General features: G+C 35.1%; 2 pseudogenes; both read left to right on the forward strand.

The window, feature by feature from the left end:
- Positions 1 to 22,075: 22,075 nt before the first annotated feature.
- On the forward strand, positions 22,076 to 75,319 carry LOC102958944 (annotated as a pseudogene).
- A 3,829-nt stretch (positions 75,320 to 79,148) lies between these two features.
- Positions 79,149 to 116,732, forward strand: LOC102958653 (annotated as a pseudogene).
- The last annotated feature ends 27,447 nt before the right edge of the window (positions 116,733 to 144,179 follow it).

Below are 144,179 nucleotides of genomic sequence, written 5' to 3' on the forward strand. Positions count from 1 at the left end.
AAATGCTAATAACTATAACCCACGACAACAAAAGCTCTTCTTGGTTCTGAATATTTTAAGGGTCCTTAGGTATCCTCATTATAGTCAAACAATTTAATTGATAGGGATATATCTTCTTTCACCTATTTGAATCAAACTATTTTTGACTTCACCAATGTTTTTTTCTTTTTCTACGAATTCTATTATCAACTTATCAGTATGTAAAATTACACTTCTTTGAAAAGTAATCTTGCGTGAGTTATCCATTCATTGTCCCAGTATATTTATTGCCTACAATGTGTCAGGCTTGGTACCAGCTGCTACCACTTTGTTAAGCTTATGTAACCTCTTTCAACTTCACCCAGATGTTCCTCCTTACATTATAACCTGTATACCTGTTTTCACGTCTGCCATTTCATTGGACACTAATTCACTAGTGACGTTTAATGTTATCAGCACTGACTTCATTTGACACAGGATATGTATACAATAAAGGTTTCTTAAAATACTATGATTACTATAATTTTGTCTCACTTTTCCATGAAGGTTTTACAGTAATTTCCATAGAAAATAATTTACATGAGATCTAGTAGGAAGCTTGTTGAGACCAAGAAAACCAGGTCACAGAAATATAGCGTGATCTATCACTACTGTTTAAGCAAAATTTAAAACACAAAATTTTTTATCTCTAAGTATAAAATAGTAATCTTAACTACATCCATGTAAATAGCTATATGTGACTACAGAAGCAGAGAGGATAGTGATGTAGCCACAAGGCAAAGTGCTGGCAGGCACCCAGTGATGGGTGAGGCAAGGAACAGATTATACCCTAGAGGCTTTGGTGATTATGTAGCCCTGATGACCCCTTGATTTCCATCCAGTGAAACTAATTTTAGACTCTGGGCCTCAGAACTGTAGGAGAGTAAATTGTGTTTTAAGCCCCCAAGTTTAATAATTGCTTTTAGCAGCCATTGGAAACTAATGCAAATAAGGATAAATAAAATTCTGTATACGCTACATAGTGTTCAAATGGTGGTTAAAAGTGCTTGCTCAGATACACTGTCCATTTGTATCATCTCCAATTTCTTTCAGGAATGTCCTACCATTTTCAAAGTATAAATATTTCACTCCTTGGTTAAATTTCTTGTGTATTTTCTCCTTTTAGCTGCAATTGTAAATAGGATTGTTAATTTCTCTTCTACTTTGTGATTAGTGTATAGGATGTAACATTTCTGTATATCAATTTTATATCCTATAAACTTACTGAATTCATTTGTTAATTTTAACAGTTTTTTGAAGGGAATCTTGAGGGTTTTCTACATACAGTATTATGTCATCTGTAAATATTGACAGTTTTACTTCTTTCCTACTATTTGGGTGTCTTTTATTTCTTTTTTGATTGTTGCACCTAGTACTTCTGGTAATACCTTGAACAAAAGTGTCAAGAGCGGACATTCTTGTCTTTTTCTTGATCTCAGAGGAAAAGCTTTTCAACTTGCACTATTGAGTATAATGTTAAATATGGATTTTTTATATGTGGCCTTTACTGTGTTGAGGTGTGTTCCCTCTAAACCCACTTTGTTAACAGTTTTTATCATGAATGAATGTTGAATTTTTTCAAATGCTTTTTCTGCATCTGTTGAAATGATCATATGATTCTTATCCTGCATTTTGTAAATGTGATGTATTACATTGATTTGTGGATATTGCACCACCCTTGCCTCTCTGGAATAAATCCCATTTGATCATGTTGAGTGATCCTTTTAATGTATTGTTGAATTCAGTTTGCTAATATTTTGTTGAAAATTTTTGCATCAGTGTTCATCAAGGATATAGCACCATAATTTTTTATAGCCTTTGTCTGCTTTGGTAATGGTTGGCCTCACAGAATGAATTTGAAGAGTTTTTTTCCTCTTCTGTTTTTTGCAGTAGTTTGAGAAGGATAGGTATGAACTCTTCTTTAAATTTTTGGTAGCATTCACCAGTAAAGCCACCTGGTCCTGGACTTTTGTTGGTTGGGAGTTTTTGTTTTGTTTTAACAGTTCAATTTTGTTACTAGTACTTGGTCTGTTCAGATTTTCTATTTTTTTGTGATTTAATCTTAGAAGATTTTTCCTAGAAATATATTTCCTCTAGACCTCCCGATTAATTGGCTTATAAATTTTCTAATAATTTCTTAGTTGTTTCATTTCTGATTTTATTTGCATTTTCTTTTTACTTGATGAGTCTGGCTAAAGGTTTATCCATTTTGTTTACATTTGTAAAGAACCAGCTCTTGTTTTCATTGATATTTATTTTTTTTAATTTTTTTTCTAGTTCCTTTAGAAGTAAAGTTCTATTTTTGGGGATTTTTCTAGTTTCCAGAGGTAGGCCTGTATCACTACAAACTTCCCTCTAATAATTGCCTCTACTGTGTCCCAAAGATTTTGAAGTATTATGTTCCCATTTTCATTACTCTCCATTTATTTTTTTTTACTTCCTCTTTAATTTCTTTGATCCTTCAGTTGATTAGTAACCTGTTATTTAACCTCCATATATTTGCAGTTTTTCCAGCTTTCTTTTTGTGGTTGACTTTAAGTCACATAACAATGTGGTCAGAAAAGATGGATGTTACGACTTTTTTCTCGACTTGGTTAAGGCTTGTTTTGTGGTCTAACATGTGATCTATTCTGGAGAATGTTCCCTGTACAATAGAAAGGAGTATGTGTTCTGTTTTAGGATGGAACGTTCTGAATATAACTTAAATCCATCTGGTCCAGTGTGTCATTCAAAGCTATTGTTTCCTTGTTTATTTTCTATTTAGATCTGTCCACTGATGTAAGTGGGGTGTTAAAGTTCTCTACTGTCATTGTGTTATTACCAGTTCCTTTATGTTTGCTATTAACAGATTTATGTATTTAGGTACTCCCATTTTGGATGCTTCAATATTTACAGTTGTTATATCTTCTTGTTGGATTTTCCCTTTATTGTTATATATTGTCTTCCTTTGTCTCTTGTTACAGTCTGTTTTAAAGTCTATTTTGTCTGAGATAAGTATTTCTACTCCAGATTTCTTTTGACATCCATTTGCATGATATTTCTCTATTACCTCAATTTTAATCTACAGGAATCATTAAGGCTAAAATGAGTCTCTTATAGGCAACATATAAATGAATTTTTTAAAATCTCTTTTGTCAACCTATGTCTTTTGATTGGAGCATTTAGTCCATTTACATTGAAAGTAATTATTGGTAGGTACGTATTTATTGTCATTTTATTATTCTGTAGCTGTTTGTGAAGATTTTATTTGATCCTTTCTCATCTTTCTCTCATGGCTTACTGACTTTCTTTATTTGAATTTCCTTCTCTTTATTCTTTGCATGTTTATTACTATTTTTTTATATCTAGTTACCATTAAGTTTTGTATATAACCTCTTCCGCATATAGCAGTCTATATTGATTGTCATTTAAGTTTGAACACATTTTTACTCCTCTCCTCCCCATATTTTAGGGATATGTTGTTATATTTTACATCCTTTTACTTTTTTAGTTCCTTGACCGATTGCTTTTTTTTCTTTTACAGAAATACTCATTTTCATTGCTTTTGTGTTTTCTACCTTCATACTGTCACTTTTGGTCTCTCTGTTTCACTCAGATTACCCTTAATATTTCTTGTAGGACTGGTTTTAGTGGTCATGAACTCCTTTGGTTTGTGTTTGTCTGGGAAACTCTTTCTATTCTGAATATTAGCCTTGCTGGGATAGAGTCTTCCTGGCTTAAGATTTTTCCCATTCAGCACTTGAATATAGCATGCCACTCCCTTCTGGCTTGAACAGTTTCTGCTGAAAAGTCTTCTAGCCTAATGGATTTTCTCTTGTAAGTTACTGTCTTATTTTGTCTTGCTGCTTTAAAAAAATTTTTATCACTATATTTTACCAATTAAATTACAATATGTCTTGGTGTGAATCTGTTTTCATTGATTTTGATGGGAGTTTTGGATGCCTCTTGGATTTGGATATCTGTTTCCTTGAACAGATTAGGGACATTTCCAGCCATTATTTCTTTAAATGAATTTTCTGCCCTCTTTTCCCTCTTGTATTATAGGAGTCCTAGAATAAGAATGTTATTATGTTTTGTGTCACAGAGTTCCTTAAGTTTTTTCTCGTTTTGCCTAATTCTTTTTTCTCTTTTGTTTAGCTTCATTACTTTCCATTAGTCTGTCTTCTAGGTCACTAATTTGTTCTTCTGCATCTTCCATCTTGCTGTTCATTCCATCAAGTATATTTCTTATTTCATTTATTAACCCCTTTATTTCTATGTTTTTCCTTATCTATGTATTAAGGGTCTCATTCATGCCTTCCACTCTTTTATCAAGTCCAGTGAGTATCCTGCCTTATTTTCATGAATTTCTCTATCAGGCATGTTCCTTATATCTGTTTTGCTTAGATTTCTAGCCATGGTCTTGTCTTATTCTTTAATTTGAAACCTATTCTTCTGTCTCTTCATTTTGCCTATGTCTCTGTACTTGTTTCTATCACTTAGGAAGGTCCGCTATGTCTCCTACTCTTGAGAATAATGGCCCCATGAGGTTGAGGTCCTATAGTCCCCTGCCATGTGGTTTTGCCTGTTCCCTAAGACCTGGAGGTGTCTCTAATATGTGCTGTGTGTGCTCTGCTGTTTTGTCCTGGCTGCTTTATCCTTTAGGCCAATTGACTACAGAGGCTCTCCTTGCCTACTGTGGACAAGGTTTGGTCCCTGGCCAGAATGTGGTGCATTTTAACTAGGCGTGCTTGGATTTGCTTGTGAAATGAGCCCTGTTGCCAGTGCAGCCAGAACTTACTTGCCACAAAACTCAGTTGTCAGGAGACTCTGAGCGGGGATTTGGACGATATTCTAGGGGAAGGGGCCTGGTCTGTTGGTATTGAGGCAAGTATTACTGGGAGGATTGGTTCCAAGGGATAGTGCAAGGACGGGGCCCGGTGTAAGTTAGGTGGCAAGTATAGGTGTTGGGCTGTTTCCTGCAGGTAGACTTGTATTTATGCTGAGGCATGGGGGAGGGAAATGGTGCCTGTCAGTTCCATTGTTCCCAGAGGGGTCTCTGTTGAGGCTACTTCTCTTCAGATAACTGTTCCCATGCTGTATGACCCTGGGCTGTTTGCCCTGCTTTCTCTCTGAGAACAACACAATGCCCTCTATGCTCTAACCCAGCCAAGCCCTCTGGCCTTTAACTCTCCAGACTTTAAGCCCTACTGGGTGTTTGAAATTTGGCCCCTCTTGCTTTCCAAGCCAATTGCTGTGGGGATTTGTTTTTCCCCATGTGTTCCCCTTTGTCTAGTCTGTCTCTTGCCCTTCTCAGTGACCACAATCCAGTTCTCTCCCAAACACGCCTCTGCCCTTCCTACCCTCTTGGATGTGGCCTTTTTTCTACTTTTAGTTATGAAGTTTGTTCTGCCAGTCTTCGGGTTAATTTCTAGGGTATTTAGGTGATTTGATAGTTACCTAGTTGTATTCATGGGATGAGGTGAGCTTAAGTGCCCCTACTCTGCCACCGCCTTCTTCAAAACTCAAATATTTTTGATTATTCATCAGAAAGGCAATGTGTTAATGGCCAGTAATTTACAAGATTTTAATTCCTTTGTTTTTTCATTCTGTATCATAGCTGCATTATTGATGATATCCTCTAAAAATTTTACACTTTCTCCAAAACTTATATTTTCTCCAAAAAATGTATATGGTCGCAAACCACAATATAAGATAACCACTTCACACCCACTAGGATGACTAAAATAAAGTTAGACAACAAGTGTTAGAAAACAAACATTGGAACTTTCATACATTGCTGGTGAGATTGTAAAATGCTGCAGCCACATTGAAAAATACTTTAGCAGTTACTCAAAATGTTAAATGTACTTATCCTATGACCCAGTACAATTCCAATTCTAGGTACATACCTACGAGAATTGAAAACATATATCAACACAAAAATCTGTTAATAGATGTTCACAGCAGCATTATTCATAATAGCCATGAAGTAAAAACAACACAAATGCCCATCAAATGACAAATAAATAAAATGTGGTATATACATACCATGGAATACTATTTGACAATAAATGGAGTGAAGTATTAATATACGCTACACCATGGTTGAGACTTGAAAACATATTAAGTGAAAGGAGCCAGTCGCAAAAAAAAAAATGTATGTATACATTTATATATATGTCCAGAATAGGCAAATCCGTGGGACAAATCATGGTTTCTAGGAAATGAGGTGGAGTAGAACTAGTGATTGATGATAAGTATAGGATTTCTTTTAGGAGTGTTGAAACGTCCTTAAATTAGAGAGTGGTGATTGTTGCACAACCCTGTGAGCATACCAAAACCCACCAAATTCTACATTTAAAAAGTGTGAATTATATGAATTGTAGCTCAGTAAAGCTGTTATAAAAAATGGTTTGGTTGGCAAATTTTTAATTTGTCCTATTAAACACACACACAGACACACACACAGACACACAGGAAAAGTTCTGAAAATGTTGGTTGTTCTGTTGTGCTATAAGATCTTGATTCTGAGACTGAAGATGAAGTAATCTTATATATTTGTCTGACAAGGCAGGCATAAATTTTACTGAAGGCTGAGTATATAGGGAGGACCAACGTTCTAGTTTTATGGAAACAACTTCTTCTGTCTTTAAGAAATGAGAGGGGAAAGTGGAGGTAGAGTAACCAGCATGATGAATTCATTATCACCACTCACCCCAACACACACACACATACACATGTACACACACACACACCATAGATGACAAAACTAAATCTCAAATAACTGTCTCAAAGAATCGCAACTTGCAAATAAACCATGGCTACAATTTTGTATAGGAATGTTTAATAAATTATGAGTTAATAAGCTAATGTTTTCATTATATTATGGTGACATTAAATCAGTGAGTGAATTCAGATATATTACTATGTGGCTGAAACATTTTAAGAACTTCACACTGGGGTGCCACGAGTGGCTCAGTTGATTAAGCGTCTGACTTTGGCTCAGGTCATGATCTCATGGCTTGTGGCTTCGAGTCCCACGTCAGGCTCTGTGCTGACCCCTCAGAGCCTGGAGCCTGATTCAGATTCTGTGTCTCCCTTTCTCTCTGTTCCTCTCCCGCTCAGACTCTGTCTGTCTGTCTCTCAAAAATAAATAAACATTAAAAAAACAAAACAAAACAAAAAGAACTTCACATTTATTCAGTTATTTAGTTGTAAGACTATGAAGTATAGGCTTTATTACATTATCATCTCCATTACTGATGAGGAAACTAAGACACAAAAAGAATAAATAATCTGATTATAAGTAACTGGCCTAGAATATACACCCAAACAGTTGGACTCCAGACCATATTTTCTTCAACACTATGTTCTGATGCATCTCTGGCATCAGCGTTATGCCTATTTCCTAGGCACTCAATACATGTTGTTTTCTGTTTTTGTCTTTTGTTTTCCAACTAAATACACAAACCAATATATCTAATATCCCTTGCTTTCATCCTTAGTTGAATGAACTAATCTATTTCAGATTTTAGATTAAAAATGGGTGAATAATAATTCACTAAGATGGGTTTTAAAAGAGTGTTTCATTATCCTATAGTTTGTAAAATATTAAATTCTAGGTACCATGTGGGAAATTACTACCACTCTTTAAGATATGTAAGGCTTTAAGAGCTAATCCCTGCAATGAGGAAGCTTGCTTAACTTTGTTTTAATCCAAACTTATTTGAGCATGTTTATTTGACCATCTATGCCTTGGGGGCTGGCTTAATAACCTCCAGAAGTAAAGTTTTCCAGAACACAAAGCCAATGTTAATATACCATAGTGGAATTAATTCTCAAAGTTTTCATCATAGACACCATTTACAAATGGGAAATATTTTAAATGCATTAAATATACATTTCCTGACTGTTGTTTGTTTGTTTCTAAATACATAAATATTGCCTATGTTCTTTCAAATAATTGTTTTCATGCTGTAGCCAGATGTCACATAGAAGTTGTCAGAATCTTATTATCCATTTATACTAAATAAGCAGAGGAGATAAATTTAAGTATAAAACAGCTATAATATTGTAATCTCCTGGGTATACTATTACTATTTGACAGAAGACACATAAATGTTTTCATGCAGAGCAGAAGGATCAACTCCTCTCTCAAAATATTTAAACTTGGAAGTGATTGAGATGTTTGGGAAATACATACCAATCTTTTATATGTGACATTCAAATTATGCTTTGTTAGAAATGTCTAGTTAAATGATTTACTGTCTGTACTTGATGATTATCATTTATTCTATTGTAAAAGCTTAAAAAATCTATTGTGAAAAGTTAAAAGTATGCAGTTTCCACTTTATCCAAATTTATTCATCTTTTAAGTCCCAACTATAATGCATAAAACTTGTAGAAATCCTTTTATGATTTCCAAACCAGGTGTATTCTCCCTCTCTAAAATTCTCTTAATGTACTTGTGACATCTGCCTGTTTCGACATGGAAATTAATTTATTTAGGTTTGTAATTAATAATCTGATAGATCATAAGCTCCTCAAGGGAAGGATCTATGTGTAATATAACCTTCTAGCTAACAAAGTGCACATCATATCTGAGAAATCACATGTGAGAAATGAACCAATGAATTAATTGAATAACACTGATAATCATGATAAAAAAATTGCTTTCTCTATCATCCTCAAAATGAATGTATTTGATTATTTCCTGTGAACTAGAAAAGGAAGATTTCCAGCGTTAATACTATATCCTCTAGAACTAGCTTTAATCATAGATTTATACACTGAGCTGACTAGTAAATCCCTTTTAGTATTGACCCTGTTTAGAGTAGTGCATCACTTTGGACAATTTCAATCTTATAAAGTACAACATTCAGCAGTGACATGTCAGAAAGGCCTATCCTCTATTAGAAATAACAGCAGATTTATTCCAACATTTATCTAGTTTATGCAGATTGCTAGCCTATTTAGTCCCATATATGACCATCTAAGGTCTCAACATGCTACAGTTTATATCTAGATGAAGGAATCCTCTGAAATCAATTTTAAGATTATTCATGAAGTTGCTGAGTTATCCTGATGAATGGTCAGGGTGTCATAGCACTGTCTCAAAATGCCTCCATTTTTTTTTCTCTACCATCAGCACATTGTAAAAATGAGAAATGAACCTCTTAGAAATGGATAGAATCAGAAGTAAACTCAGTATAGCAGATTATGAACAGGCTAGTTGCATGGGTCCAATTCCCTTATGAGTAAATGGATTCTTAAAAAATCAGCATTCTGAACTGATTTAAAGTCATGCTGGAGTAAAAGTATTTTTTAGTGTTTCTTTGGTGACTGTTATGTTCCAGACACTACTCTAGGTGGTTTATCTCAATTTTTACAACATTATATAAGAAAGACAATTGAGCTATTCAGAAATAAGAAAAGTGAGGTTCAACACTGTGTGCTTACTTGGTCAAAGAGGAAAAAGTGAAAGAATTCCAGCCTATGTTGTACTTAATCCTGTGCTTACCATGGCCTTCTCACAATTTCACATCTTTTTAATTGTAAATGTTCATTCATTTACTTTTACCATAAGTGTAACTTTGAAATAAGTTATTTGTGGGAATTATAATGCATATTTTACATTCTGTAGCCCAGTTCCTGATTGTATGTGTTCTAATGACTGATAATTCTGTTAAATATGTTTTCATTCTCAAGATTCTAGGTAGGATAGAACTGTGATTTCCTTTTACTTTTATCTGCTTTCACTTCCAGCACTAAGGATTGACTTGGGATTAGCAATAACATTGCCAATGTAGATTTGGCAACCAAGAAGAGTAAAGTCAGTCAATTTACAGAAAATATTAATTCACCGTGTAACTATTGAATATCTACTGAGTGCCTATGGTTCAGGCACTCTTCTTATATCCATCATACTTGTACTCACAAACAGTTCCTGTTTTCTAGGAGCTCATTATACCAAAGGTAAAGGGAGCAGATATTGACAAAAGAAAATAATACACAGCATATCAGTAGTCACAAGACTATGTCTTAACTAGGCCTTAATTGGTGATTCCAAGATTCCAGATCAGAAAAATTTTAAGGGGCTCTCAATATAAAAGACAGCAATGTAGCATACCTTAGTAGTTAAGAGAGTTAGGTTCTGTGGTTTCAGTCTAGTCTGGGGACTGTGGACTACTTATTTGACATTTATAAGTCTCAGCTTCCTCATCTGTTAAATGATGATGATAAACTGAACACATAAGCCTGATAGAATTAAGTGTAGTAATGCTTGTGTCTGAAACCTGATAAACAAGTAATGACAATTGGCAAACATTTATTTCATTCCCCTTTTTGGAAAATCAAAATGCATATTGTGATCTGAAAACTGAACCCTACAGTAAGATAGCTCTACTTAAACTTGTCTAACGTAGACTCATTTAACTAGGTTTTGAGGTTTCACGTAAAATTTATTAATCTGCATAATTTTATTTAATGGAGCACATTTTGGAAAAATGCTGATTGAAATAATCTTCAAATGTCTGAATATAAAATGAAAACAGTGAATGCCCACAATGCGTAAATATGTAGGTGTATTTATAATTTTTATATATGTTTTGATTTTAATTTTTATATATCTTAATATTTTACCACATTTAATTTAGTGTAGTGGGCAAGAAATAAAGACTTGGTGGCAGAAAATCCTGGGCTTAAGTTTTGGTGACTCTAGTTGTTAGTTGTGGGATTTTGAGAAAAGTACTAAGTCTCTCTGAGCCATGGTTTCCTCAATTACATAACTGAGGAAGAATACTATGTATTTCTGATGTAGGAATTCTTTTTTTTTTTTAATTTTTTTTAACGTTTATTAATTTTTGAGAGACAGAGACAGAGCATGAGTGGGGAAGGGGCAGAGAGGGAGTCACAGAATCTGAAGCAGGCTCCAGGCTCCGAGCTGTCAGCGCAGAGCCCGACGCGGGGCTGGAACTCACAAACTGTGAGATCATGACCTGGGCCAAAGTCTGACTCTCAACCGACTGAGCCATCCAGGTGCCCCTCTGATGTAGGAATTCTAATGGCAAGTAAGATAAAGAAGAATGTATCAGATAATATCTGCCATAAAAGCTCTTCAAAAACATTTAGCCACTGCTACTACTGATTTCAACATTGTTAAAATTACGTTGAGGACATATTCTACTGAAAGTATTGATGCTTGCTCAACTTACAGTATTGTTACTTCCTATTACATATTATATATATATATATAATCTCTTAAATATATTTATATTTGAGTTAAATACTCCATTTGAAATTATCAGCATTGAACTGTGTAACAGAATACAGAATGTGAATTACTTTGGCTACTCTCTCTGTATGCAGTTCCACAGATTGCTCTCTGCTCTGTATTGTTGTAGGAAAGTGATTTTTACCCAGAATGGTAAATGGAACTACCACATGGAGCTAACATCTGCTGACACCTATAATCTGTGATGATACTAAGGAGACTACTCTTGCAGGAAAAAAAGAAAGAAAAGGGCAGATCTCTAGAAGTGGTTTTGCCCTCTATAATTACATCAACCAAATATCAACACTCTTAGCCTAAATTTAAAAGTCTATTCTTCCCTTGGCATGAAAGCAACCCACATGAGTTTTTTAGTCTATTAATTTTAATTATGGAAAATCTTAAGTGTTAATAATACTACTGCCCTTCCTACGCAAGAATGGTGTTAAAGAGTATGATTAGTGATGTATGTACATTTCAGATTACTTTTTTTTTTTTCCAGTTTTGTGGGTGGTTTTGTGCTGATCCAGCTTAGCTCATTTCCTTTGTCAGAAAGACCGTGTAATGCACATAGCTTACGAGGGTTAAGGGTAATGTGTGGTCAGGGAACAGGACAAAGCAGGGAGAGATCAAAGCCTTGACCACTGCACTTCTGGCACACTGCTTAACATTGGAGCTAACCAAGTTCATTTTAAGAAAAAGAGCCAGCTGCTTCCAAATGGGAAGTCAGCAACACCTGCTCCTTTGCCCAGTAAATCAGTTGGCCCCTGATTAAACATGTTAATAGATTTTTTAAGGAAATTAAGTTGTTGGAAGTTACAAAAATCCTAATTCATAAAAAAGTAGATAAGGGTTTATATTTTTTAACTTGAAAATTATTGAATTTGAGCTGAGTCCAGCAGCTTCTTAAATATGAACAGACGTATTCAAGCATTGAGGGGAGTACCAGACTTTTTCATTATATTATGAAGTTGTCTACGTTTATCCCAGTGGCAAACAAAACAAAAATAGTGTTGGGAATCCTCAGCTATTCTTTCAAACCAAGAAGGTGAGGCCCAATATACTGTTAAGAAAACAATTTTATCATACGAATACATTCCCCCTTTCCCTCAAGGTAACATTTAAGTGAACATTTCTACAGAACCTGTTTTTCCAAGTGCTGTTTTCTCTCCCACTGACCTTTAAGGGTATGCGTTATAAAAACCATGTTGGTCTGCATTATTTTCTTTAGAAAAATATCTGAAATTCAGTAGTAATTTTAGTATTTTTGTCCTCAATTTATTGCCATCCTAAGTGTCATTCAAGCTCAGACCTATGACCCATTTGCCATTGAGTTTACTCCTAGTCGATCATGAAGTGACAATACATGGGACGGATTTTTCATTTTTCAAAGACCTTCTCAGTAACTCTTAGAGACAAGTTACCAGATTTAGTGGGGGAAAAAAAAGGAAGAACTGTGGAAATAGGCAGTGAAATATTCATTGTTATTTATCCATTTATTTAACATTTATTTACTAAGCCCCTTTCATTTCCCACACATTATGGAAGGAAATATGGACAAAACATGAACAAGATGTAAACTTTGCCCTCATAAAATCTAAAGTAGAGTAGTAACGGTAACCTCTTACTTAGCATTATTATTTTTAAATATTATAAAGAATATATAAACAAAATTTTATGACCATACAGAGAAGAATGGAATTATTTTTCAGCTGTGAAAATGTAAGGCTTGTTTCTTGCAGTAGGTGAATGCATAAACTGGCACATCTAAACAATGGAATATTATTTAGTGCTAAAAAGATAGGAGCCACCAAATCATGAAAAAAAACATGGAGGAAACTTACATGAATATTACTAAGTGAGAAAAAAATATGAAAAGGCTGCATACTGTATGAGTTCAACTATATGACATTCTGGAAAAGGCAAAAACTAGAAATTGTGAAATGACCTATGGCTCAGAGTTGGGGTGAAGGGATAAATAGGTAAAGCAGAGGATTTTTAAGGCAGTGAAACTACTCTGTATGATACTGTAGTGAGATAGATACTTATTATACACTTGTCCAAACCAATAGGATGTACAATGCTGAGACTGAACCTTTAGGTAGATTATGGTCTTTGGCTGATTCTGAGATGTTAGTGTAGGTTCATTAGTTTTAACAAATACACCGCTCTGATGGAGGGGATTGACGATAGGAGAGGCTATGCACGTGTGGAGGCATAGAGTATATGTTCTTCTCTAGTTAAGAGAACAACATTGCAATTTAAGAACAGATAAATAATAGGATTATCACAATAATGTTCAGGTTTTAACTTGAGCTGTGAATGTGGAAATGGCCTGAAAGGATATGTAGGTAGGTGTAAAAGACATTTAGAGGGATAATACACAGGAAAAAGTAGCTCCTTAGGTTTGTGCAGTGAAAAAAACCAGAAGAAACCAAAGGTAAATATTCTTGTGCTGTTATTTAAGCATTCTGGTATTAAATACGTATATATCTAGTATTTTCTTTTCTATGGTTTGATCTATTCCTAAACACTGTATCATGTCTTTTTCTCATTAACTGCTTTGTAAGTCTGTATGAGACTTGGAATTCTGGAGTAGGTGTGTCAGGTATAGGACACATTGAATCCACATTCTTCGAAACTAGTGAGAGCAGCAAATGCTAACAAGTGAGAAAATTAAGATCCATCCAGAAAATGGAGGAAACGGATACCTTCACCATAGTGTGCTTGTGAGTGTTGCGTAGAGAAATGTATGTGAGAGCATTTTGTGAATTACCATGCAAACTAAACAATGTAAATGAAAATTATTAAGAAGTAAATAAGAAGTAGAGATGTTTACTTGGCAATGTTGGAAGAGCAGGATGGTAAAAACCAGGAGGCACTGCATAATTTTATTCAATTTTATGACTTGAATCTTGCAGCATAATAAAAAACCCCTGCACTCATCTACATTGGAAAGCTAAGAAGCCTGACTCATAGAACATAGTCTTTTTACTAAAGTCACAGAAGTTAGTACCAAAGCTTTGGTTAGAATTAGCTTGGGTAATTTACAATCACATGCCCAGTTCTACTTCCCACTATGACTGTATTAAATAACAACATAAGAGTGAAAGTGGTGAAAGGCCTAACATGTTTAAAATGCACAATAAACAAAACAAAATAGAATAGAGACAAGCAAGAATAGCATGATGTTACTATGGTAATCCAAGCCCTTACTATCTCCCCAAATTGACCCAAATTACTAATTTGGGACTAATTTGACCCAAATTACTGCAATGGCATTATGGCTACCACGCTGCCACCTTTCTCCTGAGTTTACCTGTCATATTTTGATAATATTCGACTTAATAAATAGAGAATCCAATTTGACTAGCCTGTACCTACATTTTCTACCTTAAAATATCAAAGTTCTTTCAACTGTTTTTCACCGCCCTCCCAAACCCTTTATTTAACGGTTGATGTGTTTGTAAATCTTCAATCTTAGTATCACTATATTTGCATTTAGTGCTAACCACACAAAAGGTGTTCAAAATTTTTTAATAGATTGGTTCAGAATAATTCCTCCATTTTGCATTAATAAAACATCTCCAGCAATGACTAAGATCCAAAATGGCCAAGGAAATTATGTATGTATTCTAAATGTTGGTTTATTCTCAGTTTTGTTTTATTTTGCCTGGAGTTTCATTCTTAGTCTAACTGAATTTTGAAAGAAGCAATAATTTGCTTTGCTATTACATGGAGCTAGAAGACTGACCTGTAGGTCTTAATTTGTTGGTTAATTTTATGTAAGCATTAAGGAAAATAACCAATGTAATTGCTCTTTTTTTACTCAGTGTTTTCCTGACCTAATTTGAATGAAATGCCCTTTGTAAATTTGTGGTGGAGCCCCTCCCCAAGGAGTGTGGTGGAGGGCTTCTCAGAACAGAGGCAGGCAACATAGCCCAATCAACTTCTATATATGTATGCATAACTCTGACATGACTCTGTAACTTGGACTGTGTCCAACCAGACTCTATGTGTCACCAAATATGGGATACAAAGAAATGGAAGTTGCATAAAAGGCTACACCCTGTTGCACTCAGGGCTCAGACTTTTTGGTCTCTTAGCCTGCTGAGCCCGCACCTGCAAAAATAAAGCTGCTTCTTGGGAAGAAGAGCCTAAGTGTCTCGTCTTCCTGTGTAAGAAGCTTGTTATGGGTTCTGTGTCACTTGAGCATGATGAGGAAGAGCACAGCTATAGATTCAGAGAGATCCAAAATCACTGGGCAGTTTTTCTAACCTTTTAAACCAATATAAAAAATAGGGACATTAGTACCTTTTATTCAGGACTATTTTAATCTTCCTCAACGTTCAAAGAATTACAGATAAAAATCAGTAAACTATTGTGTCAAGATATAACATATAAAAATAAAATGGTATTATAGACAAAGTCAGAAACATTTTTATTTTTAAATATAATTTGTCAAATTAGCTAACATACAGTGTGTAAAGTGTGCTCTGGGTTTTGGTTTTTGGGGTAGATTCCCATGGTTCATCGCTTACATATAGCACCCAGTGCTCATCCCAACAAGTATCCTCCTCAATGACCATCACCCATTTTCCCGTCTCCCCCACCCCTTTTTCCCCACCCCACCCCCATCCACCTTCAGTTTGTTCTCTGTATTTAAGAGTCTCTTGTGGTTTGCTTCTCTCCCTCTGTTTTAACTTTCCCCTTCCCTTCCCCCATGGTCTTCTGTTAAGTTTCTCACAGTCCACATATGACTGAAAAATATATGGTATCTGTCTTTCTCTGACTAACTTATTTCACTCAGCATATCTTCCAGTTCCATCTACATTACTGCAAATGACTTGATTTCATTCTTTCTCATTGCCAAGTAGTATTCCATTATATATATAAACCACATCTTCTTTATCCATTCATCAGCTTATGGACATTTGGGCTCTTTCCATAATTTGGCTATTGTTAAAAGCGCTGCTAGAAACATTGGGGCACATGTGCTCCTATGAATCAGCACTCCTGTATCCCTTGGATAAATTCCTAGTAGTCCTATTGCTGAGTCCTAGGGTAGTTCTAGTTTTAACTTTTTAAGGAACCTCCACATTGTTATCCAGTTTGCATTCCCACCAACAGCACAAGAAGGTTCCCATTTCTCCACAACCTCGCCAGCATCTGTTATTTCCTGAATTGTTAAATTTAGCCACTCTGACCAGTGTGAGGTGGTATCTCAGTGTAGTTTTGATTTGTATTTCCCTAGTAAGTGATGTTGAGCATCTTTTCATGTGTCTGTTGGCCATATGGATGTCTTCTTTAGAAAAGTGTCTATTCATGACTTCTGCCCATTTCTATACTGGATTATTTGTTTTGCAGGTGTTGAGTTTCATAAGTTCTTTATAGATTTTAGATACTAACCCTTTACCTGATATGTCATTTGCAAATATTTTCCTATTTCATTTGCAAATATTTCCTTTTCCTATTCCATCAGTTGCCTTTTAGTTTTGTTGATTATTTACTTTGCAGTGCAGAAGCTTTTTATCTTGATGAGGTCCTAATACTTCATTTTTACTTTCAATTCCCTTGCCTTTAGAGATGTGTCAAGCAAGAAATTTTTGCAGCTGAGATCAAAGAGGTTGTTGCCTGCTGTCTCCTCTAGGGTTTTGATGGTTTCCTGTGTCACATTTAGGTCTTTCATCCATTCTGAGTTTATTTTTGTGTATGGTGTAAGGAAGTGGCCTACTTTCATTTTTCTGCATGTTGCTGTCCAGTTCTCCCAGCACCATTTGCTGAACACTTTTTTTTATATTGGATACTCTTTCCTGTTTTGTCAAAGATTAGTTGGCCATGCATTTGTGGGTCCAATTCTGGGTTCTCTATTCTATTCCCTTGGTCTATGTGTCTGTTTTTGTGCCAATACCATACTGTCTTGATGATTACAGCTTTGTGGTAGAGGCTAAAGTTTCAGATTGTGATGCCTCCCGCTTTGGTTTTCTTCTTTGATATTACTTTGCCTATTCGGGGTCTTTTGTGGTCCCATACAAATTTTAGGATAGTTACTTCCCGCTTTGAGGAGAATGCCAGTGCAAATTTGGTTGGGATTTCACTGAATGTGTAGATTGCTTTGGGTAGTACTGACATTTTAATAATACTTATTCTTCCAAATGTGAAATGTTTTTCCATTTCTTTGTATCTTCTTCAATTTCCTTCATAAGCTTTCTATAGTTTTCAGCATACAGATCTTTTACATCTTTGATTAGGTTTATTCCTAGGTATTTTATGGTTCTTGGTGCAATTGTAAATGGGATAAGTTTCTTGATTTCTCTTCCTGTTGCTTCATTATTGGTGTATAAAAATGCAACTGACTTCAGTACATTGATTTTGTACCCTGTGACTTTGCTGAATTCATGTATCAGTTCTAGCAGTCTTGGTGGAGATTTTCAGGTTTTCCATGTAGAATATCATGTCTGTGAATTTTGATGCTTTTATTTCCTTTTGTTGTCTGATTGCTGATGCTAGAACTTCCAACACTATGTTAAACAACAGTGGTGAGAGTGGACATCCCTGTTGTGTTCCTGATCTCAGGGAGAAAGCTCTCAGTTTTTCCTCATTGAGGATATTAGCTGTGGGCTTTTCATATATGGCTTTTATGATGTTTAGGTATGTTCCTTCTATCCCCACTTTCTTGAGGGTTTTTATTAAGAAAGGGTGCTGTATTTTGTCAGATGCTTTTTCTGCATCTATTGACAGGATCATAAGTTTCTTATCCTTTCTTTTATTAATGTGATGTATCATGTTGATTGATTTGTGAATATTGAACCAGCCCTGCAGCCCAGGAATGAATCCCACTTGATCATGGTGAATAATTCTTTTTATATGCTGTTGAATTCAATTTGGTAGTATGTTATTGAGAATTTTTGCATCTGTGTTCATCAGGGATATTGGCTTGTAATTCTCCTTTTCTGTGGGGTCTCTGTCTGGTTTGGGAATCAAGGTAATGCTGGCTTCATAGAATGAGTCTGGAAGTCTTCCTCCCATTTCTATTTTTTGGAACAGTTTGAGAAGGGATACATATTCACTCTGCTTTAAATGTCTGGTAGAATTCCTCTGGAAAGCCATCTGGCCCAGGATTCTTATTTGTTGGGAGATTTTTGATAACTGACTCAATTTCTTCACTAGTTATGGGTTTGTTAAAATTTCTATGTCTTCTTTTTTGAGTTTTGGTAGTGTGTGGGTGTCTAGGAATTTGTTTCTTCCAAGTTGTCCAGTTTGTTGGCATATAATTTTTCATAATATTATCTGATAATTGCTTGTATTTCTGAGGGATTGGTTGTGATAAATCCATTTTCATTCATGATCTTATCTATTTGGGTCCTCTCTCTTGAGAAGTCTGGCTAGGGGGTTATTAATCTTGTTTATTTTTTCAAAAAACAACTCTTAGTTTCATCTATTCTACTGGTTTTTTGGATTCTATATTGTTTACTTCTCTTTTCTGCTCACTTTGGAATTTCTTGATTATTCCTTTAGATGTGCTGTTAGGTTTTGTATTTGGGATTTTTCTTGTTTCTTGAGATAGGCCTGGATTGCAATGTATTTTCCTTTTAAGACTGCCTTTGCTAAATCCCAAAGAGTTTGGGTTGTTGTGTTTTTGTTTTCATTTGTTTCCATATATTTTTAAATTTCTTCTTTAAATGCCTGGTTAGCCCATTAATTCTTTAGTAGGATGTTCTTTAACCTCCATGTATTCGGAGATTTTCCAAACTTTTCCTGTGGTTGATTTCAAGTTTCTTAGCATTGTGATCTAAAAGTGTGAATGGTATCATTTGAATTCTTTTATACTTATTGAGGGCTGTTTTGTGACCCAGTATGTGATCTATCTTGGAGAATGTTCAATGTGCACTTGAGAAGAATGTGTATTCTGCTTTGGGATGAAAAGTTCTAAATGTATCTGTGAAGTCCATCTGGTCCAGTGTATCATTCAAGGCCATTGTTTCTTTAATGATTTTCTGTCTGGATGATCTATCCATTGTTGTAAGTGGAGTATTAAAGTCCCCTGCAGTTACCACATTCTTACCAATAAGATTGCTTATGTTTGTGATTAATTTTTTATATATTTGGGTGCTTCCAAATTTAGTGCATAAACGTTTATAATTGTTAGCTTTTCTTGGTGGATAGAACCTAATTATGATATAATGTATTTCTTCATCTCTTGTTACAGCTTTTAGTTTAAAATCTAGTTTGTCTGATATAAGTATGGCTACTCCAGCTTTCTTTTGACTTCCAGTAGCATGATAGCTGGTTCTCCACCCCTCACTTTCAATCTGAAGGTGTCCTCAGGTCTAAAATAAGTCTCTTGTAGACAGCATAGATGGTGCTTTTTTTTTTTAATCCATTCTAATACCCTATGTCTTTTGATTGAAGTCCATTTACATTCAATGTTATCATTGAAAGATATAGATTTAGAGTCATTGTGTTATCTGTAGGTTCCATGGTTGTTGAGATGTCTCTGGTTCTTTGTAGCTTTTGCAGTGTTCCACTCAGAGTCCCCCTCAGGATCTCTTGTAGGGCTGGTTTAGTGGTGATGAATTCCTTCAGTTTTTGTTCAGGAAAACCTTTTATATCTCCTCCTATTCTGAATGACAGGCTTGCTGATCAAAGGATTCTTGGCTGCATATTTTTCCTATTCAGCACATTGAAAATTTACTGCCACTCCTTTCTGGTGTGCCAGGTTTCAGTAGATAGGTCTGCTACTATTCTTATGTGTCTACCCTTCTAAGTTAAGGCCAGTTTGTACCTAGGTGCTTTCAGAATTCTCTCTTTATCTTTGTATTTTGCCAATTTCATTATGATATATCATGTAGAAGATCGATTCCTGTTATGTCTGAAGGGAGTTTTCTGTGCCTCCTGGATTTCAATGTCTATTTCCATCCCCAGATTGGGGAAGTTCTCAGCTATGATTTGTTCAAGTATACCTTCTGCCCCTTTCTCTTTCTTCTTCTTCTGGAACTCCTATGATATGGATATTGTTCTGTTTCATTGAATCACTTATTTCTCTAATTCTCCCCTCATGGTCCAGAATTTTTTAATCTTTTTCGCAGCTTCATCTTTTTCCATAATTTTATCTTATATTTCACTTAATCTCTCCTCTGCCTCTTCAATCCTGACACCACCCCCAGTTTACTTTGCACCTCATTTACACCATTTTTAAATTCATAATGACTATTTTTTGTTCCTTGATCTCCCAGCAACAGATTCTCTGCTGTCTTCTATGCTTTTGTCAAGCCCAGCAATTAATCTTAGGACTACTATTCTAAATTGTTGTTCAGTTATATTGTTTATATATTTTTTTAATGTTTATTTATTTATTTTTGAGAGAGAGAGAGAGAGAGAGAACGAGCAGGGGAGGAGCAGAGAGAGAGGGAGACACAGAATCCGAAACAGGCTCCAGGCTCCAAGCTCCAAGCTGTCATCACAGAGCCGGATGTGGGACTCGGAACTCACAAATTGTGAGATCATGACCTGAGCCAAAGCCAGATGCTCAACCCACTGAGCCACCCAGGCACCCCTGTTTATGTCTTTTTTGAGCAATTCTTTAGCTGTCATTTCTCCCTGGAATTACTTTTGAGGAAAATTCTTCTGTTTCATCATTTTGGCTATTTTTCTGTCCTTTATGTGCTCTAAACACTTGTTATGTGCCTGTACCTGCAGGCACTACTATATTAAAGAGGGGTCACACACTGTCCAGGGTCTGGCCCTTCAAGGAGGTGTTTTTTGGAGAGTGTTAGTTGCTCTCTGTTGTTGTGACTTTGGTTACTTTATCTCCCTACTCATAGTCATGTTTTGGTCCTGCCACCAGGTGTGCTTCAATTTGTTCCTTGAAGTAGCCCTGGAAAGGAAAACAAACAAGAAAAACAGAAAACAAAAACACACATACAGGGGGAAAAAAAGCAAAAAAAAAAAAAAAAAAAAACCAAAACCCAGAAATACAGCAACAAGTATAGAATAGGGTAGAGGAGGTGCTTATGTAAGAGTCCTTATCCCATACAAAGACAGAAATGACAGGGGCCGGGAAAAAGAAAAGAAAAGAAAAATTGACCAGACAGAGAAACTATTCAGCTTAATCCAGAGAGAGAGAAAGGAAAGGAAAGAAGGTGTAGAACATGTATAAAGAGAATAGATTGAATATGTCTGCTTAAACCAACAACCAGAGTAACCATACTAGAGGAGGGAAGAGATATGGAGAAAAGGAAGGAAGTACGTGTATGTGTATATTTCTCTCTATATATATATTTCGGTGTGTGTGTGTGTGTGTATTTAGAGAGAGAGGATTGTCTGAGAATTAAATTGGGCAATGCAACAGTGCTGGTCTGGGGGATGGGCTGTCTGGTTTGTCAGTGTCAATCCGGCTGCAGTAGATAAGCAGCTACCCAGCAGAGGGGAGTGGTTTGGTGTCGGTGGGTCCTGCCTCTCCTGTGGGCCCACTGTCCCTTCCCTGAAGCCCCACCTTGTTGGTGATGGGGAGAAAAATGGCGACAGCCCAGTCTCTTCTTCACGGACCAGGTGTCCCAAACCACTCTGTTCAAGCCATCCTCACTGTGCTAACGGTGCAAACGAAGTGACTTGTCCTGCTCTGCCTATTCCCCTGCCTTCACTGGCACTTGGCTGGGATTTAAACCCCTATGTCTTAAAGATTCCCACTGCCTGAATCCTGGCTCTGGGGAAGAGATGCCCCGCCGCCTCAGTGCCATGTGTGCAGTTTGTCCCACTCTGCCAACTCCCATGCTTCCCTGGTGCTCGGCTGGGACTTAAACCCTGATGTCTTTAAGGTTCCTACTCTGCCCCAGTTTTGGGGAACTGCCGCCCTGTGCCGCTGATATATGGCCTCTGGCTGGTGGGCACAGGCAGCCTTTGCCCTTTGAGTGGGTATATACCCACAGCACTACAGAGAGTGGATCGCTTTCTCCCACTGTGGACTGTGCCTCTGAACTAGTTACTGAGCCTGCGACTGGCTCCCCTCCTCCCAGGTGCGGGATCTGGGCAGCTGGCCCCAGTCTGGAGAAAGCCCCGCAGTTAGAGATTGGATCTTTCTCCACCCAACTTTGTGGTTTTTCTCTCCTCCAGATACTGTCCTACACTTTTCCAGCCTCTTTCTCTTCCCTTTGTCTCTTGGCAGAAAGGCATCCCTCCCCTCCCCTCTCCATTCCTCTGCCACTTGTTTGTTTTGTCTCTCCCAGTTTGGGATCCAGGTACTTATGGCCCACCGGGTTGTCCCCGTGGATCCTTGGAGGCATCTCTGTCACTTTGCCACCCAGACGCTTGGAGTTCAAAGTCCTTTGGCCTCAATACTGCTGTGTTTGCAAGACCAGGGAACTTCAGATCCCCTCACTTCTTCACAATGTTGGCCCCTCCTCCCCAGAAACATATTAAATTCTTTTCCCCCAAGTTAAAATTGGTGACGGAGAAAAATTGGCATAACATATATATATTTTCTTTTTTGCCTATATATGTTATACATTCTCCAAAAAAAGATTAATCCCTAAAAAACATGTTCATACCATTGCTTTAAAATTAAAACAAACAAAACACCCCCCTCATTGGTTTACTAAGCTCAAAAGCAAAATGGGCTTTCTAATATGGGATACTCTTTCAGATAACTTATATTTCATGTATTTTTCAGCTGATATTTCACAAGGCTTTTCTGCTCATGATTCTGATAATCTTTCCACATTTTTACTTCCAAGAAACTTGCCAGAAGGGAGCAGGAGAAGATTGGCTGCTATAGCCAAAAATGTAAGAGCAAGTAGATCATAGGGGAATCCAGCCAACCAGAGGGTGTTCCCATTAAATTGTCAAGTGCAGGTTATTTCAAGAGAACACTGAACTGCAGTGTAGATCTAGCATTTACCAAAATAAAAATGCACATGGCGTCAAGGATGTGACTGTAAATTATGGACTTACGGAAGCAGGTAATGTGGAAATTTCTATAATTCCCATTTTTGTCAGCATTCCTTTGAGAGCTATTTGTCTTGGTCTGCAACTTGATTGTGGTTTTTATCAGCCAGGATGAGCTCCTGTAGCAATGAACCCAACCCACAGTGGACAGATAAAAGCAGCAGAAACAATATCGAGGCTGATTTACACAGCACTTCTCATTTACATTCTTTACCTCTGCTCCGATTACCAGTGCCACTAATGTCACCATTTGTGAGGTGTTTTTTGGAGGCTTGCAGATATGAAATGGGTTCTGGAAGCCTCCAGGAATATATTTTAATAAGCTAAGGGAGAAAATAGTTATTAAGATAACAAAATGCTTTTGCACTGACACAATTAACAGGCATATTTTTTAAGCTGTTGGGGATAATAGCTGTTCTATTCATATAACTATCTTAAGGATACGAACTTTTGCTTTTACCTACAAAATGTGATTGTTTTATGCATGGGTGTGTGGGTGGAATGATGGTAGAGATAAAGGTATGTGTATTTACATCCACACTTTCCCGGACTATTAAGTATACCCTAAATCATAACATTAAATTAAAATTTTAAGGACAAATATTTGATTCATAGGTATATTTATATATTAGTAAGTTTCAAATGAGAAGGTGTTTGATAAATAGTCATTTAGAGGCTGGATAAACCTTATCAATAATTTCTAGACAATGATTCTAAGCTGTTAAGGAAAATATTTTGTCTATGTATTTATTCCTTGACTGTCCACTAGAAATAAGGGAAGGTTGGAAAATGGGATATTAGATCTGTTTAAACATATACTAAATTAATAAACATATTTTCAAAAAAGTTTATAGACTAGTTCTTAACTCTCCAAGAAGCTGAGTGGATAAATATATTTAATGAAAGAAATATAATGTTAAAATATGCTTCTATTTGTGGTCATTATTCTTTTTATTTTAAAGTTGCTATTTTTTCTTTATCCCTTAGGGCTTCATTCCAAAAGACCAATTCTCTGTTGGTATTAAAGTCGTTCCCTGGCAGAAATGCAATGCTTAGGGGAACACATTAGCATTTCCTTCCCTACTAGTCTAGTTCAGTGGTTAAGAGCATAGGCTGTGGAGCCAGACTGCTTAGATTTGAATTTCAACTTTACAATTTAATAGCTGGGTGATTTAAAGCAAATTACTTAAACTCTCTCTAAGCATTCATCTTCTCTTTGGGGAAAAAATGGGAAAATACTTTCCTTATAGAAGAGGTATATGGTGAGGAGTAAAGCACTGAGCACAGTACCTGTCTCAGAGTAAAAACTAAATGAATGGGAGCCCTTATTATTTCCAAAATGTAATGGCATTCAGCAACCCCATGAGCAGCAGCTAACCAAGTATTAACTGTCTTGGTGACATTTAAAAGGCACATGATGTCTACAAACATGTTACTGCACTGAGAATTATGATTGTGACCCATTTGTCTTCTCATCTAGAAGCTGATTTTTGGTGTTGCCCATTGCTAAATTCAGCCCCTTTATTCAAAGTTTACAAATTTACTAAGCTCTCATGGTTTTGGTAATTTTATTGACAATTTTAAAGGTCCTGTGGAGAAATCCTATTTAAAAATTCTACTTGATTCTTATCCAAGCCCACATTTTAAGTTTTTCTCCAGGAAGGGTTTATATAACCCCCATCATTGGCAACTGTCCTTTTCTTTAAACTTAACCCAGAGAACCAGAATCTCCTCACTATTGTCATTATACTGAGTAATTAAGACTAGATCCTGTTTCTACCTTTAAATTTTCTTTTTACCAATCATTTCATCTCCAAACAAAAAAAACCTTCCAATGGCAGATTCCTTTAGAATGTACTGATGGCTATATAAAAAAATCTTTCTCGGAGCTCCTGGGTGGCTCAGTCGGTTGAGTGACCCACTTTGGCTCAGGTCATGATCTGGTGGTCAGTGAGTTAGAGCCCTGCGTCGGGCTCTGTGCTGCCCAGCTTGGAGACTGGAGCCTGCTTTGGATTCTGTGTGTGTCTCTCTCTGCTCCACCCCTGCTCACGCTCTGTCTCTCTGTCTCTCAAAAGTGAATAAATGTTTTAAGAAAAATATTTCTCCCACCCTATTTCTCACCCTCCCTCCCCTTCTCTCTGTCCCTAGTATTTATTTCAATTTCTATTTAATTATTTGAGGCAAACACTTCCTTTGAATGTCATGTTTCCAACCTTTAATTCATAGACTCCATATTTGTTAAAGGAACAATTAAATGAGTCAGGGTAGGAATGTATTTCATAAACAAATTCAGAATGGAAACTTTACCTCAGGAAAGCAATGTTTATAATCTGACACAGAACTATTTGTAAAACATAGGCTAATTATTATGCCTGGCCATGTGCATCATTCAATATAAGATTAAATTTCATAGATTTGAATACCTAGCATCCACATCCTCAAAAAATTTACTTTTACATTCATTCATCTGGGTTGTATTAGCATCAAAAATATATATCTTATTAGATCAATGATCCACAGATTAAACTCATTATCTTTTGTAAAAGGAAATAGCTATAATTAATCAACTATTTTAAGCTTTCAGGAACATTAATACATTTACACACACACACACACACACACACACACACACAAACTCAGTGTTGAGCACTATATGCCTTCAATAAAGATGATCTATTAAGAGCTTACAGATATTGTTGATCAGAATATGGCATTTTACAGTTAGGTATCAGAGTTGTTATGATAATACATTAAAACATAATATTAAATGTCCCAAATCCATTACAAGACAATTCTATTTCTAAGAATTAAATAAGGCAGTGTATATTTTGAAATTTATAAATACATTCATAGTGATCTTTAGAAGAATCATTGACAGATTTTGCTAACGATCGTTTACTATGGTTTGGGCAGTTTGAAATACCTACACTGTTACGCCTTTAAAATCAAAACACCAAAATTTTAACATAAGATAATCTTTTTATAAAGCATATGAAAAAATAATTAGGGGATGAATTATGGCAAATTTGCACCAGGCAATGGTGTGTGAAACAGTCATACATAGGAGATGAAACTTTAACACCTGAGGAAAGAAAGGCAACATGGATTGGATTCTTACACATCCAGAAAATGCAAGAACAAGCTAAAAGTTACCTATGTTAAAACCATATTTAAAAAGATGTATAAGAACTACCAGTTGTCCTCCAGTACTTTCATCTGTGACTTATGGAAGCAACCCTTTGGTAGAGGATGCTCTGTGAGGTCTACCTGCCCCACAGCCAGAAGTAAACAGTGTTCCATTATCAATCAGGCTAGAACAAAGATGATGCATATGTTTTCGTTACTACAGTCATTAATTATTTTCACTGTGCCTTGGTTAATTTGCTCTGAATTATTGTACTTGCTCTCTTTTCACCAAGCTCATTTGCCTTCCTAACCGAGTACAGCACATAGACAATAACACTATGGTTCCATTAGTTCAGATGGCAGGTGGGCCTTAGAACTGAATCCGAATGGTAATAAGTAGTACAATTGAAAAAGACCAGTAGGGGCACAAGAAGAGGGGAAGAGGAAGAAGGGAAGGGACATTTATCCTTTTTAAAGGAAGCTTTGTGATTAAAGAAGAAAAAGACATAATGAGGCAATTTTATATATGTCATTTTTCATATGTGGAAACAACACAAAACTACTGGAAAAATAGATTATTCTCTGAGACTTAGAAGAACTTGGTCTAAAAACCCAAGAGTTTGTTCCTTATGGAAAAACAAGCCTCTTCTGTTCCTGTGCAGTAAATTTACCAGTAACAAGAGGAAATTAGCATGGAGATACTGGCTGTTAGCATCAGGATTTGATTTTTGCAAAGGATAAACAAGGACTTTTTATTTTATCTTTGCTTAATGAGCAAACTGGCTCCAAAGACATGCAAAACTTTTTCGGCATTGTGCCTACAACTTATGTCACAGCTTCAGGGAACAAGGTGTCAGCCCTGATGGTGCTCACACTAGGGACTTTATAGCTCATTCATTTCTGCCATGCTTCCCCCTCACCCAGGGTTACAGGGCCACAAGGGACAATGCACCCTTTGGACCATTTGTGGTTTATGAATTGTAAATCCAAAGAGAGCGAGAGACAGCTTGACTGAACCCAAATTATGTTACAATAGATGGTAATGAATGTCCTGTTTTAGCAGGATAATAGAACCCCTGCTTATTGGCAGTCATTCAGACTCGATCTCTCTCATCCATTTTCTCTCTTGGCCTTGACCCTAATCCAGCAATTGCACTTCCCCAGCTGCTCTTTAAGCTGCCTCATTAGCAGCGCACCATTGGGCAGCTCCCATGACAGTCATCCAATGGGATGAAAGTGACATGGGGCCAAAGACTGTAACTGATTGGCAAGCATTGCAATGAAATATGAGACAGGGTTAGATGAAGAAGGCTTTTGAGAGTGTTTGTAGAGACTGAACAGTTAAGGAATTTTAGTCACATGTTAACTTCACTATTCAGCTTCTTGTTTTCCTAAACTGTAGGAAAAAAGCCCACAAAATTCTTTATATATAGTCATAAAGAATAAATTTGGCATTAAATACATTTTTTTACTAAAATGTTAGGTTTATTTCACTGTATAATATAGATACTTTAGCCACAGAAATAGCTTAAATCCCATTGATATTTTCATAAAATTCTTAGAATAAGATTGTAATTCAGCAACATGCTATTTTTAGAACCATTTAGAAATAGGCAAAAAATATCTACATCATTTGAGAAAATCTAGTGAATTTGTTATCTATTCTTTTCCTGTTATAAATCTAGTTTACATTTTTATAAATTCAAACAGAATGTAAATTTGTAGTAATAACTTGGCACTAAATTAACACAACTGAAAATAACTTTTTCAACATATATTATCTCCACATTAACTCTGTATCACAGAATTTATTCTAGTTATTGCAACATTCATGTAATACCCCACTTTAACTTCATTCTTATAACCTCCATGATATAAATTGTGTTAATGTTTATATTTATGTTGGTATTAATTCTTTTCATTGTCAAACTCCTCTACATCAAAGTAAGTAATTCTTTCCTCTGGACTCATAAAAAACATTTGTCATGTCTTGAAATTTCTTAGCTTCCAAATATTTAAATACTTACAGGCATTACCATTTTTATTCACCTGGTAATTTTTGAGTCTCTATAATGACCCAGGTACTATTCTGTAAGTCCCAGAACTATTCAAATTAGTCCAGTAGTGAACTTGTTTTCAAATCCTACCATTTGGTGGAAAAAGATATTTACTGGGCCACATAATAGAATGTAGTAAATGTGATGAAATGGGCATGACCTTAAGTGACATAGAAGTCTAGAAGAAAGCACATTAAGAATCTTTGAATTCCCCAGGAATGTACATCTGAACAAACCTTTACATTCATATATATAAGCTAACTGAAGGTAAGATTAGGTGAATGGAAAGTATTTCAGGCAGAGAGAAAACTGCAAGGGCATCTAGAGCATGATTTTTTTTTTTTTAGTTTTTAACATTTACTTATTTTTGGGAGAGTACAAGCAGGGGAGGGTCATAGAGAGAGGGAGACACAGAATCTGAAGCAGGGTCCAGGCTCTGAGCTGTCAGCACAGAGCCTGACGTGGGGCTCAAACCCAGGAAGCGCGGGATCATGACCTGGGCCGAAGTTGGATGCTTAACCAACTGAGCAACCCAGATGCTCCTAGAACATGCTTTTTAAACTCTTGGAATGTAATGAACAGACATTATCAAGACAACTTAAGAGGTCAGGAGATATATACAAAGGGAAGTAAATAAAGTACAACTTTATGGAAATACAAACATGGGAATCTTCGTATAAGGAGACTTCATTGTGGGAAAGGAAGCATCATTGACAACCAAAGTCAGGTTCAGAGACCCAGTAGTTGCAGGAATATACATGAAGATTCATTCAGATGCTCTGTAATAATTCAACTACATTCCCTAGTCTTCTCTGTTTAGTTATCTTATTTGTTTATACGGTATAATTCTTACAAGTCTTTCAAGAGAAGAAGCATGATGGTTTCAGTATAACCAAAACCCTAGTTGCAGCTTTTTATAGCAATATAAGTCCTAAATTTATATTAGCTGCCCTTGAATCATATGTCCTTCCTTGCTTACATGAATGGTAACTAGGGAGAAGGTCAGAGAGTTGATGACTCAGTGGATTTTCAGGGTTAAGCTGCTTAAGGTTGAATCCTGCAGGAAGACTGTGGGAGGCACAGTTTTCTTTAGGAGGGATTATTGTTATAACAAGCCAATGAACGATGCTAGAATTCTGATAATTAAAGCCATGGAAGATTTCTATGATCTGTAGATCATGTGAGATTTATTAAAAAAAAAAAGTTTACTTAAATTTTATATTGCCAAGAGTTAAAATTCTATTAGTTACCTATATCATATTCTACTTCCCTAGTGGCAAGATAAGTTAATTTTCCTTTAAAAGTATATTCTGGGGCGCCCGGGTGTCTAGGTCAGTTAAGCGTCCAGTTCTCAGTTTCAGCTCAGGTTATGATCTCATGGCTTTATGAGTTGGAGCCCCACATCGGGTTCCAAGCTAACAGTGTGGAGTATGCTTGGCATTCTTTGTATTCCCCTCCCTCTGCCCCTCCCCTACAAGTGCTGTCTCTGTCTCTGTCAAAATAAATAAGCTTTAAAAAAAATACACTCTATACATTCAGTGATTAAAATATTGTTTTGTGGTTATGTACAAGGTATCTGTCATCTTTCCCTATTCTTTTATCTAAATTATCTTTCAGTTTCTAGTTAAACTTGCCCTCTCTAATGGCAGTCTTCCTTTATTACTCCATATTGAATCTCTTTATACCTATAATTTTCCCATTTATACAGCACTTAATCACCTATTTCATTTTAATTATTTTGTGTATTCCCTTATTTTTTCAACTCAAGAATTCTCAATAGCAAAGATTTATTTTATACTTCACCTTGCTGCCCCCACAATGCATTGCAAATTTGTTTTTCATTTGGTAGTTGTAATAAATACTACTTTACTGAAGGGGTTGAATCTGATATAAAGAATTTGGGGATGACAAGATTGTTTCAGAAGCCATCTGAGACCGAATAGTAGCCTAATTTTTTGGGGTCCTTCAGAAATACATAGGTTTACAAAGTATAAGCAGAAATGTTATTTTTTTTTCCTAGATAGATCTTTTGATTTGACTTTAAAAGTTTTTACCAAACACTGACATCTCACTTGAACTTTCTTAAATAGGATGTCTCATTCAGCATAATGGCTGTTTTCAATAAAACATGCTCACTAATGACCACAGTCTTTCCTTAGTAAACTAGAACCATTTGCAATCAAAAGTCCCCTATAGCTTATTTCTTGCGTAATAAGAGTGAGTGCATTTGGGAATATTTGTCTGCTGACTCAAGGTCTCCAGAGCATAGTGAACTGCCAATATTGATATTGTGCCTCAGCCATTGTCAATCTACTTTAGGAAAAGAACTGCCTTCTCTAGTGCAAAGACAAAAACAGTGGGCAATTTCTTTTTTCCTAATAAACTTTGACTTGCTCCAAGTGAGATGTATGGCCTACATGTACTCCTCTGTGGGACTGAGAAGACTAGTAAAAGTCAAAAGAGCCTATTTTAAATATAATAAGCCTAATTATATCCAAGTTATTTTTGAGTACTCATTTCACTATATGAAACTATCATTACATTTCAAAGTGAAACACAGCCAATCACACAATATCGTTGTATATATTTGCAAGAATTCAAATGACTTAAATGTCCAAATTTCCCAAGAAACATTTGTAACCTGCTAGACAATGTGATGGGAAATGGGAAAGCAAACAGGTATTATACATGACCTGCAGCCTCAAGAATGTGTAAAGGAAAGATTATTTTAATAACTATAATGCAGAGTAAAATGTGATAAATATGCAGAAAATATTACTGGATTCATGTTAAAGAAAAATTTTGTGTGTGTTTGTGTGTGTGTGTGTTTCAGAAAAGTAAAAGATAATTTTTCCTGAGTGAGTCCTGAAGAATGTCTGGTTTCTCCAGAGTCCAAATAGCAAGAGAAGTTCCCAAAGAGCTCTGCAATCAAAGATGGAGATAAATGAGAGTTCTCATTGTATTAGCAGAGTGGCTTGGTATAGGATAGATGGAATGAACAGGCTGTGCTTTCTTGCCAAGTCAATTAATTATTTGGCTTTTCCTTCCACCTCTTATTTCTTAAAATCTGGTGTCCTAAAATGCAGAGAAGTCACCTTTGTTTTTATTAATGTTTATTTTGAGAGAGAGAGAGAGAGAGAGAGAGAGAGAGCGTGTGTGTGTGTGTGTGTGTGTGTGTGTGTGTGTACATTAAGTGGGGGAGAAGTGGAGAGAGAAAGAGAATCCTCAGCAGACTACATGCTGTCAGTGTGGAGCCTGACCTGGGGCCAACACAGGGCCCCACCCGGGGCTCAGTCTCACAAACTGGATCTTGACCTGAGCCAAAACCAAGAATTGGATGCTTTGGACTGAGCCACTTTTTTTTTTTTTTTTTTAAAGTCAGTTGGAGGCCTGTGTCTAAGGCAAGGAAAAGATTGCTAAGCCAGGCTTTGCAATTGTTCTAAAGGATTCAGTAGTTGGTTTTTTTTTTTTTATAGAGTCCAACCAGATTGTAGAACACTAGAATTTGTAGAGAATTTTGACAAAACTCTGGCTAGGTTAACAAGATGTTAAAAAGGGGAACTATCTTTTTAATGTTTTCATAGTCTTAAAATCAGATGGATCAACCAGTCTTACATTTGAAAATGAGTGCTGAGCACCCATCCAGTGATGGGACTCAATCACTCAAAAACATACAGTGCTAAAGAATTCAGTAGACAATTAGAGAAATAGATTTTTTTGAGACAACTTTAGGTACGCTGATAGTGTCACCTTCGGATCTTTAACACTTATCCTTGCGAGGATGCAAATTCATAACTGAAAATTTTAAAACAGCCCGTGCCTGGAACACCCTACCAAGCAACAAAACAGAAAAAGTCTGCATTTGGTTATTGATTAATTCCCACAAAATGGTGAGTCAAGGATACTTTTCTGTGTGTTGTGTATGGAACGAGTGCTGGAAGTAGAAGTTGTAAAGCTCTGTCCCAGAGGACCCCATCAGGGTTTTGGAGCACTCAGCAGAAAAGGATCCAGTAGTACTCCCAAATACCCAGGTGCTAAGTAAGAAATGAAGAGTATCCAGGAGTGATGCATTCTCCCGAATCAAAGGAACTGTGAATGAATGACTTATTTTGAAATGAATCTCCAAAGGGTTCATCAAAATAAACATAGGAACAAGAGCCTGCTTTTGACAGCTGTCCAGCCTACGGATCTCTGTAGCCAGCTCATGAAGGTACATGTCAAGAAAGATACTTTTCATGCCCATAACACTCCTACTTCCCCCTCTTTTAAATTCTGGAGGTGTTAGTGGTACCACTAGTCAGAAGATATGTAAGTGCTAATGGTATAAAGAATAGAACTAGTAAAACCCATACTCTTTTCTGGCTTCAGGCTTCCAAAAGTGGAGGAAGGAAGAAGTTTAATTTCAAGTAAAATTTGGAAGATTTAAAAAAATTGTTTTAAGAGTAAACATGTTGCTACTGATCTGTTGGGGGATTAATGGGACCTGAAGTCTTTTAGTACCTGAAAATGACCATAAGTTGTCGGGTCCATCCTTGATTCAACCAAAAGGATGGTGAAGAAGCAGGACACAAAATTCATATGAAGGTTACAATCAGGACAAAATACTAGTAGGTGTTAGGTTTTATCCTGTGAGTCATGTGGTTTCAAAATAATAGTTACATTTATAATAAGGCAAATTGATTATGATATATTAAAAAAAGCCAATGCCCTGCTCAATGGTAAATTAAAGATTTGAAATTCTGGTTATTGGAATATCAAACTAATGATGAATGTTACAGTCTATATAGAATACAGGAATCTCAAATGGAACGAGGACTAAATGAATTATTTCATTTGGTAATTCAGAATAATTTGAAAGTGGAAGACGAGATTGTCTTAAAGTGGATAGGAAATAAGAAATTGAAGATAGATGTCAGTAACTCTTATTCTTTTCTCATAAATGAAAAAAAGTCTAGGGTGTGGGGTTCCAGTGCAAGATTTTGCTTAGCAATGAATCGAGTCGCCTAGGATGTATCCTAAATGAAACATAGGTAGTAAGAGTAATATTAATCATGAGAGTGACAAAACCAGCTTGTGTTTATTGGTTGCTTACTATATTTCAGGCCCTAGGCCAAGTAACTTATTACATTATATCATGTAATCGTCAAAACCTTTGATCACTATTTGATGATTCGATGATGAAGCCTCAGAGGAGCTAAAGAGCTCACCCTCATTGACCTAATAAATGATAGATTCTGGATTTTATCAAGAAGAGTCTATTTGCATACTCTTAATTTCTTGAAAAGAAAAAGGAACATCACTTATTCTGAGGCAGAATGGAAAGAGAATCAGGTAGTGTGCATATGCGGAAGAAGAAAATAGAAAGATTTCATTCCTGAAGTTTAAATGTTATGAAGGTCTATGGCATTCCTAAATCTGTGCCCAACTTATAATTTCTGTAATGCTAGGGATGGACCACCATGAACCCTGTTTTTCAAAAGAATCTGCTGTATCTATTACATGGGGGATCCACTAGACTGCAGAAGTACGCAGATTCTGATTTGGGGACTGACTGCCTCTTATCAGGGAGAGAAGGCCTATATATATGGCACCCAAATAGTACTATTCAAATACAATCTAGCACTAAGTGCTATATGTAAGTGATGAATCACTAAATTCTACTCGTGAAACCAATATTACACTGTTAACTAACTAGAATTTAAATAAAAAGTTATACATATATATATGTATGTGTGTATATATATGTATGAGTATACATATGTATACACGTGTATATATGTATATACACATATATACACATGTATGTATATATGCATATGCATATACATATGCACATACGTATATATACACATGTGTGTATATACATATATATACATATATATGTATGTGTATATATATACACACGTATGCATGTATATATATGTATATATACATACATACATATATATACATGCATACGTGTGTATATATATACACGTATGTGTGTATATATATGCGTGCATGTATGTGTGTGTGTATTTTATATATATATATATATATATATATATATATATATATATATAATCCAACCCACTGCCTAGTATGCTGTTTATTGAGAAGAGACTAATCCCAAAACTGAGAGGATAAAGGAAGCTTAGTCCATTAATTTTGATATCTGGGATATCTGTGCTCATCTTGAGCTCTGTTTTACATAATACTGGTGGCTGGGTAAAATAAAAGGTCTGTACTTATGTCTCCTTCACCTATGTCTCCATATTGAAATGGTAACAGTGACACAGGCAACTCTTGCTGATTGCAGGTATTAAGTCATGGAATAGACATTTTCCCAGTGACGCCACCAAAAGGTGTTTGAGGCAGCAAAACTCTTGGGTGAAAGGGATGTATTATCACTCTTGTTACTGTCAGCTCTAACAGATAAGGAAAGACAATTGAGTCCAGCTATGAGACTGGCACTGTAAAAGTTTGTTCATTTACTTTACAATATCCAAGGCAGGATCCAACTTCCATATTAGTCTGAAATAGTCCTAATGATCTATGTTTCTCATAAGATAAGAGAACATAGTTAATATTTGTTATTTATTATTTACTACACAGTATGATATTCATTCTATTTAAAAATATTGTCTGTTCAAATTATTGTAAATCCTGTAATGTAGAAATTATAATTATCTTTTTACTTTGGTAAGAAAACTGAGAGGGAAATAATACTTCATGTAGTTAATAGAAGATAGGGCCTAGGTTTGAAAGAAGTTCTGTTTTACTTCAAATCTAGAGCTTTTTTTTCTTTGAGATGTCTTTCTTTTTAATATAATTTATTGTCAAATTAGCTTATATATAATACCCACTGCTCATCCCAACAAGTGCCTTCCTCAATGCCCATCACCCATTTCCCCTCTCCTTCAAATCTAGAATGTTTAATCAATATATTAAGATAATCTTTGGGTAGCAATGACAGTAATTACAGGGCAGATGTGACCTAATGATTCTAGGAAAAAGGAAGGTGATTCAACTGCTTGTAACTGACCTCCAACTGAAGCAAAAGAGCTTAATTAGGACCAGGTCTTAACCTACACCTGAATGATTCAAGACTGGATTGATGAAAAGCATTGTTCCTCAGAAATTTTGTGAGGTCTGATGGACACTAGGCATTGGGCTTAATGCTACATGATTACCTAGAAATTACCCATTGGTGAATATGGTCTTCTAAAACACTTCCCACTTGATCAGGATTGCCTCAACAGTGGGCTGTATCCAAACCCTGTGGTTGATAAGCCTAAGTGATTGACAGATATCTACCCTTATTTTAAAATTTATCTTGCAACGTTGGTGTGGCCAGACCTATGGATTACATGGTTTATAAGATAATTTATAGCTTGTCTCTCAAATACATACACATGTAAATATGTTGGGACCTCATGCCATTATTTGTTACTGAGAAGCATTCCTTGTAGAGTTGATCTGTTTTGGATACCGCACAAGACAATATTATTTACTGAAGCATAAAACCAAAACTTGCAAAATGACTTCACTCAAAGTTTAAGATAAAAATGTTCTAGCCTAGGGGCACCTGGGTGGTTCAGTTGGTTAAGCATCTGACTTCAGCTCAGGTCATGATTTCACAGGTGCATGAGTTCAAGCCCTGCATCAGGCTCCATGCTAGCAGCTCAGAGCCTGGAGCCTGCTTCTGATTCTGTGTCTCCCTCTCCCTCTCTCTCTCTTCCCCCCCCCCCCCGCCCCCGCTTACCCTCTGTCTCTCAAAGATGAATAAACATTAAAAAATATCAAAAAAATATTCCAGCCTATAGTTGAAAAGAATTACATAGGAAAATCAACCTACTGAATGAGAGGGTCCACATGTTTATATCTCTTGCCATTTCAGTGCCCTTGTAGTTTTGTAGTTCTGGGCTGTTCAGTTTTGTTCTCTAATGCATTGGAAGGGTCGACATGTATTGATAGGTAATAGAAGGATCTGAGAATGTACCTCATCTCAAAGCTGGGGAAAAAGGCAGTTGCATGTTCTTCCTGATACACAGACTAGCTCCTCCCAAACTCTTGCATGTTTTTTTTTTTTCCTTTCCTTTTCCATATACAGCCACCCTGTGGTGATCTCAAGTAGGTATCCAACTTAAGGGTGAATCGATTAAAATGTCAAATGTCTTGATATTTTAACATGTTGAGTAATTTTGTGCAGAGTCAAGGAAAGTTCCGATACCAACCTTTTCTTTATTATCATTTTCTTTCTTTGAAGAGAGCTTCCACTGAATTGAAAAGAAACCCCATGTACCAAACGATATAGGGCACAAAAAGGAGACTTGTGCCTAACGATCTATACAGACATATAATCAAGTAGTAATTGTAAACCTAGCTGATATGCGAGTGGAGTACAGTGTTAATGAAATTTCACAGCGGTTCTGGTAAGATGGTGATGGTTATTAAAGCTGACCCCCTTCAGCAAAGTAAATTGCCTTAGGTTTTAATTTTATTTTGACAGGATCCTTTATTACTTTTTCTGAAATCAATATTGACACACAGCACACTGTAGAAAAAGCTAAACAATGCAGTACTCTCAACAGTGAAAATCTGAACAACAGGTGGTTTATACTTTTAGTTGCTACATATATCATGCACTGCACAAAAATTATATGTGACACATTGAAAAAAATGCTATGCATGCATTAATGTCATTAAGTGCATTTACTGTAGGCTCTAACTTTATATCCAATAAATATAAAAGGCAGTATGATCTGTCACCACCTTTGAAGGCTTCCTTCAAATGGATGATTAAGAAAGGTTACTATAAGTTTAAAAACATTCATATATCCTGATCCTGCTTTCAAGTACAAAGGCAACTTTGAATGTAGATCTTAATTTTTTGAGATTTTTTTTAAAGTGAAACTCAGAGAACAGAATACAATATGGTACATAAAATGGATCTTAAAAATTATTTTACTAATTGAGTTTTCACACGTAGAAATCTAGAGGTTCTTTAGTTAAATAAATTAAGGTTACATAGTTAAATGGAAATAACCAGAACTAATGTCTCAGATAAGTTTGCCACTCTTGAAACAAGAGTTAAACATTTCAACAGGCAAAACTGAAGATGGTTCAAAGGAGAATATAGGTATATTGTACATACATGTATATGTATTTGCATATTTCTGTGTATGTGTGGGCACCATTAACTTAGCCCCATGCATTCTGTTATTCCTATCACATTTCAAACAAGACTTCTAATTGACAGATCTAAGAAGATCCACTTTTAAAAAAATTAATGTTTATTCATATATTTTGAGAGAGAGTGACAGAGAGAGCAGGGGAAGGACAGAGAGAGAGGGAAAGAGAGAATTCCAAGCAGGATCCAGGCTGTCAGCACAGAGCCCGCCGCAGGGCTCGGTCTCACAATCGTGAGATCATGACCTGAGCCAAAATTGCCAGTCACCCAACCAACAGAGCCGCTCAGATGCCCCAGACTTTTTATACTCAGAATAAAGGATTTATATATTAAGATATACTTTTTGCAGTGACATGTGTTGCAAAAATGTTACTTTGACCACTGAGTGTCAAAGGACAAAAGCTCTGTGATAAGCAGATAAGCAGCTTTCCCAGTTGTTGCTCGTCTGGGTGAATTCTGCTTTTCCAGTGCTTCTCTACCCTTGTCACCACCACAGCCTTCAACTTTCCTTAGGAGCTTCCACTTGTTTAAGGTTGTTACCTGTAGAACTCTTCCAACAGCATTAATTTTTTTTCTATGAACTTCACTGACATATATCCTGTTCTCATTTACCCAAAGCCCTTTCAAAAAGCTCAGCAATAATTTACTCATATTCCGTTCTGTGTGCTCTGCTCCATTCTAACCCTTTCTAAATTCTGTACATCATAACTACGCTCATTCTCGGAAGACAACTCGTAGAGCAGTACTCAATTTAACATCTCTGTAAGTTTCTGTCTTCATTCATTTTCTTTAATGCTACTGCTTTGTAGCCTAGAAGCCCATACTTTTCCTAGATATTTTGTCATTTCTTTTGTGCTTCCACATTTTTGCATCTTGCCTTTTCAAGGGTTTATGTCTCTTTCTGTTCCTGATTCTGTATTTTTTTGTGTAGATGTCACTCTAAAAAAAATCTCCAATTTTGGTCTCATCTTTAATTAGACACTAGTGATTTTTTTTTTTGCTAGTAATTCCATTACAAAGCATCTGGGATAAAAATACACATAGTGATTAGAAACAACCACCCAAGAATGAGCTTGCTGTTTTGCTGGACAATGTCATGAAAGCTAGCAAGTGTTCTGGGATCACTTGTGAATAATTGGGTAGATTTCAATTAATGTAACTCAGACATTAAAATAAATTCTGGAAAAAAAAAGATTATATAAGAATATGGAAAATAGATTATATTGTCAGAAGCTAAATTGATTAGCTTGACTTCATGGCAGTAGGCAAATATAGAAATTAAATGGTGAATTATCCTAAACAATATATAATATTCTCCTTCATTTTGTGTAAAGGCATGACAAAAAATCTTTAGAAGCTGTGAAGCACTGCCATTATATTTATGCTCACTAAGCAGTATACCATAATTATTTAACTACAGTTTCAATGTTTTCATGTATGCAGCATTGCTGAGCCATTAGAAACTCAGTATTATTGTGTTCTTTTTCAATTACCTGAACATCCCCTGGGTCCAAGAGGATGAATAAGTTTTCAAAGATTGCTGACTCTCTTACTCTATTAGGAATGATTGTATCTACTCTTTCCACTTATATGAACCTATTTTTATTGGTGTTTGTTTAGCGACCTTAGACTTTTTATGAAGTCAATTAATAAAAGCCTTTTAAAAATTTAAATATAATGGGCACATAGCTATTTTCTTCCCACTAATGTTATTCAACTCTTTATATACAAAATTAAGGTCACCATAATATAAACCATTTATTGTTTTATCCAAGCGATATTTTTGGTTTTTCCTCTATGACTGTAAGAGCCCCTGTTTAGTCACTCCACCGAGAATATACAAAGAATAAATAAGTTTAAATTGCAGCATGTGGGATTTAAATGAGAAATAAATATAATACTTTTTCACAGTAGACACTGTTAAATAATAAACCTTATTTGTGGTTATTTTGTTAACTGATGGACTATATGTATTATATATTTTACTCTGCTGCTAGTATTTAATTGGCTTCTGTTTGGAGGAAACATATGAACAAAATGACTCAATGTTAGCCTTAATTCAAAGACAAGTATGAAAACTTTATGAAAAATCATCAAGAATGAAAAATGTTTTTTTTTACTCACCTAGATTTTTCTTACAATAATAGTTACATAAATGTTTTAGCCTTAGTCAAAATTCTTGAATACAAAAAATGACTAGAAAAAGTGAAGTATCTTCTGCTCTTTGACACGGGAATAATGCTTAAATAGTATCTACTGCTTAACATTACTCTGTGTCAGGCATTTTTAAGCATTTTATACATATTGTCACATCTAATCATTTCAACAGGCTCTTTAGGTATGTCTTACACTGGCTTATAGGTGAGAAAAAGAAACCTCAGAGAGGTTCTTTCACTTGACTTCGGTTGTTCAGCTAAGAATAAATATAAAAGAAATTAAAATTCAGATTTGAAATTCAACTAAGAATAAATATAAAAGAAATTAAAATTCAGATTTTCTGATATCATCTTTGACTCTAGGAGAAAAGTAATAGAAAATAAAGAAATATGAGTTGAGGATATGGTTATAGTAGCTTCAAATGTATACACTTCTAATGCTGTTAAATGAATGGATCGAATCATATTTTGTTTTCGTATGCACCAGTTGCCAATTGCTGTTGAAATCATTAAATATGACAATATGTGTAAATTGCTTAAAAATTCCTGCCTGGAATTTTGAGTTACTCTTTGTGTGAGTTGTCAAATTGTGGTGCTGTTACATTATTTTGCATGTGACATTCCATTTGTCCCAGTACCACCTATTGAAAAGACTATTCTTTCCCCCATTGTATATTGTTGGCTCCTTTGTTGCAAATTAATTGCCCATTTATGTGTGGGTTTATTTTTGGGTTCTCAGTTTCATTGACCTATATGTGTGTTTTTATGTTCTATTACTGTAGCTTTGTAATATAACTTTAAATTAGATAGTGTAATGCCTCCAGCTTTGTTCTTCTTGCTAAAGATTGCTTTGCTATTTTGGGTCTTTTGTGGCCTCATATAAATTTTAGTGTAGTTTCATTTTTATGAAAAATGCCATTGGAATTTTGGTAGGGATTGCATTGAATCTGTAGGTTGTTTTGGGTGGTATGGACATTTAAAGAACATTAATTCTTCTAATACATAAGCAAGGATATCTTTCCATTTATTTGTGTCTTTTTCAGTTCCCTTCAACAATGTTCTGTAGTTTTCAGAGTACTAATTTTCTACTCCCTTGGTTAAATTTATTCCTAGAAATTCTCTTCATTTTAATGCAGTTGTAAATGGGATTATTTTCTTGATTTTTTTTTCTTTCTGAGAGTCCCTTGTTAGTATGTAGAAATACAGCTGACTTTTGTATTGATTTTATATCCTGCAACTTTTTAAAATTTATTTATTAGTTTTAATAGTTTTTTGGTGTAGACTTTAAGGTTTTCTATATATAATAACCTTCCATCTGCAAGTGGAGATAGTTTTACTTTTTCCTTCAAATTTGCATGCTTTCTTTCTTTTTCTTGTGTACCTGCACCACATTGGACTTCTAAGTACTATGTTGAATAAAAGTGGTTAAAGTGGGCATCCTTGTCTTGATCATAGAGGATCAGCTTTCAGTTTTTCACCATTGAGTGTGATAATAGTTTTGGGATTGCTATTTATGGCTTTGAATGATAATGTTGAGGTTCCTTCTCTCTATACCCACTTTATGGAGTTACCATGAATGGATGTTAAATTTTGGCAAGTGGTTTTTCTGCATCTATTGAGATGACTATATGATTTTTGTCATTTATTTTGTCAACATGCTATATCACATTGATTTGTGGATGTTGAACTATCCTCGCCTCCTTTAAATAAATCCCACTTTATCATGGATATGATTCTACTAATGAATTGTTGGATTTTTTTATTATTATTATTTTCTTGAGGATTTTTGCATCTATGTTCTTCAGGAGTATTGGCCTGCAATTTCCCTTTCTGGAGTGTTGGTCAGATTTCGGTATCGGCATATTGGTGGCCTTGTAAATGAGTTTGGAAGTTTTCACTTCTGTTCTAGTTTTTGGAAGACTTTGAGAAAGATTGGTGTTAGTTTTTCTTTAAATGTTTGGTAGAATTTACCAGTGAAGCCACCTATCTTGTTTTTGGCTTTTGTTTGTTGGGAGCATTTTGATTGCTGATTCAATCTCCATACTATTAATTGTTCTGTTCAGATTTTCTATTCGTGATTCTATCTTAGTAGATTGTATATTTTTAGGAATTTGTCAGTTTCTTTTAGGTTGTTTAGTTTGTTGATGTATAGTTGTCATAATAGTCTCAAGATCTTTTTTATTTCTGTGGTATTGACTATATTTTTTTTTCGTTTCTGATTTTATTTGAGCATTCTCTTTTTTTCTTGTTGAGTTTAGCTAAAGTTTTATCACTTTCATATCTTTTCAAAAAAATAGCCCTTAGTTTTATTGATCTTTTCTATAGACCTTTTAGACACTATTTTATTATTTTCCACTCTGATCATTTTTTTTTTTTTTTATTTTACTAACAAAGATCCTAAATGACTTTGGGTTTCCTTTGTTCTTCTTTTCCTGGTATTTTGAGATCTAAAGTTAGGGTGTTTATTTGAGATTTTTCTTATTTTTTGATGTAAACACTCATTGCTATGAACTTCCCTCTTAGAACTGTTTTTGCTGCATCCTGTAAGTCTTGGTATGTTGTGTTTCCATTTTCATTTGTCTGAAGATTTTTTTCTTCTTTGATACATTTATTGTTTGATAGCATGTTGTTCAATCTTAACCTATTTGTACATTTTTCATTTTTTCGTTAAAATTTCTAGTTTCACAACATTGTGGTCAGAAAAAATATGCTTCATATTATTTCAGTCTTCTTAAGACTTGTTTTGTGGACATATATCTTGGAGAATTTCCATGTTTTCTTAGGAATGTGTATTTGGCTTTTGAATGGGATGTTCTGTAAATGTCTGTTAATTCCATCTGGTCTAATGTGGCACTGAATCCCAATGTTTCCATATTGATTTTCTGTGTAGATATTGTGTCAACTAATGAAAGCAGGTTATGAATGCCCTTACTATTAGCTCTCTGTGTATTTCCTGTGTTAGGTCTTTAATATTTTGAGATGTTACTGCTTTGGGCACTTCATATTTATAAATGTTATATCCTCTTATTGGATTGACCCCTTTATTATATATAATGACCTATTTTTTATAACTTAATACAGGCTTTGTCTTTGTCTATTTTGTTTAAAACATATAGAGCTCATCTTTTTTTTTTTATTTCCATGCACATTGGAAAATCTTTTTCCACTTCTTCACTTTTAGTCTATGTGTGTTATTAAACTTGAAGGAAGTCTTTTTGTAGGCACCACATAGTTGGGTCTTGTTTTGTAATCCATTTGGTACCGTATGTCTTTTGATTAGAGAAGTTAGCCATTTATATTTAAAGTAACTTTTGATAAGTATTTATGGCATTTTAAATTGTTTTCTGATTTTTAATTCCTTTTTCCTTCTGTCCTCTTTCTTTTTGATTTGATGACTTCATTATTTAGTCAATTAAAATCCAAATGACTCCTATTCTGTGGGTGACTGTCTCCTTCATGGTAATTTAGGGATCCACATTCCTTCATTTCATGAGGCCTCAGTCATCCAAGACCTCTGCATCTGGATACAAGTGAGGAAAGAAGTACAGAAAGCACACCCTTTTCTTATCACATATTCTAGTCATGTGGCCCCTTCTAATTTTAAGGTTGTGAGAGAAAGAAAGAAGGTAGGAATTCTAGTTCCTGGCTGAGCAGCCATTTCCCAGTAAACATTTTGCAATATAGAATTGGACACACATATTTGTTGGAAAGTTAGCCCTTTCTGCCTCACGAACCAAGTTGACTGGTGGAACTTTTGGAAAACAGATCCCAGGTGGAGGGAGGCCAGGTAACCAGGTTTCTCTATGCGGTATTTAGTTACCTATACAACAGGAACCTTAATGAAAACATAAAAAGGGCACCCATCCAGAGTTAAAAACATTGTCAGTTTGAAGAATCAAGTATGAAGTGCTGTATACTTTATTTTATAGAACATGCTATTGTCAGGAGGTTTGTGTCCCTCTACAACTCATATGTTCAAAACTTAACACCAAGGTGATGGTATTGGTAGAAAGGGCCTTGTAGAAGTGCTTAAATCATGACGATGAAACACTCATTAATGGGTTTAGTGCCTTTAAAAGAGAGATCCCTAGACCTTTGTACTGTGTGAGGACACAGTGAAAAAGCTCTGCCTGTAAACCAGCAAGAAGGCCTCACCAAAATGTGACCATCCTAGCACCCTGATCCTGGGCTTCTTAGCCTCCAGAAATGTGATAAATAAATTAGTTGTTGTTTGTAAGCTACCTCTTCTGTAGCATTTTGTTGTAGTGTCCCAGACAGACTGACAAAACAGCAATAAAAATTATACTCAAGTCTTGTGGAAAATCTATGAAAGATCAGAACTTTATTATTTCATACAATAACATGAAGTTAAGCAATTTTGTTTTGTTATCAATGATAAAGTGGTGACATAAATTGTTAAGTGTCTTCAATTCAATGCCTGATGGCATTTGTCATTCATTTATACCAGGACTCCCTTTTTCACATGACAGATAGCTCACTCATTATTCTAGACCTCATTAAAAGGGAATGTTTGATTAACATAGCTGTTGCTGCTTTCACAACAACTAAATGTTAACAGTGATTTTTTACTTATAGATATTTGACAATTGGCATGATCCTTAAAAGTTCTCAGAATTTGCTGTCTTGGAAAGGTATGAAAAAGGTAAAAACCTATTTCAGGATATCATGCTCATCATAGTAGACTGAATTTATGCAAGCCTCAAAAAGAGGACTTTTTGAAAGCATTTCCCTCCATCCCTCAGTGTATTATTATTTTTTTTAATAAAAAAGACTATTGATGCTAATAATAACACTCCTTTAAACAATGTGCTTCTTGAGTTGACAATGCTGGTATAGAAAATTCATTGTAAAGCAGATTGCATGTCAGACTTTTCTAGCAGGGGCCTTAAGACTAAAGCAGGAAACAAAATCTTTTTTTTTTTTTAATGTTTAATTTTGAGACTGAGACAGAGATGGAGACAGTTTGTTTATTTTTGAGACAGAGAGAGACAGAGACAGAGACAGTGTGAGCTGGGGAGGGGCGGAAGAAGAGGTAGACACAGAATCCAAAGCAGGCTTCAGGCTCTGAGCTGTTAGCACAGAACCTCACACGGGGCTCAAACTCATGAACTGTGAAATCATGACCTGAACCGAATTGACGTTTAACCTACTGAGCCGCCCAGGCCCCCCAAGAAACAAAATCTTAAAAACGGGTGATTCCATGCACATTTCCTTCTTGGAGTTCTCTTAATTCCTTCTAGGGTCTCTGCTTTGGACTTTTCATTTCCTCCTGGGAAACCTACTGGAGTTGGGAATTGAGGGAATTGTTCTATAAATCAATAAACACAGAACTGATTCAAAATTATTTAGAAGCTAAATGTTTCAGCCTTTTTTCTTAGCAAAGTCTTCTCTAGCAACCAATTCTGAAAATTGAATATACCTCACTTTATAGATTTTCACATATTCATTTTCAAATAAGCTGGAGATCCTTTTATAAATACCCATATTGGACTATAGGTTTTCTTCCTCAGCTAGCAAACATAGGGCTTTGTATTTATCCTTTCATTTCCCCAATCATGTAGACTGAATGTTATCCTACCTCAGACTATTATTGGTACATTTATATTTGCACTGTAAAGTCAAAGTCAAAACAGTTAATTTAAAAGGTCAGTTCATGAAGAATTATCTAAGGCATATAGTGAATAAGAGTCAGAGACCATGCAACGTCCCTGCTGGACCCTCCATCAAACCATACTTACTGTCACCATAAGGTTGTGCTCAAAGCAATGGCATTAAGAGACTGGGCTTGAGTCAGGAGAATTGCCAGCACGGATCTGACATACCTGTTGTGTACACACAGTAAACCAACAAGCCTATTTAATGCCACAATTTAACTATAACGCTGGCTTTTACTGTGCATAGAGTTTAAAAGTCTCTGTTTTTAGCAAAGTGCTTTTCCACTAAATAAGCATATTTTTTGGATATTCTTTAACTTATGGTATCCTTATGAGGAAGGCAAATGAGAAAGCTCATAATGTTTACCTTATAAATGGGGGAGGTGTCAAAAGGTGAGAAAGGACTCCTTCTATTTCATCCACTGTCAAACTAAAAATAGGATTCATGTGAATATTTACTTATGATCAATGTTTTTTTCTCTACAATTGTCTTTCAATTTGGAAGGACATAAAGATCATAATCTATACATGATGTTCAATGTTTGTATTTGCTTGTATCCATTTTTTATGTCTTCAGAATTATCTCTATATCTGATCTTATTAATGCAATGAACACATACTAGTTTTTCACATAAAAGCTGTTAAAGGTCAGCTAATGAACAAATGCTTTGTCAAGAATTTCAAGAACAATGTGTATGGAATATTTACAATTATTTACAGAGATGGGACTACTTAAACACTAGTTTTTAAATTACATATTATGAAGCATAAAACCAAAGCCTTCTAGAGCTGGCTTCTTTTGGTTCACAGAGCAGGTTATTAAATTTTCAGGAATTCTACAAATACAAACTGGTAGTTAGTAATAATACATGTAAGAGATCGTGCATATTAAAATACATTTTATTAAAATTAAGGGTAGCAAGTACTCAAAATTTGTTTCCTAATTAAGTTACTATACTTTTCTCCATACCTTTTGCATCTGCATGTTTGAAATACTAGAAGACCTTCTACTGAGTATCTCTTCGCAACTCCTCTTCCAGTGGTCACTTTGATAGCTTAAATCAGCCGTGGTGGGAATCTGCCACTAGAATCAGCAAACTCTACAAATCAGGACTTGATTTGTTGTTTCATTCATTTTCTAAGCCAGGGGTCAGTAAACTACCACCTGTGGGTCAGCAGCCTGCTTTTATAGCTAAAGTGTTTTTGGAACCTAGTCACGGCTGGCTGCTTTTGTACTTTAATGGTAGAGTTGGGTAGTTGAAACAAATACTGTCTGGCCAGCAAGCTTGCATTGTATACCATCTGCCCTTTGAGAAGAAGTTTGCAAAACCCTGGACTTCAGAAAGCAAAGGAAAAAAAAAAGTTAATTATGCAGTTGGAATTTAAAAGTGTGTTGTGACTTTGGTCATCACATTGTGAATAATACAAAAAAAAAAAAAAACTATTCTATTATTCAAAAAATTATTCAATTCAGCAAAAAAGTCCCTAATGTTAAGAGTGAAGTTCCAATGCATGCCATCTTTTACTTCATCTGGCTTATTAAAGTAAATAAAAATATCCACCAACATTGGTCAGAATGATATTAAACACTGGCAATCATAGTGCCTATGAAGTTAGCAAAAATCAACAAAAAACATACTAGGAGAATCAGTTGGCTATATGAAATTTAGAATACAGAGTACTGTAAATTTTATTATTTGTATATTGTATGCTGTACAACATTTTATCTGAAAAATTTATAATAAACAAATGCATTTGCATATATGTATACATTTTGGGGAGGATCAGGGCTATCATTTACCAGAACACCACTGCTTAAAGTTATGTGCCTTTACCTCTGTTAAAACTACTTCAGAGATACCTAATTGTATTCATTATTATGCACTAATACAATAATATACATACAGGGGAGCTTGGGTGGCTTAGGCTGTTGAGTCTCTGACTCTCGATTTCAGCTCAGGTCATGATACTAGGGTCTTGGGATTGAGCCTTGTGTTGGGGTTGGTGCCTAATATAGAGCCTGCTTGAGATATACATTTATTCATTCATTCATTCTCTCTCTCTCTTTCTCTCTCTCTCTCCCCCTCCCTGCCTCCCTCCATCCCTCTCCCTGTCTCTCTCTCTGTCCCTCTCCCCCACCTGTGCTTTTTCTCTCTAAAAAAAATAATAATAAAATAAGTACTATACAAATACCTAATATGTAGTTGTATTATGTATCATTTTTGTGCTACTCACAAAATAATTTACAAAATTGGCTTTATAGGAGTTTAATTCCTTTTCAGTTGAAGTTACTTGAAGAAGTAAAGAATTTGGAACTAAAATATTAGCAAAATTTATACACAGAAAGAACTTGATCATTACACTGTTAATAAGCTATTACACCCATTGTAGTTTATGGAAAAAATCATATTATTAATTTTGATATAACTTTCAATATATTTATCAATTGTGTGTAGAAAGGGAGCCCTTTTAGTTAGACTTTTTTTTTTAGAATTATCAAATACCATCTGTCCTTTTCCATGTTACTCATTAATGATTAAATAAAGATATAAATAGCCTATAAGTCAACTGTTTAGTATATGATCCTCTGTAAAAACAGAAACAGAAAAACCCAACTTTTTTACAATCAGGAAACAAGGTTTTAGTCTTCATTTTTCACAAAACAGCAGAAATCACCTCAGTAATAGTTTTTCACTATAAAGACTGAATTACTTCCTCAATTTGTTAGAATTCTAGGTGGAGTCAATTTTACATTCATTGAAAGAAATTGAAGGAGACAGACTATAATCTAGAGCTGTATAATTTAGCATTTCGAAGAATTTAATATTCAGCATGAACTTACAAATCTTGTGTGATGAGTATTTCAGTTTTTGAACAATGCCTTTGCAGTTGGATTGTGAATATGCTATTCCATAGTATATTTCGGAAATTAGGTTTCAAAGGTTTAATGAAAGTAAATTTCAGTATTGTCAACCACAGCAACAGAATGTAACAGGAGAAAAAGTCAAAAACAAAAACTAAAACAATGTAGTAATAAGTACAATTCAAAACACGTTATTCTAAACAGTTGCTGAAATGTATATCTGTGCATAGAAGTAACAGAATGTCAACTATAAGTTCTGGGATGATCAGAGAAAATCAAGGAAGAGTAGAAGGAAGCACCTGGAGAGATTGGACAACACAAGAGCAAATTAAAAGTAAATTTTTTTCCAAGGGGCAGTGGAGGCTATAGAACTTGGAAGTGAAGGATTGCGTCTACAGGGATGTATGGGTATATAAGTCAAATTTTGCTGAAGAATTAATGGAAGACATCGGTTCAGGAGTTCATATCACTTGAGGGATTCTTGGGGAACTGAGTTGACACAGGAGTTCTCCAGCCCGTTCCACGACTGTCACACGGAGTTTTCAGGACTGAGAACCAGACTTTATTTTGTCCTTTTGTGTTTGGTGGGAACCGGTAGAATCTGATTGGAGTACTCTATGTAGCCATCGGGGAGGCAAGGATGACATGAATGGGTGCCTCATATTAAGTGAGAAGGACAGGATATTTCCTAAGATTTCAAGTGGAGAACATGAATCACATCTGAGAGATGCCAAAATGAAAATGTGAAGAGAACGCAGAGAGCATGAGGTGATGTCCAAAAGGGATTGAGTATCAAGGTTCAGATGCAGTCGCAACAGTGGATTGAAAACATTGGCTCACAACTGGACCAAGAAGAACATAAAGACTGCTAGAATTTTCTGGTGACTCATGCAAGTAATCGTTTCAGTCAATGGAATCATTTAGGGAAATTAAAAAACCATGACACTCTGGCCATGGCTCAGAACAATTAAATTAGAATGGCTGGACATAGGACCCAAACATCCTTATTTTATTTTATTTTTTTTAAGTCTCCAGATCCTTGCAAAGCACAACAAGGCTGAGGACCTTGCTTTAAAGGAATTTAAAGAACTATATGCTCATTAGAATCACCTGGGAGCTTCTGCATACCAATGTGATTCCCTCCCCAAACTCATCTATTCAGAATCTGTGGGGATACAGCCCCAGAATGGGGATTAGTTGAGATCCAGGATTTTGTAATTTAAACAGCAAATTACCATGTCTCATTCTTTTTCACTGGAGTGGTTCCATGCTGGGACAATATGAAAATTAGCCTCAGTAAATTGAGCAAACTATGAGGACTCAAGAAAACAAAAAACAAAAAACAAACAAAATAAACCACTGTGTACTTTATAAAAACTATCATACTCTTCTTCATATTTTAACTTTACAGTTAAGTTTTAAAAGTTTTAATTTGATTGCTCTGTGTGTAAAAATGTGTTACATACAGATTTTTGTTATTTTGTATTATAATTCTCATGCAAAAAACACATTTGATTAAAAATTTTTAATGCTGAAAGCATGACTATTTTTTAGTACCATGTAGTTAAAAGAGCTAAAATAGAAACTCCTTAAAACCAATTCAACCAAGCGGATTCAATCCCTTCATTCCCCATTTTGTAAATATTCATCATCATGAAAGTCAAAGCATGTGAGTAATACTGTACTTGAATACTCAGAAAGGAAATTGTTGCGTAAATAATTAATGTTCCAAAAGGTTAAATTTAATTTGAAAGTAGGTGATTTTCTCTTGCCAGGGTTACTGACACTGAAGGGGAATAGTTCCTGACAGACTTCCTTATCAAAGGAAAATTAATGCTATTACGACCTTTTTTGTGTCATGTAGATTTACCAATATAATTTCTAATAATTAATCAACTGTGAAGAAAGAAACCCTTTTTTTCACCTTAAAGTTGGACGAGAGAATTTAGAGTATTTAGAGAATTTAGAATGGATTTTTTGAATTGACAAAAGACACTGTAACAGTACAGGCATCCTGAATGTTTTACTTGAAATTTTAGGAATAAATAAATAATAGAAATCAATATAGTAAGATTTTCCTTTCTGGGATAAATGTACTCCTGACGTCATTTTAAGATTTTTTTAAATGGTTGTTTTAATTCACAAAGTTTATTTACAGATAAATGATTTACATCACTAAATTCAAAGAAAAATGCCACGAAATTGTAAGATAAGCCTCTAGTTAAAAAAAATTACCGGGAGAAAAGGAATGCAAATGAATATTTAGCTCACTAATAATATCTGATTTACTGGTCCAATTATTTAGCAACACTGATTGTATCAAAGTGTATCAAAACTTAATAGTGAAAACCACTTCATCCAAATGTTAAAAATACATTTTATGTATACACTGAACTTCTGGCACATTTTATTACGTTAATAGAATTTTGACAGAAAATAATCAAAAACATTTGTCAGGTGTTAGGAATTTGATTAATGTAATATTAAAGAGTATGTCTTTTACCTTTCTCACTTAAAAATGACGGTTTCCTTATCCTTGGTAATTTTAAGTGTAAACAATGGTACACACAAAAATAATCATTAACCACTAGGGCTCATACCCATGGCCAGTCATTCTGGAGTGAGTTTCAGGGTGTAAAGGAAATGTATCAATTCCTTCATAATAAAAAATATTTCAAACAGAAGCTTATCTTCAAACAAGAGCGGTTGGTCTATAATTTTTTTGTTGACCTTAATTAAGTCACTTCCTAATGAAAATAGTCAATCAAAATTGATTTAACCACCAATGAAAGTCTTTTCTGATTTTACAAAGTAACCCCTGAATATTTCTCGTTTTAGTTGCACATTAGGATAAAGATGTACCAGGCTGAGCAGAAAGCTTTCATGATTTATTTTATATAAACCAATATTTTAAGTCTAGGACATTTTATGCCATGGAGGTGTATTAGGAATTTTGACCTGTACATGAGAATAGGAAATTAAGAGCACCATGTGAATGTGTCACAATACTCACTTGCAGAGATGAGAAGGTGCTATTTTGGACCTAGCACCCTTTCTTTGCCAAAACTAACTTCATGACGCATCTCACACTAAAAGAAATACGTGTGTGATCTGTCCTATCCTGTGTTAGTGGAATACTATCAATTTCACCTGGTAACTCTTTGCTGAAAGAAATAATAAATGAGTCTTGTCATTAAGACTGTTTCAATTTCCATATGAACAATATTTTTAAAAAAATTCCCTTGTTCTATTTCACTCACATTTGAACCAGTGAAACTACAGAAGTTTTCAGTAGCTTCCAATTTCTAAAACCTCTCTAAGGTCATTTTCAAATGGATGAGTTAGCAAACATCTCTGATATGTTATGTCCCCTTAGACTATCTATTCACTAGTAACAGCTTGAGAGCTATGAAAATTGAGCAATTACCTGAGGAAATGCTTTGTGGAGCCATGACCTTTGTCCCTTGTTGTCTCCATGGAGACTAACAGAAAAATGAATCATGTGTACTAGCTAAATAAACATTGATAAATATTGTGGACAGAAAAGGGCAACCATGATAAAATATATCAAAAAAATTTTTTTCTAACCTTTTACTTATACGATTGGTAATTATCTACTTTATAGTTAGAAAAATTGAGGCCCACTTCAGGTCTTTTGGATATATGTAGAATCAGATAGCAAACTAAGAAAATAAATATTTTGAATCTCCTATAGTGACCTGTCTATTGGTTTTACAACTCTGAGTACTAGGAATAAATGTATCAATTATGTTTGTAAAGTGTTTTAACAAAATTATTTTCCACCAGATGTGTTTTTTTCTACTGTAATAATCTCCATCACATATGTGTATATAGCATCCCTTCTTTGATCGCAAAAGTTTATCACCATTACAATGTGAAGACCCCAGCTTTATCAGGAATCCATTTGAAGGGAGAAAGAAGTCCACCTACTCACTAAAGCAGGTAGCAATCCATAAATGTCAGATACTCAGCCTGATTTTTCTGTTATTCCTGTTCTCAGGATTACTAAAGCAGGAAAATATGAGCAGGTGCCCTCAAAAAAATAAGGAGTTTCTACTAGAGGGAATAGAAACGAAAGGTGGTTTATTACATTTTTATTAAATCCACTCTCTCATTGTCATTTGGCCAATTAGCTTTCAAAAGCTGAGAAACAGAAAACACTTAGCAAGTGTTTAAAGTGTTTGTCATTTAACACTTCTTCAGCTAAGCCACCTCAATTTGTATATGTATATGCATCAGGATTAAGGATTTCTGCAGTTTTCTAATTTTACGTGCTATTTTGTTTTCTCAGACCCTGCAAAGACGAACAATAACTATATAAGTAGGCAAACTATATAATAAATTTGTTCTCTCTTTTCTTAAAAGGATCATGTAACAAGTGTCAAATATTGACTGTGTCCATTCATTTTTCTTCTTCACTCAGCTCGTCTTCCTCATCCCACACTGAGCTGAGCAAAGCAATGCAACTTACTTTCTCTTCTTTTAGCAAGAGTTGTGAATGTATAAATTAAGGAGTCAGTCTTCCATTATCCTGGCAGTCATGGTATTCAACATTCAGAGATGCAGTCCAGGTCAAAAAATAAGAAAAGTAAACTATCATGAACATTTTCTCTAAAAAATCTGCTTAGTATAGCAAGATATAAATGATAAAACTTTCAAGGACCATTATTGCAATTGTGTTCTAAAAAATTACAGTAAAAACAATCAAAAGATGAATTATTAGGTAAAATTTGTCTCTTGTCATACATCTCTATTTCATTAGAAAATCCTCTTTAAAATAAGTGGTTCATTCTGAATAGGGAAAAAATAACACTTGGAATAATTACACTTCAATGTAATTATTACTAGTTTTAAGATATTCTAAAAGGCACTTTGAGCACAGAGATTAAGGACAAAAATCATTCTAACCACCTACTTGATGATTCTGTACTAAAGTTCTTTGAGTGTTCCTAAGTCTATGAAAGAGAGCCCTATCAGGAGTATAAGCCAAAATTTCCATTTCAATATTTTGCTTAAGACATTAGAATTAAAATTTACATCGTTAAATAAAACCCACCACCTTTAACACTTATCAAAATGCTGTTGAAGCATATTCCTCTGGTCAGTTTTGTTTTTTTGCGTGAAGAAACATTGTGTTTGTTTGTTTGTTTTGCTTTTGTATTTGGAAGAGAGAGCGTAAGTGGGGGAGGGACTGCACCCACAGCAGCAAGCCCAGTGCAGGGCTCAAACTCAGGAACCGAACCGCAAGATAATGACCTGAGCAGAAGTCAGACAGATGCTCAACCAACTGAGCTACCCAGGCACACCCACATTGTTTTTATTTACATACACAATTAGCATTCTTACATGTTTTATACTAGTGACTTCACAAAGTGCATTAAAAGCCATGTATGTGGAAAACACATTCTTTCACTAAAATAACATTTACCGGGAAGTAGTGAATTTTTATTGTGGTTACAAACATTTTTTAACATCAGCATTACATAGTATATTTCCTTGTCCCACAGTGAGGTATAAATATTTTTTTTCCATTGGAGTTGACACACAATGTTACATTAGCTTCAAGTGTACAACATAGTTGTTCAATAAGCTTATACATTTATAACATAGTGATTGAACAAATTTATATTTTATGCTATGCTTACCTGTAACAATACCATTGACTACATTCCCTTTGCTGTACCTTTCTATCCTCATGACTTACTCATTCCATAACTGGAAGCTTGTATCTCCCAATTCCCATCACCCATTCATTATGTCCATCCCCCCATTCCTCTCTCCTCTGGCATCCATAACATTCGCTGTGTTTATGGGTTTCTGCTTTTATGGATTCCATGTATAAATGAAATCATATGATATTTGTTTTTCCCTGTCTGATTTCACTTAATGTAATACCTTCTAGGTCCATCCATGTTGTCTCAAATGGCAAGATCTCATTCTTCCTTATGGCTGAGTAATATTTCATTGTACACATGCACACACACCTTCTTTATCCATTCATCTATAGATGGACATTTGGGTTGCTTCCATATCTTGGTTATTATAAATAGTGCTGCAATAAACATAGGGGTGCATATATCTTTTAGAATTAATTTTCATTTTGTTTTTTGGCTAAATACCCAGTAGTGGAATTATTGGATCTTATGGTATTTCTATTTTTATTTTGTCAGGAATCTCCATACTGTTTTCTATAGCAGCTGTACCAAATTACATTCCCATCAATAGTGTGTAGGGTTCCTTTAGTTCTCCACATCCTCACTGACACTTGTTATTTCTTGTGTTTTATTTATTTTTTTTATTTTTGCTATTCTTAGAGGTCTAAGGTATGTCTTTGGGGGTTTGATTTACATTTCCCTGATGATTAATGATGTTGAGCATCTTTTCATGTATGTTGGCCATTTGTATGTCTTCTTTGGAAAAATAACTATTCATGTGCTCTGCCCATTTAAAGTTATATAAGTTCTTTATATATTTTGGATGTTAACCCATTATCAGATACACAATAGGCAAATATATATTTCCATTCAGTACGTTGCCTTTCCATTTTGTTGTTGGTTTGCTTTGCTGTGCAAAACTTTTTATTTTGGTGTAGTCCTTATAGTTTATTTTTGTTTTTGTTGTCGTTTCCAAGGAGACATATCAAGAAAACTATTGCTATGGTTGATGTCAATGAGATTACTGCCTGTATTCTAGGAGTTTAATGGTTTCAGGTTTCACTTTTAGGTCTTTAATCTGTTTTGAGTTTATTTTTGTGTATGGTATAAGAAAATGGTTCGGTTTCATTCTTTTGCATATAGCTGTCCAGTTTTCTTAACACCATTTATTAAAGAGACCATCTTTTTTTACTATTGTATATTCTTGCCTTTTTTGGCTTATATTAATTGACTATCTAAGTGTGAGTCTATTTCTGGACTCTCTATTCTGTTCATTGATCTATGTATCTATTTTGTGCTAATACCATACTGTTTTGATTACTATAGCTTTGCAGTATATCTTGAAATCTGGTATTGTGATACCTCTAGCTTTATTCATCTTTCTCAAGATTGCTTTGGCTATTCAGGGTCTTTGGTAGTTCCACAGGAATTTTAGTATTATTTGTTCTAGTTCTGTGGAGAATGCTTTGTGATTGCTTTAATCTATAGATTGCTTCGGGTAGTATGGACTTTTTAACAGTATACTTCTTTCAACCCATTAGCATGAAATATCTTTCCATTCATGACATCTTCAATTTCTTTCATTAATAGTTTATAGTTTTCAGAGTTAGTTCTTTTACCCCTGGGTTAAGTTTATTCCTAGATATTTTATTCTTTCTGGTGCAATTGTAAATAGGACTGCTTTCTTAATTTCTCTTTCTGCTAAGTGTTATTAGTGTATAGAAATACAATCAATTTCCATGTATTAATTTTTTACCCTGAAACTTTATTCATTTATTACTTCTAATAGATTTTTGGTAGAGTCTTTAGGGTTTTCTATGTATAGTAGGTCATATGCAAATAGTGACAGTTTTATGTCTTCCTTACCAGTATTTGGTTACTTTTATATCTTTTCCTTCCTTGTTTGATAACTGTGGTTAGGACATGCAGTACCATGCTGAATAAAGTGGCAAGAATAGACATCTTTGTCTTATCCCTGATCTCAGAGGAAACATTTTCACTATTTCACCATTGACTATAATGTTAGCTGTGGGTTTTTCATTTATGGTCTTTATTATGTTATGTTCCCTTTAAACTCACTTTGTTGAGAATTTTTGTGGTGAATGGATGTTCAATTATGTCATGTGTTTTCTTCAACTATTTAAATTGTCATATGATTTTTTAAGTATTATTTATTTATTTTGAGAGAGAGAGAGAGTGTGAGTGGGGGGTGGGACAGAGACAGAGAGGAAAATGGACAGAATTTCAAGTAGGCTCTGTGCTGTCAGTGCAGAGCCCAACACGGGGCTCAAACTCACAAACTATGAGATCATGACCTGAGCCGAAATCAAGACTTGGATGCTTAACCAACTGAGCCTCCCAGGCACCCTGATCATATGATTTTTATTTTTTATTTTGTTGATGTGGTCTATCATATTGATTGATTTACAAATACTAAGCCATCCTTCCATCTTGGGAATTAATCCTGAATGATAGTGGTAATGTTATTTTTAGTGTATTGTTAATTATAGTGTACTAATATTTTGTTGTGGATTTGCATCTACATTCATCAGGAATCTTGGCCTGTAGTTTTCCTTTTTTATATGTCTTTATCTGGTTTTGGTATCAGGGTAATGATAAGTGGTAGAATTCACATATGAATCCATCTGGTTCTGGACTTTTGTTTGTTGGGAGGTTTTTGATTACCAATTCACTTTTGTTACTAATAATTGGTCTGTTGAGATTTTCTATTTCTTTCTAATTCAGTTTGGGAAGGTTGTATGTTTCTAGACATTTATCCATTTATTCTAGGTTGTTCAGTTTGCTGGCATATGGTTTTTTATAGTATACTCTTAACAATCCTTTGTATTTCTGTGGTGTCAGTTGTTACTTCTCTTTGGGGTCCTTTCTGTTTTTATCTCATAGGTCTAGCTAAAGTTGTATCAATTTTATTTATCTTTGCAAAGAACAAGATTTTGGGGTGCTTGGCTGGCTCAGTTAGTACAGCATGCAATTCTTGATCTTGAGGTTTTGAGTTTGAGCCCCACATTGGATGTAGAATTTAGTTTAAAAAATCCCTTGGTTTCATTGATCAAATTATACATGAACAGTTTAATACATTTCCCATTCTTTGAAACTAAAAAAAAAAACCCAAAATGTCAGGATGAGGAGCTATACAAACATTTGGAGCTGTGGACTCGGGGAGCTGAGTACCTCTAAGCCTTGTACATGCAGTGGTCTCTCCCAAACCAGATAAAAACTTCACTGTTGAAAAGTGACAGTGGCTTGGTAGGTACAGGAAGAGTGGTGAGGTCGTGCAATATGTGCGGAATAGATTTTAGGATTCCAGAGGTAGGACAATTCTGGAAGATTGGGCTCAGGGTAGTACGGTGACATGGTTTGCTTAAATAAATATATATAAATAGTAATGATATGAAGGAAGTAAAATAATATTTAAGTTGGTGGAACTAAACTGCATAAAGTAGTTATCAAAGTTGTCTTCGCTAACGAAAGAATAGCTTATAAAAATGTCTTTGCATAACTTGTAGGTAGAGTCCCTATAAGCCATTAATATTTTTATTTTGTTTTGTGGCTACATAATTTAAGAAAAAAATTTTTTTCAAATAATTATAGTTTAAACCTGGGAAATAATTATTCATTTACAAAGTATAATAGCATATATTTTCTTATTTGCATATAGCACCATGTTTCTGTCCCTAAATCTAACAGAACCCTTTAATATTTTAATAGGCACAATATCACTTATTTAGCAATCACTAAGTACCAAACACTGCATTAAACATCTGGCAAATAATTCTCACGTAATATATCAATAAATCCTCATGTAAAACTTAAGATGTTAATAATTATTATCCTCATTGAAAATTAAATATTTGAATTTGGAGAGCTTAAGAAATTTACCCATTTCATTTAGATGCTGATTGTTGGAGGCATGACCCAAACTCAGACCTATCGCTCCAGAATGTAAATGCTATACCATTTGATATTCTGGTTAGAAAAGTTTTGCTAAGAATAGATCCTCAGGATGCTTCTTTAGAAAGAATTTCATGGGAAGAGCAAGATGCATATTCTTTAGAGAATATTGCCAAGATTAATTACCTCAAGAAATTTGTAGACCTTTTTTACGCACTTGAGTTCTGCAAAGGAATTTGACGATAGAACTTTTTATTTTTAAAAAGTTTAAATGAATATTTAGTAGAAAACTTTATCATTTTGAAATGATATAAAGTAATGATAGAAAGGAAAATGTAGAATGTAGTAAGTAGTCTCATGTAATATTCACAGTATAACATTGCCTGCAGTCAGAATCTTCTATGATGGATACTATTCCAGTTCACTAATTCCTGGAGAAAAACAGAATATCTTGGAAGCTGTAAAAGAAAGGAGGAAAAGGGGACTATCTGAGGCTGTCATATTGACAGTGATTATAAAACTTAAATGTAATTTGAGTACTGCTGAAGACATGATGGTGTTTTTTTAATAATTTTTCCATTAATTTTACATTTGATGATATTATTGCCTTAACTGTTTGATTTCATCATTTTGAGATATTATAATCTTGAAGAAAAAACTAAATACTTTGTTTAAATTTCAGGAATTTATGTCAGCATAACTATATGGTGTATTATTCTGTTACAGTAGGTATACCAAACCTTGGCCCAACAGATCTTAAAATATTTTTCCTCCATTTTAAACCTTTTTACATCCAAAGTGTGGAGGATATAGCAGAGGAATATGTACAAACCCCCTTCCACCTATTGTGGGTGTTTACAGTGACAGACTCTGTCAGTCACAAGACATAAATAACAGAATCCAGAAATGCTCTTGAACTCCCTTTGCGAGGAGTAAAACTTGCTATTAAATGAAATTAGATTCTCTCTAAATCTTAGCCAAGTCTTTATTTCACCTCTGAGAAATAAACTAGCTAAAAAAGAAACATTTATGTTCACAAAACTGGGTTACAGTGTCAGCCCATTGACATTCAGTCTTCCTCATAGTCATGGTTGTTGCCATATAGTTGTGCCCTGGTAATTAATTTTCTTGTTAGGTCATAAGGGAGCACTTAAGGAAGAGCTGTAGTAGTTTGCTCCCTTGTACACTGGACAGATAAATCAGTGATCATGGATTATTTTTAAGCCTTTTAATGTTCATTTTAGAAGTAATGCCACACTCAAGAAAGATTTTACGTTTCTTTCTCTTTGTTTGAATTTTTCATCAGTAATAAGCCAAAACTCAAAATTACATTTAACACACTCTTGCAAAAACAACAAAACAAAAACTTGCCATACTTTGGTTTTGTCTTGGTCTGGTCTTTGGCCTAAAAAGGATTCTAAAGAAACTACAATTCTCTTCTTGCCTAGAGATGAAGGCAGATGGTATTGAGTACATTTAGTTCTTCAACAACAGTTTTCTATAGCATTAGCAGTAAATCTACCATTTGCAATCTATTGTCTATTTAAAACTATTTAATTTACATTTAACAAGACACCTCTTATTCTTGTGAGTTAATTAAAGAGTTAGTAACTATTAAAAGGATACTAATTGAAATGCAATAAATAACTGAGTTGGTGTGTAATTAACCAAATTTACATAAGTAATAAACACAGTATTGCAGGCTTCCAGAATCAAGTTGAACTAATGCTGATAGTCTAATCTCATACAAGAGCAAATATCTAGGCTTTAATTAGCATAAAACAAAGTAGCTGTGGCAAATTAATTGTATATAATTTTTTTTAAGTAACTGCCAAAGAATAATGCAACTATGCCTTATGTGGTCTTTTAACATCATGGTGATCCCTATTAAACTTTCAATGTCTCTTTTCAGGAAGAGAACATGTTCAGATAGGGGGCAAAGGATTACTCCCACCTTCATAGGATTTGTCATTCTCTCTAGCCACAACAATTGGTTACTTTTTGCATCCCTACTTTACCCTTCATATGCCCTTCAGTACTCCATCTCCTACATATCATCATCCTCAATTTAAGAAATGTTTCTGTAGGACTTTCACAGCACATTCTAACTTAGGAGATCTATGCCCCTTGCAACTCCCTAACTTATTATGGTCTTGTGCATTTATGATATGATTTCATAGAAAATATATAGCTCATAGGTCTTAACAGACTTTTGAAAATAATCTCTTTTTTCTCCAGTGTGTGTGAATCTGCCTATAAAACACATTAATGCATCATAAAATGAATCCTAAAACTTCATCTGTGTGTTATTTTGGTGATGTAGCATGTCTTATTCAAGTAAATGGCCATGATATATTCTAAAATGAGGATAAGTGGAAGAAAGATAGAAGCCAATAGTAAACCAAAGTACTTTAGTATTTAGTGTGTGGTTATAGAAGAATATTTGCTGCTGTGAGACTTGTTAAGTATATTCATGGTTTTCCTTCTTTTTGCTAAATTATAAGTCTCCGATATGCAGGCTAAACAGAGTCTCTGTTTATCTCTGAAAATGTGGTATTTAGAGTGATTTTTTAGTAGTTTGTGACTCATGTGCAAATATTCTCCACTTAAATTCTTCTTGAATGTTTTCAGTTGCTTGGAAGAAAAATTAAGAATTTTTCTTTTAAGAAAAGTTTGTGTTATAATCCTTATACTGATATAAGACCATGTTATAATTAATAGATCATAATGTTAAAATTCACAAAGATTTCTCTGATTTAATTTTAAGGTTATTGCTTTTGTGGTCTAGGTAATCAGTCTTCACTCTCATTGATATTAAAAACAAAAACATTGGGTTAAAAAAATCAGATAAAAAATAACCTCTAAGAGTAACATGGATTTGGATAAAAATAAAAGAGAAATAAATATGATTATATTCTTATTAAGAAGTAAATAATAGTAGCACATCCACCAAATATATTGGTGGTTTCAATAGTAAAAATAATTCATTAGAAGGGGCCAGCTAACATGTTTATTTCCAAAGAATCTGTAGTCTTTAAAAGAAATATTTAAGGAATAACAGCATTATATACTGAAAACACTTTTTTTAACTTTATTTTGAGAGTGAGAGAGAGGGAGAGCGTGCATGCAAGTGTAAGTGGGGGAGGGGCAGAGAGAGAGAGAAAGACAGAGAGAGAGAGAGAGAGAGTGAGAGAGAGAGAGAATATCCTAAGCAGGCTCACAGAGTCCCACGAGGGACTGGGCTCCATCTCATGAACCATGAGATCATGACCTAAGATCATGAATGACCTGAGAAGAAACCAAGAGTTAGCCACTTAACCAACTGAGCCACCCAAGAGCCCTTGAAAACCCTTTTTTAAAAGTCTGGTTTAAGCCTTGCAAAAGGTTTCTGCTACTACCATTAAAATTACAAACTTTAAATTGCCATTGTATTCACCTGATATGTAATAATGTAATGCAGGGAAGCATTATCTTCATTCTAAATATATTTAAGTCTTTATAAAATAATAAAGACAAAACATATTTAATGGCAACAATAGGTTTTAGGGCTCTGTTAAACGTGAGAATAATTTGATCATTTTTCTGAATTATGTTCCCTTCTTGTTTGGTTTCTCAACAGCATTTTATATGGAGACATTTCTTGCTATGGCTAATAACTCGTTTTGCAAATAGCCCTTTTTTCAAATTATAAAGATTGATTATACAATTGAACAGTACAAATATTCATATATTTAGGTGTTTGTGAAATTGTTTTTCACAATGTTGAGTAATCAAGTTGACAGATTTGAGTGTGTGTGTGTGTGTGTGTGTGTGTGTGTGTGGCAAGCGCGTGTGTGTGTATGGGTATATAGCTGTGTCATGCACCCTGTCAGTTACTGGTATGGACTCCATGAAGGTGAAGGCTCTTTGCTCACAATCCATAAACCATATATCCAAGCTATTCTAATTCTTCTCATTTCTTTCCGTTGTCTGGAAGCTTGCATACACTAAGCTAGGGACTCTAAAGCTATACTTCTGCTGCATATAGATGTTCTGTTATTAAAATTTACACAAGGAGTATTTTCCAAATTCATGGAGAAGAAAATAAGAAATACCATTTTCTAAATTAAGTGTTATTTCTTAACCCTTTGTCATCTGCTATAAGAGCTTGAAGCTACATAGTGAAGGTTAGGGTAATGAATGCTAACAGAAAAACTGAAGGCATGTTTAGAACTGTAAAGCATTTTGTTAGACCAAGTGTGATTTCCATTTGCCTTTATGTAATATTGGCCCTTTCCGCTGGTAAAAAATGATTTATATTTTGAATCCTAAAATCCAATGTCAATATTTCCTAGTGTTCACCAAAGAATGCTTTGACTTCCAGACGCTCAGCCACATGAACACTGAGAATATCTGCACTGAGCTTTTAATTTGACACTTCCTCAGTCTCTTCATTTTCTCCTGTTTTCCTCTCTCCAGAATGCTGACTTACATTCTTGCTGTTGGGGATTGAAGTGAAGTAATTCTACCTATTGTCTCTACGGCCAGCTCTAACTTAACTGTTCTGCCCAAGGACAAAATGTAAGCATTCGCCCTCATACCCAATTCTCCAGTAAGGAAAACTGTCTGAAAATCACTGCCTGCCCCTCCCCCAATGTCTGCTGCTATTTTCCTCTTCCAACACAGAAGGTATCTTAGATTTTCTGGGAACAGACTCTGAACAGAGATTTGCATGCACAAAGCTTATGAGGGATACTCTCAGGAATAACATCTGTTGGGAAGGAAGCAGGAATGTAGGGAAAGAAGAAAATTACAGTGTGGTTGGAATAATGCTATTGGAATAATGGCCTTAGCATTATTCCTGCATGGAACTCTGGAGTTAGGGTGACCATCAGAAATGTCTCAAATTGAGGCATGAGCCTGGGGTGATTTACTGTCCCTTCTGATGGCTCATTGGATGACTGCCAGTCCAAGGGAAGCATATAACCTTGGGTGAGGTCACTTTCACCTTCCAAGGTATTCTAGCAGTGCAGGCAAGAATGCCTTCTTCCCAAAGGCAGGTTGTATGGGTGATGAACCAAAGCATTCAACTGACTACTGACTAGAGTCAGTCACGAAAATTTGCTGGCCTTTCATTTTCCTAATTGCTATGACATAGCTTTCTGTGTAAAGAAGTGCCATTTTGTTTTTAACCATTAAAGTCTTTTAAGACAAATAGTTTAAGGTATTCAAATAATTAGTTTCAATCATTTGTATGTAAGTATACAGATAAGGATAGATAAATATGTGGAGATAATCTTATGAAATAAATACTGGCATTTTGAAAGTGATTCCCAAATTGAGGTTATAGCCAATAACCAAATAATGCTGCATCGTGTGCAGAATAGGTGAATTTTTTTTTAATTATAAATGTTTTATCCTCACAGATTATCTAGATCAACTAAGTGTTATAAATGCATTTTCTTATTCTTCTCTGGCCTGAAGCAAAGGAATATAAGAAAATATCAAATATTACTTATATCTCAATACTAATTATATTGAGCTATAATATGTGTAGGTAACAGGAATCATTGTTTTCTATCTGAGAAATGTTTACTTGGAATCAAAATTGGGGAAAACTACTTAGTATTATAACAGGATACATGGGGTGCCTGCATGTCTTAGTCCTTGAGCATCTGACTCTTGATTTTGGCTCAGGTCATGATCCCAGCGTCTTGGGATTCAGTTCCATGTTGGGCTCTGTACTGAGTGGGAAGCCTGCTTGAGATTCTCTCTCTCTCTCCTCCTGCTCCTCTCCCCTGCTCGCATGTTCTCTAATATGTTTTGTTAAAAAAAAACCACAGAAAAACAAAATCAGAATAAGTAAACCATAAATTTATTCTTAGAACTTTTATAAACCTTATTGTGAGAATTAAAATTTTGTTATAGCTTTCAATCAAAATTGTTGTTTTGATTGCACTCTGTTTAGATAAAATCTATCGCCACTTGTGTCTATTTTGAGATCTATTGTTATTGAGGAAATCTTATTATATGACCACATTTTGAGGCATAACTTTGATTTGTACCATATTACTTTCTCTTCCTGTACTCCTATAGCCAATTGAGAATTCTATCTCAATATAATAAAGCAGATTCCATCATTTGTAATGAAATAAACCTGCTATGGGTTTTATTGAAGTGAGGATAAATCCTGAATATCCACTTATGATTCTTACATTTATTCACTCAAAAATATTTATTATTCACCTATTATGCACATCACATTTGGCCTTAATCTGTTGGAATATTTGGAAGTCTACTGAAAAATTATATATCTCAGAAAGGTCAGTGGAACTGATGATTAATAGATTCACTTTATAGAATATCCAAATTAGCTATTTCTAATGTCCAGAAAATATAGAAATTTAATAAATTGAATTACATATACTTAAGTATTTAGTGTCAAATAATTTCTATTGTTTAGCCACCTATTGTATCATGTATTTGGTTTGTAAAAATTATCTACACTGGAAACACTGGTGAGCAAAGCATTGTATTAATTTGTGGTGGCATCTTATTCATACTGTTTTAGGCAAAAGGTATTCTAAAAAGGTGAACAATTACAGAAAAACGGTAGTACATTTGCAGTTTAAAGTTTTGCCACAAGTCAAAACTATTGAAGCCTCAGACTGTTCACTCTAGTGTTAAGGTGAAGTTCGAACAGTTACATAGTTTTTCAGGCATTTTGGAGCAATAATCTAGTAGTTCACTGCTTGAATATTGAAGTGTCACTTCTGGGAGTAACAGACCTACTGAGTCACATCTTATAATTGGAAAAGCCCGACTCCTAAGTCAGAAACACATTTATGTTACATTTTCAATGTGTTTGCACTGGCAGTTATAGAACTTAGGAAATTTTATGTTCTTGTACAATTTATACAGGTAATGGATTTATTCATCCTCTTTTTTTTTCTTTTTATATGTAACGTTGATTTAGGTGATACCATACATTTAGGCGTATTTTTAATTCTATAGCAGTCATTACTCTAGCTTTAAGAAAGAAAGAGCAGACAATTTATGTTCAAAAACTCAGATCATAATAGGTTATCTTTTACATTTTGAAAGACTTTGTGAGTTTTCACCTGCCACAAATATCTACAAATGCTCTGTTTAACACAAGTGTATTCTGCAGTGGGCAAATTTGCACATTCATGGGTTATGCACAAATCTCCTATGAAATACGGAGACTACCTGTCTCTTTCAGAAAAGGCTGCAACCAGTTTTCTCTCCTTGTCATCCCTGGGTCTGAAATAGCAAATGGAAGTTAATTATTTTCAATGGATTATTACCTTAGAATAATTGATAGAAATTTCAATGAGTGAAAAGAACCCTTGGCTGAGAAAATATCGTGGCTAGGGGCACCTGAGTGGCTCAGTGTGTTAAGCATCCGACTTTGGTTCATATCATGATCTCACAGTTTGTGAGTTTGGGCCCCATGTCAGGCTCTGTGCTGACAGTTCAGAGCCTAGAGCCTGCTTTGGATTCTGTGTCTCCCTCTCTCTCTGCCTCTCCCCTGCTCGTGCTCTGTCTCTCTGTCTCCCTCTGTCAAAAATAAATAAACATTAAAAAATTAAAAAGAAAATATTGTGGCTAGGGAAATATTAATTATTCTAAATATTATGCTTTATCAAAAGCACATTCATAAACAAGTAGACAAATTTAGAGAGGTTAATAAAAATTACTAAAGATATGCTTTGCAAATTTACTTTAGTTAAAAGGGTCCTATCTGAGTTAAGTACCACATCACATAGAGGACCCTGAATCCGACCTTAATTTAGGATTCTATACTCATGAGCAACTCCTGAAATAGACTACTTATTTTAACTGGTAATTATACACACACACACACACACACACACACACACACACACACACACACACACAAAATAGTGATATTCTAGTGAAATAGAATTCTTGTGTACAGGACCTACCTTGCGTTATATAATTAAAGTATGCTGTGTCATCATTCTGACTGTTGTGTTGTAGTTGGGGCTCATTAACGCAAAACATTGCTCAAGGTATTTAACTTCTGAGTTTTGAACCTAACTGAAAAGAATAATTACAAATGCAATGTGTAAATGAGGTAGAATCACGTTCTTCTGAGTTTGCTTTGCTTAATCTATTTAAAATTTCTGTGAGTTGGACTTGCCCAAACGTTAACCATAAAAAGGACAAAACACTCTCACAAGCCGAAAAACATTGTAATTTATAAAAAATAATACGATGCCCATAGGGGACTAACCTTAAATCAATGCCAGGTTGGGTTTCGAAATATTTTTAGCGTGTTTAAGTTGTACAAGATTTAGATGCTTTGCAGAGACATAATAAAAGATGACAGGTTAATTAAATATTGGAGATGCGCCAAAACACAGATCCCTCCTCATCACAGGGTTCAGCAGGTGCTTCCTTCTCAAGTGTTATATCTCAGTTGTAGGGAAGTTCACAAACTAATTAGGATCATGCTGGATGACTGGTTATTACTTGAATAACTTGGTATTCAGGGTTTAGGAATATTAACATGATATAACACTGGAGGAGCATGCAAACATTTACTAATAAAGTTTGTATTAACCCACACAAGTGCTATGCTTGTTTCTTTGTGTGTTTTTTGTTTTTTGTGCTTTTTTAGAAATTTCACTTAAAATGAGCAGAAATAGCACATGGGGAAACAAAGATACAAAAATCTGTCTCACAAAAAGCAACCAAAAGTAAATCTAAGAGATCATTATTTCCTAAACTTGTGATGACATTGTTAAGGGGTTGTTATATTGCAGGGTTAGCTTTGTCTGAATATTATCAGTTCCTTGATGATTTTTTTTGATAGACCAAATAATCTAAATTATAATCTTGCTTACACTAGAGTATCAGAATTCTAGGAACTTCTTAGAATTTTCTAATCAGATTATCTCTGTTTATATTTTCTTTTTTATCTGTTTATACACTCCCACCTTCCACAGATGAAGATCTCTTTGAGGAACTTCATCTTTCATGTTTGCCAAGAAAATCTAGTATCAGAATAATTATAAGAGAAACTCATTAAGTATTTAAGGTAAATTAATAACAGATTACAATGTTAATTATAGATCACTTACTTCAATGTATAATTTTTATATTATTGCAATTTATAATTAGTAACAGATTATATAAATTGAATTTTTAGTAGGTTAACTTTCTATGTTTTGAACCCAATTGCCTGAGGGTATCCAAACACATCTTTATTCCTCATACAGAATCTCTTGTAAATCCTGTATCTGTGGATTTTCAGTGAATCACACATACAAACACATACTATAAACACTGATTACATTTTTATAACCTTTTTCTTTTCATTCTGAAGTGCAATCAAGTCTCATTTCTGTGCACCCAACCCATGCCATATAAATAAATCTATATTAATGGGACACTTTAAAATAGAGTCATAACAAGAAAGAGTAAATCACACAAAAAGTCAGTCATTTATATTTACCATTTAGAATCTCTTCACTCAAAGGCATGCATATTTTATAAGGAAACCATAACTGCACCAGATATTGGAGAGAAAATTATGACTCTGCTTGACCATGTGGTACCAGACAAATGTACCAGTTTTGGGTCCCAAAATGGTGAAATGCCTTCAAGCCAATCTGAAAGAAATAATAACAATTTGAAATAATGTGTGCTTAGTTTTCATTTGTACACCTCTGAGTACACTATTAATTTTGTGGTTAAAGGGCTATTACAGAAAAGAACAGAATGAAGTAATATTCAGCAGGTGCTAGACAATATGTGCACACGGTAAGCATCAGGGAGCCACCTGGGTTTGTCTAACTCCAGCCAAATCAATCTTTTATCCAATAATGAAAGATGATTCAGACATAGAGGGAAAGAGAGCACAGCATTGTATATTATTCCTAATGCAGTGATATACTTTTAGTGCAGATTAACTATTTGAAATCTCTCTTCCTCTCGCTCTCCATATACATATATTTATATACACAGATACATACATATGAAAATATCAATCTGTATAAATATAGATAACTGTATTTCTACAGGCCTTCTTTGAAAGTTGAAATGTCCTAAAAGGAACTGGCTAGGCTGGATACAGCCTTTCTTTTCTCTAGTATTGAATTAAGAAGGAAAATATGTGTCATTCCCCAAGCAATAGCAATCAATAAGCATTTATAGCATGCTTATTAATATTTTTGAGCATTATTAATGGTGGCTAGATCTGTGTAATTAGTGTCAGGTTTTAGAATTAATTTATTTGTTCACCAAAGATTTAGGGAGTTTAAGCTGTGTCTAAGAGAGTTGCTACTGTGTGGTACATGGGATTCAGTTAATTGTGTCTTAGTTTCTTTCCTTTCATTTACAAAATAGAGACAATAATAGCTCTATTTATTGAGGTTGTTTAGGAAGATGTAATAAGCTGATACAAAGAAAATTCTTGGAAGAATGTCTATTAGCACTTAGTAAGCACTGAATATATGGTAGAATACAGATAACATGCTATTTTTATGTTTTGATTAAAGAGATAAGCTCTAATTTTTTTTATGTTTATTCATTTTTGAAAGACAGAGACAGAGCACAAGCAGGGGTGGGGCAGAGAGAGAGGGGGACACAGAATCTGAAGCAGGCTCCAGACTCTGAGCTGTCAGCACAGAGCCCGACGTGGGGCTCGAACTCACAAACCGCAAGATCATGACCTGAACGGAAGTCAGATGCTCAACCGACTGAGCCACCCAGGCACTCCAAGAGATAAGCCCTAATTAAATCTTATACCAAATGCTGAGGGTCTGTCCAGACTTCTTCGTTTATTAGATACTATTTAAGTGGGAAAGACAGGTATTTACCAGGGGTTAGAATATTTTTTCCCTGAAATAATATTACTTTGATAGACATGGACTTTTAACTCTGTGAAGGCATTCTTTGCAGTGGGAAAGAAGAGCATGATGATTTTTAAGATTATGGCTTTGCCAATTTTTTTTTTTTTTTGGTCTTTTCTATGGTCAGCAGCTTTTTTATCCCTCAGGTTATAGAAGAGGTAGCACACATCTCTGATATTACTTCACAGGTGCTAATGCTGTTTATAAACCATCGGTGAGAAATGGTTGAATACCAATGTATAGTTTGCCTTACTTGTAGGAGGTATGAGAAAAGGTTAATACAGGGGATAAAAATGCTGTTTCCAGTATCCCAGTGGGTATTAGAGCCGAGCAGCTGAATGCTCTCATCCTTGGTAAGAAGCATGAGACTTGAGATGTAATAAAGTTTTATGATTTTGGTAAAATCATTAAATTCTCTGGGCCATTGTGTTATTATCTTAATGATGAAGACGCTAGTTTAGTAAGGTACCATTGAGTACTAAAATGTTAGTATCTGTTCTGGTACACTTTTTGTAAGCTAAAAGAATGTCTCCTTTTACAGTTTACTGCAGTAGACGTGGAGTGACAATCATTCCTATCATTTTCAGTCTTTGAGTAGACAACCCTTACATAGAATTTTAAAAGAAAACGTGAAATATTCTCCATATTTCCTAGTCATGTCAACTATAAAATACTTTAAACTACTTCAAGGAAGTGGCAGGTGCAAAAGTTTCTGTTACTGTTCAGCTGTAGGACAGAAATGTTTAACTCTTTGGAATATCAGTCTAGTTTTCTGAGTTCATCATAAACAAACTAAATATTTTTATGAAAAGTGTCAATAAAAATCCCAGAAATGGTTGTGTTACCAAACAGTATGGAGCAGATGATATATCAGTATTTAATTTCCTACTGCATTAGATCTCTGCCTCCAAAGAAAATTATAAATTACTATAGATATTTTCTGAATATGTGCAGCTCCATTCTTCACTGAACAAACTAAGTTGAAGAATGTAGCTTGAAGTGTATTGAAAAATTAAAAAAAAATTATTAGGGGAAGAAGAGAATATTTTTTCCTGGTCTAAAAAATGTATTTAGAGAATATGCATCAATTTAATCTTTAAACCAAATTTATTACAAAATGTGCTAAGGCAGTGAACATGTTTTAAACGGTGTTCGTCTTTTTAAGGCGGGAAATAAGTTGCCTTTACAATTTAATTCTAATCCATTTGGTTAGACAAGTTAAATGTGAGAATGTAAATAGAGAACCTGAAGAGAAGAGGAAAAAATCTCTTTGGAAACAGGCTATTTTTTTTGTACCACTCTGTTAATTTGTCAAGACAAGGGTGTGAGCAAATTCAGGGTCAGAATGATTTATGGTGATTCATTCATTTTAATTATCTTTCTAAAGTTTTGAATAAACACTACTCAAACTCTTTTGGTCTTCTCTTTTTGGTTAATGGGCCTTTTATAAGAACATTGCATTGTAATTAAGTGATCAAATTCAGGCTGCTACAATAGAAAAAGCCATAAACTGCTTTCAGATTTCAGGAAGTGCAAAATCATCTCATTTCCTCTGACACCATAACTTTTATTGTTTGATTCATGCTTCTTCAACCTTTCTACCTCGTTTCTAAAACAGACCTTAGGTAACACTGAAAAAAAAAAAAAAAACTAGAATATATAGAAAACTAGAAACAAAGAGAAGATTATTTCTGGGAGGATAATGAGAATCAACTGAGATTCCAAAAGAAAGACACTTGGTCATGGAGAAGAGGACAATAAAGAAAAGCTCAAAAATATTGCTCATTTATTTCAACACTATAGAAGTTTTCAAATCCAGTTTTATTGCTTAGGAATGAGCACTTGAACCATAAATAATGGTCCTTTATTTTTAGAAGGTATCCAGGATTAGATATAACAATGCCTTCATGTGCTTCAAAGTAACTTATTCCCCCAAGCAATCATGATAAATAGAAAAGTCCACTGTCATCTGAAACATTTAACTCTTCTATTGAGTTTCCCAAGTGTGTGCTCATTTTCCCCAAAGTAAGATTAAAAACAATTGTATGCAAACATTTCTGTGTCTTACACTATTCTAGTTTCTCTGAGGTATAAACAATAAATTTCCCCAGTGCCTCACTCATTTCCAGATCTTATTCCAAAAGAGTGCACAAACTAATTAAGAAAAATGCATTTATTAAAAAATCCTGGGAATTTTTTGTTATCTCAGATGAGCACAGTACTTTGCAACAATTAAAAGCCTGCTTCGACCTGCATTAAAAGCTTTGCTAAGGGGCGCCTGGATGGCTCAGTCTGCTAAGAGTCCAACTTTGGCTCAGATCATGATCTCACAGTTCATGAATTTGAGCCCCGGGTCAGGTTCTGTGCTGACAGCTCAGAGCCTGGATCCTGGAGCCTGCTTTCGATTCTGTGTCTCCCTGTCTCTCTGCCCCTCCCCTGCTTGTGCAAGCTTTCTATCTCTTTCTCTCTCTCTCTCTCTCTCAATAATAGATAAACATTTAAAAAAAATTAAAAAAAAACTTTGCCTATAGTAGCATCATATACTTTGTTACTTCCAACTGCTTTGATTTGAGCATATATATTTTAAAAATTGATTCCTGCAAAGTTTGAAAGTCTAGAAGAGGGGAAAACCCATTATTAGCCTTAGAAATTCTATTTCTATCATTTTAAGGGTTAAATGTAAGATCTTTTGCAAAGATAGACTCAAAGTCTAGGAAGTTAACACTGATTCAACTACCAGTAATCCAAAGTGGGGAAGAGCAGAGAAATGCCTTCAAAGACACAGACTAAAATCCTTTAGGGAAAAAGAAACCATTGAGATTTAGCAGTTTAGAAGAACTGCATACCATGACAACTGAAGATACTTGTGGTTCTTCGAAATGAAAAACATTTCTTAGTTTTCTTACTAGACCAATAAGCAGTAGTCTAAACAGAAGTAGCTGAAGCTAACTCATTTGCATTTCCTTACGGACATGTGTGTGTAAGTCTGTTCTTAAGAAAAAAAATCAGAAGATGAAAGAAAAATTAAAATCTCATCTTAACCATGTATCTTCAGATATTGTGCACCGAAAGGTACAAACCTCATGAAATGTTTCTGCGGGATATGTTATGACAAAGAGGTTTTAAACTCCTCAATGTAACTGACAACGAGGCAGGTGATTAAAAGGAAGGAAAGACTATAAGTTACAAGCATGATGAGAGAGATACTCAGATTTCATTAATTTACACATCTTTCTTTCCATGTTTCTCCTTGCCCATGCTGGCTCTAACATGCTGTGCCCAGACAAGGACTAATTTTCTCACCGCTCCTTACATATAGGTGAGACCATTTGAATATTTCTCTCTTAATGACATTTGAAGCGAAGGAATATATGACACTTTGAAGCCAATGATTTTAATTATTTTCAAGCCTCTTCTTCTCGTTTTAAACTCACCTATGTTGGTGTTGGGAATCCCAGGTGGATACCCTACACTAAAATTATGACGAGTTGCTTATACTGTACATGAGCATTATGTCACTGGGAAAATTATTTCTTGAGTCACTTCAATGAAGTGGCTACTGATGATGACTTCCATGTAGCAAAGCTACAGCCTGAAGATCTGCTGCTTGATCTGACATAAGTTCTGAATTTGGGGGCTTGTGACAACTTTATTTCTCACTTTAATTAATAAAATTGCAATCTGTTTTTTTTTTCCTTCAGTCTCCACTCTTTAGTTAGCATAAGACAGTCCCTGAGGGACTGATTATCCCTGAAAATAGAAAGAAGGGCATCCCTGAGCTTCTAAGGCAGAGAGCCAGATGCAGCCAGCCTTCTCTTTGATCATTTTATTATAATTTACATCTTCATTCATCCTAATCATTTTTAAGATGGGATATAAATGTGCTTGTTTCCAAGTAATCCATCTTTAGAACCCTAGTTTAACAATCTCTGCCTTTCTTATAAAATGTTAATGTTTTATTTTAAATCAAATACTAAGTTATATTGAGTACATTTGACCAGAAAGAAATTTGTCATACTGGTACATAGAAATTTTTGAGGTTATTAATAAATACATAAGTTGAATGTGATTCATTTTTTCTTGGAGGTATGTGTGGAATTCTGCATCTGCTTTTTTTTTTTAATTTTTTTTAACGTTTATTTATTTTTGAGACAGAGACAGAGCATGAACGGGAGAGGGTCAGAGAGAGAGGGAGACACAGAATCTGAAACAGGCTCCAGGCTCTGAGCTGTCAGCACAGAGCCCGACGTGGGGCTTGAACTCACGAACCCGCAAGATCATGACCTGAGCCGAAGTCGGAGGCTTAACTGACTGAGCCACCCAGGCACCCCTGCATCTGCTTTTATATTGAAATCTTACACAGTACATCCCCATATTTGGAAGATGTCATGGTGAAAGTGGTGGGCAGAATAATAAACCCTTAAAAATGTGCTAAACACAATCCCTGGAATGTGTATATTGTTACTTTACATGGCAAAGAGTCAAAGGGCCTTTGCAGAAATGAATAGGGATATGTATTCTGAGATGGGAAATTATCCTGGATTATCCAATTGACCAAATCTAATCACATGAGTCCTTAAAAGCACGAAACTTTCTTGGCAGAGCTTAGAGACAGATGTGATCATGAAGAAGGGTCCAAGAACTGAAATAGTGTTGCCTTTGCAGATTAGGGAAGGAGAGCCCAAGCTAAGGGATGTATAGATCTCTGGAAGCTAGAAAAGGCATGGAAACAGGTTTCCCCTAGAGCATTCTTGGGAGGGGGGAAACACAGCCATCTTGACATCCTGAAATCTGTGGGGGACTTTTGACCTTCAGAAATGTAAAATAACAAATTTGTGTTGTTTTAGCTGCTAAATTTCTGGTAATGTGTTAGTATGGCAGTAGAAAACCAACATAGTAAATAATTTACATAGATTATAAGGAGATACTTGTGAAGGCACCATGTCATCTTGAAGATGAAGGACAAGAATAAAACAGAAGAAGAACTCTCAGAGAACCAACTGCACAAACAGCATATCATGGAGTCTCTTAGGGGAGTCTACATCTCACTAATGACTTTTAAAGGAGCAGTATCATTTGTACACAAAGGACACTCTTAACGGGACAAAGATGGTATGATCTCAAATTTGGGAAAAGCATGAAGTTGAAAGATTTTGGGTGATAATAGAAGATGCACCAAGTATGAAAATATTTAAAATAGGATGCCAGCCTGTTTTTTTTTTTTTTTTTTTTTTCTCACTGATATTCTTACCAACAGGACAGTAGACTAAGTATCCATGATCCAATTAAAAGAAACCTGGAAGTCTCACTCACTGTAGCCAGCCTGGATTCTGCCTTCTCCCACTGCCTGGTCTCTGCATCCACTGCCTCCACTAACGGCAATAGTAGAGGAGATTGCTGGGCTCGTCATTGACAATGGCTCTGACAAGCTCAAGGCAGGCTTTGCTGGGGATGATATCCCCTGGCCATTTTCCCGCCCATGGTTGAGTGCCCCGGCAACAGGGCATTATCATGAGCAGGGACCAGAAGGACTCCTACATAGGTGATGAGGCCCAAATCAAACCGGGCATCCTGACCCTCAAGTACCCCACTGAACATGGCATTGTTACCAACTGGGATGACATGGAGAAGATGGCACCATACCTTGTACAATGAGCTGTGTGTGGCTCCTGAGGAGCACCTCGTGCTGCTGACCAAGGCCCCATTGAACCCAAAGGCTAGCCATGAAAAGATGACTCAGATCATGTTCCAGACCTTCAATACCCTAGCCATGTACATGCCCATCCAGGCTGTTCCCTCTTCGTATGCTTCTGGCCATGCCACTGGTATTGTCATGGGCTCTGGGGATGGGGTCACCCACACCATGCCCATCTATGATGGGTACACCCTGCCCCAAGCCATCCTGCATCTGGACCTGGATGGCTGCTACCTGATGGAACCACCTCATGAAGACTCTTGGGTAGCTTGACTACAGCTTCACCACCACCACCGCAGAATGGGAAATTGTGAGTGACATCAGGGAGAAGCTCTGTTATGTTGCCCTGGATTTCGAGCAGGAGATGGCCACTGCCACCCCTTCATCCTTCCTGGAGAAGATCTATGAGCTGCCTATGTGCAGGTGATTACCATTGGCAGTGAGTGGTTCTGCTGTCCTGAGTGCTCCTCCAGCTCTCCTTTCTGTGTATGGACTCCTGTGGTATCCACAAGACCACCTTCAACTCTATCTTGAAGTGTGACGTTGATATCTGAAAGGACTGCTATGCTAACATGGTGCTGTCTGGTGGGACCATCATATACCCGGGCATTGCCAACAGGATGCAGAAGGAGATGACAGCCCAGCCTGATGAAAATCAAGATAATCTCTGGTGCTGTCTGGTGGGACCATCATATACCTGGGCATTGCCAACAGGATGCAGAAGGAGATCACAGCCCAGCCTGATGAAAATCAAGATAATCTCTTCTCCTGTACTTAAGTACTCTGTGTGGATTGGGGGCTACATTCTGCTGTCTATCTTCCAGCAGATGCAGATCAGCAAGCAGGATTGTGATGGGTCTGGCCTCTCCATCATCCATCACAAATGCTTCTAAACGGAGGACATGTGTAACATTTGCTACATGAGTGAATTCTGAGGTATACATTTGCCCAAATGTATACACCTCATGCTAGCCCCATGAAACTGGAATAAGCCTTTGAAAATAAACTTGTCTTTGAAGCTTGTATCTGATATCTGCACTGGATTGTAGGACTTATTTATTTATTTATTTATTTATTTATTTATTTATTTATTTTGCATGTGAAATTCCAGTTTTCCTAATACCATTTAATGAAGATACTATCCTTTCCCCACTGAGTATTCTTGGCTCCCCTGTCCACTATTAATTGCCCATAATTACTCTTGGGCTTTTCATTCTGTTCCATAAAGTCTATGTCTGTTTTTATTCCTATACCATACTGTTTTGATTACTATAGTAATTATTGTAGAAAATTTGAAACCAAGAAGTGTGATGTCTACAACTTTATTCTTAATATTGCTTAACATTTCAAGGTCTTTGCTGGTACCATTTGAATTTCTGTGAAAAATTCATTGGGATTTTGATAGAGATTGCATTAAATCTATAGACTGGGGTAGTATTTTTTTTAAAAATAATATTAACACTTCTGATCCATGAACACAAAATATCTATTTGTGTTTTCTTCTATTTCTTTCATCATCTTATATTTTTCAGAGTTGAGATCTTTCTCCTCATAGGGTAAATGTATTCCTAAATATTTCATTATTTTTTGATGCTCTGGTAAATGGAATTTGATAGATAACAGATAGATAGCAGATATTTTTTTCAGACATTGTTGTTGTATAGATATGTAAGTGTTTTTTGTCTGTTGATTTTGTATCCTAAACCTATACTGAGTTTATTATTCTATCAGTTTTTCTGGTGACATTTTTAGTATTATCTACATTAAAGATCATGTCATCAACAAACATACAAGGTAACTTTTTTCTTTCTAATTTGGATGTCTTTTATTTCTTTTTCTTGCCTAATCATTCTGGTTAGGACTTATGGTACTATGTTGAATAAAAGTGGCAAGAGTGGGCATCCTTGTCTTGTTCCTAATCTCAGACGGAAAGCCTACAACCTACCGTCATTGAGTATATTAGTTGTGGACTTGTCATGTGTGGTTTTCAATATGTTGAGATATGTTTATTCTATACCCAATTTTTTTGAGAGTTTTTATCAAGACAGGATGTTGAATGTTATCTTTTAGCGTATCTACCTAGATGATCTTATGATTTTTGTCTTTCATTCTATTAATGTGGTATATCACATTTATTGATTTGCGTATGTGAAACTGTTCTTGCATCACAGGGATAAGTCCCCTTTGATCATGACATGACCTTTTTCATGTGCTGTTGAATTTGGTTTGCTACTATTTTGTTGAGAATTTTACATCTATATTTATCAGGGATATTGGTCCATAGCTTTATTTTCTTGTAGTGCCCTTACCTGGCTTTGGTATTAGGGTAATGCTAACCTCATAAATGATTTTGAAAGTGTTCTCTCTTTAAATTTTTGGAAGATTTTGAGAAGGATTAGCGTTAATTCCTTAAATGTTTAGAATTGACCAGTGAAGCCACTTGGTTCTGAGCTTTTCTTTGTTGGGAAATTTTTGATTGCTGATTCAATTTCCTTACTTGTTTATTGATATGTTCAAATTTATATTTTTTTTCATTATGCAGATGTGGTAAGTTGCATGATTCAAATGTGGAAAGTTGTTTCTAGAAATTTATCAATTTATTCTAAGTAATACCATTTGTTGTCATAATTATTCATAGTAGGTTGTTAGGATTTTTTGCATTTCTTTTATCAGTTGTAGCATCTTTCATTTCTGATTTTACATATGAAAGTACTCCTTTTATTTTTTCTTGGTAAGTCCAACTGAAGGTTTGTCAATTTTTGTTTATCTTTTCAAAAAAACACCTCTTATCATCTTTTATATATTTTTTCTCTAATTATTCTCTGATCTTCTTCCTTTTGCTAACTTTGGGTTTATTTATTTATTTATTTATTTAGTTGCTTGAGGTTTAAACCTAGGTTATTTGAGATCTTTCTCTTTTTTTAATGTAGTCATTTATTGGTGTGAAAGTCCCTGTTAACACTGTGTCTGGTGCATCTCATAACTTTTGTTATGTTTTGCTTTCATTTTTTTGTTGTAAGATATTTTTTGGTTTCCCTTTTGATTTCTTCTTTGACCCATTGGTTGTTTAGGAGTGTGTGTAATTTTCACATATTGTAGATTTTCCAGAGCTCTTTTTGTTATTAATTTCCAGTTTCACACCATTTTGGTCAGAAAAGAGAACTTTGTATGATTTGTTAAATTTGTTAAGATTTGTTTTGTTACCTAACATATAATCTCTCTTTGAAAATGTTTTATGTGCACTTAAGAAGAGTATATATTCTGCTTCTGTTAGATGCAAACTTTTGTATATATCTGTTAGGTCTATTTGGTCTAAAATATGGTTCAATTAAAACATTTCCTTTGTTGATTTACCCATTGTCAGGAGTGGGGAATTGAAGTGTCTTACTGTTATTGTATTGCTATCTACTACTCCCTTCACATCTGTTAGTACTTGCTTACTATATTTAGGTGCTTCTGTGTTGGGTGTGTGTGTGTGTGTGTGTGTGTGTGTGTGTGTATGTGTCCTCACAGCTGAAGTGAGTCTTTTATAGTTAGGTCTTGTGTTTTTTTTGTTGTTGTTATTTGTTGGTTGGTTTGTTTGTGTTTTTTGTTTGTTTTAATCCATTCAGCATACTATGCCTTTTGTAAGAACTTTCTCTTGCCATCTTGTTCATTGTTTTCTAGCTCATATGTGGTTCCTTTGTTTCTTGCCTCTTGCTGTCTTCCTTTGTAAATTGATGATTTTCTTTAGTGTGGTATACTTTGATTCCTATGTCTTCTTTTGGTTATCCCAGGGCTTACTTGAAACCTGATAGAGATATAAAGGTTTACTTTCAGCTGATGACAACTTAAGTTTGATCACACATAAAAACTCTACCCTTTTACTCCCCCCTACATTTGTTGTCAAAAATTACATCTTTTATATCGTGTATTTATTAATATTTTGTAGTTATTGCTCTTTTAATTTTTAATGTTTATTTTTTGAAAGAGGGAGCATGATCGTGGGTGGGGCAGAGAGAGAGGGGAGGACAGAAGATCTGAAGCAGACTTGTTGCTGATAGCAGAGTGCCTGATGTAGGGCTTGAACTCACAAATCTTGAGATCATTACCTGAGCTGAAATCAGATGCTTAACCAACTGGGCCACCCAGGTGTCCTTATAGTTATTGTTCTTTTAAATACCTTTGTTTTTTAATTTTTATACTCGAGGTATGTGGCTAACACACCACCATATTTCACAATTAAAGTATTCTGAATCTAACTATATACTTGGCTTTACCAGTGTGTTGTATATTTTACACGTTTTTATGGTACTAATTACTGTCCTTTCGTTTCAGCTTGAAGAACTCTCTTCAGCATTTCTTGTAAGGAAAGTCTAGTGGTGTGAAATCCTTTAACTGTTGTGTTTTTAGGGATGTCTTTATATTGCCTTCATTTCTGAAAAACAACTTTGCTGAGTATTCTTGGTTGGCAATTTTTTTTCTTTCTTTTTTTTTTTTTCTTTTTTTTTTTGTCTTTTAGCACTTTGAATATATCATTGTACTCACCTGGCCTGCAAAGTCTTTGCTGAGAAACTGATAGCTTTATAAAGGTTCATGCAGGTGTAAAGATGGAATGGCTAACATGTGTGAATCCAGTGGTGCAGGCCACTAACTGGAGATAGGGCCGAATTCAGGCCCACAAACAGTTGTGAGGGTTTTTCTGTCTATGTGCACTTCTAAGGCTGCAGGATGTAACCATGAATGTGCATACAAGTGGTGGAGGCCAGTGACAGAATTCAGGCCAGTGGCATACCGAGCTATGGCTGGAGGACTAGTGCCAAAAGTGTGCCCATAATGGTAGGGGTCCACCCTTGGGGTCTAGACTGGCATTTAGCACTTGTGCAGTGGCAGAAGCCTGGGCTATCTGCCTGCCTGTTTGGATCCCAGGTTTTGGGAGGGGTTGGGGGAGGGCCTGGGAAAGATTTAGATGGTAGTGTCTGCAAACATGTATACCTGTGAGCCTAAAACTGGTGGAATCTGTAGGGGCTCTGTAGAGGCTGTGCTGGCTATTGGTTTCTTCAGTGGCAAAAGACCCTGGGGTCCTCTGAAGAGCATGTCACTGGAAATTGTGGTTACTTCCACTGCATGGTTGTTACTGGTAGCCCCTGTTCTTCCTTATTTCCAGCTATCTCTGTATATCTGATAGTTGCTGGTCTCTGGGTGGGGTGAAAACTAAATGGGTTTTTCCTATAGTGCCCTGAATGGCTACAGAAGCTAGTCATTCACCCTGCATTCACTTTTCCAGTGGTGGGAGGGAAATCTTTCTAGCTGGCTTGTTCCTTCTTGGTGCTAAGCAGTGTGAGTCTGGGTGATGTGATGATGCAAGCAAAATGAATCTGTTCTGCCTTTTTTTGTGTAATTATTATCAGTTTTTTTGTTCTATCATTCCTTTTTTAAAAATTTTTTTAATGTTTATTTTTGAGAGAGAAGCAGAATGTGAGTGGGGGAAGGGCAGAGAGAGAGAGAGAGAGAGAGAGAGAGAAAGACACAATCCAAAGCAGGCTCTAGGCTCCAAGCTGTCAGTATAAGGCCCCAAATTCCAACATGGGACTCGTACCCACAAACCATGAGATCATGACCTGATCTGGAGTTGGATGCTTAACCAACTGAGTCACCCAGGTGCCCCTGTTTTTTATTCTTAAGTGGACACCTTTGCTCTCCCAGAGCTGTTTTTGTTTATAGAAAGCTATCTTAAATTTTTATCTTTGGGTGGGAGTAACAGAGGCTGGGGTTTCCTAATTCACCATCTGGTGATGTCATACTTCTTGATTATGTTTTTTTCTTCCATGGAGTTTTTACCTACCCATGTGCCAGTGCAAGTTGCTCAAATATAGTAGCTTTATCATGTACTTTAATATTTACTAAAATAAATGACCCTGATCATCATTCCAAAAGATTACTACCTGTCTTTTCTTTTAGGAGGTTTATGGCTTCAGGTCTTTAATCCATTTTGAGTTTATTTTTGTGTATGGTATAGGAAAGTGGTCCAGTTTCATTCTTTTGCATGTAGATGTCCAGTTTTTCCCAACACCATTTATTAAAAACACTATATTTTCCCTGTTGGATATTTTTGCCTCCTTCATTATAGATGAATTGACCATATAGGTGTGGGTTTATTTCTGGGCTCTCTACCCTGTTTTATTGATCTGTGTGTCTATTTTTATGGCAGTACCATACCATTTTTGTGGTTAATTGGAGCCTTTTGTGATTCCACAGAAATTTTAGTATTATTTGTTCTAATTCTGTGAAGAATGCTGTTTGTTTTTTTTTGAGAATGATTGCATTGAATCTGTAGATTGTTTTGGGAAGCATAGATTTTTTAATATTACTTGTTCCAATCCATGAACATGGAATATCCATTTGTTTGTGTTGGCTTCAGTTTCTCTCATCAGTGTTTTATAGTTTTCAGAGTTAGTTCTTTTACTTCTTTAAGTTTATTTCCTAGATATTTTATACTTTTTGGTGCAATTATAAATGGATTATTCTCTTAATTTCTTTCTGCTAATTGTTGTTAGTGTATAGAAACACAACCACTTTCCATGTGTTAATTTTGTATCCTGAAACTTTATCTAATTTATTTATTGTAGTAGATTTTTGGTAGAGTCTTTAGGGTTTCCTATGTATAGTAGGTCATCTGCAAATAGTGACAGTTTTACATCTTCTTTACCAATTTAGATGCCTTTTATATCTTTTCCTTTTCTGATTACTATGGCTAGGACATGCAGTACCATGTTGAATAAAAATGGCAAGAATAGGCATCTTTGTCTTGTTTCTGATCTTAGAGGAAAATACTTTCTGTATTTCACCACAGGGTATGATGTTGGCCCTAGGTTTACATGTATGGCTTTTATTATGTTGAAGTATGTTCCCTTTAAAACCATTTTGTTTTTTATCATGAAGGGATGTTTTATTTTGTCGGGGCTTTTTCTGTATCTATGAGATGAACATATGGTTTTTATCCTTTCTCTTGTTAACATGATGTATCATATTGATTTGCAAGTGTTGAACCACCCTTGCATCCTTGGAATGAATCCCATTAGATCATGGTGAATTATTTTTTTTAATGCATTATTGAAGTGGTCTACTAAGATTTTGTTGAGGATTTTTGCATCTATGTTCATCAGAGATATCAGCCTATAGTTTTGGGTTTTTTTTTCTGTTTTTTCCTTTCTTGTCTTTCTTTTTAGTGTCTTTGATTTTGGAATCCGGCTAATTCTGGCCTTGTAGAATGAATTTGAAAGTTTTCCTCCCTCTTCTGTTTTCTGGAATAGTTTAAGAAGAATAAGTATGATCTCTTCAAATGTTTGGAATAATTCACCTTCAAAGCTGTCTATTCCTGGACTTTTGTTTGTTGGGAGTTTTTGATTACCGATTCGATTTCATTACTTGTAATTGCTCTGCTCAAATTTTCTATTTATGATTCAGTTATGGAAGATTACATGTTTCCAGGAATTTATCAATTTCTTCTAGGTTGTCTAATCTGTTAGCATATAATTCTTGTTAACATTCTTTTATAGTTCCTTGTATTTCTGTGGTGTCAGTTGTTATTTCTCCTTGATTTCTGATTTTGTGTCCTCTCCTTTTTTTCTCTTTTCTTCTTGATGAGGCAGCTAAAGATTTATCGAGTTTATCTCTTCAAAGAACCAGCTCTTTGCTTCATTGATTTTTTTTGTTGTCTTTTTGAGTCTTTGTTTCATTTATTTCTGCTCTAATCTTTACCATTTCCTTCCCTCTACTTCCTTTGGGCTTTGTTGTTTTTCTAGCTCCTTTAGGTGTAGGGTTAGGTTGTTTATTTGGAGATCTTTCTTGTTTTTTGACACTGGTGTGTATTACTATAAACTTCCCTCTTAGAACTGCTTTGGCTATTTCTCACAGATTTTAGACCATTGTGTTTTCATTTTCCTTCACGTATTTTTATATTTCCTTTTTATTTCTTCAAATGTGTTTAGTAGTATGTTGTTTAGCTTTTACATGTTTGTGGGATTTTTTCAGTTTTTTTTCCTTGTATCTAGCTATTCTTATGTGTTATTCTGCATAAGACATTTTAGAATAATTTTGACATCTTCAAATAATTTTAAAAATTATAATTACTCTTGGGGTTTTGATATTCTTCAAAATACAAATGTTCATCCTATGTGTATGAAGGAGGATTCATTCTAATTGTATACTGTGACATTAGAATTAGCTATCATACATTCATTTATTCATTTAACTATTGTTAAGTGCCTACCACATACCATTTCCTGTGCTATGCATTGGGAATACAAAATAATGTAAACCTGTGTTTATGGAAGACACAGAGAGGAAGAGAGATAGGAAATAAAACAGATAAATATATTCCACATATATTTGTCAGCTATTCCCACAATAATAATTTATGAGTTGCCATAAGACCTGGTGGCTTATAACAATAAATAATTGTTTTTCTTGATGTTTGGTCTGTCAGTGGATTCAGATGATTTTTCTTCAGGGTTCGTGTAGCCTGGGCTTGACTTGAGGCTGCAGATTGGATTCTGTCCCACAGGTTTCCTCATTCTCTTTTGACCAGCAACTGCTCAGACATGTCCTCCTCCCAGAATTTGGGAGTCCTAGGGACAAATCGAACCTCAGACTTGTGCAAAGCTTCTGTTTACATCACATCTATTTACATCCCACTGGCCATGTTAGGTCAGATGGTCAGAGAAGGATATTTTGCCTTAAGATACTTGACAAGAAAGTAATCCATTGAAATGTGTTAGAAGATGATAAATTGTATGGTTAAAAAAAACTGAGCAGGGGAAATGATATTGAAGGCTTTGAGGGATTAAGTTGCAATTTAAATCATGTTGTCTGAATAGTCCTCACTGAGATGGCATTTAAACATAGATCTGAGGAAGGTGAGGGAGTTCTCTATGTGGATACCTCAAAGAATAGCAATCTAGACACAGGGATCACCCTACGCATAGTCCTAAGGTGTGTATTTGTATACCATTTCAAAAAACAAAAAGTACATAGAATGATTGGAGTAAAGAAAGGGAGGTAGAATGAAGTAGGATAGGAATTAGAGATTTAAGTGGAAGCCACATCTTTAGAGCTATGTAGGTTGTTGTGAGGGCTTTGGCTTCTACTGAGTTGAGGAACCATGGCAGGATTTGATCAGAGGAGTTACATGATCTGATTCACTCTGACTTAAGTGCCAAGATGAGACTGTAGGGGAGTACGGGTAGAAGTAGGAAGACCAATTAGGACACTATTGCTGGAGTCTAAGTGAGAGATGATGGTGGCTTGGACCAAGGTTGTAGCAATGGAGATGAAACTATATTTTGACAATTTTTATGTTTAAAGGTATGCTCAAAAGTTGCAATGATTGAAATATGTAAGAAAATGGTTTGGAAACACTAAAGAGTATTACTGAAACTACCTACAGTATGATAGACTGTATGGAATACATTTTGGCTTTCTCTGCAATTGATCTCTTATTGGGATCTCACCAATTCACAACTGCCAACCCTCTATATTTTAGTATCAAACTACTTACAGCTAATTGAAAATCTTTTATGCAACACATTTCTTTATGCCAATCCCTATGATATTATATGCCTCAGTGAATGTAATACACATGGTTTCCACATTCTGTAAATTTATCCTCTAATCTGGGAAAGAAACAATACACAAATATACAAACTTTTATGTAAATGTGAGTTTAGAGGAATTCTCTGAAAGAAATTAATGGAGTGATAGTCAAATGTGTGCAAAGTATGTGCAAAGGGACATCAAGAGAGCCAATATCTATGCCAGGGCCTAAAATTTGAAAAAAACGGCCAACTTTGCAAGGAACAGGAGGAATAGATTCACCATTTACACAGAGCCAACAGCTCTGGCCCTGATAAATGTGCTAAAGTATATGCCTGATTTTTTATAAATGATAATGCATAAGTGTATTTTATTACTGGTTTAAACTTGTACTTCATACACTAACAAATTTGGTACCTATTAAGAGAAGAATAAAGAATCACTAGACCATTTTTTTGCACATTAAAAATAATCACTATAGTCACATTTGTCTCAGAATTTAACAAAGCTATGTTCTCTTCATGAAATATTATATCCAGGATATATCTTTAAAATTGGGAAAAATTAACTATTGAAACTCACAATTACTTCATATGATATTGTCATAAATAAAGCCAGTTTTATATGGTATTTATGAGCATAGGCTTGGAAGCTAACCAGACTGAGTGGAAAGCAGGCTCTGCTCCTTATTAGTGGGGTGACCTGGAACATGTTACTTAATCTCTAGGTGTCTCAGTTTCCTCATCAACAAAATGAGGGTTGTTGTGAGCATTATATTTATACATCTCAAATCTGTCATCATGCCTGGCATATGGAAAATAATTCATGAGTTATTTTTATAGCTCGTATTATTATTACGTAGCCCCATATCTAATTAATTTTAATAATGTAAACTTTATAGCATGTGAGAGAACCCAATGGGAAATGATTTTAGAATATTAACACATTGTGAATGATAGCATAAAAAGTATTCTCTAGAGAGTTATCTAGGGAGTGCTATAGCAATAACCATAGTTTGCTTGAACTATTCAAGTTTCTCTTCGATTTTGGGGTAATCCTAGATATTTAATAGTAATTATTTTTTTATTTTTTATTTTTTATTATTTTTTTATTTATCATAGTAATTATTGAAGTTAACTAATAGAAAATAATTCTTGCATATAACCCATTAAATATTAAATGAATGTACCAAATATTTCTGGGTCAATTAACACATAAGTCTCTATTTCAACTATAGGCAGAGGTAAAGTTACTTCTAAAAAAAATACGATGCAATCATAAAATGTCTCATCCAGGGTGAAAGAGAATTTTAAAAATGTCATTCTATATCTTACTCCACTTTCAAATTATGAGCTGTATTTGGCAAGTCAAAGAGAGTCTTTTTTTAAGTTTATTGATTTATTTTGAGAGAGAGCATGCACACACCTGTGAACAGGTAGGGACAGAGAGAGAGGGAAAGAGAGAATCCCAAGCAGGCTCCTTACTCTCAGTATGGAGCCCGATGTGATACTCAAACTCACAAACCGTGAGATCATAACCTTAGCCAAAATCAGGTCAGGCACTTAACTGACCAAGCCACCCAGGTGCCCCAAATCAAGAAGAATCTTGAGCAAAAGTCCTAGTGGACAAAACTACAGTAAAGAAGGTCTATATATAACACTGCTTTATTAATTGTATTTAAAGAAAGGAGAGATATAATTATTAACTCCAGTAGTGGGCAAACTCATCTAGATGCTAGAACTTTTTTGGATAGTAATTCTTCAATGTACCTTGCCATTTAAATGTGGTATTTCTTAAAATAAATAAATAAATAAATAAATAAATAAATAAATAAATAAATAAATGTGGTATTTCTTAACTAGTTTCATTTTCACACATTAGTTCTAATAAAAAAATTGTTAAAGTTATTTAACAGTGTTAAACCAAGTGTTTTAGGGGCTACGAAATAGAAGTATGGCATGAGGCTTGTCTTCAAAGATCCCTGAGTCTGTTAAGAGGGAAGAGGCATATCCATGGTGAAGTACAACGTAGGTTTCATGAGAAATGCTTTAGAGGTTCACAGGAAAGAGATTAACATTCTAACAAGGATTTAAAAGCATTGAAATATGAATGCCTTGTGGGACAGAGAGGTGAAAGAGTAGTCTATGTGGAAGATAGAGGTGCATATATTATATTACACTTAGATGCATTCTTTTTTTTTTTTAGATGCATTCTTCATATGCACAAGGAAGTATGCTCTGCTATGCTTTTGAACTAGAAGACTCTTATACACATTTTCCAATGTTTGATACAGATAAGGATATAGAGTAACACAATTTAAGAACAAAAAAACCAGAAAAAAATAATTTTAAAAAATAGGGCAAGAGTGACAATAGATGGCAAAGAGGTTTTGTCTCATTGTAAGTAAGACCACAGGGAAGATGGAGAAGTACTGGGTTGGAAAAGGCTGGCCATAGGGCTCAGTCTTGGCAGTGTTCCACCTGATAGATCACAACTGATATGGTGGGTAGCAGTAGCTGGTAGAAGCTGATCTTCTGACTTCCAAGGGAAGCTGGAATTCAGACTTGGAATATAAAACATCTCAATTTTTACATTTTTTATAGTGTATTTATCTTGAGAGAGAATGAGAGAGAGAGACAGAGAACAAGCGGAGGAGTTCCAGGGAGAGAAAGAGAATCCCAAGCAGGCTCCTCACTGACAGAACGGAGCCCGATGCAGGGCTCGAATTCACGATCCGTGAGATCATGACCTGAACAGATACCAAGAGTCAGATGCTTCACCAACTAGCCACCCAGGCTCTCCAAAGCATCTCCATTTTTAACAGTTGGATCAAGCTATTAAAAATTGGAGAAAAAAAAAGTCTGAGCCACACAAAATGCCTATGCTGGTTGAATTCAGCTAGAGGGGGAAGCGATTTGCAGTGCTCCCCGAAGTAATGTTTTATTCGGTTTTGAAAGAACAGTAAGAATTTTTACCTCAGTGATCATTTCTAAAAATCTGAATTTGGCTCAGGTTCACAATAAATACAATATAAGACAAGAACTGTCAAGGTAGTGCACATTTATATAATTTATTCTTTCCTTAAAACCCTTCTTTGCTATGGAACTAAGAAAGTGCAGACAATGACATGGATACGTTTGCAAATGTGAGAATATATGATTCTAAATTTGTGCTCTAATACCTTTACCAAAACCATCAGCGCCCTACGTAACAAATTTATGAATCCATTAGTGGGTGCCATTGCCTCCCAGAAAGAATTTCTGGGAGTTATTAGATATAAAACTTTGCTGTTGCACAAAAGGTGATAAAACATTTACTTTCTAAACCATGGGGATAGTCTACTCACGACAAATTGAAGCATACGGAGACTCAGAAGTATTAACTCTGTAAGTTGCACTATTTTCTTTATAGACTTCTTTCCATAAGCCCTAGTTTGAAATCTCCTAAGTAGCTGGAGATGAGATCAACAAGAAATCCCAAGGTTCTCCAATAATCAATCATTTTATATGTTTTCTCTTCCATATTTCCATTTTTAAACACTGGTTGAGAATATAATTTAAAGAAATCCTATTTTCTCATTCTCAAGGAACGAACATGGAAATAAGTGAAAACATAATTTTGAAATCTTTGCCTGGAATATCTAATTGACAGAAGGCAAAATTTTCTTTCACAAAATGTCTTTTCTCTGGTGGCATTGTATCATGATTTCTTCTTTAAAACTGTTTTCCAAGGAACATTTTTCATATGAGCCATCACCATAATTCTGTTTCAATGCCTCAGCATCATTTTCAAACACTGACTGATACATAATTTAAGGATGGTTTTACTTAATTTACTGGGTCTTTTTTTCATTTCCTAAAAAATATATATATATTTTTTTCTTCTTAACTTCCCCTTTTACTCGTATGCCTGTCTCCTCCTTTCATTGTATAGGAGCATGTTCCCTTAACCTCACCAAACCCTTGAATTTAATAGATCCCCCAGAAACCTTCCCCTTTTACTTCTCGCTCTCCCGGGACCGTATTTCATGGCAAAACCCTATTAGCTTATTTTGATGTTTTTATCTTTCTGTGATTAGGAACCAGTCCATGCGGCCAAAACAGACAATTTTCTGAGGGCACTAAGTGGGTTTTCAGATCTCCTGTGAGGAGGAATGAGCTTCAATAAAACATTAGGCCACTACCAAAGTTGACTGGCTTGAGCAATGTAACATCTTATGTGGTTCCTGCCTTTTACTGTAAGTTTACACTCCTATGAACATTAACTCTGCCCAGCTGTAGTGCTTTAAGTGAAGGTTTGCACGCAAATATGGCCTCCACGAAAGTTACCTCAGGCTAAAGTACTTCCATCATGACAAAATTAAGCGTCACACTAGGTCTCTGGTGGTTTAGTTGGCCTCAGATTCAGTTGTGGCTCATGTTTTATTAATGTGGTGAGATTGTCCTTTATTTTCAGCCTCCCACAGCAGGTGAGCTTGTCATATTCACTAAGAGAGAACGAGAGAAGATTGCCAACCACTTGCGTGAATTGTTTCCACAGCTCTTAATTTCTGTTGAGAGGCACGCAATATAAACAAAGTTTTACTTAACTGCTGGAACATTTGTCAAGGATTTGATACACGCAAACCTCCATTTCTATACTATACTATGAAAACACTGCAGAGTCGCTCCTCTGAGTAACCCTGTGCATGCCAAGAGGAATCCCAGAACTAAGGTCTTTGAACACACATCCTCTGGCAGTAGCTAGTGGAAGGAAATCTGACTACCCAGAAAACTAGACAGGTGGCCTGGAAATAAGTTAAAAATCACAGTCGGTAGTATAGAGAGGTTCTGGTCCCTACAGAGATTTAACTTGTCTCCAGCTGAGTTTTTTGTGGTGGATGTGTGTACGTGCGTGTGTGTGTATATATGTGTGCATGTGTATTGGGTATAGAAAATAGAAAATCCTTAAAGTTATAAAGGTGTTAAAAGCTAAGATTTTTAAGTTTCCAATGTGCTAGACAAATACTCAAATTTTATTTTATTCTCTGTAACCAACATATCAGTGAATGCAAAGATTATCTTTCCTGTCGACTAATAGAAATTAAAAAAATTTGCGGGGAGCCTGGGTGGCTCAGTTGGTTAAGTGTCTGACTTTGGCTCAGGTCATGATCTCATGGCTGGTGAGTTAGAGCCCCGTCTGCTAACAGCTCAGAGCCTGGAGCCTGCTTCAGATTCTGTGTCTTCCTCTCTCTCTGCTCCTCCCCCACTCATGCTCGCTCTCTCTCTCTCTCTCTCTCTCTGTCAAAAATAAATAAACATTAAAAAAAATTTTAAAAAGAAAAAAATTTTAAAAATTTTCAATAATTATGAGGAGAATCCTTACTGTGTTTAATCCCTATTGGTATAAGCATTCATCTTTTAAAAATATTTACTGTGATTGCAATTTTTTTCTTAAATTTGAGAAGACCTATAGTTTAAAAGAGCAAGGTTACAGATTCTATATTACAAGTAATGACAATTTGCTGATCAATGGATTCTGTATATTAATCTAATTAGCTAGGTAATATGAGTTGAGAAAATGACCCAAGTGCATCATTTCTTTTTTCTTGAAATTACAATACAATAAAAGACTTTTGTGAAAAACATAGCATTGAATTTAAAATTTAAACAGTATGTTTACTTTCTGTTCACTTTATTTTCTCTGAAAAATGTTGCAGTCTTGGAACTCAAACTATTCTAAAGGTTGTATGGATACAACCGTAATCCATAATGTAAGTCAGGGAATGCTTTCTTCAGTATCTAGTATATTAATCTATTCATTGAATAATGGAAAAAATAGTTACTATTAGTGCTTTTAAAATATTCTGCCCTCAAATTATCTAGTTTGGCTGCAAATGCAAGTATGTTTACAACTTTTTTAGTCTGACTATAAATTAAATGAGTATTGCCAAACTCGCCTCCTTTTTTTTTTTTTTTTAATTTGCGCTTGGAAATCCTTATCTATGATTTCTAATTGTGTTTTGATTTACTTACATTTAGTCAAAATTTCTAGAATAAACAAATGATATGTAGAAGCTGAAGTTCATGTCTGAAACTTATACATATGAAACGCTGCTGTATATATATATATATATATACATATATATGTATATATATGTGTATATATATATTAGTGATCTAGAACTGATGTTAAAAATCTCATTACTATTTTCACAACATTAAAGTGGTTATCTTTTTAATTGTCACTTGATTATTAAAATAACATATGCCTTTTAAAGAATCATGACATAATTCTAGTATTGGGATATACATATTTTGTATTCTTCTAATTAATGCTTTAATCTATTTCCTTTATATTTAAATATAAAATTATTCTTTTAAATGGAGAGGTGATTGTTTTAACTCATGAGTTAAAATAATGTGAACAAAATTATCTAAAGAAACAAACAAACAAAAAGAATACTGTACTTTTAAAAGGACCATCAGTAGTGTCAAATGCAATGCATTTCCAGGTAGAAGATTACTATTTACTGTGCTACAGAGAAGTCTTTCAGGTACCTAATCCATAATCTGACCTCAAAGTAGTTGCTTAATCAAGCTTAATTTAGAACCATTGTGTCGATTCCTGCTCATCAAGGTGTATCTGACATCGCCATTCATTGTTTGAAGAAGAGCATGTCATTCTTTGAGGAAGAACATGTGCTCTGGAATCATACAGACATAGATTTAATTCCTGTTCCAGGTCTCACTGGGTAAAGAACATTGGGTAAGTTACTTAAATTGCATTCATTTTCTCCATCTATAGCGTAAAGATATTAATAGTTACCAGCTTTAACAGCTGCTCTTTTTATGACAACACATACTAACATAAGGTGCTAGCACTTTACGGTAGATTAAATTCTGAAGGTGTTCCCCCAAGATTTCCGTTCTTAAACACTAATTTAGTTTCTGTTGTGAAGGGACTTTGCAGATGGAATCAAAATTGCTAATCAACTGGGGCACCTGGGTGGCTCAGGCAGTTAAACATATGACTCTTGATATCGACTCAGGTCCTGATCTCCTAGTTGTTAGATTGAGCCCTGCGTTGGGCTCTGAGCTGAGCTTGGAGCCTGCTTAGGGTTCTCTCTATCCCTATTTCTCTCCCTGCCCCTGCCCTGCACTCTCTCTCTTTCTCTCAAAATCAGTAAGTGGACATTAAAAAAAATTATTAATTGACCTTAAAATAGGGAGATTATACTTGATTATCCAGGTAGACCCAATATAAACACCTGGGTCCTTTAAAGTAGAGAAGTTTCTCTGGCTGGACTCAGAGAAAGACTACATTTTTGGGTGGGGTGGCAGAAGAGAGATAATAGTGCCTAAGAGGTTAGCGATTCCGAATGTGTGGACCAGCCTTACTGTTGCAGGAAGGGCCACATGTAAAACATAACGAGGAATGTGGGCAGCCTCTAACAGGAAAGTCAGGCCCTGCGGCTGACAGGGATGAAACAGGGACCTCTCTCCCCTAGCTGCAAAGAAGTGAATTTAGCCAACAACTTAAATGAGCTTGGAAGCAAATTCATCCCTACAGTCTTGGGATAAGAAGGCAGCCTTACTGACATGTTGACTTCAGCCTTGTGAGACTCTGTGCACAGCTGAGCTGTGCTTCTCCTGGACTTCTGACCCACACAGAATGTGAGATAATAAATAGCTGTTGTCGTAAGCCACCAAGTTTATAGTAATTTGTTACAATTGCAGTAGAAAACTAACATGTACTTATTTGCTAAGAAGAAGTAATGGCAATGTGCAGTTGTTGGGAAGCAAGGATGTCTTTATTGATTGATTTGAATACACACGTAGTGAAGAAACAAAGGCATTAACAGATGACATACAAATATCAAGGAAGCTAATGCACAATAAGGTGGAAAACATTAAAACCAACTTTCAGAGAAAGTAGGTGAATTTCTTCTCTCTTTCAAGCCTACCATGGTTACACAGACAAAATCAGGCAGGAATAAGGATGCAGTTGTTGAAGCTATTTGATGTGTCCTAACAGTAGTTAAGCAGATTGCGCACAGGGCCTCGTGTGAGGAAAGCCACGGTGAGAGTTGAAGCTGGCTCAGAAAGAAAAGGGAAGGAAATGAAGATAGATGTGGTGCTGTGTTGAATAAAACTTTCAACGAATTGATGACTCAAGAAACAATTCTAGTGCACATTGCTGTTTATGGAGTCATAGCTGATTTTGGCTTAATACAGAACTAGACTACCGATGTTGATAGTTTTTCTCCCTGGTGATCCATGTGGTTAACTCCCTCACTTGCCCTTGGTTTCTGTTCAAATATCACATCATGAGTGAGACCTACTCTGATACTCTAAAGAAGCGTACCGTCTGTACCCCACTTCTGACCTCTCTTTATAACTTTATTTTTCTCCATGGAACTCATGAAGAAAACATTTACTTGTTTATCTCTTTCTTCCATTTGAATGTCTGCTTCAGACACACAGGAAGCATATTGGTGCACTGCTCTATATCTAGCATGTAGACAATGATATAATTTGCTCAATGATTGAGTGGATGAAAGAGAAATCTAAACTCTCGATTTCGGTTTGAAATACTCTCCTCCATGTTGTCAAAGTACTTCCCTGCATCATTCTGCTTGAAGCTTTCCAAAATGAAAATAAGTGAATCTGGATCAAAATCAATTAAAATTAAAACTCATTAAAATATTTCTAGAGAAATTTTGTCCAACAGTCTAATTAGTGAGAATGTTTTCATTATTTTTTTTTGGTATTAGGAATTTTAGCCATCTGTTTAGAGAATGCTTTTCTTTATTTTGTCCACTGTAAATTTAATTATAAGGACAAATGGTTCTATCCTAATACACTAGTGTGTTTGATGCCTCGTGTTATCATCAGCACCATTTGCAAATTATGTGTTTTTTAAATGCAAATTCTAATCCAATTGAGCTAGGTGGTAATGGTGGATCCACACTTTTATTTAAGAGAAGAGTTTATTTAGAAACAATGGAGTTTAAAGAGCTGCTCCGTGTCAAGCAGTAGGATTAGCATTTAGTGCACCAAACTAAGGAAAATAGCAAGGGACTAATGTTTACTGAGTAATGAGAAGGCAGGTAAGTTCTCAACTTTCTACTAAAAGAGCTAGTCTACATATTTCATTTTTTGTCCTATAGCATTGTTTATTAGCACTGTCTAATTTTTCTTATTGTTATGTGGCTAAACAATTTTAGCCACATCAAAACAGAGAGAAGAATTCAGATGTTGACATATCTGGGAAGTTTATCATGTCACATTTTTGAACCTTAACATTGTGGTCTTTTTTACTACATAGTTTCACATTTTCTTTGAAATATAAGGCTAAATAGCAACAAGGATTATTTGCATGAAATGAGTCCCCTCTGCACAGTACCATCCATAAACAATGCATATGGTTCAATAATGCAAGTTGAAAATCAGGGTCCCATTTTTTTTTAAATTTTTTTTAACATTTATTTATTTTTGAGACAGAGAGAGAGCATGAACGGGGGAGGGTCAGAGAGAGGGAGACACAGAATCCGAAACAGGCTCCAGGCTCTGAGCTGTCAGCACAGAGCCCGACGCGGGGCTCGAACTCACGGACTGCAAGATCATGACCTGAGCTGAAGTCGGCCGCCTAACCGACTGAGCCACCCAGGCGCCCCCAGGGTCCCATTTTAAGATGATGGCACGGTAACATAGGCTAAAATCAGTTCCTGCCATTTAATTAGATTTATTTTTATGAAAAGATGCTCAAGATTATTTCACTGGAGATATTATTTTAAGTTTTCTTCTCGAGTGCCATAATTATTGACACTATTTTCAGCTAACCACAGCATTTTGACTGAGAAGTAATTCTACCATCACATTTCTGTCACGTGGTATAACTAATAGGCTCAATTTTTCCAGCAAAGCGAGTTAGATGTGTAAAAACAATTCAAAGCCAGTAAATGCAGTTCCTTGGAAACATTATAAGGAAATGTCACACAATAACATTTACCTGCTATGTTTTATTCTTTAACCCTCAAGCACTTTTGTTGTTTCCTGAGCTGAGATTAGTAACTTAAAAAGCTTTTATTAAACATGTACAATCTAAATGAAACACTCAACCAACTGTAAATTCTCTCAATTAGACTTCCTGCAAATGACAAGCGAGTGTGAATGTGCAATAAACCTTTGAATACCGGTGATTTAGGGCCAAGCAGCACTAGAGGATTTCTAGCAACAGATTGAATGCAATTGATTGTGTGGTAAAAGGCAAGAAAAGTGTGTGGTGGTTCCTTGTTTGCCCTTTCATTCCTTAAATCAAGAGAGGATACTTGAAATGCAAAATTTATATTAATGTGCTTTGAGCAACAACTTAGGGCACAGAAAAGACACAACCACTCCTAGGTTAACAGTTGCATTATTTCAAGTCACCAGACCTCAACTCCTTTTGAGCAATATAAGAATTACTTGTAGATAAGAAAAATTCATCCAACGTGTCATTTATTTGCTTTTTGTTTGTATGGAAGAACAATTTATGGTATTTCTTTATGGACCATAATAGACTTGCTTTAGACTTTCTGATGATAGAAGCTTACTGTATGTAAAGGAACTGCTTTGGTCCACATTAGCAGTTTTAAAATTTGATGGTGACAGCCAAACATATCTGCCTAAATATCCTATTTGACATTTATATTTATTTTCTGGAGTTCTGTATTTAATCTCCCGTGGAGAAAATTTTGGGACCTGTAAAATTTGTAGCTCAGTGATAAGGTCTTGAAAAGTAAACAATATCTGCCTTTTAAATAGGAAGACCACAACAACAACTTTTAAAAGTATTCTATTTTATTTTGCAATATGTATATTTATCTTTAAAATACAGCACTTAAAATACAGCACTAAATTTTTACTATTTATGTATGCACACATCATACCAGGTTACATGGTGACAGCAAACAGTCCCAAATCTATGCGACTAAACAGTTTTCATTCTGTTTAATTCCTGTACTAAAAAACTATGAGTTTATCTGAGCAAAAATCATGATCTGGCAGTGCTGAACTAGAAATGGTTAGGAGCTCACTACTGGCAGGAGCTCTGAGAGACCTTTATAGAAAAGTGATGGAAGCAGAACCAGGAAATTATGATTGGCTGTAGTTTAAGCATTTGCCTTATATGGAAAAACTTAGCTGGCTATTTGAGATTGGTTGTCCTTAGGTTTTGATTTCTTAACTTTGCAGGATATACTAGCTTAGATTTTGGTTTGCTTATGTAGGCTACAGAGGCATTAAAGCCACCTCAGTCTAATGGCCTCTTTGTTTAATTAAGTTAACAATTCTCATTCATGCTGGATGTCCATTAGCAGACAGAAACGGGGCATCTCAAACATGGTCACTTAAGGACCCAGGCTGATTGATCTTAAAAGCTGGTCATTACAGTTTCAGAAGGAAAGGAGGAAAGTGAGCTCTGGCAATTCTCAGTCCAAAGGTAATAAATAGATGCTGTGTTCACTTTCAACCAACAAAATAGCTGGTTTGCTTGTTTTCAATTTCCAGAAGACAGGTGAAATATTTCAAAATACTACCTGACTTTATGTTTCTTTCTTAGCACAGTTTTCAAATCAACCACAACTGACATTGTGCTACTACATGCAAAGGTGATAAGTTGCCAAAATCATGTACACATATTGATAAGAATGTTTATGCACTGACAATCTTCAGCTATTCTGTACTGAAGTTGTATCAATTCGCTGTTAGTAAAATAACTCTAAATTACAAAAATTTACCAACTTCAGTGACATGTAAAAGTAAACAATAAGCTCAAGTATATTTATTTCAATAGTAAATGAATAAACAACAAAGTAACACAGGGGTTGGCAAGCTACTGCCTAATGGCCAAATAAGGCTTGAAAACTATTTTTGTATATCTCATTAAAACTAAGAATGGGTTTTACATTTTTAAATGGTTGAAAAAAACAAGGGAAAATATTGTGCAACCCATGAAAATAATATAAAATTCAAATTTCAGTCTCTAGGAGTAAAATTTTATTAGAATTTAGCTATGGCTGTTGGTTTATGTTATCTAAGACTATGTTGTACAACAGCAGAGTTGATAGTTGGTATTGAGACCATATGGCCCCGAAGCTGAAGATATTTACTGCCTTTTCCTTTATGGAAGAAAGTTCCTTGGCCCCTGAGCTAAAATATATATATATATATCAGCTGGCTTAGCTTGAGCTTGCCTGAGATGGCTCTCCTCCACATGTCTCTCTCCTTGTAGAACGGGCACATTCCTCTCATGGCAGTGATGACAGGCACGACTATATTTCGTAAAGATATCCTGGAATATCTTCACGAACATATAGAGAAAATTTGGCAATAGAAAAATTTGAAATATCTTATGTCTGACAGAATTTAGATCAAAGATGCCAAAAGAAAAAATAGATCTCCTGGAATAACTACCATATTTTGAATGATTAATGTGTCACAGACACCTGGTGCATATTTTCGGGTTTAATTCTATGCATTGAGATACAAGATGTATTATAAAATTTCCACAAATTTTTATACCTAGTTAGGTAAAAAAAAAAAAATAGGGTTAGAACCTCAGGTCTGTGTGCAATAGGCATGACCCTATGTCATGGAAAGCACAGGAGAGTTCGAGATTTTGTGTATTGTCCAGCCTAATGATCAGTAGTTCCTCTTTTGTTCACAAAATTGCCTGGTTTGGATGATAAATTAGATGGTCACTCTAGTCTGAGTTCAATGCTTTCAATTGTGTCTCCTTGTATTAAAACAGAATAGGAGTCTAAATGTAAAAGCCCTGCACAATCTACCAACCTTCCTTTTGTCCTTAGCTAAAATGAATTTATAAAAAAACTTATTTTAGAAATAAAATCCCTCATGCTCAGGATTTAGGCCCTTTATTTCCATTTTTAGAAGGGAGGGACTTTTCACCACAGTGATCTCAGCATTGTGGGATTCCTTTGAGTTCCTGCACATGTTGAAGCATTATTTTCTTATTCCTTTGGCTTCTGGATATGATCAATCTTGTGTTTTGGAACAGTTTTTATATACTTCTTTGTGTTTGTGTTTTGACATTATTAGAGTTGGTCGTATGTGGTTTATAGAACATACATTCAGTAATAGGAAATAATTTGGGGAGACTTTCATACTAAATCTGATTTTGACTATTATCTCGTTAGAACAACTGATCTCTCATTTTTCTACATAAATCAAAGTGGGATATACGTAACACAACAAAAGTATAGTCATAACCAAATATTGTTAAATGTAAGACAATGGAGAAATATGGGGTTTGTTTACCTGATTTTCAGTAATAGAAGTTAGAGCTTGAATTACTTACTAATTTAAAGTGTTAATTAAGTCCTTAAGCTTAAGAGTTTACAATTACAGTAGGTGTAGAAATTTCACTACTTTACTGCCTTCTTTGAATGTGTGTTAGTGTTAGTTTTTCTGGCCCCAAACCTAATCATATGCAGAGACCGGTTCTCAATTAACATTTATTGACTAACTGACTGACTGATTGATTGACTTAATGCACAAACTGAGTGAACTTGGAAGGTAAATTTGAGTTCTTTTATTAGAATTCAGTGATGAATCTGTTTATATATAACATTTTGTTCCAACTTTTTAAGAAGGAAGTTTTACCAATAAAACCATAGTGATAGATCATATAAATTAACATAAGCAAACAGAAAATATAGTCAATAAAATTGAAAGATTTCTTTTAAAAAGTCATGGGAATATAAACAAGAAAGCTTCTCAAGTGGATGCTGTACAGAGAAATAACAGGTTCTATGTTTTAAATTTTTTAAATGTTTATTTACTTTTGAGAGAGATGGAACACAAGTAGGGGAGGGACAGAGAGAGAGAGAGGGAGACACAGAATCAAAAGCAGGCTCCAGGCTCTGAGCTGTCAGTACTGTGAGATCATGACCTGACCCTAAGTTGGACACTTAATCCACGGAGCCACCCAGGAGCCCCTCAGGTTCTATTTTTTTAAATAAAATATTTGTGTCTCATATTTAAGAAAGGATATAATGTTTTCCCCTTAGCAATTATGGCTAATAATGAACTCAAATTTGGAAAAATAGCCAAACATAAATTTGAAAAAGACTTATATTTCCCATTTGAATTATGTATAAGCATAGCCACTCTGCTCTTACAGGGCTATAATCTTGAAAACACCAGTGGTTGGAAATCTTCAGGTGAAGAACAGATCTTATGTTAACTAGGAGTGGGAGGGGCTACAAGGTAAAACTATGTAGGTGTATGCACTTAAAGCATATACTGGAAGAACTGAAAGGCTATTTCTGTGTATTTACTAGATTAATGTGTTTTTTTCAATCACGGACAATGCATTCTCCAATGCATTCTCCATTGTCTCTTTCTTGATTGCACAATCATAATGGGAAACAATATATTAGGTTCTCTTTGATGAAAGGAATCTGAGGTGAAAATAGATTCCCTTGGATAAAACGTGCATGTGAGAGTGTACGCATATAACCATGTGTAGCATCCCTCAGTCACATTCATCTTGAGGCAGTTCAGGGAGTTGTCGCTGCTTAAATTTGTAATTTTCAATATCACATAGAGAGTGATTGCAAACACTTTTTTTTAAATGTTTATTTATTTTGAGAGAGACAAAGTGCAAGTGGTGGAAGGGTGGAGAAAGAGGGAAAGAGAGAATCCCAAGCAGGTTCTACACGTAGTGTGGGTGTGATATGGGGCTCGATTCCATGAACCATGAGATTATGACCAGAGCCAAAATCAAGAGCCATTTGACTGAGTCACGCAGGCATCCCCATTATAAAACCTTTTTAATGGGTCATTAAGAAAATATAAATCATATCCATAATTCTCAAATAAGGCAAGGCTGGAGATAATGAGCTTTAGTTATGTTTCTTTTTGTTATCTTCAGATCATTTTGTCATTTTTTGAGCAGGTGATCCAGGTAGCTCCCAAGTCACTGATTGTCAAATTGACTATATGTGAGAATTCTGATGTCCCTTCCCACATCAACTTTATTAGATTTTTTTCTGTGGCGGCTTGCTCATGATGTTTGAAGTTTTCTAGGGGATTCCCATGTAAACCAGGGTGGAGAACCACTGAAGTAGAGTTCTGTTAGAGAACATTATTTTTCTTAATCTTTAGTTATCCTCCCCAGAAGGATGATAGAACTAAAATTTAAATTCAAGCCCTTGAGAGAGAAGTACAATAAAGAGAAGGGTGATGGCATGCATGCTGGCACATATCTTCTACATTTGATAAAGCAGTCTGGTTGGTCTCCTTACGATATAAACCACTGGGGAAGAACACACCAGTGAGGACTCCTGAACCTTGGCTTCCTTGCTCTATAAATCTGGGGCCTTGGCAAGACCAGAGTTAGTGCCATATAGAGAGGAGACTGAGAAGGAGCCAGAATGGAGACCAACACTGAGAGTGAGGGTATATTTTTGTTTGCTTGGTTTTCCTAATTCAGAAAGAATTAAACTTCAGGAAATAAAAAAAGAGTTTAAACACATATGAGATTCTTTTCTCTTTTTTCTTATCCTTGAAACTGACCCTGGGGCACCTGGGGGGCTCAGTTGGTTGAGTGTCTGACTTTGGTTCAGGTCATGATATCACAGTTGGTGGGTTTGAGCCTCACGACGGGCTTTGTGCTGACAGCGTGGAGCCTGCTTTGGATTCTCTGTCTTCTTCTCTCTCTGCCCCTCTCCCACTCATGCTCTTTCAAAAGTAAACATTACAAAAAAAAAAAAAAAAAAAAAAAAAAAAAACTTACCCTGCAAGAGAAGCAAGCAATAGAAATTAATTACATCATTTATTAAGCATACATTCATGCATGTCATGAGTGAGATATGAATCAGATATACTGCCTTTTTCTTAGAGTATATAAAAAATGCACATAAATAACTTTAATACTAGAAAGAAAATACTGTTACAAAAGTATTATATTTTTCTATTTTCTCTCTAAATACTATTAATATTTTAATATTTCCCTAATGATCAGCAATTCTAGATCTGTCCTATCCATATTCTCCAACACTACTTTCAGACAAAAATGAGGGCAGTAATAACTAATATTCTAAAAAGAAATAGCCAAAAAAAACCCCAAAACTATCCCAATATTTTGATACCTAAGTCAAAAAAACAGAAGCATTTGGTTTCAAGTCCTTTGTGGAGTAACCACTACAAAAGTCTGAAAGACCATCAATAAGTAGGGATAGAGGGAACATATCTCAACATTATAAAGGTCATATACAAAAAACCCACAGCTAATATCATCATCATCAATGGAGAAAAACTGAACTTTTCATCTACAGTCTGGAAAAAAACAGGGATGTCAAGTCTTACCATTTTTATTTTTAAAAACTTGTTTTAATATTTTTTTTTTTTGAGAGACAGAGACAGAGTGTGAGTGGGGAGGGACAGAGAGAGAGGGAGACACAGAATCCGAAGCAAACTGCAGGCTCTGAGTTGTCAGCACAGAGCCCCACGTGGGGCTCAAACTCATAAGCTGTGAGATCATGACCTGAGCTGAAGTCAGAAGCTTAACTGAGCCACTCGGGAGCCCCAAGTCTCACCATTTTTATTTAACATAGGCCTGGAAATCCTAATCTCAGCAATCAGAAAACAAAAAGAAACAAAGGGCATCCAAATTGGCAAGGAAGAAATCAAACTTTCACTATTTGCCAATGACATGATAATATATGTAGATATGTACTTCTATACACCAACAATGAAGAAGGATAAAGAGAAATCAAGGGATCAATCTCATTTACAATTGTACCAAAATCCATAAGATACCTAGGAATAAACCTAACCAAAGTAAAAGATCTGTACTCTGAAAACTATAAAACAATTTCGAAAAAAATTGAAGATGACACAAAGAAATGGAAAAACATTCCATGCTCATGGATTGGAAAAGCAAATATTGTTAAAATGTCTATATTACCCAAAGCAATCTCCACATTTAATGCAATCACTATCAAAATACCAACATCGATTTTTCGTAACTAGAACAAAAAATCCCAGAATTTGTATGGAACCATAAAAGACCCCAAATAGCCAAAGCAATCTTGAAAAAGAAAAACAAAGCTGGACGCATCACAAACAGACTTCAAATTATATTACAAATATAGATGAGTTTGTATTCTTAGAATCTTATGTGTAGAATCACTCAGTGTTCTCTCTCTCTCTCTCTCTCTCTCTCCCCGTAATCTGGCTTATTTTCAAGTAGAATAATGATTTTTAGATTGTTCCATATGGTTGCTTATTTATCCATTCACTGTTGATAGATATTTTGACTGCTTCCATTTATGGCTCTTACTAATAAACCTGCTATGACATTTGTGAAAGAAAAAACAACAAATAAGTAGTGATCAAGACAATAGGGCACTGGCACAAAAACAGACACATAGATCAATGGAACAGAAGAGAAACCCCAGAAATGGATCCACAACTATATGGTTAACTAATCTTTGACAAAAAAGGAAAGAATACACAATGGAAAAGTCTTTTTAACAAATGGTGTTGGAAAAACTGGACAGCAGCCTGCAAAAGAATAAAACTGGACCAATTTCTTACATACAAAAGAAACTCAAAATGGATGAAAAACCTTAATGTGAGATAGGAAATCATCAAAATCCTAGAGGAGAACATAGGCAGTAACTTCCTTGACATCAGCCATAGCAACTTCTTATTAGAAATGTCTCCTTTAGTAAGGGAAACAAAAGAAAAAATAAACTATTGGGGCTTCATCAAGATAAAAAGCTTCTGTAAAGGGAAAGAAATAATCAACAAAACTGAAAGTCAACTTATGGAATGGGAGAAAATACTTGCAAATGACATATCTGGTAAAAGGCTAGTATTCAAAATATATAAAGAACTTATAAAAGTCAACACCTCAAAAAACAAGCCATCCAATTAAAAAATGAACAGAAGACACGAATAAACAATTTTTCAAAAACATGAAGTTAGATGACAGACACATGAAAAGATGCTCAACATCACTATCAGGGAAATACAATTGAAGGCTATAATGCACTATCACTTCCCACCTGTCAGAATGGCTAAAATTAACAGCACAGGAAACAGGTGTTGGGGAGAATGCAGAGAAAGGGGAACCCTCTTACACTGTTGGTGGGAATGCAAACTGGCACAGCCACTCTGAAAAACAGTATGAAAGTCCCTCAAAAAGTTAAAAATAGAACTACCCTGATTCAGCAATTGCACCTCTAGGTATTTACCCAAATGTTACAAAAATTCTGATTTGAAGGGTCACATGCACCCTGATGTTTATAGCAGTATTATTAATAATAGCCAAATCATTGAAAGAGCCCAAATGTCCACTGACTGATGAATGGATAAAGAAGATATGGTATTTATATAGAATGGAATATTACTCAACCATCAAAAAGAATCAAATCTTGCCATTTGCAATGACATGTGTGGGGCTAGAGAGTGTACAGCTAAGTGAAATAAATCTGTCAGAGAAAGGCAAATACCATATGATTTCACTCATGTAGAATTTAAGAAACAAAACAGACATAAGGGAAAAAGAGTAAAAAGGTGGGGGGCAAACCAGAAAACAGACACTGATCTACAGAGAGCACGGGGATTATTATCAGAGAGGAGGTGGATGGGGGCATGGATTAAATGGGAGATGGGGATTAAGGAATTCACCTGTCATGATGAGCACAGGGTGATGTATGGAAGTGTTGAATTGCTATATTGCACACCTGAAATTAATATTACACTGTAGGTTAACTAACTGGAATTTACATAAAAACTTGAAGCTAAAAAAAATTAAAATGTCCAATTTTAATATTCACTCAGCATTATATATATAATATATACATAAAATAATATAAATATATATAATTATATATATAGGTCATATCAACAAAATTGTAACTTTCTAGAATTTTTAAACTCCAAAGAACTTAGAAATTATTTAGGAAATCTTTTTATTATTTATTTGTTTTATTCCACTCACGTTGGAAAAGTATGACTTTTGTGATATTAATTCCTGGCACAGAGTTAAAAACTCAGGGTCTTAGCATTCAGTTTTGTCTTATTTTAATTATCTCATGATTGTTTTCTTTGAACTGTAAGAGAAAGATCAACTAGATTATTGTTTATTATCTCAACATAAATGTCAGAAACCTATCTGTTTCAGACCTCAACATACAAATTGACGTATTCACAAAAGTAAACATTGTTAAGGGAAAATTCTAGAATATGAAAAATTTGTCAAGTAAATATTTAAGAAAAGTTTACCCATTATAAACATTGAGATTCATGGATTTATTAGAAATTAGAGCTATATGAATACAAATGGTTTAAAATATTTTAACGAAAAGAACACAGCTGCATCAATAGATTAAAAATACAGCATCACAGCTTATAAAAAATTTCATAGTAATAAATATAGCTAAGATAACTATTTTTCACATAATTTAACATTTTTGTTAAATACTCTGGGAGGTTTTACAAGCAATTTTTAGAAAACAAAAATAGTAGGGAGTATTGCCACATGGTACATTCAAGGAAATGATACAGGGAGACAAAATAGAAATCCCAAAAATCATACACAGACAAAATCAAACTCATTTAACAATATTGAGAATAAAACTATTTTGTTATGTAAAATTGATTAGTTTGAAATGTATATATTAAGTATATTTTTATAGTTTGAAATTGCCTGGTTTCTGGAAGGCAGAAGTTGGAAAATTTTGGGAAGGAGGTTCGAGAGAAAGCATGAGACGAAGTAAAATTATCATTGTTTTCCAAGTCTAGCAGATGATACATTAAAAATTATGTCCAAATTAACCTTTCCAGATTTATAGTAATTATAATATGCAGATTTTCATGTTTACCTGACTGAAAGTCTAGAGGAATTGGAGATTAACACAGACTCTAATATACATTATTTTTGTCAGCTGGGAAAGATATATGGACAAAGGGAAACTAATTCATAAAACAAAAAGACTTCTCTTTTTATATTTGTAAGTGAAATAAAGTAAATTTATGTTGTGTCAAGTCATTTTAGACAAAGTGAATTGGGAAAGAAGTGAAAGTAAATGATCACTTCACAGATGCCTGAAGTTCACATGAAGTACTAAGATTGTGTGAGAGCATACTGAAAATCACCCTGAGTTCTGTTAAATGTTTTTGCTAGCATATTAAAAATAAATAAAAACCTGTCAAGAATGTTTGTTAAGTGGAACTCTGATATTCATGATCTTCCCACTGGGTTTAAATATCACTCTCTATTTCTGAGGTGCTCAGTTATTATATAAGCAGCACATTAATAGAAAGACATTTCTTTAACCATTCAATTTTTGTGCCTGAAATCTTACATTTAAAAAAAAATCTTAAAGATAATGTTTTAGTAGTAAACACCACAGGTTTTTTCTAAATTAAGATAAATAAATCTAAATAAGCCATGGCCATGGTGTTCTGTGTATAATAATAACATACAAAATAATGCCATGCAAATATATAGGTTTTTGAAAGCCCATGTTTCTTGCTTCCCAGAAAAGAAAGATTAACATAATGTATTTCTTTAAAAAACTAAAAACAACAACCAACTAAACTGGAACTTAAAAAGAAATCCCAAATAAATCATAAATAATTATATCCATTGCTTACGGATTACCTTTATGAATTACCTTTTGCTCATCCAAATCTGAAAATGTTGAGTAACACTTGCCTAAGAATTTTATTTTTGTAAATGTTTATTTTTGAGAGCGAGAGAGAGAGAGAGAGAGAGGCGCGCAGGCACAGAATCCAAAGCAGGCTCCAGGCTCTGAGCTATCAGCATAGAGACAGAAGTGGGGCTCAAACTCATGAACTGTGAGATCATGACCTGAGGCAGTCAGACACCTAACCGACTGAGTCACCCAGGCACCCCTTCCCTGAGAATTTTAAAAGAAGTAGTTTCTTTAGTTTTTATTTTCATTCTATTTAGTTAACTTACAGTGTTATGTTAGTTTCAGGTGTACAATATAGTGATCCAATGATTCCATACATTACTCAGTGTTCATCACAGTAAGTGCCCTCCTTAATCCCTATTACGCTTTATCCCATCTGCCCACCTAACTTCCCTCTAGTAACCACCAAAGTGTTCTTTAGAGGTTACAACTCTGTTTTTGATTTGTTTCTTTCTCTCTTTTTTCCCTTTGCTCATTTGTTTTGTTTCTTAAATTCCACATATGAGTGAAAGCCCATGGTATTTGTCTTTCTCTAACTTATTTCGCTTAGCATTATACTTTCTAGCTCCATCCATGTCATTGCAAATGGCAAGGCTTCATTCTTTTATATGGCCGAATAATATTCTGTGTGTGTGTGTGTGTGTGTGTGTGTGTATGTATATACACCTAATTATACACACACACACACACACACACACACACACACACACACACACTCCTTCCTTATCCATTCATCAGCTGATGTATACTGGGGCTGCTTCCATATCTTGGCTATTGTATACAATCTGCTATAAATGTAGGGGTGAATGTATCCCTTTGAATTAGTGTTTTTGCATTCTTTAGGAAAATACCCAGTAGTGTGATTACTGGATCATAGGTAGTTCTATTTTTAACTTTTTGAGAAACCTCCATACTGTTTTCCAGAGTGGCTGCATCAATTTGTATTTCCACTAACAGTGCAAGAGGGTTTCCCTTTCTCCACATCCTTGCCAATACTTGTCATTGCTTGTGTTGTTGATTTTACCCATTTGACAGGTATGAGGTGATATCTCATTGTAGTTTTGATTTACATTTTCCTGATGGCTAGTGATGATGAACATCTTTTCATGTGTCTTTTGGTCATCTGTATATTTTCTTCGGAGAAATGTCTGTTCATATCCTCTGCCCATTTTTAATTGGATTATTTGGTTTTGGGGTGTTGAGTTGTATAATTTTTTTATATATTTTGGATACTAACTCTTTATTGGATATGTCATTTGCAAATATCTTCTCCCATTCCATAGATTGCCCTTTAGTTTTGTTGGTTGTTTCCTTTGCTATGCAAAAGGTGTTTTTGTTTGTTTGTTTTCCTTTTTTTTCCTGATATAGTCCCAAGAGCTTATATTTGCTTTTGTTTCCCTGGCCTCAGGAGACATATCTACAAAAAAGTTACTTTGGCTGATGTCAAAGAAATTACTGCCTGTGTTCTCTTCTAAGATTTTATGGTTTATTTATTTATGGTTTCAAGTCTCACATTTAGGTCTTTCATCCATTTTGATTGTACTTTTGCATATGGTATAAGAAAGTGTCCCAGTTTCTTTCTTTTTTTAGGCTGCTGTCCAGTTTTCCCACCACCATTTATTGAAGAGATTGTCTTTTTCCGGTTAGATATTCTTTCCTGCTTTGCCAAAGAATAATTGACCATATAGATTTGGGTTCATTTCTGAGTCTTCTCTTCTGTTCCATCGTTTTTGTGCAAGTTCCATACTCTCTTCATGACTAGAGCTTTGCAATATAACTTGAAGTCTGGAATTGTGATGTCTCCAGCTTTGCTTTTCATTTTCAAGATTGCTTTGGCTATTCGGGGTCTTTTGTGGTCCCATACAAATTTTAGGATTCTTTGTTTTAGTTCTGTGAAAAAGGATGTTCATATTTTGTTAGGGATTGCAGTACATGTGTAGGTTGCTTTGGGTAGTATAAACGTTTTGACAATATTTGTTCTCCCAGTCCATGAGCATGGAATGTTTTTCTACTTTTTTGTGTCTTTAATTTCTTTCATCAATGTTTTCTAGTTTTCAGAGTATACCTCTTTCACCTCTTTGGTTAGGTTTATTCTGTGTATCTTATTTTTGGTACAATTGTAAATGGGATTTTTTCTTAATTTAACAGAACTAACTTTGAAGCTAGTCACAGGATTCTTTGTTTACAAAAATCTAATTTGACCTAAAAGCGTTTGTTCAGTCAATGATTTCAGCAAATTTTACTGGTTTATGTTGCAGAAAAATTATTTTATGACAGTGTTTTTGAAATTTTTACATTAAACTTTAAAGTCACTTCAGTATTTCTAAGTATTGAATATTGAGTACTCTGAATTTCAAAGAATTCTTTTGTTATTTCTCTTGATTGTTCATCTGGAGTTTCTTACTCTTTCTTGTCATTCACGACATGGTTGTTTTTGAAGATACAATCCTTTCTTTAGACAGAAAAATGTAGTTTTCCTAAGAAAAATTATAGATTTAGCATATTTCAGACTCAATTTTAACATTATAAAATTTAAACTGGTTGGATCTTGATCTCATTCTTTTTTACTGAAATATTTGGTTTATAACATTAAGGTAAAACACAGTTGTGTTATTCTACACAATAAGTTTAAATTCGTAATATTGATTACACCCCAAATTTAAACTGCTAAATAATATTTACTATTTCTTTGTGCTTCTAATTTATTTCAAAGTCATTTAAAGTAATTTACTTCTGTATGTGGCTATGTCTCCACCTTGATATAAAGTTGAGTTTCTTTACTTACTTTTTTCAATTTTTTTTTTTTTGGTGAAGGGGGCTTTTGTAAATTAAAATTTTCTTTGTGAATATGTAAAATATTTATATATTTTCTAAACCAAAACTACAGTAACAGGGTGTGTTTCGAAAAGGCACCCTTCCATCATTGCCTCTTCACCCTGTTCCTTTTCTTATCCATAGATAACAATTTTTATTAAATTACAAGTTCAGTGAAAGGTTTTTCTTTATCTCTTAGTTTCAATTTACTTATGTTTTTCTTGGGATTTTACAGAGGAATAAATTTAATATTAGCCTGAGTTGGTGAAGAAATTGTTAGGACTAAACAAACCCCTTTTACTGAAGTTGAAAGTTTTCAGATGAAATGGTTTCCATATAGGCCAGTGTTTTTCTTTTTTTCTCCTCTCCCTGCTTGTCCATCAGGCCTTTCTAGATTAGATGAGTGGTTTTTTTGCTTCTATTCTTCTTCATATATATTAGCTGTTGCTACTGGAAGGTGTTCACTTCATTTATATTAGGGACAGAAATCCTTTCAACAGGAAACATGACTGAGAATAGCTGTGTGATTCCATTTACCATGTGAGTATAACCCCACAAACTAGACTTCACCTTGCTATTCTCCTCACCATTGGTCATGATGGTACCTTGATCAACAAATTTCTCTTAGTTTGTGTTTTAGAGTCCTCCAGAGAAATAAAGCCATAGTGGATTTATATAAAGAGATTGTAATAATTTAGCTCATGCTTTTATGGAGCCTGAGAAGTCCCATGATCTGTTATCTGCAAGATGGAAACCCCACAAAGCCATTGGTGTAATCCCAGTCCTATTCTCAAGGCCTAAAAACCTGCAAATCTCAGTTCAAGGGCAGGAGACTGATATCCTGGCTCAGGAAGGCATGAAGGAAGCAAAAAGGGTTGAATTCCTCCTTCATAAACCTTTTTGTTCTATTGGAGCCCTCACAGATTGGATGATACTCACCCACATTAGGGAAGACTATCTATTTTAATGAGTCTACTCATTCAAATGGTAATCTTACTCAGAAATACTCAAAGTCACAACCAAGAATATTGTTTAATCTGGACATCCATTTCCCTTGTCAAAGTTGACACATAAAATTAACCATCACAATTTATCTGCTTCCTCACTCTAGACTCAGCTTTATAAATGCAGGGGCCATCTTTAATGTCTTCCTCATTCTGTTCCTTTTGTCATACAACGATCTCCTTCACACTGAAATTCAAATACTTTCTTGGGAGTAAGCAGCTAATATTAAATATACAAACTCCTTATGAAGAAGTATGAAGATATAGGAGATGAACAATATAGCAAAAATATGATTTTTATGTTACTCTTATATGCATCATTTTACCTTAAGTATATATATACCTGAGGCATACCCATATCCCTATACTTTTGGCAACAATCCCACTTTCATAAAACTTACTCATTTCTTTTCTAAAAATCTATTTCTTTCCCAGTTTTTGAAATTTTGCTTATTAGAATCATGAGTTTCTCAAGTTACAGAGTTTCCCACATCCAGTTATTTACCAAGTGATACTGATTCTATTTTCAGATTATCTCTTCAATCATTTTTTTCTTTATGTATGCCTGTTTCCCCTGACTTAGTTTGGATATCAATTCTCTTTCCAAATTTTTTGTCCAATCTCCCTGTAGTGGCCTGTTTTGTTCTTCCATACACCATAATGAAGCTTGGATTTCTTTGTATAAAATATATCTTTCATATCACTCTTTGGTTAAGAAAAAGTATGCTTTTTAACACATAGGATTATGTCTAATATCTTTAAATTGGAAGTTAAATCTTTCAGATTTTGTCCCTATCTACTTTTTCAGTTATTTTCTATTTTGTAACCTATGTTCCAAGCTTTGTAAATCTCTATTAATTTCCTCTATATATGATGATCTTACCTGATTCTTTGCCTTTAAGTCTATACTTTCTTCTGTTTGAAAAACCCTATGTTGCTCTCTGCCTAAAAGATATCTACTTATTTTTCAATTTCGAAGTAAATTATTATATTCTACTTTGATGATGTCAGATCCTACAGAGAATTAGTTGCCTCATTTTCTCTAACAATGATATAAACAAGAATGATTAGACTTTTATGTGCCATTTTCTTTCCATTGTGTTTTTATCAAATTCTTAAAACCACTCTTTTTCAGGTGATAAATCTGAGGTTCAGAACCATTACTTAATTCAGCCAAGAGAATATAAGCTCAGTCCCTACTACTTAATGAATCCTTTAAAAAGCACCTCAATGAGTGTATTTGTAAATAATTCTTCATATTTAGATACACATTAATTCTCACCATACTGTTTATTTAACTCTCTTGCTTCTCATCTGTTTGCTTATCTCCCTGAGAAGACCTTCATCCTCATTACTTTTTTTACTTTATTTCCACTCTAATTTCTCTGAGATAACCTGAAAAGGAACAGACCTTCTCCTTTTATTTATTTATTACTCTTAAGCATATCCAGCATGAGTTCTTTGTGTCCATAAGCAGTATATGTTTCCCAGTCTGTAGTTGTCATTAATTACCCTGTCCAATTCTTGGTCTTCTATTTTCCACCTACTCTTGGCTTCCAGGATCTGAGTTCTGATCTCTTGCTTGAGTTAGAGTTACATCCCTTCTGTCTCTCTTGATTTCTTATTTACTTTATATTAGTAAGTGTATAGGCTACATACGTATGGCTAAGGATGTAGTAAGAATGAGACCTAGACATCCTGGGTGACTCGGTTAAGCTTCTGACTTTGGCTCAGGTTATGATCTCGCAGTTCATGAGTTCAAGCCCTACTTTAGGCTCTCTGATGTTAGCACAGAGCCAAATGAACCCACTTCGGATCCTTTTCCCCCTCTCTCACTGTCCCTTCCCCGCTTGCATGCATGTGTGCGCGCTCTCTCTCTCTCTCTCTCTCTCTCTCTCTCTCTCTCTCTCAAAAATAAATAAACATTTTTAAAAATATCATTCAGTACCCAAGATCCTTTATAAATCTGCCCATACTCCAAGGTATTGTCCTGATCTGCACGGTCCAAGACAAAGTACTACCAGGTCTGTATTCTAACATTTTTTTCCAGGGGAAATAGTGCAATGCAATGATACATCAAAAGTTGCACATACCGCCTCTGTTCATATACCATTAGTGTGGACACAGTCATATGACCATATCAAACTGAAAGAGAGGTTGTAAAATACAGTCAGCAGGTAGAGCGTCTGAAGGAGGAAAAGAGAATAGAAACTTAAAATTGGTTACTAGTGTGCACTACATTTATCTATTATTTATTGTGAAACCGTGCTAATTTAACATATATATATGTTTATTTCATAGAAAATTCTACACTTGAACTAGAAAGTCCTCAGTTTGAATCCTAGCACAACCATGAAACTCTTTGTACTTTGGAAATGACATTTTCTGTGCTATATTTTTTATGGCCGAAACTAGTTTGTAGAAATGTTATCCATATACATTAAGTTAATCTTAATGTATTATCCACTGCATACTTCAGAAACATCATGCATGGTGACCAGAGAAACTACCCTTAACGTTATGTTCATTCATTTTCCCAACAACTCATTTTTATTAAAGAGACTATCCTTTATCGTTAAAAGGGAAAGTGATTGAAAATAATAATGAGAAATGTTTTCTTACTAAAAAGAAGAAAGAATGGATATTGCAATAACGTTTAAAGAAAGAAATCCAAAATTACCGCTATTCGCATGACCATATGATCTCTCCCATAGACTTGTTCTGTGATCTTGAGCTTTTTTTGTCTGTCCTCTCTTGGCCTCAGTTTTCTTATTTACGTAAACTTGATCTCCAAGTTTCTTTCCTTTACTAATGTTGCTGATTCTCTTTAGTTAAAAATATGTATTTATTAAACATTTTATATGTGTAAGAGACTATATGGCATTTTTATTGCAAGGCAGTTTGATGATGATGATGAACTGTTGAATAAAACAGACCTATATTCCTCTGCTGAGAAGCTTACATTCTAATAAGATTGGTAATAAAAATTAAGGGAAAATAATGATGGGGTAATTAATATCAGAAGACATGAAAGCCAGGCTTAGAAGAAAGAAAATGGATATATTTTTACAAATCTATGGTTTTCAGTAACATAAACTGTAATATACATAGTTTCTCATATAGTTATATATATTTATGTATATAGTTTATTAGGTATATATTATCTTGGGATAATGTATAATTAAAACACAGCTTACATGTATCCCTAATGAATTTACTCAGCCTACTTTATCCCACTTCTACTCCTTCACCTACCTAAAAAACACATTACATAATTTATGTGGAGTAGTATAGAACTCAAACATAATCTCCTGCATCTTCTTACTCTAGATGACTTTCTATAAAAGTGCTCAATGACACCCAGACAGATATTACATTTAAGCTTATTTTTTTTAATTTTTTCTTTTTTTTTACATTTAAGTTTATTAATGATGATATTAAGCAGTCTTTTGATACTGAATGATACTAGAAATAAAATGATTATTCTCTATTGAGGCTACATTCTGCCTATAAAAGTATTTCATCTATGAAAACACTTTGCCTCTATAGCATCATTGGAGGATATTAGTCATGTATGCCAGTAAAAAGGTCATAGCACAATAAATTTTAAATACACATGTTAAGTATAATTTGACACGGTTCAATATCCTAAAATATGCATTTTGTTATATCTTTATTCCAAGGCACATCTCCAGCTTTGAATTACTAACTGAATAAGTGAAAAATTATTAACTGCCATGTAGTCCTTTTCAATTAATCCACATTAACTTTCTAACCTTAACGTCCATTGAGAGGTACCCAGGTATACGTTTTCTGTTTGTCACTTAATCTTAGTATCTCATCTCTAAATTTGCTTATCATAATCACAAAAACTAATCTTTATGGAACTCCATGTGTGCGTGCTAGCTACAGTGATAAATTATTTTTTAATCCTCATCTAACTCGATGAGCTAGGTTGTTGTATTATAGTCACTTAATTATGACCAGAAAGTTAACCCAAATTAATGGTTATCATTATACAGAATAACTATTTCTAAGTCTATTTGACAATGCTTAAAATGCAAGATTTCTCTAAGAAGCATAGTGCTAACATTATTCTGTTGGTTTTTTTTTCTAAGTATAGAGGACCTTCTGCTAATTCAACAAGGCTGTTATATATTACCTTTCCCCCAATTCTGTTATATTCATGTATATATGAATATACACACAAAAGCATTCATTTAAAGTCAGTATACTACATCTATTACTTACATATAGAATATTTTCTAGTGATAAGTCCTAAGAAATTCTTAAGCACCCAAATAGCTTAGAGTTAAGACCACCAGCTTTTAGCAGTAAAACACCAGTTGAGTGAATTCTGTCCAGTTTTATTTTTGGTTACTTTCTTCTTTTAAATGTTGACTTGTGTTATCTGTGTAGATATTCATTGTAGATTATTGGGAAAGTACAGAAAACTATTAGTTAAGACGCGGTCAATGCTCTTTGAGAACTGATAGTGGTGTCTTAAACAATGTAATAATCATACTCGTCTTTTCTAAAAATTCTGAAATGCCAGATAAGTCAGAGGGAAAGAGGTATCTTCTATACTGTTAGGCTATCATCCCCTAGGTTGTTGCTGTCACCATGTCTCATCTAAATAAGACTGAATGTCAGAAAACATACTTGAATGGGTAGCATTTTCTTTTCAGGAATTATTAGACAGTGACTTTCACCATCTGCTGCTATCTTACTGGACAAAACATGGCAATTTTGAACTTACCAGAGTCTTGCTAATGTGGTGTTTAAGTAGATGGTCATGCATCCAGCTAAAATTATCAATGTTCTAGTATTTAAAAAAAGAAAAGGAGACTGGGTATTGGGATCAGTAACCACTAAAGAAAAGTATCTCTCTGAGATTTTTAATGTTAATTTTGGATTAGTGTGATTAATGATGAACTAAATGTATGGAACGTTAATTATTCCACAGTGTGGAGGTTTTAAGCTAGATCCCCAAAAATGCAAATTCTGGGTCAAAATATGGCAAACAAACCAAAAAAGTTAAAATCATGCCTAAATATGTCTCATAAAGATAGTACTAGTTTATGCTTAAACATAATTTATGCCTGAAAACTATGATATATTCCAGGATTTATTTATAACTTTGCAAGTGTGATAGACAAAATACTTTAAAACTGCACATTAGTGTCACTTTTAAGCATGATATATTTCTAAGTGAATTGGCCAATTTCGTTTGCTCTACACATTGTCTCCTTATGCATCTTCTTATTTTATGTAGAATCTAATGTTTCTTATGGAAACTTCATATATATCGCGGATAGTAACACTTCACTAATAATGTTATTTTTAAATATTTTCCTAGTTTGATCTTTACTTCTTGTTTATTAACTTACTGCTTTTCTATGTTTTAGAACTTTAAAAGCTATGTTTTCAGTACTCAAATCCATCAATAATATTTTTCAAGTGTCTTATCCTCAGTTATATTGAGATGTAATTGACATATCACCACATAAGTAAAGTGTACAGCATAATGATTTCACTTACCATTTCACATACCATGAAATGATTACTACAGTAAGTTAACTCTGATCACCTCATATAGATACAGGGGGAAAAAAAGAAAATACATTTATTTTTCCTGGTGATGAGAACATTGAGGATTTACTCTCAACAACTTTTATATATGCCGAACAACTTTTACATATGCCAAACAGCAGTGTTAACTATAGTCATCATGTTGTACATTACATCCCTAGTACTTGTAACTGAAAATTTGACCACCTTCCTCCATTTCCCCCTTCCCCACCCCTATTTCTGGTAATCACAGATCTGATGTTTTCTATGAATTTGTGTTATCTGTTTATCTATTTATTTATTTTTAAATTTCTAACACAGAAGTGAGAGCATACAGTATTGGTCCCATCCTCCCTCTCTCTCTCTCTCTCTCTCTCTCTCTCTCTCTCTCTCTCTCTCTCTTTCTTTTCTAGAAGTTTGTACCTCTTAGTCCCCTTCACATATTTTGCTCACCTTCAGCATCTCCCAGCTGTGGTAACCAACCAACACTTTGTTCTCTATAAGTTTGCTTTATTTTGGTTGTTTGTCTTGTTTAGATTCCACATATAAGTATTTGTCTTTTTCAGATTTATTTCACTTAGCATAATACTCTGTAAGTCCATCCATGATGTCACAAATGGCAACATTTCTTTCTTCTTTAATGCTGAGTAATATTCTGAGGCACAGGAATCCCTTGAAGATGCTACAAGTTCAGTTCCAGACCACAGCAATAAAGTGATCTTTACAACAAATATTTTTTCTGGTTCCCAATACATATATGAAAGTTCTGTTTCTACTGTAGACTAGTAAGTGTGCAATAACATTATGTCAAAAAAAATGTATGTACCTTAATGAAAAAATACTTTATTGCTAAAAAATGGTAACCATCATCTGAACTTTCAGCAAATCATAATCATTGATCATAGATCACCATTACAAATATAACAATGAAAAAGTTTGAAATATTACAAGAATTATCAAAATATGACAGACATGGAGTGAGCAAATGCTGAGAACAAAATGGGACTGATAGACTTGCTTGAGAGTTGCCATAAATCTTCAATTCGTAGAGAAGGCAGTATCTACAAAGTGCAATAAAGTGAGTACAATAAAATGAAGTATGTCCAGTGAAAGAATGCATATATACATACATAAATACATACATATGTACATCATCTTTATTCACTTATCAATGGACACTTAGGTTACTTTTATGTCTTAGCTATTGTAAATAATGCTGCAATATATATATATAGATATAGATATAGATATAGATGTAGATATAGATACAGATTGATATATATATATTGATATATATTGATATATATATATATTGATATATATTGAATTGATATTTTTGTTTTCTTCAGATAAATACCCAAAAGTAGAATTGCTTGAACATATGATAGTTGGCTCACGTCATTTCATGGCTTGTAAGTTCGAGCCCCACATTGGGCTCTGTGCTGAGAGCTCACAGCCAGGAGCCTCTTTCAGATTCTGTGTCTCCCTCACTCGCTGCCCCTCCCCCACTCACTCTCTTGTCTCTCTTTGTCTCTCTCTCTCAAATTTACTTTATTAATAAAATTTAAAAAATTTGATTCACTAAAACAGCAGACCTTTGGAAATCTCTATTTACAAGTCAGAGAGAGAAGAATCGAAATCCAATACAGTGTCTTAGCACAGGCTGCTATAACAAAATGCCATGGGCTAGGTGTCCTAAATAGCAGACATTTATTTCTTACAGTTCTGGATGTAAGTCTGACCTGAGATCAGAATGCCAACATCATTAAATTATGGTGAAGTCATCTGTCTTGCAGATGGCTGCTTTCTTGGTGTATCCTCAAACGGTGCAGAAATAGAAGAGAGAAGAAAGAAAGCAGATTATCTGGTCTATTCTTTTTGGGCACTAATCTCATCCTGAGGACTGTATCCTCATGACCTCATCTAAACCTTATTACCTTCCAAAGGTCCCACCTCCAAATACTATCACATTGGGAGTGAAGACTTCACCATGTGAATTTTCGGGAAACACAGTCATTAACTAGCAGAAAATGTACTCAAAATATAATTCTTCCAAAGATTACATATCAGTTACTATGGCTAAAAATGTAAATGGCCTCAAGCCCAGGACCTGGACATGTTAGATTGCCAGGGTTTGAGCCCAGGCTGAGGGTGGCTGGATACCTCAGGCCCGGGGAGTTCTGGATCAGTGCCTGCGGGGCTGGCTGTAAGTACACCCAGCCGAGGGGCTCACCGAGACCCAGGAGGTTCAGGGAGCATTAGTGATCTATGTGTGTTTTTCCAAGGCACCTAATAAAAAACTTCTTCACAAAATGGTTAATATGATTAAGTGAAACAGAAAATGGCAAGCACGTGTCTGTATTAGAGCTCCTTGGCAACATTCTTATCATCCCTCAAGCCACCCTTGGTGGGAGAATAAAAGGCAGAAACATGCAGTATCACTCTAACTCTGGAAAAGCAGAAGGGTTAAAACTTTATCCGCAAGTTGTGACTCTGTGTGAAAAGGAATTAGCTGCTAACAGCAAGACAGCTGAAGCCACGGTTGTGGCAGGAACAGGATACTTACCTGAACAAACAGGAGTTATAAAGCTGGATACCAGTGGACCATATACACACCTAGTTTAGTTTTGAAAAACTAAGTTAGCTTCTGCAATTTTTGTTTTAAATTTTTTTAACATTTATTTATTTTTGAGACAGAGAGAGACAGAGCATGAACAGGGGAGGGTCAGAGAGAGAGGGAGACACAGAATCTGAAACAGGCTCCAGGCTCCAAGCAGTCAGCACAGAGCCCGACGCCGCGGGGCTTGAACTCACGGACTGCGAGATCATGACCTGAGCCGAAGTCGGACGCTCAACTGACTGAGCCACCCAGGTGCCCCTGCAATTGTTTTCTGGTAGAAAATGATCTCAACTCTAATTATTTTCTTCCCCTTCTTTTTTTTTTAATGTTTATTTTTGAGTGAGAGAGAGTGTGAGAAGGGGAGGGGCAGAGAGCGAGGGAGACACACAATCCGAAGCAGGCTCCAGGCTCTGAGCTGTCAGCACAGAGCCGGTTGCAGAGCTTGAACTCACAAACCGCGAGATCATGACCTGAACTGAAGTCAGACGTTTAACCCACTAAGTGACCCAAATGCCCCATTCTTCCTCTTCTTCTTGAATATGCTAACCTGCAGCAATTTTAGATAAGAAAATCCTGGGTCCTATCCATAACTCTGTAACATGCTAATTGGATGACCTTGTCAAGTTGCAAAACACTGTGTTAGGTAGACATGAGCAAGGAAGGATAAAGCAGGTGCTGGCCACACCTTTGGAGCCACCCTGAAAGTTAACAGTCACACTTTCAGAGCTACCTCTAAGGGCTAACAGAACAGGAAAGGCCTTGCCACAGAGCTGGCTCAAAAGCCACAAGGGGACTTATAAGAGCTGAGCATGTGCTCAAAATGTGCACCTTGCCCTTAAGTACTTTTAAGGTCACAACAAAAGCTCATAAGACACTCATAAATACACAATACATAAATAAATGCAAATAGAATGCATCATGGGTAGGTGCATGCTGAGAAGCCATAATGTCATATAACCACCAGGTGTCAATCAAAAATATCAATAAAGCCAAATTCACATGTACACAAAACAGGCTTAAAAGGTTGTAGGTAGAGCTTCTTGGAGCCATTGCCATCCTTCTTCTTCTGGCAGTGGTCTGCTTTTACTCTTGCAAGTGTATTCTACTTACCTACTTGATAAACTCTATCTCCCCATTCTATTTTTTTTTTAACGTTTATTTATTTTTGAGACAGAGAGAGACAGAGCATGAATGGGGTAGGGTCAGAGAGAGAGGGAGACACAGAATCGGAAGCAGGCTCCAGGCTCTGAGCTGTCAGCACAGAGCCCGACGCGGGGCTCGAACTCACGGACCGTGAGATCATGACCTGAGCCGAAGTTGGACGCTTAACTGACCAAGCCACCCAGGCGCCCCTCTATCTCCCCATTCTGATCTGGGGTCTCCAATTCTTTGGTACATCTGGGACAAGAACTGAGTGACCCAATGACAGCTGGATCTCAGTCACCTTTCGTCCTGCTTTCTCTACACTTTCATTTGATAATTTGAACACTGCTTTCTATTCACTTTACAGTCATTGTGGGAATATTCTTAGGTGTATTTAAGTATTTTGCAGTGAATAATTTTGTTCAGTCAAGAAAAAATATATTTCTTAGACCCTCAAGTGTGTGTAGTATATAATAAAAATAACTATTTGCCTTAAAATTAGGTAAAATCCTGCACAAACTGAAAAAAAAATTCAACGGCCTTTGTTCTCACAAAATGCACAGACAATACTTTAGGTCTTGTGTAATACTGTAGAAGCATCTTTATTACTGCCTAAGTGATTTACAGTCTTGTGATATAACCACCACTGCTTCAGTAAACAAAAGAAAGCCATTTCAAATTCAATTATTAAAATGCTAACATTAGTTTGGGATGGAACCAAACAGAAAATAATTTGTGTCCATGGCTTAAAAGTAACATTATCCACAGTATGAAGTAACTTGAAACCAATATGGAGCCAAATGTAATGAAATTGAATAACTTTATTTTTTCTTGATGGGTTCCAAGAGTCATATTTTACCAAATTCAAAACTAAACTAGTCCCACCTGAGGCTTTTCCAGGAAGTGTCCCCTTATAAGATCTTATTTTGGATAGAAATAGAAGGGTGAACTATTCATTTCTACAGTTAATGAGTAAATGTTGTTGAGCGCCTCCTATGTACTATTCCAAACACATGTGTAGCTTGTCTTATACACAGTTCTTTCTCTTCCATCTTTTCCTCCTCTTCCTTTTATACAGTGAATTCAGTGTGCTTTAGTCTTTCATTTCTTAATTTCTTTCTCCCCATTACTGCACTGTTGGTATCCATTTGAACACCAAGTTCAAAGACAACAAAAAAAGTTCCACTGGTGTGTACTGCCTATATAGAAAATAAAAAGTAGAGTAAAATAATTTTCCATTAAAAGTGATTCAACTAATAACTCATTTTCCATTAAAGAGGACCCAAGCAGGTCTAAAGTCTGAGGTCTACTTGTCATCTGTTTTTCTATCTACAGTTGATTTGTAGGGAAATGTTTTCTAGCCCAAGACTTGTCTACACATTGAGAACTCCTCAATTAAGTCATTAGTCTACATTTTTTCCCTGACATTTACATTTAAATATCTAACTACCTACCTAGTGTATCTATATGGATTCTAACAGATACCTCAAGTCTGCATGTCTGAAAGTTCAGTTTTTGGTATTCATACCTCTCCCCACAATAGAAACAAACAGTGTGCCCCTCCCATGGTGATTCCTATCCCCTTAATGGAATTCCAACTTCATCATTCTAAGTGAACAGGTAAAAGTCTTAGAGTCATTCTTGACTTTTCTTTATCTCTCACATATAATCCATGAGCAGATCGTGTTAGCTCTCCCTTCAAAATGAATCCAGACCCCTGCTTCTGACAATGACTGAGATAAGGTGGTCTAGTCCTATACCAGTATGTAAAGCATTAGAAAAGTGAACAAAATATGACATAACTATTTTCAGATATCAGAAAATAGGAATTATAGGAATGTATCCCTTATTGAAAAAGAAAAATGTATAAGACTTATGTTTGCTCAGGATGTTGGCCTAGAAGGGATTTCTATACAATATGGCAACAGAAAATACAAGCAGAACATATGAGTCTTACTGAGATGTGAAAACAAAGATAGGCTATTGGGGAGGCTGAGGAAGCTGAAATTATCAGTAAGATGTACTGGATAAGAGAAAGCTATTGAGGAAAAATTCTCCATACATCTGCAGAAGAGTACCTGGAGTCTTTGGCTGTATATGTATATAATATACAAGTACAGAAAAACATCAAATACTGGAGAAATGTAATCTCAAAAACCTACAGAACTCAAACAGAACAGGGCGATGTTAGACTTCCATGAACCAGAGTGGGGAGACCTCACTGAATATTCAGGGAAGTCAGTTGAGACCTAGAAAATTCCTGCTTTATATAGACAGCTAAATCTAGATACTCCACAATATATCATTCACAATAGCTAGCATTCAGTAAAAATTGCTAGCGATATAAAAAGCAGAATACTATGGACAGAATATGTAAAATAGCTAAAGGTTAATGAAGTGAGGAAAACTTCATTGAACATGCTGGCTGCATGAAGTTGATGAAAACTGAAAATACCTGAATGCTACAAAAGTTAGAGTGCTATTTATATAGGTTTCTCTACCTTAATGTGGGAGGTAGGGTGGGGAGCAATGGGTTAAATTTTTTTCTTCTTTTTAGTTAAATAAGTTGAGAGAAAAATCACCACTTAACAATCTCCAAAAACTTAAGAGATAGAAGCATTAAGAATCAAAGCCTACTAATATTACAAAGAAGGAAGACAACAATGTTTCCTATAGTCTGGCCAAAGGGACCTAACCTGAGTCTGAACCAGTCTATGGATCGAACTTCAAATTTTCAGGAAATACAGGGACAAAGGAACATAATAAACTTTACCATAAGTGTGCAATTAGCAAAGATCAGACAGTGGGAAATTTTACAGAGCAAGATCCCTTAACCCACAAGCTGTAAGTAAACAAAAGGGATGGAGGAGGAATCTAGAGATTATAGGAAACTTAAAAGATAAATTTTAAAATGTCTTAATATAAGACTAGGGTTGTGATATAATAAAAGAATATTCATTTGGTCTTTGCCCTGTTTCCTGGCACAGAGCTTTTAAGACCCTTGAAATCTCCTGAGTGCTGGAAGGGTCTTTAGTATGTTACTGAGAAGATTCTTAGCTGAGAGGTCTATAGACAACTTTAGGACGGGGGCTGGTCACCAGAGGAACCAGCCATGTAATCACCAGTGGATTGGAACTTTTGGCTCCACACCCCACCCCAACACACATTAACACACTCCACGGAAGACCAAAAAATGCTAGCAACTGATTTAATCACTAATGGCCGATGATTTAAGCAATCATGCTTAAACCCTAAATTCTGCGGTTTGGAGAGTTTCTAGGTTGGTGAACATATACACATATGAGGAAACTGACATATCCCAAACTCCAAGGGGATGGAAGCTGCTATGCTTGAGAGACTCCCAGACCTTACACACTTTATGTCTTCATCTGGCTCTTTATCTTTATCATTCATATAAACAAGTAATAGTAAATTTAAAAAACCCATAGGACTCAAATATTTTTTAGATCTTAAGTTTATAGGTATTTTATTTGTTTGCAAAATAGACTTTAGTTTTTCTCATAATTACCTTCAATGTTAGTATCCTCCAAATTGTTTTCACAATAAATAAGACTGTCAGACTTATTCACAAAAAATAAGACTATTAACAGCTTTTAGTTCAAAGACTTCCAGGCATACTTTGTCAAAACATTTTTAAGATGGAGCAGGAACATGGCTGTAAGCTAACACATGCCATCAGGAATATCCACACTATTTAAAAATGCCATGAGGCACCAACATAGTTGTGTTGAATGGATACTGAGTAATTGATTGAATGGTGCGGTGTAAGCTTAGCAGAAGAACTGTGCAAAAGCCATAGAATCAACTCTTGTTCCTATACATACTTTCTGACCAAATTGGAATCAATTATATGTGGAATTGGCTGCCACCCATAGTCTTTCCTTCCCTGTGCTCTTTTCTCATAGTTCTATTCTCCTCGCATGCACTTGAATTTATCACTATATAAATCTAATTTTGGTTTATGTGTGTATTCAACACGTACTTATGAATGCTTAATAGATAAGAACCATCGCATAGTTGCCTCTGTGCTCCTGGAGACTCGCACATGAAATGAACTCATAAAAACTTCATGGAATGAACAAATCATAGGACTTCACAGGTAACTTGGCGCGGTGTAAAAAGGGCCTTCCTTCCCTGATCTACTGGTTGATGGTAGAATTTCGATGTGCTCTTTAAGCTTTTATTCTAAAACCTAGACATCTGTTGAAATATAAAGACATTTAGATATGTTAAGCTGAAGGTAGGACAAAGCTAGAAACAGAATATATTAATTAAAATTTTGTATGGAGATTGTAGAGTCCCGTGCAGTTCTAAGAAAGAATATAGAAAGATCCCAAGTACGGTTTACCTAGTCTCCCCCGATGGTAACCTCTTCTAAAACTGTAACATGGTTTTTCTGTTGGTGTTTCACTGGACTAGTGCAGGTATTGACAGAAAGATGTTTCTGCTGTTAGGCTATCTTGATCTGGTCTTTTGCTAGAGAAAACAGGCTTTTCTTGGAGCTTTATTGATCTGTGTGTGTCCAGTTTGGCAGTTCCTGCAGTCCTCATCTGGGGTATATGGAGTAAGAAGGAGACCCAGGGGACTCACTGCTACATGTGCCTCGTGCCCTGTCTCTAGGCAGTCTTCCCACTTCTTTCCACCTTTTAGAATTTACCTGTGCTTGTTTGTTCTGTTATGTCCGGGGTAATTATGACTAGAAGGAATGGAGTTATTGCATATTGGTGAACCAGAATATGCTTTTATTTTATTTCATTTTTGTCCTATTTATTTTTGAGAGAGAGAGAGAGCATGAGCAGGGTAGGGGCAGAGAGAGGGGGGACAGAGGATCCAAAGTGGGATCTGTGCTGACAGCAGCAAGCCCAATGCAGGGCTCAAAACTCACGAACTGCAAGACCATGACCTGAGCTGAAGTCAGGCGTTCAACCAAGAAAACCACCCAGGGGCCCCTTTATTTTATGTTTTTATTTATGAAAATGAGAGAGCGCAAGCAGGGGAGGGGCAGAGAAAGAGGGAGACAGAGAATCCGAAGCAGGCTCTGTGCTGTCAGCAGAGAGCTCAACGTGGGGCTTGAACTCATGAAACATGAGATGATGACCTCAGCTGAAGTCTGATGCCTAATTGACTGAGCCACCCAGATGCCCTGGACATATTTTTAATATGTGTCAGTAAAATGGGTTTTGTAACCTATGGGGATGAAAAAGCTACAGATGGGATTAACCTGGGTTTGAGGAAAGAGAACATGTAGGCTATGCACCTATGAGTGTAGAAGAGGGATTGCTTATGGGAAGCATACAGTATGAGGAATAAAGAAAAACAAAAGACAAATTTGGATCACCATGCACCTTTTCCCTGAGGGATAGGCACAAGATGCTAATATTTCTGAACACTCAGAGGTTCTTGGGAGCACTGAATATACAGACAGTAATTAAGAGACCTACTATAGGGACATAATTTAATCCAAATGAACTGAAGAAACATCATATCTGTCTTCAAAATAGAAGTGAGATTATAATTTGGGTATCTATAAAAAACACTTAGCATTAAATGTATTTGTAGAATATAATGTGGAAAAGGAAGGGAGAAAAAGAAAGAAACATTTGTTAGAAATTTCTAAGTATTGAGTCCTGATATAAATACGTTCTTGTCATTTTGAGAATACTGCATTGATATTTACTAAAAGCTTTTCTTAATCCTTTTTTTTGTTTGTTTTTTTTTTGTAAAAAGTCACACTCGGGGGCCTTTTATTTAGGCATGCTGAGGCAATATATCTCATTGCCTTGCCTACCAAAATATGCCTTCAATGACCTAAAAAATGATATCAATATTAACTGACACATCTTAAAAGCTTGAAAGAGACATTGCTATTCATAACACACAGCACTGTAATACTTTATTTATTTATTTCTAGAGAAAGAGAGATAGCGTGTGAGGCAGGGAGGAGCAGGAGAGGGAGAAAGAGAGAATCTTAAGCAGGTTCCACACCCAGTGGGAGCCTGATCTCAGGACCCTGGGATCGTGACCTGAGCAGAAATCAAGAGTCTGATGCTTAACTAACTGAGCCATCCAGGCACCTCACAGAGCAATACTTTTAAAGTGTATTTCTTATCCATTTTTCTGTTCCAAGCTGCACTGGTGACATTGTGGCATTGTTTCCTGTCCTTTCTCTATAACCCTGCAGTCAGGCTCAGTCTCTGCCAGATCTCACCTTTCTTCTCCAATTAGCTCATTACTCTCTCCATTTTTAAATCAATCAAGCCCATTCTTAGATGCTTTCAAATCCCAAACCCCCAACCCAAACCCATTATGTATTATCAGATAACTAACCTGAAATTTAGCTAAAAGAGATTTATTTCTGGTTGTCAGACTGAGGGCCAACAATATGAAATAAATTTTGGGTTGTATCTTTTCTTACCAAATTGGAAAATATATGCTGCTTTTCTTTTAGATTTTGTAAGAATTGGAAGGTTGTTAGTCATGATGAGGTGTGAATGTGTAAATCAAATAGAAAAATGCGTATTTGTTATTTCAGGCAATTAAACTGGCATGACTACGGATATATCAGATTGGCAAATCCACGTTAAGGAAGATCACTCATCTATCACGATCAGAGACTTAATTACTATTTTTTAAAAGTGCTAGGGCATCTCTGATGTTTTGAGGCTGCTTAGTGAACCGATGATCCTGACAATTTTTTCCCATTTTTAGAAAAAAAAATGTTTAAGCCTCTTTGCAATGCCTTTCCAGTCTCATCATCGGAGAAGTGTAAGACCTGACTTCCCCAGTGAGGACAGGGATGATTCAGTGTTTATGGGAGTTCAATCAAGTTGCTTTATATAGCAGTGGTAGAAAACTTGGATGAATTATGAACTGTGGCTGTCTAATCTGATTATTCCACACTCCAAAATTTTGTAATTGATGGGATGTTATGATTTTGTTTATATGCAAGATTTTGATATTTGATTCACAAAAGCTCTTGTGCTGTCATTTATAAAGGAAATATTCATAAAAATAATAGCAGAACCAAACTTTAGTATTCTCAAAGGCATAGTATTTTAGTGAATAAACCATATTGAAAAAGGGAAGGAAAATAAATCAGTTTATATGTGATTTGGAATGGCTATTTTATTGAGATAAGTATAGATGGAAAAATAGTGTATTATAGCTATGTAGAAAAATTATCTTCTTCAAAATAGAATTTTTAAATATGAAAATAGTGATATAGCAAATGTTTATTGTGACTTTTCCAAGTAGTGGACAAATCTTGAAATTTGACATCAAAACAATATTTGTTTGAGGGTTGTCTTGCTTAATACTTCTTTCAGATTCAACATTTCATATATAAGATAAATATACTTAATTCACCCATTATTGTGGGAAATGAGATAATGGATGAAAAATTCCTGAAATAAAATACTTTTAATATATTTTAATAAGCTTTCCCCAGCATAAACTGTTCATGCACTAAATTTTGAATCCTTATTATGCCACCTGAAATTTTTTACCCTTAGTTTCTAAATCCCATGAGAAACTGAGATTCACAGATGAATAATGATATTGCTAAGATCACAAATGGATGACAGAAGTGGGATTTGAAGTCCTGTCATATGAGTTCTTGTCAAGAACTGATACCATTACTCAAAATCTGCTTCTAGTAAATTCAGGTCACGTCATCATCCTTGATGATGTTTCTCCTAAATACGGCTGCCACATGCTTTATCAATGGATCTTACCTCATAGCTTCTTTTACTTTTTAGCTTATCATTGTGCATCTTCTTAAACCTTTGAGTTTCCATGTTGAATCTGAAGTATAAAGCAAGATAACACTCAAATACTGTTTTTGTGCCACATTCCAAGATTTGTCTGCTATTTGTCTGTCTTATAGTTTCTATCGGGATTGCTTTCTCTACCTCAGTATTGAGGCTGCAGCAGGCTGTATAGCCATACTTTGCACAATAGAAACTTACGCTGAATATTTGCTAAATTGGACTGGATTTGATTTTTCAGGAAGCAATATGTACATTAGCTAAGAACCCAGGCTCTGTAGTCACATTTCCAGCTTTCAGAGCTTATCTCACTTTATCATATCTCTTGTATTACTAAAGATAAGTCACTTAACACTTTGGTGCCTCAGTTTCCCATCTGTGTCGTGATGATAATAATTATACAATAATATACCTAACTTGTAGACTTAATGGAGGATTTAAATGAGAGAATAGATGAAAAGAGCTTAGAACAATACCTGCCACATAAAAAGTGTTCCTTAATCTCTCTATTATTACAATTGTTTTTACTGCTTATCAACAGAAACCAAATGTTGTTAAGCATGCATGCCAACTTGTATAAGGAGTAGGAATAATATTTTCTCCTTTAGATGGAATTATAAGAGTGAAAGGGAAAACGTATACTTAGGAACTTAGGCACATGTCTAATGAATCAAATTGAAACAAATGCCCACTGCGTGTAGATGTTAAAAGAGGGCATTGTGTTCCTCCTGAGACATTTAGCTCCTGCTCTGATGATGTCTCTGTTCTACTAACTACTCAAGAGTAGCATGGCTAAATAGCACAGTTGTCTTCATGAAATAAAGGGGTGGACACATACTTTTAAAAGTGACAAAGAAGTCACTTGCAAATCACAGCTAAAACTCCAGAAGATTTGGAAAATACGAATTGTAGCTTAAAATATCATAATGACTAAAACCAGCTTTTGTTGTATCCACAAAGTATACCTTCCTCAAAGTTTTGCCACCTATATTTTTGAAATTCATGGACATTGGTTTCTAGAAAGAAAGAAAAAAAAACATAACACAGTGTTCCTAACTGTAAAACTTTTGAAAATTGTAGTTATTTAAAAATTAGACTAATGACAACATAAAAATCAGATTTGAGTAGAGACATCTAAGTTTACCCTTTAAGATGATAATATAGTGTGAGAGAAAATAGATCTTATTTATTGATATATTATGTAGTAAACAATAAGATCACTGAAGAATACATACAAAAAAGTTCAAAAATGAAGTATAAGCTTAATGGTATTCTCCTACAAACATTAAAATAAATTGTAGTAGTATACATTTAAGGGTTTTTTTTTTGTTTTCCTCTTTCTTGGTAGTAATTGAATATGTACTGTAGGTTAGTAATGTTTCCAAATGGATCATGACTATTTCCTGTTGGCCTTTTGGCTGAGATCAAGTGTTATATGTTGTCTCTAGGGACTCTAGCCTGCACAACCCAAGAAATAGACTGTTATTTAATAAGCATTTAGCATCTTTTAACTAAAATGATGGTAACCAATATTACACTAAGTGCTCGATTATTTATGAGGAATCTGCTCAGTAAAGATGCTCAAGGCATTAGCTTCGATGAATCTTCATCATTTCCAACTATGTCAGATAGTAATCACACTCTATTTCTTTTCATCCTTTTACCTCTTGATCATTTTGCTCCTTGACACCTGATTTGATAACAAAACCCAGCTAAATATCGCTTAAAGCCTAAGTCCTACTGGTTTGGAAATACTTCACTCTTTTTCCTTTATGCTATCAAGATATTAATGGAACACCTATTGTATTCACTATAACACTTTTTACAGACTGCTTGTGAGAGAGGTAACTCTATAGTGCATAGTAAATGGATACATCAGCCGTGTGTGTGTGTGTGTGTGTGTGTCCCTACAGAGTGCCAGAGAAAACTGAGAGGATAATGAACTTTTAGGTTCCCATATTTCAGCAAATGATTTTCTTGCCCTCCTCCAACTATCAATACTCAGGTATATTCATTTAAGATCTACTCTTCTATGTGATGCAGAGACTGATAACTCTTTACCCATTGTTTATTATCCTTTCATTGCTAAGAGAAATCAGATATTGTTGGAAAGAGGAAATTGGCCCCAAAAATGGAATATATCTGCTATCCTCCTATGTAGTTAAGATTACTATTTGACACTGTCTTCACCAAAGTGTTGTATATACCAAGCTGTTTCCTGGGGCTTCTGGGGAAGCACTTTAAAAGAGAATATAGCTGACCAATGTTGACTATTGGCCACTCATAGTTCTGCTTCCTTCTGTTGGGAAGACAGCTGCCACACTCCTAGCTGTCAGAGTGTGATTGCTAGGATTTTCCCTGAGGATGGAAGAGCAGAAAAACAAAAGGAGTTTGGATGTTTCTGGAATCATGGAGACCCCACTGGCCCAGGGTTATCTGTCTCCAGATTTACCATTATGTGGCATATTCATCATCAATTTTGTTTAAGTCACTCCTTCAACTCCTTCAAGAAATATCATTCTTAATATACACCTTCCTAAGAGATTTATATTTTAGAAAGCACTTTGGAAGAACATAACACATTAGTATCTGAAGAACTTGATTAACCTAAACTTTAGATTTCAGGTTATGATATATGAAACTTAACATATTTTGCAGTTCCACTAGTTGCCCTTATTAAACATATTTAAATACATGGAAAACCTTATCCTTGAAACATTGACTATTACTGTTTGAGGATTAATCAATTCCTGGATTACTAACCCTGACAAACTATATGATTCCATGAGAGTAGAATCCATTTCTATCTTGTCCAAAATATCCCTAGGGCCTATCAAACAAGTTAACACATAGAAGATTCTGAATAAATATTTTTAAATGGATGAATAAATTAATGAAAAAGTGAACAAACTCATATTGTTCCCAAACATGAACAACACTTATCAAACTCAAGTCATTCTTTGATGTTAAAGAAATTTCGTGCATGATTTTCTGCTCTTTAACTAGTAAAGCCCTGCAGCAGCCACCTTCCAGATACAGACTTTTTGTTTTCTGAGGTGTCTTCCTCCCTTCTTGTCTCTCTTTTCTCACTTCTTTTCCTCCCTCTTACCACGTCTTCCATTTTTGTCTCTCTCCAGTTTATTTTGTTGATGTCCCTCACCAGCCCATTCGCTTAATGCTCCCAGCCTCTATCTTTTCAGCGAGGTCTGTAATCAAGATTCTGATTTTTTGAACCATGAAGATAGAGTGAATGTCGACGTGTATTGACTCTTTTCGCCAGAAAAATAAATCCACTGAATTGTTTCCCATGAAAAGTTGCCTACCTCCCCCCCATCTGAACGCTAGTTTTCTTTCCCACAAAAGCAGAATTAGTTTGCTGATTAGTTGGTGTAATCTAGCCCTCATATGAGCTTAGAGGCATAATCAAAGCATCTTTTCATACTCGAATATTGCATTTTAAACCCACTTAACACATAGCAACATGCAAAGATATAAAAAATGATCTTACATAGCCCCTTAAATATTAGATTGCACATCTCACTGAAATTGATTTTCAATACCTTTTAAGTTCATGAAAAGTGGATAAACTACTGTGGCCTGTTTAAAAAAAAAAAAGTCAGAAAAACTGACTAAATTCACTGATCCTAGGTAGATTAATTTGGACTATTCCTCTTTATATTTTTAGCTTGATCTTGAGTTTTATATATATAGATACACATATATGTGTATCTATATATATATACAACCCCTCCTTACTCTGGCCCTGGTCAACTAGATAAAGTACTGAATTAAAATTTTTATATAATTTTTTACTGCATTTATTAGGGTCTCTTAGATGGAAGTACTGTCCAGATAGGGAAATAAAAGACTTTCTGTTCTTTGGATTCACTGGAAATCTTTGCTCATATAAACATTTCTGAGATGCAGGTTATCACCTGACCTTAGTTAATCCTTGAGACATACCAACATCCTAACTGCAGAGTTTATGCAGAGAAGGGAGACCACCTGATTTTTTAAAAATGTGTTTCAAGTGTCAGCTTTTGGCTTAATATCTTTGAGTGACTCCCAGGTTAAAGGGACATTTCTGTATTTAGATTATGTATGGCATATGGGTTTGAGGAGATTGTTTAAAATTATATCCATCACATAACTCTCAGAAATTAACAAAGTGAAAAAAATTATAATACCTTGGATGGCACCAACTGTGACCTTATCAACTATAACAACAAGGTAACCTTCTCTGAGAGGCCAAGTCCTAGAGAAACTGCCAGAGCCCAGGCCTAAGGATAAAGTGAGTACAAAGTATATTAATTATGGAGGCATTTGATGTTTCCCGAAGCTTCTATAGGTGTTCAACAAAATGTGAATACCACCCTTCTGTTTTGATGTTTAAAATCTTCTTTCAAGTATCTAAATGCATAGTTTTATCTTTCTCATGAAGTAAATTAAAATTTGAATATTAACTATAAAATTCATTTCGGTGTTTTTATACATATAAACTACATAAAATGGAGGAATAAAAAATATTACAGAAAGTAAATTCAAGTGGAAAGAGTATGATAGTAGTCAAGAAAGTTCCAGTGCTATGTGCTTTTTTGCACATTTTATTATATTGAGATCTATACATTTTTTTAAATTTAGTTTGTAAATAAAATATGATTATAATACAATTATGTCTCAGAACTAGAAGGGAGTTTAGAGATAATTTTTAGCATATCTGTGACAGAAAATTCCCATTTTTGATAGATAGCACTAGAGTTAAAACTAGAATTCAAACCATTATAGTAATAATTCTCTGCTTTAAAAATTTAAAAATTTCATATTCAGCCAATTACTGTAAATCAAACTCTAGTTTACCACCATAAATAAAAAAGAAAACATTGTTGAAGAAAGATTTACTTTTAAAAGTGTTTAAGGGTCACATGATGGCTCAGTTGGCTAAGCAACCAACTCTTAATTTTGGCTCAGGTCATGATCTCAAAGTTTGTGGGATCGAGTCCTGCTTCCGGTTCTGTGCTGACAGCTTGAGATTCTCCCTCTCCCTGTCTCTCTGTCTTTCCCCTGCTCACACACACAAGCTCTCTTTCTCTCTCAAAATAAATACACATTATAAAAAGGGATTTTAGTAAGTAAAAAACACAGCAACATGAGGATGGCTTAAATCTTTTATTATTTTGCTTTATTAATGGCAAATAGAAATAAAATGACTGTATTCTAACATTGCTCAAATTATTTCTCTTTATGATCTTTTTATCATTAAAATAGAGCTTTACATTTATATACCACTTTGCAGTTTATTAAAATAAGAATTTGCAAATCTTTTTCACATTGTTATTGTTTGTTAAATGAGATTATATATCTGACAAATACTAACACAGTAAAACCTTGAATTGCAAGTAACTTGTTCATTTTGTGTTGCACAAGACAAGCAAACGTTTCTAAAAAAATTTAATTTGATAAATGAGCAATGCCTTGTAATACAAGTAGTATGTGATACCCAAAGTCATATGATCACAACTGAACCAATGGTTCTCTCTCTCTCTCTCTCACACACACACTCTGAGGAATTGTGGGTGATTGTTTCCCATGCTCGGATGCTCAGTCTCAGGCCTCAGTGTTTGGCAGAAATCAGTGATTTTTCAGAAATTTGGAAGGTGCCCACAACTGGAACTAGTGTATTTGTTGTCACTTGGAAGCACCTATGGACAGTCCTTTGCTTTTCCATACAAGGGGAAGCTTAGGAATGCTCTGCTTCATTCTAGGTCAGGCTGTCTGCAGATAGAGACAGCTGTCTTTCCTCTGCTGTCTTATTGTCAGTTAGGTTAAATACGATATATGGCAAGAATTTATTAATACTGTACTGTAGTCAACATTTGTGTGAGCTCATACAATGGCCCCAATGGAGAAAAAGATTCCATTGAGCCAATAGATAACAACGATTCCATTAGTGATAGTGAAAATCGTCCTACACAATAACCCTCCTCTCTCTTGTCTCTCTCACACCAGACATGAAGGTTTTCAAAGGTAAGTGTTGATTAATTTATTTTTCTTTATATTTTGTATTTTATTTGTTATTTTGTATTATATTACACTATTATAATCATATTTATATGAACATATTTTTCGGTGGTGGAATGAATCATCTGAGTTTCCATTATTACTTATGGGGAAATTTGCTTTGATATGCAAGTGCTTTGCGTTACAAGCATGTTTCCACAATAAATTATGCTGGCAAACCAAGGTTTTACTGTACTTACAATTATAGTTGAAATAGGGGTGCCTGGGTGGCTCAGTCAGTTGAGCGTCCGACTTTGGCTCAGGTCATGATCTCACCGTCTGTAAGTTTGAGTCCTGCGTCGGCGGGCTCTGTGCTGACAGCTCAGAGCCTGGAGCCTGCTTCCAATTCTGTTTCTCCCTCTCTCTCACTGCCCCTCCCCACTCATGCTCTGTCTCTCTCTCTCTCTCTCTCTCTCTGTCAAAAATAAATAAACATCTAAAAAAATTATAGTTGAAATAGATAGAAATATGCATAGCAGATATTATGTATACGTGTGTGTATATTTTTAATTTTTATATTGACTTCAGCTGTTAAAAAGAAAATCCAGGAAAGTTTAACTGACAGGAGCAAATACTTAGGGCTTACAATTTATACATCTCCTAGAAATAATTTTTTCTAACTGTCCATAGAAAGATACAGGTGACCTTCTGCTGGCTGAGAAATACACGTCTAGTACCAGTAAATTTAAGAAACTTTTAGACTTTCGGAAATAAATTAGACTAAATAGAGGAGGAAAGAGAGATGCATAACTCAACCAACAAGTCAAGTAACAGCAGGAAATTAACAGAAAAGGGAATCTCTTTATGGACACAGAAAAAATATCTATATTTCTGACAAGAGAAGCTTCTGGTCCCATATTTATGACTACCCTGATTCTACATTATGCCTTTGGCTAATTATAGTAGAAAACACATACATACATATAAGGGAAATAGACACTGGAATTAAAATAAAAAACTTAACAAAGCTAAAAAAAAAATAAAATAGATTACTTAGGAGATTCACTCTCCCCAAAACAAGCATGTGAATTTTAAAAATCATTACACTTTTTAAAAAATGCTTTTTTGGAGAAAAAAAAAGCAAAATGAAGAACTTTATTTTCTAGATTTATCCACTTCAAAAGTATAAGCCGCTTCAGAAAGAAATGTAATTCTTTATTTTTTTTTAATTTTTTTAATGTTTATTTCTTTTTGAGAGACAGAGAGAGAGAGAGGGACAGAGTGTGAATGGGGGTCGAGCAGAGAGAGAGGGAGACACAGAATCTGAAGCAGGCTCCACGCTCTGAGCTGTCAGCACAGAGTCCAATGCAGGGCTTGAACCCACGAACTGTGAGATCATGACCTGAGCTGAAGTTGGATGCTTAACCGTCTGAGCCACCCAGGCATCCCAGAAATATAATTCTTATTAGGAGAAAGGGGTGGGGGGGAGAAATCTTCAGAAATGTAGCTAACATGCAAGTCAGCTGGAAAGCTTAAAAAAAAAAAAAAGGTTGTTTTTACTTAGCTATAGAAACACATCTTTGTTGCAAAATCATTATAATGTTAACTAATTTCTGAACTAAGCAGGGAGAAAACTGCAGGCAGAGCACCTGTTGGCAGATTTTACCAGCTGATTGAGTCCTTTCTGCAATTTCAGAGCAATAAAACCTTTGCTACTAGATTTATTTCCAGAGTAGACTGGTTATTTCCTTAGTGGTACAATAATCAGTCCAGAGGAGCTCCGCTCTTAAGTTTTCAAGCAGGGAGTGTTGTGGAGAGCTGAGATTTTGCTGTGGGGTCTGTGTGTGCGGTACGTGTGCACGAGCTGGTACGTGTGTGTACTGTTGGTAAGGTGAGACTGGAGCTCTTTCACTATGAGAGTGATAGTTTTGTTATCATGGAAATCTCCATTGTGGTCATTTTTTTTCCTTAGCATATTTGAATATACAAATACTTTATACAGTTCCTTTTCTTTCCTTTTCTTTATACAATCTCTTTTCATTTTTTTAATTTTTCTATTTATTTTTAATTTTTCTAACGTTTATTTATTTTTGAGAGAAAAAAAGGCAGAGTGCAAGCAAGGGAGGGGCAGAGAGAGAGAGAGAGAGAGAGGGAGACATAGAATTCGAAGCAGGCTCCAGGCTTTGGGTTGTCAGCACAGAGCCTAACCCAGGGCTGGAGCACATAAACTGTGAGGTCCTGACCTGAGCTGAAGTCGGTCGCTTAACCAACTGAGCCACCCATGCATGGCTTTAATTTTTTGTTAAGCCATGGCAACGTTAAGAGACAAATATATATATTTAGGCAAATTTTCATCTGATCCATAATCAATGAACCATAGACATAATTAGGAGCAATGTCAGCCCTGGGGCTAAAAGTCTAAGTTTTTAAAAAGTATTCCCTGCAGTTTATGTCACTTTCAATCTGCAAATATCTAAAATTTCAAAAACTTCATATGTGTCTGAACTTTGCTTTTAACTCTCGTGTCATGCCTGAAAATATCTTTTTTTATTTATTTTTTTAACATTTATTTATTTTTGAGACAAAGACAGAGCATGACAAGGGGAGGGTCAGAGAGAGAGGGAGACACAGAATCTGAAACAGGCTCCAGGCTCTGAGCTGTCAGCACAGAGCCCGATGCGGGGCTTGAACTCACGACCGTGAGATCATGACCCCAGCCAAAGTCCGACGCCCAACTGAGTGAGCCACCCAGGCGCCCCTGAAAATATCTTTTATTAAAACATTCCTAAAACTTGCAATAAAGATCTAGTTGCAAATACAATTTTCCCCCGTCACTCATTACATTCTCTAAGATTAATAAAATAGAATTCATATTTTGTCACATATTCTCCCAAAATTGATGCAAGTGGAATGCTCCACTTATATAAGTTATATGCTTTATAAATAATACATTTAATATTAGTTTTATATAGTTATTATATTAATATATGTATTATCTCATATTGTGTGGGTAGATTTAATAATTTTAAGGTAAATAATATTTATGAAAGTTTAAGTTATGGAAATCAAGTGTTTAGCATATTTTTTCTACATTATAAATGATTATATTAAGTTTACATGCCTTATAATTACTTTTAAATTCCAATTTTCTTTGGCTGATTTGCTCTGAAAATTTACTACTATAAATGGATAATAAAATTGTGCATTATTGATTATTTGCATTTAAAAGAAATGAAATTATCTTCTGTGCAATTTTTCTCCTTAAAACAATATGTTGAATAGCATAGCCAAATGAATAAACTCAATATTTCTTGCAATTTCTAGAAAATTAGCAAGGCTTAAAAATCTATGTGTAGATTGGTATTACCAATCATATATAAAAATAAGACAGTATATAATGACCAAAGCTTTGCAGGAATCATATATAAATGATTTTGTAATCTTCCTTCCTGTCACCTAAGCCCTAATGCTCTACTGCATATTTGTAATATAACAAGTTGTTGTCCTTGGAATAAAGTTCTCATATATGATACAGGTATTGGAGTAAATTGTAGTTTGTAGGAAACATATTACTTTCCGTATATACTAAGTGTGTCAACTTAAACGCCTCTATTAGATACAGTTCGTTGGCCTCAGAGAGGTAGACCCTCACAATGTCAGCAAAGACCTAAGTGGCAAAACTAAGCAAGATCAGAGAAGTGCCACCACTGATACGAAAGCCTTTTTGCAGCTCCCTAGGTTGTGCTTACTGTTTCCTGCCTTTGCTATTCCAGCAGGTGGAAACGTTCCAATGCTCACCGTTGCTTGCTTTTACTTTTAACCTTTAGTGATAATGCTGATGTTTACTTCATTTTAGGCTTTCATAGTACTGACGCATGAAATTTTGATACAGAGCATCATGGGTAAAAGTTAATAAATATTTCTCATTTCTAAGATGGTATTTCTGCAACAACATAATATTTGTTACAGAGTAGTTAAATGGCATTCAATACATATATATCCCCTGCCAGATGACCTTAAAGGAACTGTATCATCTGGTCCCAATATACTTTTCTATAAAAACCCTCACAGGGGCACCTGGGTGGCTCAGTCAGTTAAATGTCTGACTTTGTCACGATCTTAGGTTGTAATCTCAGGGTTTGTGAGTTTGAGCCCCTCTCAGGTTCTCTGTTGTCAGCACAGAACCCACTTCAGATCCTCTGTGTCCCTCTCTCTCTATGTACCCTGCCCCTGTTTGTGCTTTCTCTGTCTCAAAAATAAACAAACATTAAAAAAAAAAAAAACAACCCTCACAAATTCCCTTCAAGAAACAAATGACAAATAAGGACAGTTGTCATTCTGCAATCACCATTAGCATCTATGATCTTTCCTTTTCTCTGTTATTCATTATCTCAACTTTAAAGCTCAAATGTCACATTCTTCATGATTCTTTACCTGATATCCACATCAGAGTTAACATTACTCCAGTTGGTTTTCCTGTAAACTTACACTGTATCATTACATGGTTCATGATGCCTTGAATTACACCTCCTTGTCAGTCTTTCATGCTGATGAGACATTTACGTTCTGCCCCATTCCCATCCCCTCATTCTGGTACGTAGCCCAGTGGCTTAGAAATTGTAGTTGCTCCCCAAAGAGAGATCGATTGAATCACTGGAATCCTCTCATAAGTAGGGACGTTGACCAGATCGAATAGTACCTTTGATTTCATATTCAGTTTGTTAGCTCTATAAGAGCATACCTTAAATGTTATGGAAAAAAAGTTTTAAAAATCATTACATAAACACTTTTAGTTTCATCAATGCCATTCTGGCTGCTCTGAAACAAAGTGCCAGAGAGACCTCAGTATTAAGATAAGGAGAGATGAAATTTCAGCATAAACTATCAGGGTAATATAGTGGAAGAGCAAGCCCAGGGGCAGAAAATTTAGTTTGCAATTATAGCTCCAACATGATTGATGTTGGTGAATCTCTCCAAGTTGCTTATACTGCCTCAGTTTGTGTGTCTTTGGTAAAATTAAGGTGATGTATGAAATCATTTGTCAAAGTCTTGCCCCATCTTGGTTTGACAATTTTAGTTATGAATAAAGGCAAACAAAAGCACTTGAATTTTAAACTCTTAATATGTAAACAAAAGTAGAGCAACAAAAACTCTTGCAACTAATTCTGGGGAAATTTATTGAATTAAATAATCATCTATCCTGGCTTTTTCCAGATAGTCCTCATTTATGACTCTGTCCTCGTGTCCCATCTAGTTTAGCATTTTGTTTGAATTTGAGTTTGTTTTAATATAATGAAGTACTGTTAATAATAATTATAGAAGTCAGAATGGGTATGGTAGATTGTCATTACAGCTCCTACCAAGATCTCCTCTAGTAGTGTGTATGATGTCTATGCTCTGGACAGAATTTTTGCTTTTATCACGTGAATAAATATTAAAGAAGATCAAAAATAGCCTGTCACTTCCCAAGAGTCCAAGAGGTAAGGTAATCGAAACCTCTCCTTTAAGATCAGCAGTACAGGTGGTCACCTGAAAAATAAGTGCGTTCTGATTCATGTGACCAGTCTTGGCTAGTAATAAGACAGGACAGCCCCCCTCAACCATTTGAAGCACAAGCCAGCTGCGCTATGTGCCAAGACCAGCAAGACACACGGCCATATCAGACTAGTTTTTGACAGAGTCACTGGAAACCTAAACAAGTATATTAGGCATGAGTAAAATACATGGGAAAAATATAAGTTAAGTAGTCTTGCCTTTGAATGTACGGCCTGAATGCTTTTGCCAGTTTTTGCAAGGTGAAAATCTCAATGCTGTTCATTTCCTTGTTTAGTGACCCCCGAGTGTTTTTTATTTTGTTTTACTTTACTTTTTAAAATAAACATTTATTCTAGGGTGGATTTAGGCTTACAGAAAAGTTGTAAAGGTGGTACAGAAAATTTGCAGATACCCCACACCCAGCTTCCCCTACCAGCAGCATCTTATATTAGTATGAGACATTTGTCACAAGTAATCAACTGATATTGACACATTATTTTTTAACTAACAGCCATACTTTCAGATTTCCTTGGTTGTTAAACAATGCCCTTTGTCCATTCCAGGATTCCATTTGTGATACCATTATCCACTTACTCATCATGTCTCCTTAGTCTTCTCCTGGTTGTGAAAGTTTCTCAGACTCATTCTCTTGGGATGTCTTTGGCAATTTTTCAGGAGTACTGAGATTGGCTAGAATGTTTCTTAGGATTTGCCTGATGTCTTTTTTTTTTTCTCATGAGTAGATTGGATGTATAGGTTTGTGAGAGGAAGACCATACAATGCCATTTTCATAATATCCTATCAAGAGTACCTACTATCAACATGACTTCTCTCTAAATTTTTTTATCGAAGTATAGTTGACATACAATGTTGTATTATTTTCAGATGTACAACACAGTTATTCAACAATTATACACATTACCTGTGCTCACCATGATAAGTATAGTTACCATCTGTCACTAGACAAAGTTATTATAGTATTATTGACTTCTGTCTATTAATGTTAATCATGATCATGAGATAGCTTATGTTAGGCTTTTCCACTATAAAGTTTCTCTTCTTTATCTCTTTCCACATTGATTTCTTTGGAAGGAGGTCACTTAAGGAGGAGTGAAATGTTATGCTTTATCACCTTGAGGACAGAGTGTCTTCTGCATGCGATACTTGTCTATTCTCCTATATTTGTGCATTTAAGCACTTATTTATATCAACATGGGCTCCTGCATATTTGCTTTATATGTTGGATTTATTTACTTAGTTACTCAAATTTTTCTATCTTTGGCTTTTGGGAGCTCCTTTTTCTTTATGGCACACCACCATTACTGTTTTTCACTGTTTCCTTACTTTGTGCCACTATAGATCCTCCTGGCTCAGCCTTTATATATCCTAGCTCAATATTAGAATCAGACATTTCTCCAAAGAGCTTTGATTCCTTACGTTGGAAAATGTAATTAAAAACCAAGATCTAGGGGTGCCTGGGTGGCGCAGTCGGTTAAGCGTCCGACTTCAGCCAGGTCACGATCTCGCGGTCCGTGAGTTCGAGCCCCGCGTCAGGCTCTGGGCTGATGGCTCGGAGCCTGGAGCCTGTTTCCGATTCTGTGTCTCCCTCTCTCTCTGCCCCTCCCCCGTTCATGCTCTGTCTCTCTCTGTCCCAAAAATAAATTAAAAACGTTGAAAAAAAAATTAAAAAAAAAAAACAAAAAACCAAGATCTAGGTGTTAGGTGTGTTTATTGCTTCTGCAGCATCATTGCTTCTAGCAAGTCTCAGAGGACAGAGCAAGAACATATATGCGTATACTAACTTATATTTATGTATATGTATAAAATATTTATAATATTTATAAATCGTGTATGTGTGTATGTGTATCCATCTGTATCTACATTGAGCTAAACATGAGTTCATACTGCTGTCTTCAATTCTATTGCGTAACCATATAAATCATTATTCTTGATTTTAACTTTCTACTTCAGCAGTACAAAATCTGGCTCCCACCATTCACCTCTATTTACTTAATTTTTAATTCCAATATACAAATATAGTAGCTTTTGAAGTATTAGCTCACACTTCCATGGGAAATACTTTTTCAACCACAGTACATTTCTTATGTTCAACTCCTTTTGCTTTTAGTTTTACAGACTCCATGCATTTCCAAAGTTACTTGGCTCGGCACCTTCGCTCCTTATCCCTTAGGTAAAAGGATCTTTCATACATTTGTGATACAGGTTCTTTCATCACAATCTATATTCAATCATTGGATACTCTGACCTTCTAAAAGACTTTCTACATTTATATGCATTAGGTTCATTTTTCTGTTGTAAAGTGCTATGGGTTTTAACACATGTCATGTATCCACCATTAAAATATCACAGAATAGTTTCGTTGTCCTAAAGTATCCCCTGTGCTTTACCAGCTCAACCCATTCCCCACTCCCCACCATCTGGCAACCACTCATCTGTTTATTGTCTCTATGGTTTTGCCTTTGTTAGCATGTAGCCTTTCCAAATTGGCTTCTTTCACTTAGCAGTATGCATTTAGGATGCATCCACTTCTTTGTATGGCTTGATAGCTCAATTCCTTTTTATCACTGAATAGTCTTCCATTGCATGGAGGAACAACAGTGTATTTTTCCATTCATCTATTGAAGAAAATCTTGGTTGTTTTCACTTTTTGGAGATTATGAATAAAGCTGCTATAAGCATTCACATGTATTTGTCATATAGACATAAATTTTAAAACCAATTGGATAAATAAGTGGGCACGTGATTGCTAGATCATATGGTAAGACAATGTTTTATTTCGTAAGAAACTGCCAAACTGTCTTCCAAGTGTATAACTTTTGCAGTCCCATCAGCAATAAATGAGGATTTTCTATTGCCCTGCATCCTAACAATTGAAATTGTCAAGTTTCTGAATGTTAGTCATTCTAATAGGTGTGTTGTGGTATCTCATTGTTTTAATTTGCATTTCCTTAAAGATAAATGCTATTGAGCAGGTTTTTATATGCTTATTTGCCATCTGTGTATCTTTGTGTTGATGTGTCTATTCAGATTATTAGCTCATTTTTAATTGGATTGTTTTTTTATTGTTGAATTTGAAGAGTTCTTTGCATATTTTGAATATAACTCTTTTATTAGATATGTGTTTTGCAAATATATTCTCCCAATCTATGGCTTGTCTTTTCAACAGTATCTTAGGCTGAACAGAATATTTAATTTTGACAAAGTCCAACGTATTGATTCTTCTTTTTCATGGATCATGTTTTTGGTGTCATATCTAAAAAGTCATCACCAAACCCAAGATCACTTTGATTTTCTACTTACATTTTCTTCTCAAAGTTTTATGGTTTTGTAGTTTGCCTTTATATCCATGATCTATTTTTAGTTAATTTTTGTAAAAGGTATAAAATCTCTGGGTTCATTTTTGTTTTTGTTTTATAGACCTACAATTATTCCATCATCATTGGGTGAAAAGATTATCTTTATTCCATTGAATTGTTTTTGCCCCTTTGTCAAAATAAGTGGGCTGTATTTGTGTGTCTCCCTTTTGGCTTTATTCTGTCCCATTGGTATATGTTAGTTCTTTTGCTAATACCATGCAGTCTCGATTACTTTAACTTAATAGTAAGTCTTGAAATCAGGTGGTATGAGCTTTATTCTTATTTAATATGGTGTTAGCTATTTTAGATGTTTTGTCTCCCATATAAATTTTAGAATCAGTTTGTTGATATAAAATAGCTTGTAGGGGTTTTGATCAAATCTGTTGATCAAGTTGGGAAGAACTGACATCTTAACAATATCAAGTTTTCCAATCCATAAATAAGAATATCTCCACTTTTATCTGACTTTTTTATTTTTTTGTGAGTGTTTTATAATTTTCTAAAGATTCTATAGATACTTTGTTAGATTTATGTCCAAGTACTTCAGTTCTTTTGGTGCTCTTATAAATGTTATTTTTTTTTAAATTTCCAATTCTTGTTGTTTATTGCTGGTATATAGTAAAGCAAATGGTTTTTCTATATTTTTTGACTTTTCTCTATTAACTTTCCATCCTACAAACATGTTATACATTCTTATTAGTTTAACAAGTTCTTTTGTAGATTTGTAAGGGAGACATAAATAATCATGTTATTTACAAATAAAGGCAGTATTATTTTTTCCTTTCCAATTCGTAGAGAATTTATTTTCTTATCTTGCTGCAGTAAGAAAGGACTTCTGATGTGATGTTGAACAAGAGTGGTGAAAGAGGACATCATCGCCTTCTTCCCAGTCTTGGAGAAAAAAAAATGTGAGTCTCTTAATACATATAATATTAGCTGTAGTTTTTTGCAAGTGTCCTTTAGCAAGTTGAAAAAGTATCCTTTAATTTCTAATGTGGTGAATTTTTATAATAAATGTTAGGTCTTGTTAAATGCTTGTTATCTATCATTTGATCTGATCACATTTTTATTTGTTTATTCTTTGCCCTGTTGGCAAAATTGTTTTGCGTTGATTGGTTTCTGAATATTGAACCAGACTCGCATACCTGGATTAAATCCCAGTTGGTACTTGGTATGGTATAAAATTCCTTTTACACAGTGTTGGGTTGCTTTGCTAATACTGTGTTTAGTATTTTTGTGTCTATATTTATGAGGAATATTGGTCTATAGTTATCCCTTTCTGTAATATATTTATTTTGGCCTTAGGATAATATTAACCTCATAGAAGAGTTAGAAAGTGTTTCCTCTGCTTCTATTTCTAGAAAAGACTATGGAGAATGGTATCATTTCTTCTTAAGTTTAGTAGAAATCACCAGTGAAACCATTTGGGCTTGATGCTTTATTTTTTTTTTCCTAAGTTACCAATTATTGATTCAATTTTTAAAAATAGATATAGCCTTCTTGAGTAGCTATGTAGCTATTTAAATAGCTTAATATTTAAGCTTAAATAGCTCCTCCTCAGGGAGCATCTCTGTCTTGCAAAATCTTTCAGCTGTAATGTGCTGCTGTCATAATGGGATATTATTGGTTTGTGGTAAAGTGTAGATAGACAATAGATAATATTCTATATTTGTATGATTAAATCTTAGTTTTAGTGGGGTTGTGTTTCTGGGACATGACCATCAGAAATGTTTCCTTTGGTGATACAAAAAGGCCAGGGGAATACATTTCCAGAACTTTTATTTTGAGTTCTTAAATTGAATGAAGAAAAAAATCAAGTACTGATAATGACTAAATTTCTATTTCAGGCATCTGATGAACTGATGTAAAACTGGTATCATTTAAAACTTTGTGAAGTTTCTTATCTCCTAATGGGGTCAATAATTAACAGTTATTACTTCACTTGGCATAAGTATATGTGAAATTAAGAAGTCATCTTACAATATAAACAAAGTCTTTCTCTACCCAGTGATATAAAAACACACTTTTTGCAGAAGAACAGTTCAATAGTTTTTACTAAACCAAAATGTAATGAACTAAAAAGACCTATGATTTGGCAGCACCTAAATTATAATACACTTAATGCTTCATCCAAAAAAAGATAATGTTTTGGAGACTTCTGTCAGTAAAATTATTATTTAAAACAATTTTTTAATGTTTATTTTTAACAGGGAGAGACAGAATGTGAGCAGGGGAGGGGCAGAGATAGGGAGACACAGAACCCGAAGCAGGCTCCCGGCTCTGAGCTGTCAGCACAGAGCCCAACATGGGCCTCAAACTCATGAGCTGTGAGATCATGACCTGAGCCAAAGTCAGATGCTCAACTGACTGAGCCACCCAGGGCACTCAGGTCCCCTTGTCAGTAAAATTATTTATCAAAGGAATAGAGATCGAATACAATACTTGCACAAATATTTTAGATAGAATATTTAAATATTTTTCTTTGAAATAAATTAGACTTTAGGAAAGTTCTCCATTTAGGTTAAATTGCTATGAGCTTATCAGACATCTTAGCTCCTAGCGAAACAATATATTTTTTTTTCAATTAACAATGTTGTGATCTACAGAGAAGTGCTAATTGAAGATGTACACTTGTCATTACCCAGTAAATGCAACTTTGAAGAAGATAGTACACACGATTTGGTGGGAGGAGGGGAAAGACATAAAAATCCATTTATCCAAAAAAAAAAAAGGTGCATTTTTCAGAAACTTTTTTCTAAAACTGACACAGTACTGGGGAAACAGCCCTGACAGAGAAATTGATTAAAGTATGTGAATATACTAGATTATTTTTGGTCTAGAGTATCTTCTGAAGTGTTTATTTAAATTCTAGTTAGTTTACAGTATAATGTTAGTTTCAGGTGTACAATATAGTGATTCAACACTTCCATAGAATACCAGGTGCTCATCACAAGTGTCTCCTTAATCCCCATCACCTCCAGTAACCATCAGCTTGTTCTCTATAACTAAGAGTCTGTTGAGGCTCCTGGGTGGCTTAGTCGGTTGAGCGTCCAACTTCAGCTCAGGTTCACGACCTCGTGGTTCACAGGTTCAAGCCCCTCTGTACTGACAGCTTAGAGCCTGGAGCTTGCTTCGGATTCTGTGTCTCCCCCTCTCTCTGCCCCTCCCCCACTCATGCTCTATATCTCTCTCTCTCAAAAATAAATATAAACATTAAAAAAAAAAAGAGTGTTTTCTGGGGGCACCTGGCTGACTCCGTTGGAAGAGCATGCAACTCTTGATCTCAGGGTCATGAGCCCCACACTAGGTGTGGAGATTACTAAAATAAATAAATAAACTTTTAAAAAGGTCTGTTTTCTAATTTGCCTCTCTCTCTTTTTTCCCTTTGCTCTCTTGTTTTGTTTCTTAAATTCCACATATGGGTGGAATCATATGGTATTTGTCTTTCTCTGATTAGCTTCTTTCATTTAGCTATTACTCTCTAACTCAATCCATGTCATTGCAAATGGTGGTCTAAATTATTTTTCATGTTCTAACAATTATTTCAAGGCTCAATTTTTTCCTTTAATGTACACGAATGTTAGAAGAAATTTTCGTTTTGAAATTAGATTTT

The sequence above is a fragment of the Panthera tigris genome, chromosome B1 (genome assembly GCF_018350195.1).
Source record: "Panthera tigris isolate Pti1 chromosome B1, P.tigris_Pti1_mat1.1, whole genome shotgun sequence".
NCBI classification, from domain to species: domain Eukaryota; kingdom Metazoa; phylum Chordata; class Mammalia; order Carnivora; family Felidae; genus Panthera; species Panthera tigris.